This window comes from Helianthus annuus, chromosome 3 (assembly GCF_002127325.2).
Source record: "Helianthus annuus cultivar XRQ/B chromosome 3, HanXRQr2.0-SUNRISE, whole genome shotgun sequence".
NCBI lineage: Eukaryota > Viridiplantae > Streptophyta > Magnoliopsida > Asterales > Asteraceae > Helianthus > Helianthus annuus.
The window spans coordinates 40,332,079-40,476,257 of record NC_035435.2 but is presented as its reverse complement, the minus strand read 5'-3'; the positions used below and the strand labels follow the sequence as shown (position 1 = coordinate 40,476,257).

The 144,179-nt window shown below is 39.1% G+C and overlaps 3 protein-coding genes across 3 annotated transcripts; 2 read left to right on the top strand and 1 right to left on the bottom strand.

Moving 5' to 3' along the window:
• Window positions 1-26,113: 26,113 nt before the first annotated feature.
• On the top strand, window positions 26,114-30,968 carry LOC110929138 (probable 3-hydroxyisobutyryl-CoA hydrolase 3). The gene is made up of 13 exons (XM_022172259.2): window positions 26,114-26,337; window positions 26,534-26,614; window positions 26,696-26,764; window positions 27,111-27,174; window positions 28,344-28,423; window positions 28,970-29,138; window positions 29,232-29,317; window positions 29,414-29,544; window positions 29,986-30,046; window positions 30,144-30,242; window positions 30,323-30,424; window positions 30,526-30,567; window positions 30,706-30,968. Exons 1-13 carry the CDS (start codon window positions 26,302-26,304, stop codon window positions 30,841-30,843), a joined length of 1,158 nt encoding a protein of 385 aa, XP_022027951.1. The 5' UTR covers window positions 26,114-26,301; the 3' UTR covers window positions 30,844-30,968.
• A 9,545-nt stretch (window positions 30,969-40,513) lies between these two features.
• LOC118490394 lies at window positions 40,514-96,204 on the bottom strand. The gene is made up of 3 exons (XM_035988007.1): window positions 95,908-96,204; window positions 79,697-79,844; window positions 40,514-40,761 (listed from the first exon to the last, which is right to left on the bottom strand). The coding sequence occupies exons 1-3, from the start codon at window positions 96,202-96,204 to the stop codon at window positions 40,514-40,516; spliced, it is 693 nt and encodes a 230-aa protein (XP_035843900.1).
• A 21,818-nt stretch (window positions 96,205-118,022) lies between these two features.
• Window positions 118,023-133,612, top strand: LOC118490393. Its single transcript, XM_035988006.1, has 2 exons — window positions 118,023-119,145; window positions 133,605-133,612. The coding sequence occupies exons 1-2, from the start codon at window positions 118,023-118,025 to the stop codon at window positions 133,610-133,612; spliced, it is 1,131 nt and encodes a 376-aa protein (XP_035843899.1).
• The last annotated feature ends 10,567 nt before the right edge of the window (window positions 133,613-144,179 follow it).

Below are 144,179 nucleotides of genomic sequence, written 5' to 3'. Positions count from 1 at the left end.
TTAATGATATATCGTATTTTGGGCTTGGTTTTCATATACGGGGTGTAATTTGAGACATATCGGGATATTTTAATATATTTTAGGGTGTCAAGAATATTTTGGAGGGTTGTTAAAGATATTAACGTCACGTATAGATTATGGGCTTATGATTATAACATATGTCATATTCCTTGGAAGCCAATAAATCCACAAGTTGGGTAGAATAAATTTCATGTGCAATATAACTTTCGTAAAGAAATTGAAAGGTTTTATTAAACTTTCGTAAAGAAATTCAAAAGGTTTTTCTTAAACTACTATAAAGAAATTCGAAAGGATTTGATTAAAGTAATCTTCGTGAAGAAACTCGAAGGGGTTTTGGTTAAAAATTTTATAGGAAATCTAATAATAGATTTGCCTGTGGTTTTAAAAAGAAGTTTGAGAAGTAAACTTACCTATGTATTTTTAAAAGGAAATTTTGATTTAAATTTCTCTTTTTTAAACTCTATGAACATACCAATCAATATTTTGACACTTATTAGCATGTTTTCTAGGTACCTGATTGGCTTTGGTAAACAAGTATTTGGACATGTGTTGTGTTTTGAGACAAATGTATCTGGATCCTATGTTGAATCATAAACAAAACTTGTATGTTTTGTTTGTATTTTGGATGATTATGAATCATCAATAAATAAATTATGTCCAAATATGTAATAATAATAAATCATCATCATACTCAGTAAATCTCACAAATAGCAAAGCTAAGATAGGGTCTGAGGAGGGTAAGATGTAGACAGTCTTACCTCTACCCCGTAGGAATAGAGAGACTGCTTCCAGTGAGACCCCCGGCTCGACAATCATGCTTGTCTTTTGCTGCGATTTTTTAGGTGTGACAGAAGTTAGTATCAGAGCCAACGTTTATAGCAAACTAAAATTTTTCCTAAAAAATATATATTATAACCCAAATAGTTTTTGGAATAAACATTTTCAAAATTCACGAAGCCAAATTTTTTATAAAATAGATTTTATTTATATGGCTAGGAGAAATTGCTAGCATATGATTTGATTTGTTTATGTGTATACCCCATTGCTATTTGTTGGCAAAATTATACATGCTTTTATTAAACACACTTACTTATTACGAAAATATTTTTGTGTCACAGATGTCTAATTCACACATTATCATAGAGATTTACAGCACTGACAAAACACCTCGACCACCATTGTAGATCGTCGCACCACTACCGTAAAAAAAAAAAAATCACAAAAGCTCATTTTTACATACTATTTTTTCAGAGCTTTTGTATATAATCATATGCAAAAGCCGTTCTAATAAAAAGCAAAAAAATATAAAAAAATTTCAGAAATGAGTTGTTTCATTAGAACGGCTTTTACGTGTGCGTATATGCAAAGGCTCCAAAAAATTATGTTTACTTATTTTTACATATAAAACTAAGGTTTTTTACGTGTAAAATACATGATTTCCCGGTTTCATTATCTTGTGATTAAAAATAGTTTTCTTTACATAGTAATTTTAAACTATATAATCTTAAGTTTCAAATCTTAAAGTTATTAAGTTTTATTTTTTGGCCATCCATACCTTGGAACTAGCCAATAGAAAATTTCTACGAGCCAGCCGGTACAAAATGAATCATGGTCTTCTTGTTGAAATGTCCATGAAAAATTCCATATGATGAATCATGGATTGTCCCTAATATAATGATGGTAGCTTGTCAATTATGACTAAAGAAAATAAAAGAACAATATATATGACTAAAGAAAATAAGATAATTAATTTATAAAAATTTGTCAATACAGCTTTAATTGGGTGATAGAGATTCTTCCCTTTTTAGGAGAAAAAAATCGTTCAATTCTTGACCCAGTGTAAAATTAGAAATGTATTAGTGTAGTTTAGAAGTACATGTAGAATAACATATTTTATTCAAAAAAATTAACTTTTAAAATACTTATGACATAATGGTCCAGTGATATAATATTTGTACTCTATAAAAGTAACGTGTATTTAATTTCTTACAAATGCAAGGAAAAGCTTAGATGTTTTTGTCAAAAATGTCAAAAAAATAAAATTTGTAAATATTTGTCATACCATTTTTTTCGGATGCTTACGAGGTGTAATTAATATAGGATTTATTGGGGAGAAATAGCTTACCCATTTAAAATATAGAGTTAAATACCATTTTAGTTTCTGTGGTTTGGCCACTTTGACAATTTATTCCTAAGGTTGGAAATTTTGTCATTTTAGTCAAAATAGTTTCAAATGTGGCTATTTTAGCTTAATCATCTATTTTTTCTGTTAACGAGAAGGGAAATTCAGTCAGTTTATATGCCCGGATTGCCATTCTAGATAATAGAATGACATATAAAATATCCGAATTGTTCTTCTCGTTAACAGAAAAAATGGATAAAGTTAACCCAATGGACTAAAATGGTAACGTTTGTAACTATTTGGACAAAAATGACAATATTTCATTACTTTGAACTAAACTGACAAGCTGACCCAAAACACAGGGTCTAAAATGACATTTGACTCTAATATATATATATATATATATATATATATATATATATATATATATATATATATATATATATATGGCCAGAATCATTTCAAAACCATAAATATTTACAGCACTCGCAGAACTCCTAATAAACAATCTTTTTCTTTATATATTTTTAGGTTTAGGATAATTTTATCATTTATTATGTGCATTTTTACGATTACATACATGGTAAGAGTAATATTATTATTTTTTATATGTAATTTTATAATTACACATATGTAAACTTGTTTTTTTACATATATGTAATTAGTTATGACACATATATATAATTTTGGCAATTAAACATATGTAAACTACTTTTAACATGTATGTAATCAAAGAAATACATATAATAGATGATAAAAATATCCTAAATACAAAAACTTATATATAAAATGATTGTTTATTAGGTGTTCTGAAAGTTATGTAGTTATTTAGAGTTTTGAAATGAACTCGACCCTATATATATATATATATAGGGAGGGGCTCATGCGAGAACCACCCTTATTGTGAGAACCTTGAGAACCAATGTGAACACAACCTAAAATAGCTAAAAAAACCTAACCCCCACCCCCCAAAAACCTAAACCCCCCCACCCCCCCCCCCCAAAAAAAAAAAAAAAACCTAACCCCCCCCCCCCAAAAAAAAAAAAAAATAAAAACTAACCCCCCCCAAGCTAAATGCTAAAAAAAACCTAAAAAAACCTAACCCCACCCCCCCACCCCCCAAAAACCTAAACCCCCCCCCCCCCACCCCCCCACCCCAAGCTAAAATGCTAAAAACTAAACTCACAAAAAACCTAAAAAAATCTAAAAAAAATCAAAAAAATCTAAAAAATCTTTTTTGAATTTTTTAATATTTTTTATGTTAAAATCGCTACTTTTAGAAGCCAAAAAAAAAAGTTTTTTTTTTTTAAAAAAAAAAATTTTTTTTGGCTTCGAAAAGTAGCGTTTTTTTATAAAAAATATTAAAAAATTCAAAAAAAAATTTTTTGTGTGATTTTTAGCTATTTTTAGGCATTTTTGGTGTGTTCACATTGGTTCTCGCGGTTCTCACAATAAGAGGTGGTTCTCGCATGATCTTCTCCCTATATATATATATATATATATTCATAAATATAGGGTTAGGTTAACGTACAAATGCCCTTATCGTACATTACGTACGCTACAATCTCAGCCGTCCGATCATCTTACCGCATTGAATTCGCATGTTGTTTTTTTCTAACAATTTCGCATGTTGGTTTTTTAACATGCGAATTCATCTAAAATTATCACATGCGAAATTGTTATAAAAAAACAAATGCTATTTCATCAAAATTATCACATGCGAAATTGGTAAAAAAAACAACAGCATGCGAATTCATCAAAAATTATCACATGCGAAATTGTTATAAAAAAACAACATGCGATTTTAAAATACGGGAAGATGATCTCACGGCTGAGAATGAAGCGTATGTAGTATACGATAAGCAATATTATACAGTACTCTTTACCTATATATATATATATATATATATATATATATAGGATAAAGATCCGTTAGGAACCACCCTTTATTGCGAGAACCGCGAGAACCAATGTGAACACATGGCAAATTTGTAATTAAGTGACATCTAATAAAAAAACACGCACTCCTCTTATTTCATCCCCTGTTCACTATCGTCATTTACAATCTAGGGTTTCGCTGGCGATGTTTCTTAATCAGCGACGGAGATCTTCGGCGGTGACTAATCTCTCTAGATTCACGGCGGCGATAGGCGGCGATATACACATCTTACAGGGGATTCAATTGGGATACTGATTTCGGCGTTTGTATACTGATTTCGGCTACACATGGCTTCGTCTGACTCATCTCGTGTTGGAGTTGAACCTACGGCATCTGATGATCATCATACAACATCTTCTGCATACAATCCACATCCCGATTCTGGTTTTTTTTGGCCCATCTGATGTCAATTTCAGTCCTATTTCTGCCGTGGGTCCATCTGATGTTGATGTCAATACCTTACCTGCAGTTAATCCAAATGAAAGTTGCAATCCTGTGTTTACAACAGTTGCAAATCGACATACCTTTCATGGGTTTGAAATACAGACGTTTGATTCCATGTTTACACCAGGCAACGTAGGCTCTGAGACTGCTAATTTACCTGGTCAATCATTATCAGTTGACAACGCATCTACTGGTAACACCACATCTACTGGTACAACACCTACAAGCACAGAACATCAACACTTACAATTCATTCGGTTTGAAACTAAAGGTATTGTATATCCATTTTATGTAAATTGTGACTTGTTCAATGATATACCCTTTTGCATCATGTTCACAACTGTTTTATGTTGTAAATTACAATTACTCAAAATTATATGCACATGTGCATTGTATTAACTGCATGTTTACAATTGTTTTATGTTGTAAATTATGATTACTCAATGTTATATGCACATGTGCATTGTGTTAACTGCCTCATATTACAAATTATGCATCATATTTTCAAATTATGTTACATTGGAAACCGCGAGAACCAGTGTGAACACATGGCGTTTTTTTGTAATTAAAGTGAAATTCCATCTAACTGGGTTTATATCCTCGTCCTGTTCAAATCATTAGGGTTTACATCCTCATTTTGTTGAAATCGCTCACTGGTACTACCCCCCTGATAACCTCCGCCGCCGCCGACACATCGCCTCTGCCACCACTGCGACACCACCGCACCACCATCGTGACAACTCTTTCAACAACTCCTCCGGCGACAACCCATCTGGTGACATTCATACATCTGCTCATAAGTCACCACTGCGATAACTAATCCGGCTCGTCCTTATACGATTACTCCGTTGAATACATCATTTATCCGGTAATCAGAACAAGTTACATCCTTTTTTTGTCCGATTTTATTGTTTTTTGTCATCCCTATACAAATAAACATAATTTCAGTTGTAACCCCTTTGTAATACAGATGGCATCCTCTGATTCATCACATATATACCCTCCTCGTCAATCTGATAATGACATTAACAAAGTTAGGTCAACTTCAGCTTATAAAAGGACATATTTTTTGATATCCATACTATTGAATCTATGTCTACATCAGAAAATGTGTTGAAGCCGAACACTCAATTCCCGCTGAATACTCAATTTCCGATGACAATACTTGAACATCGACTGCTACATCACCCACAAATCTGGACCAATAACAATTGCAATTTATACCAACAATTACAATTTATACGATACGAGACTAAAGGTAGTATACAGAGATAGTTTTTACATGCTTGATAACTCTGTTTTCCTATATATTAGTGTTTATTTGTCATTGTTCATTGTCTCTTTTTCTAGTTTTTACATGCTTTACTACTCTATGTTACTATATCATTGTTTATTTTACATTTGCTTGGTTACTCTATGTTCTTGTATCATTGTTTATATAAATTGTTCATTTTTTTTGTTTATCTACTTGATCAATACAACGATCATGCACATGTGCATTATGTTGATAACACCCATACTCGTCACTGATCATGCACATGTGCAATATGTTGATAACACCCATACTCGTCATCCGTAAACTGTTAACCATCATTAACATGAACATGCACATGTGCCAACTGTTTTGGTCAAAAATCACACAAGGATAATGTAACCAAACTTTATGAAAACGGGGTATGATGCTTGGTTAATTATGAAAGTAAAGGATCACTTCTGTGATAAAGATGCAAAGACACAATGATTTATACGAGGAAAAAGCCCTTGATCAATGTATGATCTCCGGCATAAAAAACCTCGGGTGATGGCAACTACCGATCACCAACTTCCATATAACAAAAATATGATTACAACGTTGGATGATAATGAGCTGAGTACAAGGATCACTGAGTGTCTAAGTGTTTGAGAGTTGTGTCGTATGCCGTGTGTGTTCTTCCGAATGAGGAAGAGTGGTATTTATACATGTGTAGGTGACCTATTTTAGGTAGCTAAACTAATATTCAGCTCATTACCCCTTTAGAAATGAGATACAATCTAGCCTAAATAGCCGCCCATAAATCAAGCCTAGTTTCCATATCCTGTGCAACGTCTTTCTTCGATTAAGCTCTTGCCATATTTGTGAAGACGCGTCCCTGGATCATGATGTCTAGAGCATATCCTGCTAGATGTTCCTGCAAAACAATATTGTATTGAGCGGAAGTAGCCGTTAGTATGAGGATCACCATAATGTCCCATGATCCTGATCCTGAAGTTCTGCTGAGGATCACTGTCTGCCAAAGAAACAAGGATTACTGGTTAGGATCATGTGTAAGGATCACCTATAATAAAATCCAGCCCTAACAATTGCCCCCAAAATATAAGGAGTTAATTGTAAATAGACGAGTTATATTTTGTTTTGATCTTATCTCTAACGGGCGATTCCGAATAACTAGCCGTTACACATGGACTAGCCGTTGTGATAATTACGTCACAGATGTGACAATCCCTGCAAATCATCATTATAAATAGGAGATAGGGTTAGGATCATTCTGTATTTAAGTTCGAGGTATCTTCCCTTTATAATCACTACCGAAGATTTGATCAGGTATCCTCTTCTTCTCTCTTTCCCTTCTTCCTTCTCTTTGCTCTGTTTTTTGCTTCTACTCTGTTTCCGTCTTTTCATAAACATGTTGCTCCGGAATTCTCCACACAAGGATTCTAAGAAGGATAGTCCCTTAAAAAGCCAGGGGATTATCAAGGATTCTCCTGCGGAGAGGTGTTGTTTTACTGATGTTCACATAGACAGAATTCGTCATTGTTTTCCGGCAAATGCGGTTTTCAAGTCCTTCACACCTACCGCTCTGAGTGATTCTGTTTCGGATACCTGGGTGGCTTTTCCTGCTACTCCATTTGCTATAGGGTACTCGTATCCTTTTCCAGACTTTACCCAGTCTTTCTTTTCCTTAACCGGCATCTCTTACATCCAAGCTATGCCGATGATCTGGAGGGTTCTTTATACCTTCGAGAGGATCATCGAGCAGGAAGGGATTGATCTGGGGATGGCGGAGTTAGCTGAGTTTTACGATCTCACCACCTTCGGTTCTTACCGATATTTATTGAAACGGAAAGCTGGGGAGGATCACCCAATCTTCAAAGTTACTAAGAATGATACAAACTGGAAACGTCGGTTTTTCTTTGTTAAGAGGGATTCCATCCCGGATGGGAAGGATCTGCCCAAGGAATGGGCCACTCATGGTAGGGTAGAGGATCCTCGAAGGATCACTATCAGTCCTGTCTTATATGATGAGGATCACTGATGTCTTTTTTCCTTTGTCTTTTATGCAGCTATTTCCATTGCTCGTCTGAAATTAACCCCCGCTGCAAAAGAGAGAGTGTTAGCTTTTAAAAAGCTTGATCCTGAAGTTAGAAGCTTCCAAATCACTCTCCAAGATTCTCAAGAGATATCCTCTGCATCTGCCACAATGTCAAGTAAGTATCCTCATAGAAAGTAAGTTTTATGTAAAAGTATTTAATTTAACAAGGGAACTTATCTTGTTTTTGAATTGTGTAGGTGCTGGAAAATCTGCCAGGTCTGTTAAATCTGCTTCCAAATTTGGGATAAGTGATCTTGCCAATGTCACGTCTTCGAAGAAGAAGGCTTCTGCTGCCAGTCCTTCAGCATCAGCTCCTAAAGCGCCTATCCGAGGCAAAGGGAAGAAGAGGAAGACTTCAGATGATCTCCAGGGTTTTCCCCTCCTCCGTCAGCAATTCCTCGACTACGTGAATGAAGTAAGGATCACTGCCCCTGTTGGTTATCCGTCTCGCATATCCTGTTTGTGTATCCTGCCTTTCTTGAGGATCATCTGATCCTAAGCTTATCTTTTTTCTCCTGTTGCAGAAACTTGCCGAGATTGAGACCTATCTTGGCCATGTTGAGGACCAGGAGAGCCAAATTGCCGATCTCCAGCAAATGGGTGTGTTAAAGGATCTCAAGATAGGAGATCTTGAGAAGGAACTCCGGGTCATGAAGGCTGAGGCTGCTCAGAGGTTGATCGATATGGATAACGAGAAGCAGGAGATCACCCAAGATGCTAAGGTCTCCGCGGCAATTGCTATGTATAAGATACAACTTCAGATGGCCGAGGAGGCTCAGGATCCTACCTTTGACAAAAGCTCGTGGGATGTTGAAGGTTGGAAGGCAAGGCTGGCAGACCTGGAGGACGAGGATGAGGCTGAGGAGATCCCCATGCTGGAAGGTGGTGGTGCTGAGAAGGATCAAGGTGGAGATGCTGGTGGTGACGAAGCAGCGAAGGAGTAGGCTGCATGATTGGGCGATGATGGATATTGTTGACTAGGCCGGAGCCCAATTTTTTAGGTTTGGTAGTGGTTTTTTGTGGTCGTTGATGGTTTGAAACAATTATGGTCTGTAATCTCTGAACAATAGTTTCTTAGGGTTAAGGATCCTGGATCCTTTAAACAATAGGTAGGATTGCAAAAGGTGGAGGGATCCTCTGTTTGGGGGATGAAGCCTTTGTGATCCTGCCGCTTTAATTTTCCTGCACAATGCTAAGACCGCATAGACAATGGACACCCTTTGCCAACCCATGTGGACGGGCCACGTTTTGCTGGTAGAAATGTGGGTTGGCAATTTTGACAACTTTTTGAAAGGGTTAATGATCCTTTTGTTTAATAATATAACTTAACTTTTCTGGCTTATCTCGTGTTGTTATCCTTATCTTCTTGTTTCTTAGTTGTCTTTGTAATATATTTGCAAGAGTTGAAAATATATTTAATAAATTTAGGATATGATCCTAGATCAAATATCCTGATATTGAAAATATTCAAAGTATTTTAGTTCAAGGATCATAGGTTTGGTTGTCAAAGTATAAGGGTCGGTTAGGATAATGAATATAATCAAAATAGTCAAGGATCATACCTGAGGATCCAAGTCAGGATCCTAACCTTCAATCGAGACAATCGTGGATAAGACTTTGATGGATAATAAGGATTAAGGATCCTTATGTGTTTTACCTTTGACAAACCTGAAAAACGAAGCACAACTTGGGACTAAGCCAATGTAAGAAGTAAATGAGTAACTGGGGTCATGCCCAAAGGATAACTGAGAATGATCCCAGAGGATCACTGGGGACAAGCCCAAAGGATAACTGGGGACAAGCCCAAAGGATAACTGGGGACAAGCCCAAAGGATCGTATGTAAACTGGAGTATGGCCCTTTCTGGCGACTATCCAAACTTAGTGACATGAAAATGTCAAAACCTTAGCTAACGTGAAAACGTTAGAAACCTTAGGAACGGATGTATGGTACGTCTACCATTATACGTAGGATCCTAAATATAGCCAGTACGATGAGGTTGTCAGCCCCGAAAGTGGGTACTGGTCCCAAAGACGTGAACTATACCAGGATCATCGTGCGCTGCTGGCGGAAACTGGGGATAATCCCAAGGATAACTGGGGTTGGACCCAAGGATCTGTGGTGCTTTTGGAGATCTTTGACGATTTGCTGAAGATACCTGAACTATCATAACTCAAATGGTTTGTGAGTAGAGGATGAAGGATACATGATCCTTATCCTTAGGTAAAAAGTAAGAAAATGCAATAGTTTTAGGGTAAGCATATTACCAGAGTAAGGTTCACTGATATCTCCGGGATCCTTCAAGGATACTTCAATGTAAGGATCACATGCATGAAGGATCATGTTTACATGAAATATTTCTTTAAGTGAACAGCATTCCAGGCTCTTGGTAACAAGTTTCCTTCCATGGTTAGCAACCTGTATGCCCCCTTTCCTGCTTCAGCTTCAATCAAGTAGGGACCTTCCCATTTTGGTGCTAGCTTCCCGTCAGCAGGATTGATAGTATTTTGAAATGCTTTTCTCAACACCATATCTCCGACTTGGAACTTCCTTATCCTGACATTTTTGTTGTAGGTACCAGCCATTCTTTGTTGGTAGCTTGCCATCCTTATTCTAGCTAGATCCCTGATTTCCTCAATAGTATCCAAATCCTGAGCTAGGATTGCAGCATTTTCTTCAGGATCACGAGCAATTGTTCTAGCAGTTGGGATCACCATCTCTGTTGGGATCACTGCTTCTGCCCCAAATACTAAAGAGAAAGGTGTTTGACCAGTGGCATTCTTGGGAGTTGTCCTATCAGCCCATAGCACATAAGGTAACTCCTCTGCCCATTTTCCTTTCTTGGATCCTAGCTTCTTCTTCGGATTGTTGATGATGATCTTGTTGGATGATTCTGCTTGACCGTTGGCTTGTGGGTGAACTGGTGTTGATGTTATCATCTTGACTCCCCAACTGTCACAAAAGTTAGTGGTTCTGCTTCCAATGAATTGGGAGCCATTATCACATACAATTTCATAGGGAATGCCAAATCTAGTTATAATGTTTCTTTTAATGAAGGATATGACTTCCTTTTCTCTGACTTGAGCGAAGGCTTCAGCTTCTATCCACTTGGAAAAATAGTCAGTCATGGCAAGCATAAATACTTTTCCACCAGGTGCTTTAGGGAGTTTGCCAACTATATCCATTCCCCATCTCATGAATGGCCAAGAGGATGGTATGGGGTGTAGTAATTCAGCTGGTTGGTGAAGGATATTGCTATGTCTTTGGCAAGGATCACACCTCTTAGCATACTCTATAGCATCCCTTTTCATGGTTGGCCAGTAGTATCCTGTTCTAAGGATCCTTGAGAATAATGCCCTGCCCCCAGTGTGGTTTCCACAATCTCCTTCATGGAAATCTTTCAACACTTCCTCGATTTCAGGACCCTCGATACATCTCAAATATGGTCCTGCAAGAGATCGCTTATATAATACATTATTCAAAGTTGTAAATTGAGATACCTTAATCCTGAAAGCTCTAGGATTTTCTCCCGTCGGAATCTCCCCATGTTGCAAGTATCTCATGATTGGTGAGATCCATGATCCTGAATAAGATTGGGCTTCTTCACTAGGGATCATTGCAGTATCCTCTTCTATTTCCATGGCCACCTGATTTTCAATAGCAGGAGCCAGGATATGGATGATAGGGATACTTATGTCTTCTGGAATTTTTAAGGATGATCCTAGGTTGGCCAATGCATCAGCTTCCGTGTTATCCTCCCTTGGTACCTGTGTCAAGCTGAAAGAAACAAAAGAGAGTGCCAATTCTTTGACTATCTCTAAATATTTGGTTAGTTTTTCACCTTTAACAGCATAGGATCCGTTAAAGTGATTAGTGATCAATAATGAGTCTACATATACTTTAAGATACTTTACCCCCATATCCTTAGCAATTTGTAAGCCAGCAATTAAGGCTTCATATTCAGCCTCATTGTTAGTTGCTTGGAACTCACAGGCTATGGAGTGGGGTATTATGTCCCCCTGTGGCGATTTTAGTAGGATCCCTAGCCCTGTGCCTTTGATATTTGAGGATCCGTCAGTGTGTAGTATCCAAGGATCCTTGGTCTCATCCAGCTGCTGAACCTCCAATTCTGCTTCTTTTTGTAGATCACTACTGAAATCAGCCACAAAGTCAGCCAGTGCTTGAGATTTAATAGCTGTTCTTGGTTCGTATCTTATATCATGGGCACTAAGCTTTACTGCCCACTTAGCCATTCTCCCTGACATATCTGGTTTCCTGAGGACATTCTTAATTGGAAAATTAGTTCTAACAACAATAGTATGGGTTTCAAAATAATGTCTTAACTTAGTCGATGCCATGATTAATGCAAGGATAAGTTTTTCTAGGTGTGAGTACCTGGATTCGGCATCAAGTAGACTTTTACTTACATAGTAGATAGGATATTGTGTACCTTCGTGATCCTTAACAAGGACAGCACTTACAGCGGTTGAGGATACCGCCAGATATAAGGATAACACATCTCCTTTTTCCGGTTTTGCTAATGCTGGTGCTGAGGACATATACTCTTTTAGGGCTTGTAAAGCATTCTCATGCTTCTCAGTCCATTCGAACTTCTTATTCTTCCTTAGGATATCGTAAAATTCTCTGCATTTCTCTGAGGATTTCGATATGAACCTGTTCAAAGCTGCTATCCTGCCTGTCAGTCTTTGAACATCCTTAGCATTGGCAGGAGATTTGATATTTATTAATGCTTTGATTTGTTCCGGGCTTGCTTCAATGCCCCTCTGGGTTACCATGTATCCTAAGAACTTTCCTGCCTTAACACCAAAATGGCATTTTGAAGGATTAAGTTTCATGTTGTAACTATCAAGGATATCGAATGCTTCTTCCAAGTCCCTTAGGTGATCCTCAGCTTTCTTTGACTTGACCACCATATCATCTATGTACACCTCCATAGTTTTTCCAATTTGATCCTTGAACATCATATTTACCAGCCTGCTCGAAGTAGTCTCTCTACTTCTTCTTGGATAATGGCATTCCTTTCTGGTGCAAACTTCCTCCTTTTTTGATGGATTGGTTTGATAGACCTGTCAATGCCAAGTTTGTGAGTAATAATATCCTTAGATATACCTGTCATATCTTCATGTTTCCAAGCAAAGGTAGATTTTCTTCTTTTGAGGAAGGATATTAAGTCTTCTTTCATCTTGCCAAGGATCCCTAATCCGATATAGATTTTTGATTCAGGATCACTAGGATCCAAGAGGATTTCGTCCACATCTTGTTCTCTTGCCTCCAAGACATTCCTCGGAGGATACTGTAATTGCTATTGCTCCCTTGGCTTCGAGGTTGGCTTCATGGATGAGGTATAGCAATCCTTAGCCTCTTGCTGATCACTGTCGATCTTGATTATTCCCCATGGGCTAGGGAGCTTCACACATTGATGGTAGGTAGATGGAACTGCTTTCATGTCATGTATCCAAGGCCTGCCAAGGATAACGTTACAACAAGATAAACAGTCAATAACACAAAATTTTTGGTAATTATGTAATCCTTCCATGTAGATTGGGAGTTTGATGTCCCCCAGAGTTTTCTTCGTTTCCCCACTGAATCCTACAAGCACGGAGGATCTCGGTGTGATGTCTGATTCTGGGATTCCTATCTTCTTCAGGACATCAAGCTGGATGATGTTCACTGAGCTCCCTCCGTCAATAAGGATCCTGCGGACAAAATGGTTAGAGATAAAGAGAGTGATAACTAAACTATCATGGTGGGGATCCTGAATGTTGATGCGATCATCCTCATCAAAAGTTATCATCTTCCCTTCTGAGACACTTGAGGTTCTAATAGGCCTTTCTCCATTATCCATTTTTGATTCTTTTGCATGTCTTTTGGCCGCTGAAAAGGATGTACCACAAATATCTGATCCTCCGGATATAAAGTTAATCACTTGTGCGTTTGCCGGAGGTGCTGGAGCCTTTTCAGGGATCCTTTCAGGATCCTGGGTCCTTTGCTTTTTTCTCCCCAACAATTCTTTTAGATGCCCCTTGCTTAGCAGGTATCCAATTTCTTTTCTTAAGGCTATGCAATCTTCAGTTAGATGCCCGAAATCCTCATGGTATGCACACCATTTGGACTTATCTTTAGTCCCAGATGGTTTATCATTCTTCCTGGGCCATCTAGCTTTTTCACCTAGATTCTGCATTGCAAGGATTAGTTCATGATTATCAACGGAGAAACAATATTCTGAGATTGGAGGATAATCTTCATCATCCTCTTCCTGGTCAACAGCATGCACATTCTTGTTCTCATTCCTATGGTAGGATTTGAATTTGTTGCTCTTGAAGGAGGATCCTTGCTTCTCCGGTTTTGAGGATCCCACTTGTCTCTCCTGGATCCTCTTGTCATCCTCTAGCCGGATAAACCTGAGTGCTCGAGTTCTTACTTCATCTAAATTCCTGCATGGTGTCATAACAAGATCATCATAGAATAATGAATCCTTAAGCAGTCCCATTTTGAAGGCTTCAACAGCCGTAGCCATATCCAAGTTGGGAATGTCCAAGGATTCTTTACTAAATTTAGTTATATAATCCCTTAATGATTCATTATGATTTTGAGTTATCCTGTACAAATCACTAGTTAATTTTTCAAATTTTCTGCTACAAGAGAATTGGTTATTGAATAAATTAACTAAATTAGCAAATGAAGTAATAGAGTAGGGGGGAAGACTTAGCAGCCACTTAAGAGCTGATCCAGTTAGAGTGGATCCAAATCCTTTACATAGGCATGCTTCCTTCAACTTTTCTGGGATAGGATTGATTTCCATCCTTTCCCTGTATTGTGCTATATGCTCCTCTGGATCCGTTGTGCCATCATACAGCTTCATGGTAGGGATATGGAACCTTTTGGGTACCTCTGCATCACAAATTGGTGGTGCAAAACGGGATACCTTGTGGCTTCCATCCGCAATCTCTGGGATAGGCTTGACTACCCCCGGAACACTTGAGATCATGTCCTTTAGTTTCTGTAATTCCCTGGCCATAGCATGATTGGTACCTGTATCCTGCATGAATCCAAGGTTAGTAGTAGGATAATTATTTAAAGTGTTACCTCCCATTGGGTTCAAGTTAGGGAATCCATATTGCTGGGATTCTGGAACAACGGAGGGACCAGTGGAAGCAATGGTCTGCATTGGAATGAAGTCCCCTTGATGGACATCTAGACTTCCTGTTTGCAGACTTTTTAGGGATCCTGGCATTTGTAAGGATCCTGGTGTCTGGGATGATCCTGGAACAAAGGAGGATCCGTGAACCTGGGATGATCCTGGAACAAAGGAGGATCCTTGGCCCTGGGATGATCCTGGAACAAAGTAGGATCCTTGAAACTGCTGTGCCCCCGGATAGGCTCCCGGATTCATGAAGGATCCCATGTATTGAGGATAGGATCCTATTAGCTGAAAATGTGAATCTGATGTCTGAGTCATTGCTGCCGAGTTGAGACGTGATCCTCTTGACTCCCCTATGATTTGCACGTCGGGGATCCCTGATGGCTGGGAAGTGATTATTGGAGTATCGAAGCTTAAGGATTTGGGCATCAGTGGAGAATGATCCTCTGCCGCTTTCTTTTGTCTTTTGAGATCTCCAATTTCCCTGAGGATCCTTTCGTTAGTTTCATCTTGCCGCTGCATACGATCCTTCATCTGCAAAATTAAAGCAAATACATCACTAGTACTGGGAATAGAAGAATTCATAGCAGAAGAAGATAGAGGTTTAGAGAAAGTGGGTGTTGATCTCTTCTCAGTATTTTTCTGAGATCCTGCCGGTAGAGGAGGCAAGGTGATCTGTGATGAGGTGACTGCAGACATCGCCGTGGACGTGTTCTTCGATGATGAAGCCATGTAACTCTTTGAAATGATTTCGAACAAAAGAATTTCTTATGAATGAAGCACCAATTGCCCCACGGTGGGCGCCAAACTGTTTTGGTCAAAAATCACACAAGGATAATGTAACCAAACTTTATGAAAACGGGGTATGATGCTTGGTTAATTATGAAAGTAAAGGATCACTTCTGTGATAAAGATGCAAAGACACAATGATTTATACGAGGAAAAAGCCCTTGATCAATGTATGATCTCCGGCATAAAAAACCTCGGGTGATGGCAACTACCGATCACCAACTTCCATATAACAAAAATATGATTACAACGTTGGATGATAATGAGCTGAGTACAAGGATCACTGAGTGTCTAAGTGTTTGAGAGTTGTGTCGTATGCCGTGTGTGTTCTTCCGAATGAGGAAGAGTGGTATTTATACATGTGTAGGTGACCTATTTTAGGTAGCTAAACTAATATTCAGCTCATTACCCCTTTAGAAATGAGATACAATCTAGCCTAAATAGCCGCCCATAAATCAAGCCTAGTTTCCATATCCTGTGCAACGTCTTTCTTCGATTAAGCTCTTGCCATATTTGTGAAGACGCGTCCCTGGATCATGATGTCTAGAGCATATCCTGCTAGATGTTCCTGCAAAACAATATTGTATTGAGCGGAAGTAGCCGTTAGTATGAGGATCACCATAATGTCCCATGATCCTGATCCTGAAGTTCTGCTGAGGATCACTGTCTGCCAAAGAAACAAGGATCACTGGTTAGGATCATGTGTAAGGATCACCTATAATAAAATCCAGCCCTAACACCAACAATCCATAATCATCACAAATAAACTGTTAACCATCAGTACATAATTATGCACATGTGCATCACATTACCAACACCCCATACTCATCACCAAAAAGAATTGTTAAACATTTATACATCGTGCGTATACACACCACATACCATATTAATCACAATCATTTATGTTTTTCCTTTTTCTTTATACAGGAACAATTACGACTTCTACACCTAATGGCACACCATACTGGATACCCGATGTTGATGTTGAATACATCCCTATTATAAACAGTACGTTTAACAGTTGGGAGGACGTTGATTCCAATGATACTGATGAAGATGTTGATGATGATGCTAAAGACCCTGCATATAACATTCAACGATTATTGATTATCCTATATATAATGACAAATAGTTTCTAAGCATTATTCTTTTTGTTTACAATCATTCTGCACTGTCTGTATCCGTATTCATAGGTTATGATTGTGATCATGATACTTTGATATCAATTACTTATTATACATAAGCGTATGTAATTTCATTATTGACCACTTAACATATATTACCAACATGGTTACTGTTTTGAAAAATGCACATGTGCATACATGTTTACTGTTTCTCCCCACATGGTAATTGTTTCAAACAATGCACATGTGCATACATGTTTAATGTTTCACTACATATTGTTATTGTTTCGACCAATGCACATGTGCATACATGAATATCTTAACTACATGTAATTCGTTTTCCTTTACATATACATCATCATATGCAATGTGGTACCCCATACGTAATAGGGTACCACATACGTAATATGATATGCTATACCAAACTGTGCACATGTGCAATACCAACATTTTCTATACCAAACAACATAATACATAAAATATTAACAAACATACCAATATACCTGAATAATCAAATAGAGTTTTAACCCATCAACCACCATATAAGACATCACATACGTCAAAAACTTCTTATATCAACCGTTATCGTAAAAACTACCCACATAATACAATCAAAAGACATCAAGAAAACAAAAAAAAAAATTGTCTGTATAAATAGCATATCCACAAACTACCTACATAATTCGCATTAGTTCACAACCTCACACCTTCTGATCTTCTTTCCATTTCATAACTATCTTCCAACACTCCTCCTGTTTCAACGCCTCTTCGTCCATCATTTTCACTGGTATTTTTCATCCGTCAACCTATTAATCAAATACGTCTTTGTTGTCAATCCATGAGCAGTTTCGAATATTTTTTTCCTGCATACATTACATATATTACATCAATTATTTCATGTATGCACATGTGGAGTAAACATATTACATACAATATGTACAATGTTTATGTTTTAAGGTAATAATGCACGTGTGCATATGCCGTAATACATTCATATTAACTTAATCTGACAAAATATGCATATGTGCATAACTATGCACATGTGCATTAACATGACTGACCTTATCAACAGGTTTATTTCAATAACAAAACTTAACCCTTACCAATCAAATTTCGTAATACCACCAATCATATTTTACATTAATTAGTAACAAAACTAGTATGACAAACTATGAATACGTGCATAAGTTTTTTTTAAATGTAAATCTTATTCACTGAAGCTAACCTCCAAAACAGAGGCGCCCGAACCAACCACTACAGCAAAACGAAAAACAACAACTCAACACAAAAACCTAAAGACCGAAAACTAGCAGGTACCTTATATCGAAACTACACCATTTTCCCCAACTCACGGACCTATTTTTGGACCGATTCTTATACCATAAAAAACCGGCGGACTTGATATTACGGATAATCTCTCCGGATTTAACTTGATTCTCCGAGAACCTTTTATTGTTCCTAGCTAACCATATACACCAACTTGTCACGAACATAATTCCATGTAAATTTTCTTTCACTTCTCTATCCAGATTGCAAAACTCAGAGGCAATTACGATATATTTAGCCAAAAACAGAGTAAAAGGACTCACCTTGCACCACTGACTGATGTGATACCAGACAGTTGACGCTACCCTGCACGAACAAAGAAGGTGTTCAGCTGTTTCATCGCCATCTTCACACAGACAACATTTCACGTATCCGCCCCAACAGTTTCGATCCTTGAATCACCCACATCTAACATCCATAACATCATATTGCCTGTTCCTTTTCCAGTTGTTGAGCACACCCCAGCATTCCTATTGCTTCAACGCCTCTTCGTCTAACATATGCTTAACTCTATCATCTGTTAATCCATGTATTTTTTTGCCATAGATGATCTACAATGAGCATGTGTATCAACATTAATTTATGATCAACATATAAGATATGCACACGTGCATCATTATATACATGTGCATAAACATTAAATACCTTAAGAACCTATGTTGATAAATTATGCACATGTGCATATTAACATATTCTGACAATCTATGCACATGTGCATAACTATATATCACACAATTATACCTTACTAACATATTCCAAGATGAAATACATGTTAGCATAACTGTGCATAACCATATAGATCAAAGTCATATGCATCAACATTATCTACCTTGTTAGACTATTATTGCAAACTATGCACACGTGCATATTAACCTATTATAACAATTTATGCACATGTGCATAACTATATAGATCACAAATTTAGTTTATTATCCTGTTATGTGTAATCATATTCTGTCAAGATATGCACATGTGCATAACTATATATCACACAATTATACCTAATCGACATGTTCTGTGTAAGCCTGTTCGGTTAGAAAATATGCACATGTGCATATCTATATAGATCACAACATTACCTAATTATCTTGTTCTGTTTCTGTTAGAAAATATGCACATGTGTATATCTATATAGATCACAACATTACCTTATTATCCTGTTCCATGTAAGCATATCTTGTCAAAATATGCGCATGTGCATAACTATAGCTATGCACATGTGCATAACTATAGCTATGCACATGTGCATTGACATGACATAACTTATCAACAGTTATAGTTCAGTAAAAAAAAACCCTAACGCTTACCAAATCAAGTTGTGTGTTGCCCATCATATCTAGCATTATTCACATAACATTATTCATCAAGAAAAACTACATGAACAAACACATAACTACCCCAATACATATAGTTCTATCACAACATTCGCCCCTGTTCACTCAAACACATAACTACCCCAATATCTGAATCGATGATTAAGAGTTGTATTGTCACATACGACTACAAAACAAAGTGTATGAACTTATAAATTCACAGAACGGTGCAACAACGAATCGTGATTCCGTTAGACGCGATTCCATTAAACGACATATGTTCTTCAAATTATCCCTATCTGTACAACAAATCTTGATGATTATGGTCGTTTTGCCCTAATTTCGAATCGAAGAGGAATGTGCAATCGATGATTATGTTCTTTTTGCACTAATATCGAACATACGATGAATTTTGATGATGAACTGCTGGAGCGTCGAACTTGATTTTTTGTGAATCGCTGTGATGAATCGCAGATTGATGATGCTTGTGGGATTGTCGGACGTGATTTCTTGATAGATTGTGATTTAGTTTTTGTTTGAAGTCCAGTAGTACAGATGCAGGGAGAGGAGCGACTAATTTACAAGTTTTATGTATTTACAAAATTGCCCCCTGTTCACATTGGTTCTCGCGGTTCTCGCAATAAGGGTGGTTCTCGCATGAACCTTACCCTATATATATATATATATATATATATATATATATATATATAGAGTAAGGTTAACATACAAAAAGCCTTATCATACATCACGTAGGAGACAATGGTAACCGTTGGATCAGGGGTATAATCACGCATGGGACCACATGGGACCACATAATCACGCATGGGACCACATAATCACGCATGGGACTATAATCACGCACGTTCTATGATAATAACGCACGTTATATTTTTTGTCATGTATGTTAATGTAGGTTAAGCCCTGAAGTACATTATACTTTCTCTCTCTCTCTCTCTATATATATATATATATATATATATTTATGTGTGTGTGATGCTATCGAACACCCGAAATGATTTGTCACATGAGAGTTTGAAAAGTAGTAACTATAAAGATATATAATATTGAATGACATCCTTGACCAAGGCCTACTTGGCAAGAGCTGGTTGCGGTGTGATTAATTTTCGTATTCGCATCAAATGTAGCCGGTAAAAGGTTGGCTTTGACCAGGAGGAGTGGAGTTGCAATCCAAGTGAGGCTTGAAGTGTTGACCATTGACCGCGATACCAGCTGCGTCTGTTTGTTAACGATTTTCCAATCTTTTTTATTAGAGTTAACTATATAATGATAAGATTAGTATCAAATACAAAGGCTCCTTAAAATAAAAAGTGTATAAGGGCTTCTAAAAATAAACCTACTAAAAAAAACCCTAAACACCCACCATCACCCATTTTTTTTGAGGGCTGGGTGATGGGGCGGTGGGTGTTTAGGTTTTTGCGTGGTGGTGAGTGGGGGTGGGGTTTAGTTTTTTTTTTAGGTTTTTAGGGGGTGGGGGGGGGTTAGGTTTTTGGGTGGTGGTGGGGTGGGTGTTTAGGTTTTAGGTGGTGGTGGGGTTGGTATAGGTTTTAGGTTATTGAACGTTTGTCACTCTATAAAGTCTTCTTACAATTACGAGCCTTTTTAGAATAACTTAACCATATAGTGGTGTTACCAATCATGGGTGGTGGTCCATTATTAAAGGTAAAGCCTTTAAACATTTTGGGAGAGCAAAGTATTATGTTCAAGCTGCACATACAACCGGAATAAAAGAAGTTTGCCATTCAAATAAAACTATATAATGGTATTTCTAATAAAATGATTGAGAATTCTAGTCACGTAATGGATGAAGGGTGTAAATTTATTAAGAGTAAAATTAGAGCATTTGTAATCGAGTTTGTTATTTAAAAATATATGGTTAGTTCAAAATAACACTTTGAAAGTCTTTATTTATTTATTTATTTATTTATATATTTTTTTTTTTGCATTTTAGAGTTCTTTAATTGTTCTTTGATAACATATTGGGTTATAAAATTTTATGGGGTTGTAGAATAGAAATGGTATAATTCGTAATTAACTTCATATAACTGATGTGTTTTTATTATCATATGATAGTTTACAACAAGTTGAATTTTAATTTATCACAAAACCAGCTTATGTTAATTAATACCACTGAAATACCATAATAACTTGTGTATTACACGGGTTGAGTACTGAAAATTATGTAATACCCATATATATATATATATATATATATATATTAATATTATATAAGTAAAATTACTATTACATTACATATATCAATGTATATAAAATATTATTCATATTATTATTAATCTTTTAAATACAGCTCTTAATTACACTAAATGATAACAATTTTATTGGTAAGTCATAAATTAGATTTGTTCTTTTTAATAACTGCTATGCATATTTAATTAATAAGTGGTTATTATAAAATTATGATCTAAGTTAAAAACCTAAAATATTTTTATAATTAATGGTTTGTTTATGTCATAAATAGGTAAAAACAAAGTTATTAATAATATTCAAATATCATTACATTTATTTTTCTTATTTTATAAAACATTTTTTTATTTAGGATCATGGAGTGCTTTGGACGAGAACATATCGGTGAGGTGAAATATGATGGTGACACATGTACAACTTTGTATTCATTTATTAGACCACTAGATTAGAACCCCGTGTATTACATGGGTTGAATAAATTTAATTTTATATATTAAATAATAAAACAATATATCTCTAAATATCTCATTTATTACACGCATTTAGTAAATATAATTTTATATATTAATAAAAAATGTATCTTTAAGAGCTCTGTGTATTGTACAGGTTGATTAAATGTAATTTTATATATCTAATAATAAAAAAGTTATATATTTAAGAATTTTGTGTATTACACGAGCTGAATAAATATAAATTTGTATACTAAATTATACATAATTATAATTTTAAGGGGAATTGGCCTGTAGTAATCCCACCTAGACCTTATTGGATATTAATAATCCCACCTCAGAATATTTCCCCCACCAGTCCCACCTTTCACCTATTTTTCCTAGAATGATCCTCCGTTAAAAAAAACTTAACGGAGTTAAGCTTTTTTTCCAAATTACAAACAAATTTTTTAGGGCTTTTGATCAGAACGATGATACGAGTCTATTGCTGTAAAACTTACTTCGAAATGGTGCTTCAAGTGACTTGATTTTGGTTAATTAGAAATTTTAACACCCGAATTGAAGTGCCGTTTTCATCGTTTGGAGCACCGTTTCGAGGCAAGTTTTACATTAATGGACTCGTTTCGTCGTTCTAATCAAAAGCCCTAAAAATATGTTTGTAATTTGGAAAAAAGCTTAACTCCGTTAAGTTTTTTTAACGGGGGATCATTGTAGAAAAATAGGTGAAAGGTGGGATTAGTGGGGGGAATATTCTGAGGTGAGATTATTAATGGCCAATAAGGTCTATGTGAGATTATTACAGGCCAATATCCCTAATTTTAAAACCTCCTTGTATTGTACTGTTTGAATAAATATAATTCAATATACCAAATAATAAAAAAAAATTATAATTTGAAAACCTCCGTGTGTTACACAGGTTTAATAAATGTAATTTTGTATAGTAAATAATAAAAAAATATATATATCTTTAAAAAACTGGTGTATTAACACATGGGTTGAATAAGTCTAAGTTTATATATCAAATAATAAAAAAATTATATCTTTAAAATACTAAAGGATATACTCAATACGCGATGGATAGGATGATCGCGTAGATGATTCTTGAAAAGAAGATACGTCTTCAGGCAGTATTTGTCGATTGACACACGTTTTAATCTCGCTCTAAATATGATCCTTTGTTGATAAATACTTTTAGTAAAATAGAGTTAGGCCTCTGGCCTAATAAGTTACTTGGTTTTGCACATCGTCAGAATTACACTTTGGTGCATATACGGAATCCATGTGCATATATGGAACAAGTTTCGCTAAAATGGTGGAATTGGTGGACTATAATACGTTACACATTATTATCTATTATCTATATATTAAAAACTGAAATGAATGAATAGTAACACCTAAGGGATGAGTAAATAATATCGGGTATCGGTACTGGTATCAAATTTATCAAATCAGGTATACTTTTGGTACCGGTTTGGCATCGGTATTCACCGGTTTTTAGCCTCAAATACCAGTGTCGTACCTGTACCGACCGGTACCGAGCCGTACCGTATCAGGTATATTCGGACCGGTACCCACTTTTGGGGATTTCGGTAACGGTATTTTCGGTACCGGTTGGTACCGAGCTCATCAAATCATGTAGGAACGTAGCAATGCAAGTAATTGCACCGTTTAGATTACTTTTCATCCACAGAGTAAGTAAACTGTATTTCGTTTAAATGAGGTTTTATATACACAACAACTTATTTTGCTTTTTTTTTTTTTTTGTCTTTTTCTGTAATGAATTAATTGTAGCATGTAAAATTAACTTGGATATTTCGATTATTGACGAGCAAATCATATCAAATCCTGTAATCAAACCAGTATCATATCGGTACCAAATTTACTATACCAAATCATTTTCGGTACCAATTTGGTACCCACCTTTTGGCGTTTTCAGAATCTTTACTTTCGGTTCGACACCGGTCTAGCACCATACCTGTATTTATTAATTTTTACCTTCAAATACCATACCATATTGCACCGAGCATTTTCGGTGCCGGTACCTAATTTCGATAATTTTCCGGATCGGTACTTTCGGTGCCGTTACCGGTACTGAGCTCATCCATATTTTAAAGTGATAGCACCGTAATAATTGAACTGAAAACAACCGAATTTCCAACGTGTAGGACGTGTGGGTCCTATTATTATATATTAGGTTATTTAAAATCGTTTTTTTAGGACGGAGTGACTATCTTTACCACGTCATTTTTATTTATGTTTTGATATTCGGTATCTGCTTACCATTGCTGACACGCGTTTTGTAGTCATTGAGCCCCCGCCGCAATGGGCGGGCGAAAAATCAACTAGTTCGCATAATTCCCTATGTCATACGCCTTCAGTGTCATCTATGGTGGATATGGGAACCAATGATACACATCTACTCTCAATGTGAGGATCGGGAAACTAACAATGCATGCATAAGTTTCCATGTAATTAATGTAGTCTAAACAATAGTGTCAGCTAGGTAGTAGTTTGAAACTTCTCTATTGACCCAAATAAATTATGATTTTACTAGTTAATGATCTCTAGATTAAGTGGCGGAAGACTTGCATTTCTCTTGAGAGATGCAAGTTCAACTCCTTGGTATAGAGTGAGGCATTGGTGGGCAATGATAGGAGACCCAGGAAAACCTGGGTTCGATCCTTGAGCCAAATGGGTTTTACCGGTAATTTCACCGTCATGTCTATGGGCGGGTGGGTTACCGGGTTCTCCCCGGAATTGGTGGTGGACTTAGGTTATTCTCGGAGTACTCCGTTTGGTCCAGTAGGTGCCCCGAGAGTACTCGTAATTGATTCTGTTGGCCGGTCAAAAAAATTATGATTTTACTCCAGTTTAGATTTACGATTTTGCTGCCAGATTTACGATTTTGCCATATGTTTAAAATTATAGTTTGCCCATCATTGTAGATTTTGACAAATTACAATTTTACCCCCGGTCAAAATTACGATTTTCCCCCAGTTCAAAATATCAATCTTGTCATCGTTGTAGCTTTTGGTAAATTACGATTTTGCCCCCAGTCTAACTTACGATTTTCCCCATAGTTCAAAATTACAGTATTGCCATCGTTTTCAGTTTTTTTTGCAAGCCTATGGTAGTGTTTTGTTTTAACTGGTTGACTTAATGTAATTTTTATTCGCTAGCGCTTACTCATTGGTCATGACAAATTACAGTTTTGCCCCAGTTTAAAATTGTAGTTTTCTCATCCTTTTAATTTTTTCTAGCAAAACTATGATAGCGTTTCGTTTTAATTGGTAGAAATAATATTTGGCATTACACCCCGCAACGCGTGCGATGCATAAACTAGTTTTTATACATATGTAATATCTAGAAGTGTAATGTAGTTAAAAAAATTGTATTTGTTTGTAACTGTAACCTAATGTAACTTTTTTGTAATATAAAACAACTGAATATCAAAAACTTATACCTAGAAAAAACAGTTCTAAATCCAGTTAGAAACTTTTAGATGGAAATTCAAATCGTTAATGTTAGTCGCAAATAAGGATAATAAATCGTTTTGTGTTAGCACTTGACCGCTAAAAGCGAATCTTGATACGACTTTGATCATTCCACCCCCTTTCCTTAGAGCCGTCAGTTGCCCATAATTTTAAATATTATATTTATAACCTAGTTAAATAAATAAAATATTCACTAATAAACAAAAACCTTAAATTCCATACATAGACTAAATTTTATCAAAATATGCAATAAAATAAAATATTCACTAATAAACAAAAACCTTAAATTCCATACATAGACCAAATTTTATCAAAACATGCTAAGTCACTGATAATAGACCAAATTTTATTTTATTATATATTATAATTCAAAAAACGTGGAACACATAAAATAGAAAACATATTTGGCATCTTTTTTCAAAAAACAACCAAGACAACAATTTCAAGTCTGATATCCTCACTTCTTCCTATAAATGCATCCCTTCAATTCATTATAAACTCAAGCTCACTATCTTCATATAATCTTTTTAATTTTTAATCCTCTAAAATGGCTCTATCTGTGTCTAACAAAGAGGAAAGCATGGTAGGTTTCATATCTTTCTAACTTTCTACTTCTTTAGTTTGCAACATCTTGTTTACAAAAGTGTTAGATTGTTCATCGTGTTCTTCGTTATCTTGACTAGACGGGTTTGGGTTGAAGCTGAATTCGGGTCATTTTATTTTCGGTTTCAGAAGGTCAAGAAACCGATATCATCTAACGGCTGGTTTTTGTTTCTTAGGTAACAACCGAAGGAATATCTGGCGGGATGAAAGTGATATTAAACAGACCAAGAAAGCTTAATGCCTTAAATTACCAACTTGTATGGTTACTTTTCTTGTTTTCTTACTTGTCTTTTACGTATACAACTTTGATTTACCGATTATCGTTTTCGTTTTCGCAGATTGTTCAAATGTTAAGGATGCTTGAATCGCATGAGTACGATCCGACGATCAAATTTATCATATTGAAGGTACAACTACATCGTCTAAAATTATATCTAACTTTAAAATAACCAAATATTATTATTATATACAATTTGATGATTAACAAACAAATAGCACTTGATTGAATGATAATATTAATTTATGTTATCTTGTTCTTTTAACATGCGTCGCTTTTCGAAGAATGGATTTTTGTTTTATTATTTGGTTATTATTATATAATGTGGGTCAATTTAACTGAAATTATTTTGGCTGTTATTATATAGTGTTGGGTCAATTTAACTGAATCATGTATGTTCTTATGGCTATTATATTATTAAATTTACGATGTTTCATTTTTTAGTTTCAAGCTGACTAATATTTCATACATGACAGGGAAATGGAAAAGCATTTTGTGCAGGTGGGGATGTTACATCTGTAATGACGCTTACGAACGCAGGTATATTAGTTATCTTTGATATTTTGTGCATTTTATAGATAACTTCCATATTTCGATATCGTCAAACAAATCATCATATATTTAGTTTATTTTATAGTTTCTTTTTTCTTTTTTTCTAGAGCAATGAAACATATTCCCTCTCTGATTTTAAACCAATTAAAATTTACCTTATACCTATAATTTTTTTCCAACTTCATGTCAAATTTTGTGTAAGTTGGGCGATGCACATAAATGATAATAGTTTTAATGTTGCAAAAATTAAAAATATTAAAAATAAACTAGAAATTTAATAAAAAATTAATATTATACATTGCAAAGTTGAAACTATAAGCTAAGAAAATTTGACAAAAAAAAAATTGGTGTTAAATACGGATCTTTCAAAAAATCACGGCTCTTGTCTCGCTTAAAAAAAGTTCAGCTGTAAATAAGTCAGCTCGGCTTGGTTAGATTTGTAAACGAGCCGAGCCTAAGCTAAGCCTGGCTTGGCTTGTGAGCTCGTGAGCCGGACCGAATTATTTTATTTTATATATATAAATGTATTCAAATTAAAAATATATGGGAAGGGGTTAAGTCTTCAATTAAATTTAATTATTAAATAACATATAAAGATATCCAGAAACAATAATGCATATGATATTTTTATATTTCTTTTTATCTTTGAAATATTACAAAAATAAAAAAACAATACATTAAGTTATGTTATTTTTTATTATGTCTTTGTATTTTATGTTATCATTACTTGTAAAAAAATAAAAATTATAAAAATAGCAAAAGTAACAAGCCGGCTCGATTAGGCTCGAGCTAGCGCGAACACTTTACGAGCCAAACTCGAGCACGACTTTTCTGATTGATGAAAGATCCCAGCCGAGCTCGCTAATTTAAGTCCAAAACTGACTCGGCTCAGTCACAACCAACTTTACCACCAACTTTAAAATTAAAGTTCTTTCCTTATTAATGCCGACATCTCAGCTAACAGTTTTATTGTTTCTTGTCGTTAGGGTACATATGTAGGGCAGCCATAAAGTTGCTTTAAATTATATTAACTAACACGTATAGTAATATCTGAGATATATCGACGGACCCATGTAGTTTAGTTTTATAATTAGTGTATATTTATCGCGTTAGCACTAACATTTCTTTTGTCCATTTTTGCATTCGATATCATTAAGGAAATTGGAGCTTCGGTGCAAACTTTTTTCGGAAACAATACAGTCTAGACTACTTACTTGGAACCTATAAGAAACCACTCGTAAGTTGATCACACTTTTACCACATATTCCATACAAACTTGCAATAGGTTGGTGTTTGAGAGTGAACACTAGTGTATTTGTAAACTGAGTGAATAAATCCTGACGTTTGATTAAATCATCAAATTGTAAAATACACTAGTGTATTTTCATTATCAAATCCTTGTCATTGATTTACACTTGTGTATTGATAATCAAGGGATAGGATTAGTTCACTAGCGTTCACAATCAAGAGGGTTATTCATAATGAACCTAATAAGAGGATAAACTGAAAACCCACTTTATTTGAGAAAACCCATGAAACTCAATGAAAAAAAAAAAATCAAATGAAAAAATAGTGCAAGTAAGTTGCATGTTTTTTTTATCATTTTGAGAAAAAAAACATTAAAAAAACATCGAGTGGTTTTTTTTTAAATAAACAAAATTCCTATGTTTACATACGTAACAACATCTTTTACATAAACTTTTACTGTTACATATGTCAAATACTTGATAGTTATGTATGTGTATGTATAACCTCTGATCTATGATTTTCTGATAAACCATAGATCGCTATTATAAATGGAATAGTAATGGGAGGAGGAGCTGGATTATCAATGCATGCAGCATTTAGAATTGTGACAGAAAACACGATATTTGCAATGCCAGAAGCATCAATAGGATCTGTTCCAGATGTTGGTTCCTCTCATTTTTTGTCACGACTTCCAGGGTTTTTTGGTAATATAATTTTTCTTCCGAAAACATAAATCTATTGCTTGATATTCAAGTTTCTGTTTGTTCATTATTAATACTTTTTTCTTGAATTTGTAGGCGAATATGTGGCGCTCACCGGGGTAAGACTAAATGGAATTGAACTGGTTCAATGTGGTCTTGCGACCCACTTTGTACATTCGAAGGTAACTCGCCGTCGATATAAGTATTTGGAGAACACTAAAAAGTGGTCGTTTTGTCACACTATTAACTCGTCGTTTGATTTCTTTGAATAATTATAGGATCTAGCTTCACTGGAGAATGCACTTAGCATGATGGCTTCATCAGATGCAAAGAACACAACAAAAATCTCTGAAATTATTAATAATTATGCAAATGAGAGAGACATTAAAACAGAAAATGCAAATTCAAGGTAATTAATTTTTTGTCCTTCATACTTGAAAACTCCCCACCTTTTCTTCCAATTTTTAATGTACAAGTACTTTTAATATATTTTCTTCGTATGGAATAATAAAGTCACATTTTATTCATGAATACTAACTTTAAAATAAATTTGTACTAATCTCTTTATTGCAAATGAGAGAGACATTAAAACAGAAAATGCAAATTGAAAGTAATTAATTTTTTTGTCCTTCATACTTGAAAACTCCTTAACTCCCCACCTATTTTTTTCAATTTTTAATGTACAAGTCACACTTTTAATATATTTTATTCATATGGAAAAATAAAGTCACATTTTTTTCATGAATACTAACATTAAACATGAATACTAACTTTAAAATAAATTTGTACTAATCTCTTTATTGCATTAAAGATATATGTGTAACTGACCTATACCAATGTGTGATGCTAGGCTTGAAATAATCAACAAATGTTTCTCAAAGGAAACTGTAGAAGATATATTATTAGCATTGGTAAGTTCAGTAAATTGCTACATAATTATTTTACACTTCACAAAAAAAAAAACTTCTAAATACAAATTGACTATAATTTATATTTGCTTTCTTGTAGGAAACTTTCGCTGTTGACAGAAACGAAAAATGGATCTTTGATGCCATAAAATCGATCAAATCGGCTTCTCCTCTATGCATTAAACTTGCATTAAAACTGGTAAACCAGAATAAAGTTAATCCACATGAACTACAAACAAAATGAGTTGAATTTTGATTAAGTTATTCATGTTTCCCTAGATTCGAGAAGGACGATCACAGAAACTTGAACATTGCCTTGCTCGCGAACATCTTGTTGTTAGTCATCTTCTTCGAAGAACTGTTGATGCTGATTTTTACGAGGTTTGTTTATACTAGATACATTATTAAATGTTTGTTTTACTGTTTTTTCAAATAAATATTATTGTTGTTTAAAAGCAAAGTAATGAGAATTTCACTTGCAGGGTCCAAGAGCAATGCTAATTGACAAAGATAGGAAACCACGGGTAATTGATCACATCTTTTCTTATATAATGGTTAAAATGGATACAAAATATCTATATTAATAATGTAGTTATTTTGAAAGTTATTTGTTCTTAGTGTATTTAGTAACTGACATCATTGACCCTTTATGATTTTGACAGTGGTCACCTTCGAAACTAGAGCTAGTCGATGAGGAAATGGTGCGCAAATGTTTCTCCGCGATTGATGATGATGATTGGCAGCCATTAAGACTGTTTGAGAGACCAAACCCCAGCAACATTGCCGTGTCAAGGATGTAGTAACTTATATGTGACATTATTTCTTATGATCATCTTTATCAACATATATTGTTGAACATGTTTCATGGTTATATTGCTAATGTGGGTTTATTTATTCTTATTAATAAAACTAACGAGGTTCAATATCCTATGTGTTATAATATCTTTACAAGAAAAAGAAAATACATCTTGAATTACCTTAATGAAGGAAAATCCTGAAAAATGATAATGATGAATTCAAAATACTAAACTAGATTTTGATGTGACTCATTCTAATGTATCATAACTTCTTGCTATCGGGTTTTTTTTTTCATGCTCTGCTAGTTGTAACATTACTGAACACCCCAAAAAGATATTAAACATTTTAAAAAAGGGCGCCTTATTTCAAAATTTTGTTAGTTTGGTGGGCGAGCATATTACTGATGGTCACTCCCTCGGTAGTTCATTGTCTGTGTAGGCCCAGGCTTTCGTCGGTAATCAAGGTTTAATTTTAGATAAGATCTAATCTATTAAGCTCATCTCCAACCCTAGGTGAGCTCCCCTAGGGTTGGTGATCTCATCGTAAACTCACACATATATCTAAATACTACAATGTAAGCCCTATTCATAGTAAGAGATCATAATGTTCGCACCCCATGCGAACACAATTAGTCCATGCATGCACTTTCTATTTGATAATCACAAGTCACATTTTGAGCCTTACAAACCACCATTGACTAATGATATCAAGGAAGTTTCACCTTGTAACACATCTTTAGAAATCCACCAATAACCCGGACCCTTTCATTTCGGTTTTCCCCCTCAATTGTAGTCTCTCCTAATTAATTCGAGATTCCAACTAAATCCGCAACTTTCCCTCTACGTAAATTTTATGCATGATCTCTCTACTATATTTGGCATCTAATATAGGTTTAATCCTCCACTAATGAACCCCGTGTAGCCGACTTCATCACACACATGACAAAACTCTTGTTATTATGAATCAAATGTCTTCAAATATTTCTCCCCCTACTATGAAATACCCATCTCAGGTACTCTTAGCTATAATCACCCATCTCCGGTACTCGTAGCTTTTATGAAGCGGAAGAAATAGCAAATAGTTTGATTCGTCATGTGAATGAATCCTTCGAGAACTCGAAACTTTTTATGAAGTATCCATCTCACATATTCGTAGCCTAGATGAATATTCCAAAGGCCAAAATTCCTGAAACTCATGTTGTAAAAATAGAGTTTTAGACAAAATATCAAACCAAATGTACGTAGCTTTCTTTATTTCAAAATAACCAGTTCAATACTCCCCCTTTGCTTTGCATATATTTAACTTGAACGAGCCCATAAAAACTATTATCGGTCCATAAACACTCACCAGGACCATTTCCACAATATGCTTGTAGTCTTGCATTAGCCCACATTTAATTGACTTGGAAAGTCATGGCTAGTTCAAACAAAACTAGTAATGTGTATTCGGCCCATTTCTTAGATTTGTTAAATGGCAGCCCAACGAATTTCGAATAAACCCATGGCCCACTTGTGAACTTCATTTGATTTTATGACCTAGCTTTCAAAATTAATTTCTCTTATTTGACTTTCCTTTCAAGCAAACCATCACTTTTCATCGTAGACTCATCCTTAATTGCCATTCGTCTTCTTCCTCTAGCAAACTCAATCGGACCTAAAACATCTTTTGATCTCCATCGCAAATGGAAATCTCAGAATCCTTTAACGTCGACCACAAAAATTGTATCTCGTCACCAGCAAAATTAAACACTCCTCATCTAATTTAGACATCAAACTCAGATTGAAGTTCAAAGTGTACGCATCCATTTAGAAGTGTACCCACCAACATCCAAAAGTGAACGCATCAGAAGTAGTTGCTCTGCGCCACATATTCAAGTGCAAGCACGGAGGAAGTGCACGCACCGAACAATGGTAATTATGCAGGAAATTCAGACTTTGTTTCTTTCCCTACTCACTTTCACACACTACTATGTGAAAAGAAGAACAAATGCGAGGATGATGAACGAGAATCGAACTTGAATCTAATGAAGTTATGGAGAATAAAAACTCAAACCTTGATAATGAAGATTCTTGATTTGATTACATATAAATCAAGATTTGATGTTGCATTTGCCAGAAATTTGAATCTGATTTTAATTAGAAAGTGACAAAATATATAAAACATGTGTAATTTAGAACCTTTAACTCCGAATTTGCAAATTTCCACATCTGATAACTTTTGAATTTGCACATACTTTAAACAAACTCCTTTTGGCCTCAAAAATTAACATCTTGTTGCAGCAAAAACATCAAATTGATTGAAATTTCAAAAGCGAGTGAATCGATTGGTTATTATTTCAAACTGATTCAGTACCTCACTCTGATACCACTTATTAGTCCTCGAATCGTCACGAATTGGTCTTTGAATCAAACAAATATATGAGTACACATCTAACCTATTAATCTCATTTCCAACCCTAGGAGAGCTCCCCTAGGGTTGGTGATCTCACCATAAATGTCACACCCCAACCGATGGCGGAAATATCGGAGTGAGATGAACTAGATTGCTCAAAACATCATAACTTGTTATGAATGACAATGATTTAATGATTCAAAATTTCATTGATGAAAGTTGTACAATGTCTCAAAGTGGAATACAATAATTGGAAATACAACATAACAAGGAAATACGTAAATTTAAATAGTGTGTTTCAAAGTGCATCCTAATAGATTTCTTGAAACGTCTCATCATAAATTTCCTACAATATATATTAGAGTAACGGTCAATACATAAAGCATTGGTGAGCATACAAGATTGTCTACTAGCATACGTATAAAAATTTGAGTCAATCCAAACATGCCATAAAATGTACACTAAGGCATAAGATACATAAACTAGCATGCAACAAATAGATGTCAAACCAATTGCGTCCACGTTGCGTAATCTTGTCACCGAAGTTAACAAGACCTTTTGATTGAATAACTTATCATAGACCCTTCCTAAGGGCAGTGAGCTTCTCTTATAGCGCTATACATGTTAAGGATAACTCATGAAGTTAATGACAAATAATGTGCAAGAATGGCTTCTAGCATGTAAGTATCCTAAAGTATAACACATTAGCATGTATAAATGGATTGGTTGATTGAATCCTGTGATTGATGGTGTAAGTGTGAGTTTGATAATTTATATTGCACCCAAAGTGTATTAAAATAAAAAGGGGTCATGTATACTCACGTTTTGTGTAGAAGTTCCACGTAAGTGAGTTGATGTGTTTGAGAGTTTGAGAACACCGAGTTAGCCTTCAAGGATAAATAAGGCGTGTAAGTATGATGGATTGGATTAGGATTCGTATGCGGAATTGTATCTTAGTATGAAACTACATAAATGTTATCTTGTTAAAACACTCAAATTGGACACAATGTTTATGTGTTTTTCATAGGAACTATTTCGCCCATTGGAAGTCCAAGTATGAGAAATCATAATCCAAGATAATGTTTACCATAGGGCATAACATTAAATCATGAGTTTGGTTGGTGTTAAGATTCAGTTTATTGGATATATATTATAGTTGTATAGCTTGTATAATCGTCATAAGTATCATAAAGTACCATGTTATGGTCATGCAAGGAGGTAGGATGAATTTCCATCCATTTAACCTTATTATATGGATTCACCAAAGCACAAAATCATCAATTGAATTTATAATTTTGGTTGGTCATGAATATGAACAAAATAAAATCTCCTAATTCTCCAAAACAACCAAGTGAGTAAACTAGACGAGTGCATTTCAAACATTGATAATGTTTGAAGACTTGGTGTAGTTTGTTCACTTTGTCTACTTGAAAGTTATTTGGTGACTTAGGGAATGGACTAACCAGTTTACTAAGTAACAACTGAGCAGTGGAATCTAAGTTGGAGAACCAAGGTTTCCATTGTTCACACCTACCCAAAACACAAGTCTTTCAACATTGAAGGTTGAAGGCTTGGCTAGTTGCAACACTTTGTAGCTCACTTAGGACCTTTTAGGACAACAAGTATTTGAGGTTATGAACCTCTAATCTTCTGGAAATTTACCATAACATAAACCCCACAACATGATTTTAGTTGGGAACAAGGATGGTGCAAGATTTCCACAAGATGAACAAAGAACAAACAAGTTGTAAAAGTTTTATAAAAATAGAAAATATAATCTGACTTTGGACCTCAAGTTTGGTGATGTACCACCTTGTTACACCTTGGTGAACATTGGGTAACATCCTTAGAGGTTGTCCAAGGAGATTAAAGTAAGAAAACATGAAGAAAGATAGAAGAAATGTGTTCAAACTCACAGTTTTGAACACAAGTGCAATATGCCAAGAACTTGAATATTTTGAGCTAGATTGATGTTTTGGAAGTGTTTATAATGTTTGAAATGTGTTTAGGAGTGTATGGCGGCTCCTATTTATAATGGCATTGATTAGGGTTAGTCATAAATGGCTTAGGAGGTGATTGGGGTAGAAGAGGTAGAGAAATATGACCAACCCGCGAGCTGGGAAGAACCAGCTGCGGATTGTGCCTCCTCGCGCCACGTGAGAGTCAAAGACTCTCACATCGCGTGGCACGACAGGTTAGTGTAAGACCTTATTGTATTTATCAAACACACTTATAGGTTATTGGACTTTGTTTTCTAGTAGGCTTGGGTTAGGCCATGTGGGCCGATTTATATGTGGACCCTATGTAATGTTATGTTTAGTTCATTATTAGGGTTAAGCATTAGAGTTGTTGGTTGTATGCGCTTTGATTATTGAACGAATTGTACCAGACAAGCATTTAGCTTGTGTACAATCTGAATATACAACCTATTTTCTCTTGTTCTTGACACTTTCAATTGTTTTCTACACTCTTGAATGTTTTGTGATATCCTACGAAGATCTCTGGACTTACAATTGGTATGAGAGCTGAACACTCAAGCAAATCACAATCAATTCCTGGAATTATAATCAGTACACTCTATCATGCAAGGAGTTTCCCTACCACATATTTTCACGGCGCCTGTTCTAGGATTCTGAAACCTTGACTAGGACTTGGTTGAGAAGAGAACATAATAGATTATATGTAGAGATATATGGATATAATATACAGATCAAATGATTTTTTTTCAATTTGATATAGGTTTGGGGTTTCTTTTGGGCTCTAGAAGGCCTCTTTCTGGTGTATTTTGATCTACAGCACGACAACGTACAACTAGGTCAGCATGTATTCGGATGCAACAGAAGCTGACGTTGCCTAGCATCTCCAGGTCTTTGCTCACGCAAAACAGAGGAAATACACGAGTTTTTCAAAAAAGATTTCAGAACTAGACCAAACTTGTGTGTATCGGGACATCACACAAGCATTCAAATAGAAATGTACTAATTCTAAGTGACGTTCTTTACTAAGGTTATATTTTATCCTTAAGTTCTGCACAAGACCAGCCAAAATTTCCAGCCATCAGGACTAAGCCTGCCGACAGATCACCCTAGAGTCAGTTCATTTCAATATCGGTCTTACATGAGTCAGCCTTAATCCACATAGTGAAAATTCATTTAATTTCCTGCGTTATACCAAAGAGCTTAACAAAAACTGTTTTTATAATTTTCTGAATTTTTTAATGCTTGTGTATTTTTCTGATTTTTTTTATGTTTTTGTATTTTTCTGAATTTTTTTAATGTTTTTGTATTTTTTTTGAGAGACTACACCCCCCTAAATTTTTACTTAAAATTGAAAATAAAAGAAATAAAAGAAAAACAATTTTAATGAAAAAATTTATATACAATCGAAGAAAAATATTTTTGTAACCAAGTTCAGTCCTCGAATTGGATCATTTTGAGCAATTCTAAAAGTGCAATAAAACATGCTCGATCAACTGGTTTTGTGAACAGATCTGTGACATTGTCGTCAGTGTGAATCTGTTCCATTGAAATAACTCCCTGGTTGTACGAGTGACGAATAAAATGTATCTTTATGGCAATGTGCTTAGTTTTTGAAAAATACACAAGATTCTTCACTATTTGGATTGCAACATCATTGTCACAATAAATGGGAGTCTGAGAGAAATTCAAACCGTAATCCAATAGTTGGTGTTGGATCCATATCAGCTGTGAACAGCAAGCCGAAGCAGCTACATATTCATCCTCTGCAGTTAACAGCGACACAATCTGCTGCTTCTTACATTGCCAAGAAATGAGTCTATCACCCAGGTACTTGAATCTAGCTGATGTCGACTTCATATCCTTGTCCACACCTCCAAAATTACTGTCAGAAAACGCACACAAATCAAATGGAGAATCTGTACGATACCAAAGACCAAGTCTAGGTTTTCCTTTAAGATATCTAAAGATTCTCTTAATAGCATTAAATGAGAGAGTTTAGGAGTAGCCTGATAACGTGCACACTGACACACAACGAACATAATATCTGGTCTGTTTACGGTCAGATACATCAAAGACCCAATCATAGACCGGTACAATGATTCTTCAACAACCTCTCCTTCCAGATCTTCTGTGAGAACTAGTCTCTCAGCCATTGGGGTGTTTGCCGATTTGGCATCTTGAAGGTTGAATTTCGCAAGAATGCCATCCACATATTTTCCCTGATGAATCAGGATACCCTTTGAGTCTTGACAAACTTGCAATCCCAGAAAAAGGTTTATTTCTCCCAGAGCACTCATCTCAAACTACTTCTTCATAACATCTTCAAATTCTTTGCATAGTGCATCACTAGTGGACCCAAAAATAATGTCATCCACATAGATTTGCACTAAAATCTGGTCTTCTCCCACTTTTCGAATGAACAGGGTCTGATCAATGACTCCACGAGTGTATCCATTTGCGAGCAAGTGCTCGATCAAAGTCGCATACCATGCACGGGGTGCCTGATGCAACCCATACAGTGCCTTATCGAGCCTATACGCATGCCCTGGATAGCGTTGGTTGACAAAACCTGGCAGCTGATCAACATAAATCTCCTCTTTCACCTTTCCATAGAGAAACACCGTCTTAACATCCATCTAATAAACTGTGACCCTTTGAATGATGCATAGTCAAGGAAAATTCGAATGGCTTCTAATCTGGCCACCGGGGCATACACTTTGTCATAATCAATCCCCTCAATTTGTCTGAAACCTTGCACCACCAGTCTTGCTTTGTTTCTCACAATCACTCCACTATCATCTCTCTTGTTGCGGTAAACCCATCTTGTCCCGAGTAATTTCTTTCCTGGAAGCTACTTAACCAACCTCCAAACATGTCATTTCTCAAACTAGTTTAGCTCATCCTGCATGGCGTCTACCCAACGTGGTTCTCAAAGAGCCATAAGGGTAGTTTTTGGCTCTATTTGTGAAATGAAACACGAGTATAAGCATTTGTTTATATCTCCTGTCTGACTTCTGGTCAAGATCCCAGCCCGTGTAGGTCCAGTCATGTTCTCCACCGGGTGATTCCTTTAAATACTAGTAGGAACGGCAAATTCTGGAACTGTTCCTTTCGGTGACAGATTCGCCAAATTATCAGTTGTGGCTAATTCCTAGGGTTCAACCACAGATTCTTCCAAAGAATCTTCCACAACATAATTTTCAGGAATAGTATCATGTGAGAACAAGTCATCATGATTATTTAACGAGCCTTCATCATCAGATGAATTCGAAGCTTCCTCTTCTATGTTGTGAGAATCTATATGATCTGGAGTTTCTTGCATATCAGGCACAATTGCTGAAGGTAAGGTTGCAGCTATGGAGTGTTTATAGCCTCATCCCAGAAGAAAACAGGAAGCTTGGAGTCACACAACATAGTTCGAGCTATTTCAATAAGGGTTTTGTTCCTTCTTTCCGCAACCCCATTTTGCTATGGAATTCTTGCAACACTGTACTGCCTAGCAATCCCTTTTTAAGCACAGAAGAAATTTAACTCTGCATTCTTGAACTCAGTTCCAGTGTCACTTCGAATCCCCTTCACCTTCTTGTTGGTTTGATTTTCCATACAAATGATAAATCTTTTTACAAGCTCCGTAGTCTCACTTTTTTGGCTAAGAAGAAAACCCTTGTAAAACGTGAGAAATCATCGGTAATAACTAAACAGTAAGACTTTCCTGAGATGTTAAGCACGTTCATTGGACCAAAAAGATCCATGTGAAGAAGCTGCAGCATGTTATCAATTGAATTCACCAACTTAGGAAAATGGGGTTTTCAATGTTGTTTACCTTTTGCACACGAAACACATTTTTCAAAGGTTATGAAATCTTTAACAGGTAGATCCCTTACCAACCCCAATTTTGCAAGACAGTTCAACTTTTTTTACATTTGCATGTCCAAGATGACGATGCCACAACATGGCATTGTGTTCAAAGATTTTAGAGAATAAACAAGTAACGCTTTCAGATGGTGGTTTATTCATGTCAATTACATAAGTGTTCCCTTTTCGGTCAGATTTCATCAAAATCCAATCCTCAAGAATGACAATTCCTGGTTTTAAGATTAGACAACTCTTGTTGGTGAAGGGAGTTAAGTAGCACTGTCACCAAATTGAGAAACACTTAGTAGGTTATGCTTCAACTTAGGAACATAATTAACATTTTTGAACAGAGATCACCATTCCTTACAGTGTGTCTACTGGTTATCTGACCTTTCTCACCTCCCGCAAAAGAAACAAATCCTCTATTAAATTCTTCAAGGTCACTAAGCTGGGATAAGTCTACAGTCATATGTCTGGAACAACCACTATCAATATACCAAAGTCTAATGATAGTCCTCCATATCCATTCCTGCACATGTTGTGGGATCAACTAGTTTTAAGTACCCATGCCATAGTGGTGGTGCGTAAACCCTTCGCATTCACATATGTCACTTTCATCCAAACCATGTTATTGTCTGAGCAGGCAGTTTATTACTAGAACATGAGGATTTTGAAGGAGTAGATTGAACAACGCTTTTAGGTCTCCATATTTGCTTATTCTTTGTTAAACTTTTTGTACTTTACAAAATCTGTTTTGGAGATTTGAATTGATTATTCTTGTTTAAGAGTTTCTCCTTTCACCTTGGAATTCAAACTCTTCACAGGTTTAGGTTTTTCAACCTTCACATTTTTAGATTGTTTGTTATTCCCTTTTGGAGCCTTCTGATGCTCCCCTTCCTTGAGTTTTTCTGGACGATGCATACAATTTCTTGCTATGTGACCAACGATGCCGCATTTGTAGCATATTTGTCATTTCACATGTGGCTTCGCTAGAGATCTATCATCCTTTTTAGAACTTGAAGACTTGTGTGGACCCTGAGGCCTTGACGAACTGACTTACTTTGATCCTCACCCTGCTTATTGGTGTCATGTGTTTTCGAAATCTTGTTATCTGAATTAACATCACACACATTTTTCGACTTTTATTTAGGTGGAACATACTTTGCTTGTTTTACCAACGGATTTTTAGATGCATCAGATTTTTTTGGCAAAACAGTAGAATTTAAACAACCAGTAACAGAGTCAAGACCGCAAAAATTAAAATCTCGAAGCCTAAAAAGAATGAAATAAAGACAACCGAACCAGTATCTGCACCTATTTTTGTTAAATCAGAGAATGTCTCTAAGCAAACAGAGAAGTTGAGTTTTGAGAAAAATGCAGTTGTTGACAAACATTTTCAGGTTTTAAATCCTAATGAACAAAGAGTTTTTGGAAACCAACCGGAAAGTCAGTTTTCAAATGAATAATCACCAAATGAACCGACTGAGCCAGCTGCACCATCTAACTCCAAATGTGAGTCACCTAAAGCAACTGATTTTAAGAAATTGGGATCAGTTGAATCAAGTGAATCTAGTTGTGAGTACTCTGGAGCAGCTAAATTAACAACAAAGGATTTAGCAAAGCCATCACAAAGGGAATGCAACTCAAGTGGTTCAACTGAATCAAGGTGTGAAACATTGACTGAGCCCACAACATCTGAAATTGAACAACAAGGCCAGCTGAAAATGTAAAAGAATGTGTGGAAGCCTTGTCCAAGGCTGTTGGTACAAGTGTGGTGAGGCCAATCTCCTTATTTTTAGGGTACCAATGTCTTACTGATCTCCTTGGAATGTTGATAGCGGTTGTTCCAGAGATATAACAGGTAACATCTCACTGTTGCAAAAAGTTCTATTTCTTTATAGTTGATATGCTTCCTTTGGAGGAGATAAGGGAGGTAAGATAAAATCAGCGAAAAGGTACAATTTAAATTTTGTGTTCTAATATTGATATTGATTGGTCTTAAATCTGATGACGGGACGGTCAAGAAAAAAACAACAAAAATATTTTCATTTTCTTTCATTTTTCTTTTTGCACATACATTTTCTTTATAAGGTAAATTTACGCATAAGATTTATGCACAAATTTAGGGGGGTAGAGAGAGAGATATATGTATATATATTTTAAATTAGAGACAAAAAGATAAAGAGACAAAAAGAGTTTGTGCATATATGGGACATGAAATAAAAGTTTGTGTTAATGGGTTTGACTAACATGTGTAAGGTGCTATAGCTGAAAAGACTAGAATCTAATGTGATATGTCGATAGGCTTAACGCTCAAAAAGATAAAAGATACCAAGTGATATAAGTATAACAAACTATACACCATGTGGGTAACATACCATCTACATATGATTTTATGGTCATAAATCTTGCGTTGATAGATAGAAAACTTCTGAGGTTTTGGGTCTTTATGTTATTGTGTCTTTCGGGGATATCATGGCTGTCCTTCTGTTGCAACCAAATTATATGCAGACCTAGGCACAGTCAGGATATCTTAAAAGAGCCAAAGAGGCCAAAAACCTTAAAGGAAGATAAACTCAAACGAGGGAATTCCATGTGCTGTTAAAGCAAAATTCGTACCAAAAGGTATTTGCCTAACCCTCGTCGGACACAAACATTGGTCGCTCTGCTGTACGAAAGTACTGGCCTGTCACCAATGGTCTGACGTTGTAAAATGAAAGGATGAGCTCAGTATACTCCCCGCTATGATGAATTGTTGTGCTTACCTTGATCGCGGGGGTATGTCATGGTATGGGACACACGGGTATTATAGTATATCATTACCTTAAACATATCACGAAGTTAAAAATTGAATGTTGAGTGTTAGGTTTAAGAGGACAAACATATTGGCAATCGCATAGACCTGTCTGATTATGCATGTACTGAAAAATGTTCCTTGGTCTGCCTGAGAACGATTTTGATCCCATTACAATTGTAATTGTATATTAATTTCTTTGTTTATTTGCGTTTCTGTTTATGTTCTCATTTATTTAAAAGTTAGAAAATTCAAAAATCCAAAATAGAGTGTCTTTTTTCTTTTATTAAAAATTTAACCGTTCTTGAAGATTTGATTGATCATTAAAAAATTGAGAAAATTTGAATTGTGAAATCAGAGTACAAGTACTTGGATGTACTAAGTGTTCATGTGGTACTTCCCTCTGTTGCATAGAAATATTTTCTTATAAATTTTTGAGAATTTTGCAGAACATGATTTCACTCAAGAAACAGAGGTTGATGAAGAATGAGATGTTGTTAGCTGCTGACAAAGCATGAACCATCACAACAACAAGATGTACCTGAGTCAGGAGAACCAGATACGGATCATTGTCTAACAATGATAGTACCTTTGAAGAAGTACCTATGAACCTTCTTGAAAGAGAGATTGTAAAAGAAAAGAGTTGACGATAATTCTCCTCTCACATTCTTTTTAAGCAAGATGTTCAAGAATAAGCTGATAATGTTCAAGAAGAACAAAAGACCCAAGTTTGAGGATGAAGAGATGAAGTATCTTCCCACAAAGACAAGATAAAGACAACATAAACCTAGAGGGATATTGTAAGGCCTTAAAATTGAGTAGGTTTACGCTTGTCTTTATCAAACACACTTATAGGTTATTGGACTTAGTTTTCTAGTGGGCTTGGGTTAGGCCATGTGGGCCGATTTATATGTGAACCCTATATAATGTTAGGTTTAGTTCATTATTAAGGTTAAACATTAGAGTTGTTGGTTGTATACGCTTTGATTATTGAACGAATTATACCATACAAGCATTTAGTTTGTGTGCAATGTGAATATACAACCGGTTTTCTCTTGTTCTTAACACTTTCAATTGTTTTCTTCACTCATGAACGTGTTTGTGATATCCTACGAAGATCTTTGGACTTACAGTTAGTTTTCCAGAACCTTTTGTTTTGTTCCCTTTCAGCCCCTACACTTGGTTTTTGTGTTATTTTATGTCATAAACTCATGTTTTAACCCATTTTCATGTATTTAAAGTGTATTCAAGGATGGTATAGGTATGATGTCGTAAACTCATATTTTAACCAGTACCTTACCGATACCGAACCGTACTTGGAATATTCGGTAACGGTACTGGTTCCCATTTTAACCCTTTTTTTGGTACCGGTACCAATTTTCCCCGCATTTCAGTACCGGTTCGGTACCAAACGGGTACCGTGCTCATCCCTACTTTTCATCGCAGACACAACCTTAATTTCCATTCGTCTTCTTCCTCTAGCAAACTCAATCGGACCTACAACATCTTTTTATCTCCATCACAAATGGCAATCTTGGAATCCTTTAACGTCGACCACAAAAATTGTATCTCGTCACCAGCAAAATTAAACACTCCGCACCAGATTCAGACATCAAACTCATATTGAAGTTCAAAGTTATGCATCCATTCAGAATTGTACCCACCAACATCCAAAAGTGAACGTATCAGAAGTGGTTACTCTGAGGAAGTGAACGCATCGAGTGATGGTTATTATGCCAGAAATTCAGCCTTTGTTTCTCTCCTTACTCACTTTCACACACTGCTATGTGAAAAGAAGAACAAATGTGAGGATGATGAACGAAAATCGAACCTAAATCTAATGAAGATAATCATGAAGAATAAAAACTCAAACCTTGATAATGAAGATTCTTGATTTGATTACATTTAAAATCATGATTTGATGTTGCATTTGTTAGAAATTTGAATCTGATTTCAATTAGTAAGTGATAAAATATTATAAAACATGTGTAGTTTAGAACCTTTAACTCTGAATTTGCAAATTTCCACATCAATAATTTTTAAGTTTGCACATACTTTAATCAAACACCTTTTAGCCTCAAATTTAACATCTTGTTGCAGCGGAAACATCAAATTGATTCAAATTTCAAAAGGGAGTAAATCATTGGTGATTTTTCAAAACCGATTCAGTACCTCGCTCTGATACCACTTATTATTCCTCAAATCGTCATGAATCGCTCTTTGAATCAAACAAATATATGAGACGGGTGTGTCTTGTGAAATCGAGAACTCAAAAATGATAATACGTAGATGTATTGATACAATCATCAGAGATTACATAGCTAAGAATACACATATATTCTATTAAGCTTGTGTCCAATCCTAGGTGAGCTCCCTTAGGGTTGGTGATCTCACCATAAACTCCCGCACACATCTGTATATCACAAGGTAAGACCTATTTAAGTGCTCGATGACTAAATAAAACCCCATAAAGTGCTCTCATGACCATGCAACAACTTTAACTTTGATGTGTTCCCCCATGCAAACAATTTCTGTTTGACAGTCATGAGTCGCATTCTGAGCCTTACATTGTCTGAAATTACAACATTAATGCATTGTACTTCTACTATGTTAACAAACTATGGTTAACTAGCAATTTAGTTTATCTCTAAAAATGGGGTGTTGCTTTGTCGGTTCATAAACAAAGCACTACACGTTGGTCTTGGATCCTTGTTTTAGTATGTGATATGCCGGTTAATGCAAGGTAAGTCACCTTGGAAAATGAAGATGCATAAATCATGTGTTTTTTAAGTTCACCCCCCTATACAAAAACATAAAACCCTACATTAACAATGGTTTTTTAGTCGCGTTGTAGATTATTTATATAATTGCCCTGTCTAAAAGAGTTGTAGCCTATTATAGCTGTGTATTCTGACATTAATAAATGAACGTAGTTTATTGGTGATATTTAAAAATGTTTGGATCTATTGTGACTTTTTGTAAAGTATGTCATAACAATCGCTTGAAAAATCCGTCAAAATTTCACCAAGGTGCATCAGAAAGTGTTTTATAATCAAAATGACATGTTATGACATAATATAACCTTGTGGAACAAAACCAGCCAAATAATACATGGTGAGTGTCACACCCCCAAAATCCACACGCGGAGTACCACCGCATGGAGGCGTGACATGACCAGGATCAAGCCACCAATCATATTGAACATATAAGTAAATAGTAAGAGTTATTCATCAATACGAAAGGTGTTTTCAAAACCAAACATAATCAAGTGTAGCGGAAGCAATAATGTAAAACCCAGCGTAAGTATTAAGTTGAAATGTCATAAAAGTGTTTAACATAACATCCTCGATTCGTGCCCACAACGACCGCGCCTCCCGTGCAAGCTCCATGAGTACCTATGGTCCTGCAAGGCATGTAACAGAGAGTCAACAACTAGTTGAGCGAGTTCATAGTAAGTAGGTCCGTAATAGTAAGTTCGTTGCATCACCATGCATTATTAACTAAGTCAGTTGTATGTTCATTTAGTGGGGGCTTCCCATGTGTGCATGTACTAGACTAGAGGTAAACATAAGTGTTCTTCTTAACCCGAGAAAAGTAGTACGTACAAGGTTTACGTAGGTTTTACATAAGTGTCCTTCTCAATCCAAGGACAGTGGTACGCGGGGGTTTACATAGGTTTTACGTAAGTGCCTGTCACAACCCGAGGCAGTAGTGAGTATTAGTTTACGCAGGTTTTACGTAAGTGTCCTACGCAAACCTGAGGAGAGGGGTAAGTACATGTATACGTAGGTTTTACGTATGGGTCCTTCGCATCCGAGGACGATGGTAGATAGTCTAGTAACAGTGTAAGCACAAGTATTTGTTCAATCCCATTCCTTCAATCCCATTCCCTACCCACCGGGAATCCCATGCCTTGGTAAGAGTGTGAACTCACCTTGGTTTGCTCGGTAGATACACAGAAAGGTCAATCAAGCTATTTGGTGGTCAACCACTTCCTACCATGGTTACCATACAAGTTAGGTTCGTATTCAAGTAATGCACGTATGTTTTCTACACATATTCCATCTAGTTGCGTAAAAGTATTGATCATGGCATACACATATAATCATGGCAGTTCAACCATAGTACGAGTTCAATCAATATAGTCGTGTAAATAAACGAAGTCCAAGTATGCGGCCCAAATAGTTGGGCTTGTAATAGCGTGCAAGTCCAAAACAATGTGCATGTGTATATGGTCTCGAGTCGAGACTAGAAATCCCGAGTCGAGACTGTGCGGTCTCGAGTTGAACTCTTGGTGTTCTCGAGTCGTAACTTGAGGTCTCGAGTTATGCGTTTGTCACTCGAGAGTGGGTGTTCTCAAGTCGTGCCTCGAGTTGCAACAGTACTCGCATCCGAGGTCTCGAGCCTTGTCGGTGTGATGATGATGATGCGCGGTCTCGAGTCGAGACTAAGGGTTCTCGACTCGCAACCCGTGTCGAGATCAGGAATGTAACAAACTTCCTTATTTATAGCATCTTTAATTCCGTAACAATTGCTAACAAGTTTGGCAGTTTCACAACAGATTAAACAGCATTGAATTCGAAATTCATACACAATCATACTATCTTAATCATCACGAAATCAAGAACAATCATCAAGCACTGAATCGGATCATCTGATTAACTAATTCCAGAACTAACATGTAACCTAAATCATAGACCATCAACCATCATCATGAAATCCCTTCTAACAGTTTTGCTAACACGAAAACAGTTTCATCATATGCATACCGAAATCAACACATATGTTCCATTCATGATCACTAATTTATTACATAACTACTAGCATGAAACCCTAACTGATCATATAACAATACCACATCAGATGCATAACAACCATCAACAAAATAACACTAACCGTGATGTTCGAGAGGGTTGGATTGAACCGCAGGAGAAAGGCTTCGGGTGGGGCTGCCGTCCGGTTCCAAGGGAGAGAAAAGGAGAGAGCTTAGGGTTTGTGTGTGTTGGTGTTTTGTAAGTAATGAGAAACTACACCCCCTAAAGGTTCATGTATGCATATAAGAAATGGGCCGAACCCATTGATGGGATGCCCTTAGTCTCGAGTCGACCTAGTATAGTGATAGTGGGCCGGGTAGCATGTGAGAGAAAAGGATTAATGTGCGGCCCAATGGTTTGTGCGACCGGACAAGTGTTATGCAACCAAACTTATAACATTCACATATCATCACGTAGCACATAATGCATAATATTACATTACAATCAAACACGTCCACTATTCACGTATAGTTCAAACAAGTTATATCGAAACACACAAAGAGGGTTCTCACATACGAGTTGTCACATTATCCCCAAGTTGAAAGAAATTTCGTCCCGAAATTTGGTACGTACCCACTGAGGCAGCTAGTTAAGTTGCATTGTTTTCCTGGGGTGTCACATCCTCCCCACGTTGATCTGGAATTTCGTCCCGAAATTCCGTGGTAGCTTCAGCCTCAGTAGTGATTGTAATGTTTGCGAACAATTGGGGGTCTTCGTGTTCCCAGGTGAACTCTAGGCCACGACGGGAGTTCCAACGAACTCGAACAAGAGGTATTCTGGTGTGCTTGAGGACCTTAACATCCCGGTCCGTAATTTCAACTGGTTCCTCGATGAATCGCAACTGTTCGTCGATAGTGAGCTCCTTCAAAGGAACTATGAGGGTCTCATCTGACAGACACTTCTTCAGATTCGACACGTGGAAAACGTTGTGAACTGCACCGAGTTCGGCTGGTAGGTTTAGTTTGTAGGCCACTTTGCCTATTCTTTCTATGATTTCGAACGGTCCAACATACCGCGGATTGAGTTTGCCTCGTTTGCCAAAACGAACTACACCCTTCCAGGGTGAGATTTTGAGTAGCACTCGATCCCCAACCTGGAACTCGAGTGGTTTCCTGCGTTTATCAGCGTAACTTTTCTGACGGTCATGAGTCACCGCCATGCATTGCCGTATATGTGCAATCTGTTCAGTAGCATCAACTACCATTTCTGGACCTGTGATTTGACTATCCCCCACCTCTGCCCAACAGAGAGGTGACCGGCATTTACGTCCGTACAATGCCTCGAATGGAGCGGCTTGGATGCTGGTGTGGCAACTGTTATTATATGAAAACTCCACCAAAGGGAGATGTTTTTCCCAGCTGTTGCCGAAATCGATGACACACGCCCGAAGCATGTATTCTAGCGTCTGGATAGTGCGCTCAGACTGCCCATCCGTCTGAGGGTGGTAAGTTGTGCTCATGTCTAATCGAGAGCCAAAAGATTTGTGCATTGCTTGCCACGGTTCTGAAGTAAATCGTGCATCTCAATCAGAGATAATAGAGGTCGGCACTCCGTGCCTTGAGACAGCTTCCTTAAGATATACGTCTGCTAGAGTGGAGAACTTATCCGTTTCCTTAATAGCCAGGAAGTGAGCAGACTTTGTGAGTCGATCCACGATCACCCAAATGGTATCGTTCCCACGTTGAGATCTAGGTAGGCCAGTAACAAAGTCAGTGGAAATTTCCTCCCACTTCCATTGTGGTATCTTTGGTTGCTGAAGTAGGCCTGATGGTTTCTGGTATTCCGACTTGACTCTCGCACAAGTCAAGCACTTGCTAACGTAAGTCGCTATGTGAGCTTTCATGCTAGGCCACCAATACGTGGTTCTGAGATCGTGGTACATCTTATCTGAACCAGAATGTACTGAGTTGCGAGACTTATGTGCTTCGTCCATTACAAGCTCGCGTAAGTTGCCATATAGTGGGACCCAAATACGTCCCGTTACATAGTAGGCGCCGTCTTCCGTCTGTTCTAATCGTTGCCTTGAGCCACGTAAGGCTTCAGCCCTAACGTTTTCTGATTTCAATGCTTCTACCTGAGCATTTCGTATCTGAGCAGGAAGACTAGACTGGATAGTAAGTTGTAGTGCTCGTATGCGCCTAGGCGTAGTATCCTTTCGACTGAGAGCGTCAGCCACAACATTGGCTTTGCCCGGATGGTACTTGATGGCACATTCGTAATCATTAAGTAGCTCAACCCATCGACGTTGACGCATGTTCAATTCCTTCTGCTTGAAGATATGCTCGAGACTCCTGTGATCGGTGTAGATAGTGCACTTGGTACCGTACAGGTAGTGTCGCCATATCTTAAGTGCAAAAACAACAGCTCCCAGCTCTAAATCGTGCGTAGTATAGTTCCGTTCATGAACGTTAAGTTGACGTGACGCATAAGCAATGACCTTGTCGCGCTGCATTAACACACATCCAAGACCCTGAATGGATGCGTCGCAATAAACCACGAAATCGTTCGTGCCCTTTGGCAATGAAAGAATAGGTGCACTGCAGAGTCTATCCTTTAAGTGTTGAAAAGCTGTCTCCTGGGTATTTCCCCAACGATAGGTAACACCTTTCTGTGTCAGTAGTGTAAGCGGCTGTGCAATCTTTGAGAAGTCTTTGATGAACCTTCTGTAATAACCCGCCAAACCCAAGAATTGGCGTATTTCCGTTGGTGTACGCGGTGCAGGCCAGTTCCTGATCGAGTCTACCTTGGATGGATCAACATGAATCCCATCCTTGTTTACCACGTGGCCTAGAAAGTGGACTTCATGAAGCCAGAAGTCGCATTTTGAAAACTTGGCGTATAACTGTTCTGTTCGAAGGAGCTTCAAAATAAGTCGCAAATGCTGCTCGTGTTCCTCCTAACTCTTGGAGTAGATCAGGATGTCGTCGATGAAGACAATCACAAACTTGTCTAAATAAGGCTTGCACACTCTGTTCATAAGATCCATGAAGACTGCCGGTGCGTTCGTTAGCCCGAATGGCATGACAAGAAACTCGTAGTGGCCGTAGCGAGTTCTAAATGCTGTTTTGGAGACGTCCTCATCCCGGACTCTCAGCTGATGGTAGCCTGACCTCAGATCTATCATTGAGGAGTAGCTCGACCCTTGCAACTGGTCGAACAAATCATCAATATGTGGAAGAGGATAGCGGTTCTTCACTGTCACCTTGTTGAGTTCACGGTAGTCGATACACATCCTGAAGGTACCGTCCTTCTTTTTCACGAATAACACTGGAGCTCCCCAGGGCGAAGAGCTAGGATGAATAAAACCCTTATCCAAGAGTTCTTGTAGTTGTTTAGATAGTTCTTCCAACTCAGTTGGAGCTAAGAGATACGGTGCGCGAGCTATGGGTGCTGCTCCCGGAGCTAGCTCAATCTGGAATTAGACCTGGCGATGAGGCGGTAGCCCAGGTAAATCTTTAGGAAACACCTGAGGAAAATCGCGTACAGCTGGGATATCCTCCAATCTCTTCTCTTTCGTTGATGCGTCAGTAATAAGTGCCAAAATGGCAGTGTGCCCCTTTCGTAAACACTTCTGGGCCTTCAGGAAGGAGATGATGCCAACCACTGCACCACTCTTGTCGCCTTGAACTTCGAGAGGTTCTTTACCAGAACGGGGAATACAAACTATCTTCTCCTTGCATAAGATCTCTACTTGCTGTTGGGATAACCAATCCATACCAATGACGATGTCGAAACTACCCAAAGCTATGGGAATGAGATCGACAGAGAAAGTCTGACCAGCGAGGATAAGATTACAACCCTGAACTATGTGTGTGGCCTCTAGACTTTTACCGTTCGCTAACTCTACGACATGCTTAGTGTTCAAAAGTGTGGGTGTACGTTTGAGCATTTGACTAACTTTCAGAGACACATAACTGGTATCCGCACCCGAATCAAACAAAACAGTAACATAAAAGTCGTCGAGAAGAAACTTACCCATAACCACGTTGGGATCTTTCCTGGCATCACCCTGCCCTAGCACAAAAGCACGACCCCTAGCGCCGTTGTTCCCATCGTTGTTATTTCCCCCGTTGTTGTTCCCATTGCCTTGGTTATTGTTGTTGTTGTTGTTGTTGTTGTGGTTTCGGTTTAACTGGGGGCAGTGTCTCTTGAAGTGACCTTCAGCGCCACAATGAAAACATCCCTTGTTGCCCTGTTGCTGATTCTGCGGCGTTTGCTGCTGCTGTTGATTCTGAGTTACAGGCCGTGGGCTCCTACAATCCTTGGCCTCATGACCCATCTTGAGGCGCCTCTGAGAACAACCCTTGTTGCACTGTCCACTGTGGTGTTTGTTACAATTGTTGCACCTTGGGAGGTTTCCTCGATATCCACCCTGTCTTTGATTGCCCGAAAATTGCTGACCAGGGCTCTGATAGTTGTCAGTCTTTCGCTGCTGCACCTGAGACTGAACTGTGGCTGAACCCTTGCTTGAATCCCCATTCCATTTTCGCTTGTTGTCACTGGGAGTAGCAGGAGTAGCTGAAATGGTAGTGGTAGTAGTTGCACTGATACGTTTAGGTAGCCTGTTCTGTTCCACTGCCTGATCCATGAGGCGATGAGCAAGACGCTGAATATCCTGGATGTTATCAAGGTTAGCCGATGTCACATGGCTCTGAGTTTCAGGCGCTAGCCCCTTGAGATACAACTCAATGCGCTTGATTGGAGGGTCCACCATAGTTGGACACAAGATGGCCAGCTCGTTTGACCGTTTCGTATAAGCTTCAATTTCCGACCCTATCATTTTCAGATGAAAGAGCTCCACTTCCAACTTGTGGATGTCATCACGTGTGCAGTATTCTCGTTTGATGAGTTCCTTGAAATCATTCCAAGGGGTGGCGTTAGCAGCTGCCAGCCCTAAAATCTGAACTTGCGCATTCCACCAAGTCAGCGCAATGCCTTCTAGAGTACCAGTGGCGTACTTCACCCTGCGAGCCTCAGGGCATTCACACATCTCAAATACGGACTCGAGCTTTTCAAACCAATGGAGGAGTCCGACTGCTCCTTCAGTGCCACTGAACGTGCTAGGACGACAGTCCATGAAATTCTTGAAAGTGAAAACAGGTGGCTGAGCGTGTTGACCTATTGTGTATAAGAATAGGACAAGGTTAAACACAAGAGTTGGTTTAGGAGTGTAGGATCAAGAGATCCTAGTGTGAGTTACGACTGCAGGGTATACCTCCTGCTTGTGCGGCTGCAAGTGCCGCAACAACTTGTTCGTTAATGAGAGCCGTCAACTAGGCTTGAGTCATGTTAATACGTCCAGCCATGATCTTCATAGCAAAGGTAAACATAGGTGAGAGAGGTTCGCGAAAAGTGTGATGACAGAAGAGAGTAAGCACACAAGTGTTCTCAAGCAATAGTGGTTATGTGTATCTAAGCATACCATGAGCAAAGTTCTGTGTAATCTAGCAGGTAGGCAATAAAACATATACCATATTACCTAGAATGTTGAGTCTTGCACGTGGAGCGAGGCGTCGTTGTGGATCGTTGAGCACTGTACAGGTTATAGTCAGGTTTTTAAAAAAATCTTTTTCCTCTTATTAAAACCAAGTTCTCTATAACCAATGGCTCTGATACCAATCTGTCACACCCCCAAAATCCACACGCGGAGTACCACCGCAAGGAGGCGCGACATGACCAGGATCAAGCCACCAATCATATTGAACATATAAGTAAATAGTAAGAGTTATTCATCAATACGAAAGGTGTTTTCAAAACCAAACATAATCAAGTGTAGCGGAAGCAATAATGTAAAACCCAGCGTAAGTATTAAGTTGAAATGTCATAAAAGTGTTTAACATAACATCCTCGATTCGTGCCCACAACGACCGCGCCTCCCGTGCAAGCTCCATGAGTACCTATGGTCCTGCAAGGCATGTAACAGAGAGTCAACAACTAGTTGAGCGAGTTCATAGTAAGTAGGTCCGTAATAGTAAGTTTGTTGCATCACCATGCATTATTAACTAAGTCAGTTGTATGTTCATTTAGTGGGGGCTTCCCATGTGTGCATGTACTAGACTAGAGGTAACCATAAGTGTTCTTCTTAACCCGAGAACAGTAGTACGTACAAGGTTTACGTAGGTTTTACGTAAGTGTCCTTCTCAATCCGAGGATAGTGGTACGCGGGGGTTTACGTAGGTTTTACGTAAGTGCCTGTCACAACCCGAGGCAGTAGTGAGTATTAGTTTACGTAGGTTTTACGTAAGTGTCCTTCGCAACCTGAGGACAGGGGTAAGTACATGTATACGTAGGTTTTACGTATGGGTCCTTCGCATCCGAGGACGATGGTAGATAGTCTAGTAACAGTGTAGGTACAAGTATTTGTTCAATCCCATTCCTTCAATCCCATTCCCTACCCACCGGGAATCCCATGCCTTGGTAAGAGTGTGAACTCACCTTGGTTTGCTCGGTAGATACACAGAAAGGTCAATCAAGCTATTTGGTGGTCAACCACGTCCTACCATGGTTACCATACAAGTCAGGTTCGTATTCAAGTAATGCACGTATGTTTTCTACACATATTCCATCTAGTTGCATACAAGTATTGATCATGGCATACACGTATAATCATGGCAGTTCAACCACAGTACGAGTTCAATCAGTACAGTCGTGTAAATAAACGAAGTCCAAGTATGCGGCCCAAATAGTTGGGCTCGTAATAGCGTGCAAGTCCAAAACAGTGTGCATATGTATATGGTCTCGAGTCGAGACTAGAAATCCCGAGTCGAGACTGTGCGGTCTAGAGTTGAAGTCTTGGTGTTCTCGAGTCGTAACTAGAGGTCTCGAGTTATGCATTTGTCACTCGAGAGTGGGTGTTCTCGAGTCGTGCCTTGAGTTGCAACAATACTCGCATCCGAGGTCTCGAGCCTTGTCGGTGTCATGATGATGCGCGGTCTCGAGTCGAGACTAAGGGTTCTCGACTCGCAACCCGTGTCGAGATCAGGAATGTAACAAACTTCCTTATTTACAGCATCTTTAATTCCGTAACAATTGCTAACAAGTTTGGCAGTTTCACAACAGATTAAACAGCATTGAATTCGGAATTCAGACACAATCATACTATCTTAATCATCACGAAATCAAGAACAATCATCAAGCACTCAATCGGATCATCTGATTAACTAATTCCAGAACTAACATGTAACCCAAATCATAGACCATCAACCATCATCATGAAATCCCTTCTAACAGTTTTGCTAACACGAAAACAGTTTCATCATATGCATACCGAAATCAATACATATGTTCCATTCATGATCACAAATTTATTACATAACTACTAGCATGAAACCCTAACTGATCATATAACAATAGCACATCAGGCGCATCACAACCATCAACAAAATAACACTAACCGTGATGTTCGAGAGGGTTGGATTGAACCGCAGGAGAAAGGCTTCGGGTGGGGCTGCCGTCCGGTTCCAAGGGAGAAAAAAGGAGAGAGCTTAGGGTTTGTGTGTGTTGGTGTTTTGTAAGTAATGAGAAACTACACCTCCTAAAGGTTCATGTATCCATATAAGAAGTGGGCCGAACCCATTGATGGGCTGCCCTTAGTTTCGAGTTGACCCAGTATAGTGATAGTGGGCCGGGTAGCATGTGAGAGAAAAGGATTAATGTGCGGCCCAATGGTTTGTGCGACCGGACAAGTGTTGTGCAACCAAACTTATAACATTCACATATCATCACATAGCACATAATGCATAATATTACATTACAATCAAACACGTCCACTAGTCACGTATAGTTCAAACAAGTTATATAGAAACACACAAAGAGGGGTCTCACATACGAGTTGTCACTGTGAGGCTCGTTGGTGGCCAATTTGGAGTAAATTATCATCAAATCCCTTGGCAATTACCAGAGGAAATCCTAGGCCTCCGATAATTACTAACGGATTTCTAACAATTCATATAGTTACCAATGGATTTGCAAACGAATATTGACATGTGCAAACAATACTAAAAATGTTTATGAAATGTAAATGCTGAGCTAAGTTTTAGAAAGGTAAAATTCTAAACTACACACGTAAAGGCATGTGTATCTATCATTATGCAATATTATTATGACAAAATACATGACATCAATTTGTGGACATAGTGGCTCTTGATACTGAATCTTCTATTAATATTTAATAAATGTAAAAAAGAGATTATGTCAATATTTAATAAATGTAAAAGAGAGATTTTGATTAAGAACACAATAAATTGCAAGATAAAACAACAAAGAATTCAAACAACTTTGAAAAATCAGATTTGAGAAATAACCGTTTGAATTTTGAGTAATCTAAGATGCAATGACTAACTAGATTGAATTAATTATGGCAAATGGTTTTATCAAAGAACATTGTGTGAAGTACTAAAATAAATTAGATCTCGTTAGGGTTAATCCCATTTTTAATTAGAGAAACAATGTTATTGAAATACATTAATACCCTAATCTTATGAAGCAGGTTTAGGTTTAGTTATTAATTACTTATAGTTATGACGTATAATTTCTTTGTTGACCTGGATAGATATGTACCCTAAGGATTTACAACCTTTGATAGATTAACAACGAAAACCCTAACATGGTTATAGATCCTTTTATTCGAAGGTCCGTCCAAGGTAGATCACACGTTGTACCAATTATATTGCCAATTTGTCTATTACCGATTAAAATGTCAAGCCCTAGATTAATAATCGATATAACTTAGAAACGACACAAATTGAATCTTACATGCATAAATCCATCGAAAAAGACCAACAAGACCACACTTTATTAAGCTAAACAAAACCAACTCCTATAAATAAAACCAGATCTATAACCAATATCAAGCATATACATCATAAGATCAAGATAACAAACTTTATTAAACTAAACAAAACCAAGTCCCACTCTAAACAATGACATTACAATGGTGTCCATATTATTTAAAATGATTGGTTGCTTAAATTTATTATAATTGAGTGGTTAACATTACAACGATGTGTCTAAGTTGTCAACTGTAACACACAAACGAACTATAGAGTTATAAGGCTGATGTTATACTAGCAGGAGTGTCATCGAGGCGCTGAGGCTTGAGGTGGAGGGAAGGGGGATCGAGGGAACACCGTGTTGCCACCCGAGGTCCCGAGATTTCTGTGGTGTGTGTTGGCTCCATCCCTGCTCACCACAAATGCCTCTCTCTCTCTCTCTCTATGTAATTTAGAAAAATATATAGAAAAATGAGTGAGGGAAGAGGGGTAGGTATAACATAGAGTGGTGGAGTTCAGGGATGGGAAGATGGTGATGTTGCACTGAGTTAAAGTCGTAGATTAAGGATGGGTATAGCATAGCCTATCAATGTGTAAAAACCACAACTATAAACATGAACCTAAAAAAGGACTGTAATTTTCTAGACACATATACAATCACCATAAAATACATGTGTCATCGTCCTTGATCTAGCATCCACTTCGCACACATTTCCACTTTGTACCGAATCGGCCTGTAAAAAGTACACTTTTCTTAGATGGGTAGGAAGGTTTCCATATATAATAAGTGTTTGTCCGTATTAATTAAGGCGATGGGTACGTTCTTACCTCAATTTAATTATACACGTTAATTGCAAGTTAATTTTGGTTTATTTGGTACTAGGTAGAAGGGGTGGGGTTCCGCTACAAAGTCCATTTTTCCTACAAAGTGTACAAAGTGTTAAAACACCAAAATTTCAACCATAAAACACACTCAAAACCCACAAATAACATAGTGAAGATCACTAAAACACAATATCCAAACCCGAACATTCCTTAAAAACTTCAAACACACCATCGTACAACTATGAATATAAAACACAACATGATAATTAACATAAAACACACTAATGTTAGTCATTCAATAATCAAAGTCTTATCATTCAAAACACAATACAAAACCCACAAATATGATGTTTTACTAATCTCCACTATGTTATTTGTGGGTTTTGAGTGTGTTTTATGGTTGACATTATGGTGTTTTATAACTTTGTACACTTTGTAGGAAAATGGACTTTGTAGCCAACTCCCACCCAGGTAGAAGACCATATGTAATAGTGCCCCTTAATAGGTATTTTTGCTAACATCAGTATCATAACGCCCCATGTAGTGGTTAGGATTTTTTTAATGTCATTTCATTCATTACTTTCCATGTTTTTCCTTCTTATTGGGCATTATTTTAGAAATGTCTCTCACACTTCATGCCCCTATAATCATGGCCGGCCCTAAGGGTGGGCGGGGAGGCCACCGGCCAGGGCCCGATATTTTAAAGGGCACGTTATTTAAAAAAAATCCGATATGTATATGAAAAAAAATTAATAGGGTATACCCATACAAACACCAACATAGGCCCACTTACAAAACTATTTTTATGGTTTAGATTAGTTATTAGCCCATTGGCATTAGGTTTAGACCTTTAGTGAGCCCAATACCAATTTTGTTAAGGCTTAAGGGCACGTTTTTTCGAGGTTGAACAGGGTACACAAATTCACAAGGTCGGCCCTGCCTATAATACCTATAAAAGACGGTGTGAGGGTGTTATCAAACGATTTCCACCTAATATTTTTTAAGGGCTCCATTTTAATAATAATAATAGGTTAGACTAGGTGTTATGGTGGTGCGAGCCACCCACCCGCGAGTCACGTAGAAGAAGTTTGGTTGTGCAACACCATAACGACCGCCCGCGAGCTCGCGTTGTGATTGGACCAAGCGAGCCTACTCACGTGAAGAAATTTAACATTGGGTCTTGGGAGGGGGAAAAGTTAGCGTTGGTTTTTACTATTTAAAAAAATATTTTTACCTATAAATACCCTACTATTCTACCAAATTTTATACCATTCCATCTTTCTCTCAATCTATTACATCTTTTATAAATTTCTCATCCTTTTTTTAAAAACCCACTATGGATCCCAACAAAATTTTTAACGCAGATAGTTATCGGGTCTCACTCGATGACCCATACGAGTACGACGAGCAATTCGAACTCAACATGAGCCAAATGCCATCGCTCTCGCCAGAATATGTCCCGAATACACAAAATGAACCGGTTGAAGTCCAAGCCAAAAAGAGAGGACAAGGAAAACGGGAAGAGCGGGAGGATCCAAAAACGGATGCGACCTAGTGGAAGCAATGTGTAACACCCAGCAACTTCGAAGTCAAAGTACAAGTCAAAGTCAAAGTCAAAGGAATAAAAAAATTGCTAATTGCGATATGTCATTCCTTGCTTAACTACTGATTGTACACCTTGACTTGTAATTGAATTCTATTATTTGTTTACTTTAGTTGTATTATATGGAGTATCTACTAATGATCGAGGTTAACTGTCACACCCCCAAAATACCACATGCGAGAACACCGCAGGGTATGTGACGTACCAGGATCCAAGCCACCAATCACACTGAACCACGTATATTATTTAACTAAAACATTTCATTAATTGCCCAATACAAATCCAATTCATAGGTTTAAACCAAAAGAGATGTTCAGCGGAAGCATATAGTAAATTGTTAAACAACTGTTTCATGACAAGTATTCAAAGCCAATGTATCAAATGTATCCAAGAGCCTCGATCCATGACCACTCCAGCACTCCCAGATAGCAAGTCCATGTCCAGAAATCTAACGACCTGCAAGCATGCAGACAAGTGTGTCAGACGACGCTGGTGAGTTCAAAGTTTTGTTAACGCGCTAAGTTACCAGATGTGTGTTTACAATAGTTCAACGTTTAGTTTTGATGTTGTTATTACTCGATTACCGTATGTGGCGACTAGATGTGAATGCCCAACCCCAATGCCTCCATCTAGGCATTGGTCATGAGGTCAAGGTATCAAACAACCTTGAATAGATGTAAGGGGTCTTATATGTACACGATAAGAATGCCCAACCCCAATGCCTCTAACTAGGCATTGGTCATGAAGTCCAGGTAATTAGTTCACGCCCGTCCTTTCGGCCCGGTGTGAGGGTGCCAAACCTAATAGTGCTATCAACTAAATACCTCGTTGCTTCTTCAGCAACACGGTAGATGTATGGGGTCTTACATGATTTATACTGTGTTCAATAACCAACATCCCAAATAAACAGTTTACCCAGTATTCCCTTTAGAAACATTTACTAGATGTCCCAAACCATCGGGACGCATGCTTGGAAAAGTGCAGTGAACTCACCTTGGTTTGCTCGGTAGGATTAGTTACTTGTTCACACATAATCAGTCAATGCCTATGATGTTCATGTATACGGAAATCAGTTTACGTTCACGTTATTCACGTATGTTCACAGTGTGTAATCGTAGCAAGGATTATCGCACAACAGAAAGCAATCATTCATAACACACATATCAGATAAGTTCACTAGTCACATACATGTTTCATGATAGTGCTTACCAGTTAAGTGAGATATTCATCACAAGCAAGTCATGTTTCCATAATCATAATTAACATCGTTAACAAGCAGACAATAATCATTCAAAAACAATATTAACTTCACAACTAAATGCATAAGGAATATATAGTCCATGGCCAACAAGGATTAATGTGTATAGTAGATCTTTACATGCAACCTTGATATACTCTTCTGACAATCACAAGTATAATTTAACCGCTAAAGGTATATGATTGGGGCTGATCATTAAGTTGTCACCTGGAATTGTTACTGTTATCAAGTATTGAACCAAGCAACCACTTGATCATCTTTCACAAGGCATAATCTTTTAGCACATGGGCTGCTCCACTTAATAGGTATCTAATTGGACCAATTCAACCATTTAGATTATATCAAAACTATGGCCGACAACCTTTAAATGATTTTGTCAATATTGCTACTTATATGCATTCTATTGGACCAACTAAGATCAGTCAACTTTATAATTATCAATACTAATTAACATACACATCACCCCAAACCCAAACCCCCTAACGTGCAGCCCACATGATCCCAAGCCCAACCATAATACCCTTCGGCAAAAAGCCCTCCGACGAAACTCCCCAAAATTCGTCATGCCAGATGTTTCGTTGGGGACATCTTTGTCACTGCCTCCTCAGGCCGTTACCATTCAATTTATAATTAATATTATTGGTTTAACACTCTAATCATCTTCCAAATATTGTTCAATATGGCAGCCCAAAGAGCCCACAATAATAATATGGCCCCTAATTGTTTGTGTCTGTTGCTTTATTTTCGAAAACAATTATAACAATCCAATCCTCCCACTTTGATGTCTTCGAAAAACTCACACAAGAAATAATAATCCTCTATTTTTATTAATTGGCCACCAAAGAAAATCAATATATATCTTTCTTTGTCTTCTGTTGGTTGCGTCTAACAACAACAATAAATATTATCGGCCATGTGTATTAATAAAGAGGCTGTGTTTTTGAATCATTGTTTTTGCATGGGATTCTCGATCAAACAAAAGCAACAGTCATGGTGTCAGTAGCTTTTGTTTGAGGTCCAATGGAATTTGAGTTATATCAGAATTTGCATGTGATAAATGGGAAGTCTTGAACAAACTCAAATTGAAAGTCAAATTTTATTGTTGAAATTCACATCATCACAAATTAATACTATATTATCACATATTCACACCATCAAAATACTAACCACAGAAGTTTTCGGCACAAAATTTAAGGATATGATACTAACCTCAAGATGTAGCACAGAGGAGATTGTTTAGATCGATGCACAAGGAAGAAGCTTTGAGGAGGAGGGGTCGCCGTCCGACGTAAAGGGGACTAGGGTTTGGTTATCTTGTATTTGACACAATAGAAACCAATCACAGTCTTGCGTGTGAGTGCGTGTTTAAAACAAGTGGGGCAGACCACTTGGGTTCCGCTTCGGGCTTCGGGAATTTGGGCCGAGAACCATTGGGTAGCCGAGATAAAAATATTTGGCCCGCAAAGAAGTGCGCGACTAGGCTAGAGTGTGCAACCAATTTAGTACTACATAATTATAAGGCTATGATCATTCTATCAAAGAAATTGAAGACACTTAATTATGCTTAACGAGTCTAGCATGACACACACTCAATCATAACGTGTTGTGAAACGTACAAGGGTATAACATCAAAGTTAGAGGTTACGAGACTTGATGACACAACTAGAAAGCACGGGTTGTCACATTAATCGCATGTTTAATGCTAATCTATTTATCGTTAATCACACCGCTATCGCATCGCAACTCGAATTATGTGTTATGGATATTGTTTTACGTGTGTGTGCTATCTATGGGTTATTTGTGCATGTTTATATTATGTTTGTGGTGATTAATCGAAAATGCAATCGCAACTCTATCGCAATGCAATCTCATCGCAAACTCGAGATTTAAAGGTTACTTATGTGTTGTAAGTTAGTTAGGTTATTTGTAGCTATTGTTTAATACTATCGCATCGATACTCGCTCAAACACATCGTAACGCTCAATACGCAAAACGAAACGCTGAAACCTAACTCGCCGGACCACTTCGATCGGATGGCCATCCGATCGATGTGCCATCCAATCTGACACTTGTGCTCCTCTTTCCTCTTTTGGCAACCTATAAATACCCCTGTCACATCACCAACAGTGATGTGACAGCTCCCTCTTCTGACCAGCGTACTCAAGCCCTCTTTTCTCTCGATTTCTTGCGATTCTTATAAGTTTTCAACTCAAATGTTGTACATCTATCATCTACACACACTTCTTCATCATTTTCCCCTTTGAATATTCACTTTTAACCATGAAATCAGTGGATTTGAGGTGTTCTATGATAAGGTCATCATGGGGTTCTTATTAACTTCAAGGTTTTGGCTTCATTCCACCAAGAACCACTCAGATCTAAAGGATTTCAACATGTTTTAACACTATTTTCATCTAGATCTAAACATTTTCAAGGTTAAAAAGGATTGAAAGATGGTTTTGTAACTTTCTTTCAATTTTTTTACACTTAATGCACTCAAAACCGATAGAATCGGAGCTCGTTTAGGCCTTCCACTCTTCTCTAGTGATGTGTCAGTTTGAGATCTGATTCCTATCAACGAGACAACCGATTTAGGTTGAACATGAACAACCGTCATGAACAGTTAAGTGATCGGATTAGGGTGATTCCTGTTCGATCGGATGACTTGGGCCTGATGGAGTTCCCGTTGTTTAACACGTTGTCATACCCTCTCGAGCAAACCGCAAAACTTTCAAAACTTATGAAATTTCAAAACGATCAGATTGTTGGATGGATCGCCATCCGATCAGATTGCCATCCGATCGAACGACAATCCGATCGGATTGCACTTGGCCTTCAATGCTTAAACATTTTTACAAATTTCAAAGATCATCAGTTTCTAATGGATTGCCATCCGATCGGAAGACCATCCGTTCGAATGACCATCCTGCTGTGAACTTGTTCTCACTAAATGTCTTGCCGATCGGATCGCTATCCGATCGAACGACCGTTCGTTCGACGACCTGAAAGGTACAGATACTTATCTGATTTTAAAATGCTACAACGAAAACTTCAAAGCCATTATACACAAACACATCCATCCCAAACGAATGTCAATCCGACTGAATGGCCATCCGAACGAATGACCATCCGAACGGATTGACATCCGATCGAATGACCATCCGTTCGGATTGTCATCCGATCGGATGACCATTCGTCACTTGGTTCACTCCTTGCATCGTTTAACGCGCCATTCTTCGCTTATGCTATTGTTAACTGTTCAGGCTAATCTCTCAGCGCTCCCTTCAATCCAAGAGAGTGTTTATTTACTAAACACGATCTGTGAGTATACTTGATCCCTTTTTGCTTTACGCACTCTTGGGTGTTACATACGTTATTTATATCAAATCACATCGATCACACAACGCAAACACTTTATACGTTAACCGCTCTGCATGTTATACGTGTTATTCGATGAATGCTTGTATGTTATGTTTACACAATGATTGTTGCCTGATGCCTTAGCAACGATAGTACTATAGTTTGGACTCAGCACCTGTCATGGACAGGGGTTGTTAAGGTTATTTCTTTATGTGTCACGGTGGTGATATGTGTTGCGCATTCTACAACTCGTCGTCATGTCTGTACTTATTACATTGTCGATAACCTACTAGCTTCACTTTGCCACATGCTACATGCTGGTTATGCGTAAAACGATTTTGCGATCTACTATACTATTAAACTTGTATGCTTACCTTTACACTATGTGTATTGAGCTCTATTTTAACGTATGTGACAGGTGTTTAGGATGCTTTGCTTGTTACTTGCTGGAATCAAGCTAGGATGGATTCTAGAAACAAACCTAATAAAATCTGAGTTGTCGGAACATGTTATTTGTCTTTGAGATATTTAGTCTATAATAACTATTTACTTTGGTATGTTATGGTATGGGATATAATATTTAAATAACTGGGAATTTAGTTGTTATGGATTTCTCCTGGACAATCTGTTTCGCTCAGTGACGCGCCCCGATGATTCCGCCATCGGTTGGGGTGTGACAGATTGGTATCAAAGCCATAACTATAGGGAATTAGGCAAGACTCGACCTAGTCCGGGTCGATGTCTTAGAAACGACCTAGTCTATAGTCTAAGTACCAACAGACCGCCTTGTGCGAGCCCTGTAGGGGTTCCACGCAAGCATATTTCTGTTACTCGATCGACTCACAATCATGGTATACTATCACACTGCCTTTCCTAAGGTAGTCGCACCATACACTATTTCGAAAATGAACTGTCACACCCCAACCGCGTAAAACAACAAACCGCGACGGAAACATCGGGGAGTGGAGTGACAGAATTATTGTTTCAACAACCATGGTATAACAACCCTAACGTAAACCGACACCCTCGATTATTTTTCCGACACCCTAATATAACTTAAAATGTCCCAATATGTCTTATATTACATCCCGTATGTGAAAACCGAGCCCAAAATAGATCATAACATATAAAATAAATTAAAAACAAGTTTATTCAAGTTGAGGCGGGCCGCGTAGGACCTCACCTCCACCTTACGCGGGCGGTATCAAGGCTCATAGCTGAATTCAGTGAAACTTAAGTTCAGGCGGGCCGCGTAAGACCCTGTTTAAGTGTACGCGGGTCGCGAGAGACCTACTACGCGGCAGAACCAGGTGCTGACACGTGTCCCCTGTGTGTTGAACCTAGGTGGTGACCCGGACCAGCTACGGCCTAAACCCCCTACGACGCGGGCCGCGTAAGGCTTTGCCTTACCTTTACGCGGGCCGCGAGAAAGTCCAGTATCAACCCTATAAAGAGAACGCATCGGATTTCATTTTCGTTCGCTCACAATTCAATCTCAAATCACAATTTCTGTAGGAAAGTTATAATACTCGGGTATTATACCCCCCCCCCCCCCCGCATAAATAGCGAGGTTCTGCTACGATGTAAGTATTATAACCCCTGGAGACGTATTAGATACTCTGTTCGATTGATCTAGGGTTCCGTAACGGCTGTCGTGGTTCTGCCCGACGTAGTCGTTGGAATACTGTCTCGGGGAGGGTATTACCTAATGTTAAAATGGGTTATTATACTAACACACGTGCATTTGTGTAATTTATAGATTATTCCCAGGAAATCATTACTGAAAACCCTAAGACAACAATGTGAGCTGATCCACTTTTTGTAAACCTTTTTGTTTACTGTTTTTAACAAAACCTCACTTAATTAAATACATACAAAGCAGTTATTGAGTATTTGTAAAGAATACAATTATAGTGGGTATGTTGGGGTTTTGTATACAAAATTGGATACTGGCGTGGTAACACCCCATAAGTTGAGAATGACCGTACCACTAATGTTAATTGTGATGTCTTGGAAACAAATGTAATTGTGGATGCGCCATCAATACTATAAAATGATTGATATTTCAACTTGATTAAACTGGGATTCACTCACCAGTATTTCCCACTGACAAAATGTTTTTAAAACGCGTTTCAGGTAACAAAATATGAAAGCCAAATAGAAGCCAGCTGGACAACACTGAAGGCTTGGAAAAGTGGCAATAAAGTTACCTAAAAAGAAATAGATCTTTTTCTTAAATAAATAAGGGTGTATCCCTATGAAATTATATGTACTGAAAACTTGGGTTTTACCCATGTGTTTAATGTTATAAAATGTGGTGGTTTACTCTGATAACATATTTCCTAACTACGGTCTTGATGAAAATTTCCGCTGCCAAATTGAATAAATAACGTGATACCACCGAAACTGGCAAGCGGCCGCCCGTTTCCGGGGATTTGGGATCGGGAGCTGTGACAGAAGGTGGTATCAGAGCTATGCCACTGATTCAGCCACAGAAGTGTTCTGCTGGCATCAAAATTCAAACTGTTAGGAAATAAATTACGGAAATACGTGCATAATTGTATTTTCTTGTTATGTGTTATCTGACTATCTGTTAGTTTACAGTATGAGCGACCAAGGACCATCTGACGCGTATCGTCAATTGTCTGGTTCGCCTAGAAGCGAAGGCACCTCCTCTTCTCAGCTTACCCTCTCAGGGTACTCTGCTGATACGGAAGAAGGAATCTTTGTGTTTAAGGCTCAATCTGAAGAGCCATTTCCTCAGAAAAAGAGGGGATGGTTCAGTAGGGGAGCACACGAGCGTAGGAAACGTATGAAAAAGTTGCAGGAACAGCGAATGTTAGCCGCAGCTAAAAGAGAAACTAATGCCTATGCCCAGGATACGCTCAATAGGGGTATAGCTAATATCCATATTTTAGCAACCACTGCAGCTGACCCAAACCTGGAACAAATGCTAGCACCCCAACCACAACCACCGATTCCTGACCAACCCATGGAGCTAGAAAATCCTGAAAACCAAATAGAAATGCCTGATTACAACCCGGAGGAGATACCTAGGGTACCTGCACCAAATCCCTTAGACCCAAACAATTACGACCCCTGGTGGGACGATGTTAGGGACTATGTGCAACAAAACCCAATACAGGAAAATGTGCCAATGCCCAACCTAGGAGCCTACCCAGGGTTAGATCCTCAAGATCCCTATTACGTTAATGATGCATACATTAGGGAGATCTTAGAGAATCCCTACCCATACCAGGCCCCGTACCAGGAACCCGCACCTCAGATTCCAAACCCAGTCCTAGAACCTGCACCCCCAATGAGTGCAAAAAATGTACAAGAGCTTAGGACTTTCGGTGAGGAAATTTTAGAAAGCAGTGAGAGAATGAGACAGGTGGGAGAGCGTCTCGTATGGAAATACGACGAGCGCAATATGGATTTTTGGATGAATCCATATCCGTGAATGTGATGGCAGGAACGGTAGAAATAATAATAATAATAATAATAATAATATAATAATAATAATATATGTGTGTATGTGTTAGAAAAAAACACTACGGATGCATACTATTAGTATTGTAGCTTTACATTTCAGTCGGTATTGTAATTTTAAATTCAGTACTGGTGTGTAATGATGCATACTATATGAATAGAGTAAAAGTCGCAATGCTCGACGCTTTTAACCAAAAAGTGTGTGTCATGTGATTGGATATATTCAAATATTGATTGTGATATTAATATTTGGTAAATGTTTAAAATTCAGATGGACCACGAAGTGAATCAGGAAAACCAAAATGATAATATCCAGAATGACAACCACTCAAATAACAATAATCTGAATAATGAGAATCCGAACAACAATGGAAACCAAATGGATAATAGTGTCGTTCAACACATAGTGGCACAAGGAATTATAGACGCAACGCCATTTATTATTCAAACGGTTCAAGAAGCAAATAATAAAAGTAAGCATAGCAGTAAGCGACCAAGTGAACCAGAACACAGCGTGAACAATCGACCCGTAGTTCAAGCGCCCATTCCTAAAAGAAGAAGAACCATGCCATATGGTTGTTCTTACAAAGAATTTTGGTCCTGCAAACCAATAGAATTCTCGGGCAATGAAGGACCCATTGCAGCCCTACGCTGGATAGAGAAAACTGAGGCCGTTCTAAAGATAAGCAAATGTGCTGAAGAAGATAAGATAATGTTTGCTTCGAATCTGTTTAAAAATGCAGCCCTAGAATGGTGGAACACTATCCTCCAGTCAAGAGGAAGTGATAGAGTCTATAGCATGGAATGGGAGGAGTTTAAAAATATGGTAGAAAGGAAGTTCTGCCCTCCCAATGAAAAGGAACAGATAGCAAATAAGTTTTTGAATCTTAGAATGACCGGGGTAGACAGTAAGGGTTACACTACCACATTCTTTGAATATGCTAGAATAGTACCAACCCTTGCATCACCTGAACCGGTATTAATCTCCCGTTATATCTTGGGATTAATTGGAGAAATTAGACATGTAGTCAAGGCAGCTAGACCCCAAACCATAGAAGAAGCTGTAGAACTAGCCAATACCTTGACTGATGAATTAGTGCGAACTAGAGAAGAAGACCAGAGGAGAAACCTATCCCAAAGGCTTACTCAAGAATTCCGTTCTGGGAATTCCAACCGTAGGAATGTAGGTTCTACCTCTGCACCATACTACAGGATCTGCAAGAAGAAGCATTCTGGAAGATGCTCTACTTACTGTAATTTTTGCAAGGCCCCAGGACACAAGGAAGAGAATTGCAAGAAGAAATCCAGTAATGGAATGTGTTTCAATTGTGGAGAAAAAGGTCACATCAGGAGAAATTGTCCGAAATTGGCTCCAGCTGCAAACAACAAGAATCCTAAAAATGCTAGAGCATTCGTTCTAGCTGCAGATGAAGCCAGGATGATTCCGGACGTCATTGCTGGTACGTTTTTAATTAATGATATTTTTGCTAATGTATTATTTGACTCTGGTGCAAACCAAAGTTTTATTAATACTTCATTTTGCAAACTCCTAAATCAATCATTAACTAAACGACCACAAGAATGTCTAGTAGAAACCGCAAATGGAGAAACCGTTAGAATTTCTGAAATCTTGCAGGGAGCAAGAATAGAAATTTTTAATCAAAAATTTATTGCAAACCTGTACCCAATGAATCTGGTAGGATTTGATGTTGTGTTAGGAATGGATTGGTTAAGAGCCAATAAAGCCAGTATTTTATGTGATCAAAAGTCAATTCAAGTAAATTCACCAAAGGGTGACAAGATCACAATTAAAGGAGATAAATCATCTAGATCCACTAAATTCATCTCTGTGATGAAAACTGCAAGCTATATAAGAAAAGGATCTATAGTGTATTTGATTTCTATAATCACTAACACTAAAGGAAAAGAATTAAAAGACATTCCAGAAGTGTCCCAGTTTTCAGATGTCTTTCCAGAGGAATTACCAGGACTACCGCCAGACAGGGAAGTTGAATTCAGAATCCACCTGCTACCAGGGATAACACCAATTGCCAAAGCACCTTACCGTTTGGCACCCGCTGAAATGCAAGAACTAAAGAAACAATTAGACGAATTGTTGGAGAAAGGATTCATACAACCAAGCTCATCGCCATGCGGAGCGCCAATTTTATTTGTTAAAAAGAAGGACGGATCAATGCGTATGTGCATTGACTACCGTGAATTGAACAAAGTCACGATTAAGAATCAGTATCCATTACCGAGGTTCGATGATCCGTTTGATCAACTTCAAGGAGCTCGATTTTTCTCTAAAATTGATCTAAGATCAGGATATCATCAATTAAAGGTACAGGAAGAGGATATTCCTAAAACCGCATTGAGAACAAGGTATGGTCATTATGAATTTACTGTCATGCCATTTGGTTTAACCAATGCCCCAGCTGCATTTATGGACATGATGAACCGAATATGTAAGGCATATTTGGATAAATTCATAATTGTCTTCATAGATGATATTCTAATTTACTCTAAGAGTAAGGAAGAGCATGCAAAGCACTTGCACTTACTTTTAAGTTTACTAAGAAAGGAAAAGCTTTACGCTAAGTTTTCAAAGTGCGATTTTTTGCTAGAACAGGTACAATTTCTTGGACATTTAGTTAACCATGAAGGAATCATGTGGATCCGACAAAAATCGATGCAATTACCAAATGGAAAACCCCTGAATCACCGACCGAGGTTAGAAGTTTCTTAGGATTGGCCGGTTATTATAGAAGATTTATTCGAGATTTTTCTAGAATAGCCATTCCTTTAACTAAGTTAACCTGTAAATCTGTTAAGTTTGAATGGGGACCAAAACAAGAAGAAGCTTTTAGAATCCTTAAGCAAAGATTGACCCATGCACCCATACTATCGTTACCAGAAGGAACTGAAGATTTTGTAGTCTATTGTGATACTTCTAAGTTAGGTTATAGATGTGTCTTGATGCAATGACAAAATGTTATAGCTTACGCCCTAGACAGCTTAAGAATCATGAAGAGAATTATTCAACCCATGATTTAGAATTAGGAGCCATAATTTTTCCCTTAAGATTTGGAGACATTATCTTTATGGTATTAAGTTTACCATATTTACAGATCATAAGAGTTTAAGATATGTTTTCGGGCAAAAAGAGTTAAATATGAGACAAAGACGCTGGATGGAAATGCTTAGTGATTATGATTGTGATATCCAGGACCATGCAGGAAAAGCAAATGTAGTGGCAGATGCTTTAAGTCGAAAGTATCATGAAAAGCCAAAAAGGGTACGTTCTCTTAAATTAAATCTACAAGTAGATTTAAAAGATCAGATTAGAAAAGCACAAGAATCAGTAATCAAGGAAGATACTGAAAAATTAAAAGGAATGATTAAGGAATTAGAACAAGGAATAGATGGAATTTGGAGATTTCATCAAAAGAGAATGTGGGTACCCAAATTAGGAAATTTACGGCACCGTATATTAGATGAAGCTCATAAATCTAAATATACGATGCATCCAGGAAATGATAAAATGTACCAGGATTTAAGGAAAAATTTCTGGTGGATAGGAATGAAAAAGGATATAGCAGCTTATGTTTCTAAATGTCTAACTTGCTCACAAGTAAAAGCTGAACATCAGAAACCCTCAGGTATGTTACAGCAATTAGAAAGGCCAGTTTGGAAATGGGAATTAATAACAATGGATTTTGTTACCAAATTACCCAAAACAAGAAAAGGTAATAATACAATTTGGGTGATTGTAGATAGGCTAACCAAGTCAGCTCATTTCTTACCAATGAAGGAAACTTTTAGTATGGAACAATTAGCCAAGTTATATGTAAATGAAATTGTTTCATTACATGGAATACCTGTATCAATTGTTTCTGATAGGGATAGCCGTTTTACCTCTCATTTTTGGTCAAGTTTCCAAAAAGCAATGGGAACCAAGTTGAATCTAAGCACGGCTTATCATCCTCAAACGGACGAAGTGAAAGGACAATTCAGACAATGGAAGACATGCTTAGAGCGTGTGTAATTGATTTTGGAGGTAATTGGGACGATCACTTACCTTTAATAGAATTTTCTTATAATAACAGTTATCACACAAGTATCAATGCTGCACCATTCGAAGCACTTTATGGACGAAAGTGCAGAACCCCAGTCTGTTGGGCAGAAATTGGGGAAAGCAACTATCTAGACCTGAGATAGTACAAGAAACCACTAATAAGATTATTCAAGTCAAGGAACGACTGAATGCAGCACGTGATCGACAGAAGAGCTACGCTGATAACAGACGTAAGCCGCTAGAATTCCAAGTAGGTGACAAGGTATTATTAAAAGTCTCTCCCTGGAAAGGAGTGGTAAGATTCATCAAAAGAGGAAAGTTAGTCCCAGGTATATTGGACCTTTCGAGATTATTAGAAAAATAGGACCTGTAGCCTATCAGCTACAACTGCCAGAGGAAATGGCAGGAATACATGATGTATTTCATGTATCTAATCTCAAAAAGTGCTTAGTTGATGAATCACTCGTAGTGCCTCTTAAGGATATAGAGGTAAATGAACAACTCAAGTTTGTAGAGAGGCCTCTACAAATTGAAGATAGGAAAATCAAGAACCTCAAGCATAAGAGATTAGTTCTGGTCAAAGTGAAGTGGGACTCCAAAAGAGGACCTGAGTACACGTGGGAGCTTGAATCAGAAATGCAAAGGAAATATCCACACTTGTTCCAGTAGATCTCTAGGACGAGCTCTAAAACAAGGTGGGGAGGATATAAAAACCCTAACGTAAACTGACACCCTCGATTATTTTTCCGACACCCTAATATAACTTAAAATGTCCCAATATGTCTTATATTACATCCCGTATGTGAAAACCGAGCCCAAAATAGATCATAACATATAAAATAAATTAAAAACAAGTTTATTCAAGTTGAGGCGGGCTGCGTAGGACCTCACCTCCACCTTACGCGGGCGGTATCAAGGCTCATAGCTGAATTCAACGAAACTTAAGTTCAGGCGGGCCGCGTAAGACCCTGTTTAAGTGTACGCGAGCCGCAAGAGACCTACAACGCGGAAGAACCTGGTGCTGACACGTGTCCCCTGCGTGTTGAACCTAGGTGGTGACCCGGACCAGCTACGGCCTAAACCCCCTACGACGCGGGCCGCGTAAGGCTTTGCCTAACCTTTACGCGGGCCGCGAGAAAGTACAGTATCAGCCCTATAAATAGAACGCATCGGATTTCATTTTCGTTCGCTCACAATTCAATCTCATATCACAATTTCTGTAGGAAAGTTATAATACTCGGGTATTATACCCCCCCCCCCCTAAATAGCGAGGTTCTGCTACGATGTAAGTATTATAACCCCTGGAGATGTATTAGATACTCTGTCGGATTGATCTAGGGTTCCGTAACGGCTGTCGTGGTTCTGCCCGACGTAGTCGTTGGAATACTGTCTCGGGGAGGGTATTACCTAATGTTAAAATGGGTTATTATACTAACACACGTGCATTTGTGTAATTTATAGATTATTCCCAGAAAATCATTACTGAAAACCCTAAGACAGCAATGTGAGTTGATCCACTTTTTGTAAACCTTTTTGTTTACTGTTTTTAACAAAACCTCACTTAATTAAATACATACAAAGCAGTTATTGAGTATTTGTGAAGAATACAATTATAGTGGGTATGTGGGGGTTTTGTATACAAAATTGGTTACTAGCGTGGTAACATCCCATAAGTTAAGTATGACCGTACCACTGATGTTAATTGTGATGTCTTGGAAACAAATGTAATTGCGGATGCGCCCTCAATACTGTAAAATGATTGATATTTCAACTTGATTAAACTGGGATTCACTCATCAGTATTTCCCACTGACAAAATGTTTTTAAAACGCGTTTCAGGTAACAAAATGTGAAAGCCAAATAGAAGCCAGCTGGACAGCACTGAAGGCTTGGAAAAGTGGCAATAAAGTTACCTAAAAAGAAATAGATGTTTTTCTTAAATAAAATAGGGTGTATGCCTATGAAATTATGTGTACTGAAAACTTGGGTTTTACCCATGTGTTTAATGTTATAAAATGTGGTGGTTTACTCTGATAACATATTTCCTTAACTACGGTCCTGATGAAAATTTCGCTGCCAAATTGAATAAATAACGTGATACCACCGAAACTGGCTCGCGGCCGCCCGTTCCTGGGGATTTGGGATCGGGAGCTGTGACACATGGTAATTAAAGTTTTGTATTATTAAGATTAAATTTACACTGTCTTGGAGTTCAAACTAAACATAACATAAATAACTGTCTTTTAAGTCACTAAGGCCCAAGTCCGCCTAAGTGAAGCACAAACATCATCATGCATTAGCACCTGAAACACATGCGAAAATAGGTACGTCAGCATAAAAATGCCTGTGAGATACATATGTTTTGTTTATGCAGGATTCATGACTTGTAGTTAAAATAAGTGTTGAACGAAAAGGTAGTCATGAACCTTGTAAAGTGTTTTCTTTTATAAAATCATATGAAAATCAATGTGAAAATCAAATTATAATAAAAGGACAATGCATGGTTAAATGAATAACCAAGTAAAAGCGAATTTGTATAAAATGTGTAATTTGTAAAACAATGTCGTGTTCTTGTAAAAATGTTTCATGTCCTTGTCAAAGTGGTTTAGATAACGCAACAATGTATAATACAATAAAAGCACTTATATATAGGAAATACCAGCGGCGTATCCACCATGCTTTTATCATATAACACATAGCCCCGTTACATAAGTCACTTATCAATAATCAACCAAAATGTCTTGTTTAAAACCAATGTCCAAATGTTTATGTGTAAACCATGTTCAATGTCATGTGTAAAATGTATCGTGTATAACCAAATGTAATGCATAGCAAGTAGAAAGTATCTACTCAAACTATATGATAATGTCAATGTGGAAACAATGTCATGTATGGTGAATAACTAGTAATTACTCAACCCCATAGGAAAAAAATGTACAAAAAAAAGTTTTTGAATAAACCTAAGTTTAATCAAATGTTATGTTTTGCAGAAAACAATGCTTTACGATTACAAACATTTATACAGTAATGTTAATCGCATACATTCAAGCCTTGCGACTGTGGCGACAAACCCTTAAACAAATTAAAGGTTTATCTAAACTATGTATATCGGATTCTGTCATTTCCATCTTCCAAACAAACCTAGGAAGTCGGAAACAGGAGTTGTCAAGTCCTATGGTACCATTACATACTACCGAGCGGCGTGATCAATGTTAATAAATGTATTATTGTCCCGATTAAACATACCAAATGTCATAACCCATGTAGCATGTGAAAACCATGTACTAGGTATGCTAAGTAAACATACATAGTAGAAATGTCATGTAAAAAAATGTGTCCATATGCTAAGTAAACATATGCAACAAATGTCTAAGAAATTAATGTGCTAGCATGCTTAACATAAATAGCAAAACATAGTTGAAATCATGTACTATATGTGTACTAGGTGAAACTAGCATGTCTATGTCATAAAAGCATGAAAACACGAAAGTAACAATGTATGCACATGTGTATCACCCCAAAGTATTTGAAAGCGGTAAAAGATGGGAACTATGTACTCACTTGGGATTGCTTATTAGTCTTGAGAATAAGACCAATTTAAGCTCCAAGGATCACGGAATCAACAAGGCACCTAATATAGGTAACTATGTTATTAATCGGATCCTAAATCGGGAGATAGGATAGAATGATGTTCTATAAATCAAATGAGTATTTGAACTCATATGGTATGATTTAATAGAGCTAACATTCTGATTTGAAAGTCCACCTAAGTGCTTTTGACCCGTTTCGACTCATTATGGTAGTATAAGCTACTATAATGCGTCGTTTGCGTAAAACTATGGGTGGATGGTTAACTATGTGCTATGTCAAGTCTTACATGCCCAATTATCCCTAAACATGTTACTAAAGTCAAAAACATGTTCACATATGCAAAATACGGATTTATGCTTCAAAAGGGCGTTTTGGTCATTTCCTATAGGCATACAAGCTACTTAACAAATAACTAATCAATCCTATGTGATCATAAGGTATAACCTCATAGGTTATTCCCTATGCAACTATGATCACTAAACATGCTTGGTCGGATCCTAATGATCGACCAAACGGGTCGGGTTCGAAAGTCTATGCGGTTGTTTAGACCGCTTAACTTACGACCCTAAACAAGCACTAAACTAGTAGTGACGAGTTAAACATGTCAAAACATGTTTAACTAACTTAGAAAACCGATTTGGATCGACCAAACGGGTTGGGTTCGAAAGTCTAAGCGGTTGTTTAGACCGCTTAACTTACGACCCTAAACAAGCACTAAACTAGTAGTGACGAGTTAAACATGTCAAAACATGCTTAACTAACTTAGAAAACCGATTTGGTATCAAAACAAAGTATTTTGATACCTAAAAGTAGTTCCGTTGCAAAATGTGTGCTAAAACACATTTTGACTGAAACCTTGACTCGTCACTACACCTAGTTAACGTGGTAATCAGTAGGTATAACCGCTAAGGATTATAACCATCATGATTACAATCACGTTGCAAAGTTCAAACAAACTTTGTGTTGACCATTGACTGGTCAAAGCTGAAAGTCAAACACTGTTTGACTTTCACGCTAGAAAAGCGATAAAAGAACGAAAGAAGCTTACAAAGGGTCTAAGCTAGGGAGAACTTGATCTTAAAATTCTCAGGTATGAAGTTATAAACCTCAACTTAGAGAAAATCAGATCAAGGGTGAGTGAAATAGATTGAGAGCTTGGCTATTTATAGTTTTGGAGGATGAACAAGATCATTACATGTGTATTATGTATTGCCCAAGAAATAATCTTGTCCACACAAGTGTTTGGTGCAGGTTTAATGCCTTGGAGAAGTGTTAACTTGGTGATTAAGGTCCCAAAACAATCAAACAAAAACCAAGGATTTAAGCTGAACTGCAAAAACAACTTTCTGCCCAGATCTGATGGTGGGGTGCCGCGACCATAAAGCCATAAGGTCGTCATGCGACGCCAGGGCATGGCTGGAAGTTTCAAAGTTTGGCAGAAACGGTCCCTGCACGTGTTTAAAGTTGTTTTCGACGCTTTTAACCTCCGTTAAGCCATTTTGAAGGCTCTATAAGTCGTTAAAGTGTAGGGGACCAAAAATATGCTCGGAAATATCACGGATGTCGGTTCGTTTGGTCGTTTGGTCGTATGGTCACGTTGTTCGGTTATTTACGATGAAACTCGAACGGACGCGAAAACGAACCAATCTAAGCGAAGAATGGTATTTTTGCATGCCGATCCCTAAAATAAAAATATTTTAGTGTCTACAAAAATTTTGGATGTCCAGATGTGGTCAGAACGTAAGATATGCGCGTAAATGCAAACTTACGCCGTTTTTGACACTTTTAGTCCCTGTAAGATCAAATAAGCATATTTTCGCACACCGAACCTATCAAAGCTTATTTCTAAGCTATGTTTAGGTTATATATGGTATGTTTAGCTTATGATCATGTTCTGGACTGTACGTTGCCTTACGAAACGGCAGACTTTTGCAAGTTGACGCAAATAGTCCCTGTGAGCGAATAAACTTGTTTTTGCCCTACCAAACCCTTTAAAACTTATTTCTAAGTTATGTAAAGGTTATTTAAGGTATGTTATGCTTATGGTGCTGTTCCAGAGTGTTTGTCGTGTTAAACTGATCACGTTTACGCATCACTTTGCGTATAACATTCAAGAAAGCGATATAGAGTTTAAAATCAATCAAAAATCAAAACGTGCATAATATCAAACATAAATAACAAACATTGGGATCAAAAAACAATGTTTTATTGATATTGAATTGTTCAGAGTTTATACAATGATTACACAAGCACAGATGTCACAGTCTCCCCTACTTTAGGAAATTTCGTCCCGAAATTTATTTAGAGGAAACTTGTGAGAATAGATGCGGATATTTCGCTTTCATCTGATCTTCACGTTCCCAAGTAAACTCTGGGCCACGTTTAGATTCCCAGCGAAATTTGACAATAGGTATGCGTTGTGTTTGAGCTCTTTGACTTCACAGTCCAAGATTTCCGCTGGTTTCTCAACAAAGTGCATCGTGTTATCGCGAATTTCATCAAGTGGTATGTGGAGGTTCTCATCAGCTAAACACTTTTTGAGATTGGACACATGGAAAGTTGGATGAACATTTCCAAGTTTAGGAGGTAGCTCTAGTCTGTAGGCCACTTTTCCGATTCTTTCAACGATCTTGAATGGTCCAACATAGCGTGGTGCAAGTTTTCCTTTCTTTCCAAATCTAATCACACCTTTCCAAGGGGATACCTTGAATAGGACATGATCACCGACTTGAAATTCTAAGGGCTTGCGTCTTCGATCCGCATAACTCTTTTGACGGCTTCTAGCTGTCTGTAGGTTATCACGAATCTTCTTGACCTTATCTGTAGTCTCTAGAATGAGTTCAGGTCCAGTAAGCTGAGCTTCACCTATCTCATTCCAGCAGACCGGTGAACGACATTTTCGACCATATAAAGCTTCGAAAGGAGCCATGCTAATGCTAGAGTGATAACTATTGTTGTACGAGAATTCGATCAACGGTAGATGCGAATCCCAACTACCACCAAAATCAATCACACATGCTCTAAGCATATCCTCCAGTGTATGGATTGTTCTCTCAGATTGACCATCCTTTTGAGGATGATATGCTGTGCTCAAATTAAGTTGGGTTCCCATGGCAGATTGCATGGTTCTCCAAAAGTGAGACGAGAATCGAGCATCTCTGTTAGGTATAATGTTCAAAGGAACACCATGTCGGGATACAATCTCATCCACATAAATTTTAGCAAGCTTGTCAGCAGATAGATCCTCACGGATCAGCAAGAAATGTGCTGATTTAGTAAGACGATCAACAACTACCCAAATGGCGTCATGACCTCTTTTAGTACGTGGCAGCTTGGTAATGAGATCCATAGCAATGTTTTCCCATTTCCAAACCGGTATCTCTGGTTGCTCCAATAATCCAGAGGGATGTTGATGTTCTGCCTTAACCTTGAGACAAATTAGGCATTTGGAAACATATAAGGCAATGTCTTTCTTCATACCCGACCACCAATACTGGGTTCGAAGATCCTTATACAATTTGTCTGCACCAGGATGAATAGAATAACGAGACTTATGAGCTTCATCCATAAGCAAGGTGCGAAGATTGTTATACTTGGGACCCACAAACGGCCCATGAAATAGAATATTCCAAAGTCTTTCAGTTCAAGCTCGGGCTTAATGTGACATGGTAATTCTTTACCCATCAAGCCTTGTGTAACACAAGTATGCTGAGCCTGAGAAATGCGGGTTTGAATGTCAGATTGAACTTGAACGCAGTGAAGCTTGACACGTTTCTTACGGCTCAATGCGCCAGCCACGACATTCGCCTTACCAGGATGGTAGCGAATTTCGCAATCGTAGTCGTTTAGAAGTTCAACCCAACGTCGTTGCCTCATGTTGAGTTCTTTCTGATTGAAGATGTGCTGGAGACTCTTGTGGTCAGTAAACACTACACACTTTGTACCGTACAGGTAGTGTCTCCAGATTTTGAGAGTAAAAACTACTACACCTAACTCAAGATCATGAGTCGTGTAGTTTTTCTCGTGTATCTTCAGTTGTCTTGATGCATAAGCTATGACTTTGTTTCTTTGCATAAGAACGCAGCCAAGGCCTAAATTGGATGCATCACAGTACACGACAAAGTCATCATTGCCCTTAGGTAAAGTTAAGATAGGTGCATCACAGAGTTTCTGTTTCAAGGTCTGAAAAACTTCTTCTTGTTTGGATCCCCACTCAAAAGGTTTATTCTTCTGAGTTAAATCAGTGAGAGGAACTGCAATCTTGGAGAAGTTTTCAATGAAACGGCGGTAATAACCCGCTAGATCAAGAAATGAACAAGCCTCGGTGGAGTAGTAGGTGTATCCCAATCCTTAATCGCACTGATTTTGGCGGGATCTACATGAATACCTTGTTCGTTGACGATGTGACCCAAAAATTGAACTTCCTTAAGCCAGAATTCGCACTTGGAGAACTTGGCGAAAAGCTGTTCTTTCTTTAGGAGCTCCACTGTAAGACGAAGATGTTGCTCATGATCAGCTCGTGTCTTAGAATAGATCAGAATATCATCAATGAATACAATGATGAACTTGTCCAAATAAGGCTTACAAACCCTATTCATCAAGTCCATGAAAACAGCAGGAGCATTTGTTAAACCGAAAGGCATAGCAGTAAACTCATAATGACCATATCTTGTGCGAAAAGCTGTCTTGGGAATATCTTCTTCAATCACTCGAAGTTGATGATACCCAGAACGTAGATCAATCATTGAAAAGCAAGTAACACCCTATAGCTGATCAAAGAGATCATCAATGCGAGGTAGGGGATATCGATTCTTGATGGTAAGCTTGTTAAGCTCACGGTAATCGATACACATCCTCAAAGATCCATCTTTCGTTTTCACAAATAGGACAGGAGCACCCCAGGGCGAAAAGCTCGGACGGATGAATCCTTTATCAAAAAGTTCCTGAAGCTGCTTAGACAACTCTTGCATTTCAGACGGTGCAAGACGATAAGGTGATTTAGAAATAGGATTTGCACCAGGTACAAGATCGATACGGAACTCAACTTGGCGTACAGGGGGTAAACCAGGTAATTCTTCAGGAAATACCTCAGGATAATCCCGAACAACAGGGATATCTTGGATAGTCTTACCCTTGCCTTTCTCCTCTACGACATGTGCCAAGAAAGTGACATATTTCTTTCGTAGGTATTTTTGGGCTTGGGTACAAGACATGAGTTTAACGGGTTTCTCCCCACGAACTTCTAAAATCTCACCAGTCGTAAGTGGTATACGGACAATCTTCTCAAAACAAACCACCTCAGCATGGTATTTGGCTAACTAATCCATTCCTACTATAACATCGAAGCTCCCGAGTTGCATCGGTGTGAGGTCAATAGGGAAAAGATGGTTGTTAAGGTTCAACTGGCAATTTCGAAGAACGGAATCGAGTACAACAGGTTCCCCACTAGCTACTTCTACTGTCAAGGGATTTCCTAGTTTTGTTCTAGTCATCGAAAGCATAGCTCAAAAGCTAAGGACATAAATCTCTTATCGACACCCGAATCAAATAGAACAAAAGCAGGATGGTTGTTAACAAGGAACATACCATTCAGCACTTCGTTATCCGCACGCGCTTCATTTGCATTCAAGTTAAAAGCTCTACCACGAGCCTGTGCTTGATTTGCATTTGCTAACCTCGGGCAGTTGTTCCTGTAGTGGGTTAGATCCCCACAGTTGAGACATGAACCAGGCAGATAGTGAGGTCGTGCAGGATTCTGGGCAGGGTTTTGTGCTGCTTGGTTTTGAGCTGCCTGATTTTGGTTAGGAGAAAAGCGGCAGGTATTCGCAAGATCAGATTTCCCAAAGTTTGTGCAGATGCGACATTGCACTTATGGTTGGTGATGGCTGTTACATTTGTTGCACAGTGGTGCATTCCCAGCATACTGCCTCTTGGCAGCAGGTTGTGAAGGCTGATTAGGAGCAGCCTGATTCACCTGAGCAGTAACAGCGTAGTTCTAGGAAGCTTTGCGCTTCCTAGACCGTTTTGAGGACTTAGATTTCTTACCCTTTTTCTCTTTGGTATCCTCAGACTGTTTCTGCTTCTTGTCACCTTTTCTGTGGAGTTTACCCTTTTTGACTTGCGATTCAGTAAGGGTTGCAGCGAGCTCAATGGCCTGTTGGACGGTGGTAGGATTGCTGCCAATGACAATATCCTGAACAGTATCTGGCAAACCGTCTATGTACTTGTCAATAGCCTTATCCAAAGGTGTGACCATTGTCGGACAAAGCAAGCTTAACTCTTCGTATCTGTCAGTGTACGCACGGTGTTCACCACTATCTTGTTTCAGTTCATGCAACTCATTTTCAAATGCCCTCTGCTCGTGACGAGGGCAGAACTCTCTCATCATAAAAGTTCTAAGTTCCTCCCATGTCTGGCCCAAAGCAACATCAGCACCTTGATCTCTCATTAACCCATTCCACCAGGTGAGAGCCCTCTTTTGGAACTCGAAGCAAACTCGACCTTATGGTTGTTAGGACACTGAACATGGCAAAAGGTGCTCTCAAGACTCTCAAACCACTGTAGGAGCCCAGTTGCTCCCTCAGAACCACTAAACTTGAGTGGTTTAGCCGAGTTAAAACATTTGAAGTTGCACGGAGCAGGTGCATTAACATTGTTATTGTTGGCTTGGTTTATTTAACTGATGAGATTAGGTAGCATAGCAACCATCTGCTGTGCTACAATAGCTACCAGTTCGGCATTGGGTTCTTGAACGTTACGTCGAGGAGGCATTCTAAAAGTGGAAACATGAGAGAAAACGAGTGAGATGATGTGATGAAAAAAATGAGATATCATAAATATCAACAAAATGAAAGGATGGTGGTCATTTGTTTGTTACCTTGTAGCAAACAGTCGACACACAGTGACAAATCAAAGTAAATGAGTCATAATAATGTATCACCGAAGACATGCTCGTCTATAAGTGAACACTCACCCCAAGAGTTCCCAGGTAAGAGTGACTGGTCCGATACTACGGATTTATACGAACACTCTAGCCTTAGACAGAAAACTCAGGGTACAGGCATTCACCCTTTCAGTTTGCACGTGTTCACATTATTTAGACCCAAACTTTGATGAGATTTTGAAAATTTGGAAAGCATTAAGCCAAAAGAAATCATCTAAGGATAGATGATTGATTTCAAAATCATTTTGGAAAATTATGTTCAAGTTTTGGTAATCACCTAAGGATAGGTGACGTGTATTGTTTTAAGATCTAAACACAAGAAAACTTGTGTTAGGGTCCTAGAAAGTTATAGTCTAGGTCAAAGCATTACTAATAACCTAATTCCCTATAACCATTGGCTCTGATACCAACTTGTGACATCTGTGCTCCACGACCATCGAACAAATACCAAATCAATGAAATGTTGTGTTTTGATGCGCGGAAGTGTTATATATATTAGGTGTATATTTTAAGCCCTTTTACACTTTTTAGCCAAGTTTTAAATCTATAAAACACGATATTTGCTAACACTAAACACACATATGGGCAAATGCACCCATCGTGGACGTAGTATAGTGTTGGTAAGATACCGAGGTCGTCCAAGGACACAAGAGCTTTTAGTACCGGTTTATCCTCAACATCTAATCAAATCAAAAAGTTAGAAAAAGGGTTTTAAACTAGAGAAATAAAAAAAACTAAAATGCTGAAAAGTAAAATAAAAGTAAAAACAGATAGACAAGATGAATCACTTGGATCCGACTCGTGTGTAGTGTAACCTTTAATTATTTTCGCACTTTTGCACTTGTTTAAGAGATTATCTTAGTTAATATAGTAGGCCCCTCTTTTGAAGGCGACGTTACCCTCAACCCAGTAGTTCGAGTCAGCAAGGATACAATCCTAAAGGGTCGGATTATTGAAAGATAATTAATTAAGTTATTAGTGCATAATGTGGTAGGCCCCTCTTTTGAAGGCGACGTTACCCTCGGCTAAGTAGTCTGAGTCAGCAGGGATACAATCTTAAGTAGCCGGGTTAAAGTTTTAATAGTAGTTTAACTTATGAGGGGGTCAAAGAGTTTGGATCCCCGCCATCCAATACCGTTGGGTATTGAAGGAGGTCCTACTAAATTTGACCCAGGTCCTTTGCAGGATCTATACACTGAACAATGGCAAGACTCTTACCATACCGTTCCCTTAACCCCCGACCAAGTAGCCAACATACCTCCATATAGACCGTGGAGATATGAATGGTAAAAATCTTTTATTTTATATAGACAGTAAAATAATGCCAAGACACCACGAACAAACGATAAGGAAGAATCAACTTCAACATAAGAAACTAGTTATCAAAGTCATTAATACATAACCAAATAAAAAGTGCAAAAGTTTAAAAATAAAAGTATTACACTAAACACTTGTCTTCACCAAGTGATGTAAGAGACTTAGGCAAACATGGCCTTTGATTGTCAAGAACTCTTACGATCAATCTTGGATCCCGAGACGACTCACACACTCTATGATGGACAATGGATGATGGTGGTGGATGATGGTGTTGTGATGGTGGTGGGTGGTGGGTGAAGTGTGAGAGAGGTGGTGTGCCAAGGGATGAGTTGCAAGAGCTCCAAGCACTCCTATTTATAGGCTGAACAGAAGCTCGGGCACGACCCCGTGTCCATTGGACACGTTCCCGTGTCCATCATCCTCTCTTTCTTCATTAAATGCAGTTTGTCTGCATTAGTTGACCACGCCCCCATGTCCGCTGAGCACGACCCCGTGTGTAGAAGCATATCTGTACCATCAAGATTTGCCTAGATTTTGCGAATCTTATAGTTGACCACGGCCCCGTGTCCGCTGAGCACGACCCCATGGTGGGCGATGGAAGATGTTACCACTTTGTCTTTTCTGCTGACACTTGGGCACACCCCCTTGCTCATTGAGCACGGGGCATGTTCAACCCTCTGTTTCCTTGTTTTGCTTGGAAAGATGCTGTCGGGGGGTCGGGCATGCCACGTTTGTTCCTTTTCTTGTATTTGTGTTAGATTTAGTTACCTTTTTGCTTCTTTTGTTCATTTGAGCTCATTTAATCCTGAAAATACAAAAGAAAGACAAAAGAACACTTTTTCCAACATTAGTACTAAAAAGGGTTAGTTTTATGCCACAATTGATGTAATTTATATGTTGCATTTTGTGCACATCAAATACCCCCACACTTGAATCTTTGCTTGTCCTCAAGCAAAACTCTTTATAATGTGGCTTTTTCACTCCCAAATGGAATGGGTAGAAGAGAAGGTTTTTGGGCTTGTCATAGAGTGTCGGGATTTCCAAGATTCTTTTGTCACACCCCCAAAATCCACCATGCGGAGTATCACCGCTTGGATGCGTGACATGACCAGGATCGAGCCACCAATCATATTGAACAACGTAATAAGTAAATAAAATCAACCACAATACAATTGGTGACCAAAGCTAGTTAACTAAGTTCGAATTAAACAGCGGAAGCATTAAAAGTAAAACACAAAATATAAGTCCATAGTTCATAAGTTTAAAGTCTAAAGCGTAAGTTTAAGAAGTTCATAAGGATTTAAATATTAAACACGGAACATAACAGTCCATATCCCACAACGACTCCTTCCTCTTGCAAGCTCCAAGCATTCAACGACCTGTAAGGCATGTAACAACGAGTCAACAACAAAGTTGAGTGAGTTCACGGTTGGTTGATTAGTTTTAAGTTGTTTCTGAAAACGTGGTTTGTCTTTCGTTGGCGTAATCACCGTGGGGGTTACCCCGTAGTTGAAAGCATGATTAAACAGTTCATTCTTTATTACCCAAACCATATCCATGATCAGTGGGGGCTTCCCCATGTGAACCACTAGACTGTACCATATCGACTACTAACGCAAATAAGTTGTGCCCTACGTCAGTGTCTATCATCACTGACGGTTTGCCATAGTCCATTTGTACACGCCTGTCCGACTGGCACGGTGTGAGGTTTGTTAAACCTAATAGCGCTACTAACTAATGACCCGCTCGCCATTGGCCTCGGCGATTAAGTCGATATAAATTGAGGGACTTCATGATAGAGTTTTGTCTAGTAAGTTTTAAGGTTGTTGTCCTACCCAAGGAGGACGAACGTACGTAGTTCTACCCAAGGAGAATACGCAGGAATAATATTGGTATCCTACCCAAGGAGGATGGCCGTACATATCCTACCCAAGGAGGATATGTAGATCCCGTTTTAAATTCTTTAACCCATTCCCAACCACCGGGAATCCCATGCCTTAGAAAGTGTGTGAACTCACCTTGGTTTGCTCGGTTAGATTAATTACTCAAGTAAATCAGGAAATCAAGCACGTCCTAATGAGGTACACACAACAATCAGTTTCTCATGCATAACACGTATCCTACGTACTGTTTATTTACTCATTACTTTCTACCACAAACCACATTATTTAAATGTCAAGACATATTATCAAGTTATATTATTTTATCCTAATATAATATAACTATCTCACAAATAAACAAGCATCCACACAAGTGTTCTAGTATAAGATATATATATATATATATATATATATATATATATATATATATATATATATATATATATATTCTAAATATATATTTATCCAATTTTATTTACGAAAATCAACTTCCGGCACCTGGTATTTTGTAGTAAAAATCATGGCAAAGTTTATTTAGAAAAATAATGTTTAAAAAATATATTTGTAAACATTTGTTAGAAAAAAATTTCTAAGTGTCGTATTTCTAGAAAAATTTCGCCAGAGTTTTCTTTGTAAATGGAGGTGTCCATGCTTTTAGCATATCATTTTCTTTTGTAAAAATCATTCAAACAATTTTATCAACCAACAATATATCATCATTATTCACTAATCTTGACAAAAGTGAGCCTAAACCACAAACTCATGAACTTGAAAGTTTTGTAAAAATATGTAGTAAATTACCAATATGTTTAGTAGGTCTTGTTATCTTTAAAAATAAGTTTAGTTTCTTGAAAACTTTATTTTTATAGAACTTGGAGTTCCACAACTTCTTGTCAAGATTCACAAAAATATTTCTTTATGAAATTTCCTTGTTACACAAGTGTTTACACACTTGTTTTGTTACTATAAATATGCTTCTTTCATACAAGATCCGGGTTATGACAAAACTAGTATTTTTCACTTGGTTCTTCCGAAAAACCACTGGTAGATCTTTAGATCCACAAGTTTACAACTTCATTTTACAAGAAAAACTATGTTTATTCAAGTTGAAGACCTATGAATGGATGAACACATCATCTTTTAACTTTCTAAATTTTACATCCTACTAGTTTATGCTCTTAAACATGAACTAGTATGTATAGATGATGATCCATCTTGTTTCTATTACATACAACATCAAACAATCACAACTACGCAAGATCTACAAGATTTACACACATAACTTCTCTTTATCCATCTTTTATTCCATATGTTCAAGACTTTAGTTTATGTTCATGGGTGTTCTTTAACATGTCAACACTTAATCATCTATTAACCACCAAAAACAAGAACAAGATGATGATTTAGAACACTTACTACTAGCACAAGGCTAGGGAAGGAGCAAGGCGTAAAAGTGGTGGATAAAAGAAAACTGGAGTGGTCTTGAACTTCCAAGAGCACCGGGCTTGTTTGTGGGACTCCTTGCACCTTTGTGTGTATGAGAAATGGTTGAACAAGACTTGATGGTGGTGGTAGTATGGTGGTATGGTGGCGGCCGTGAGGTGGTGTAGAGGGAAGGAGAGAGTTGTTGGTGGTGAGTGTTTGGTGAAATGAAATGTCTAACTTGTGTGTTTATTTATAATCCAAGTATACTCTTTATCCAACATACATCATGTCCCTTTATCCAACATCAATACTAATAAAATAATCAAAGAAAGACAAGGGGTGGGTCACCCCTTGTAACCGTCAACATGGGGGGGTATGGGTTGGGTGGTGATGATACTAGTTACCATTTACTTGGATTCTAAAGGTGTTTAGTTGGGTTATTAGTGTGTTAACTAATATAACGGGTGTTAGGGTGTTCGGGGACCCTAACTGGCTCAGAAAAACAAAAACTATGTATTCGGCAATATTTTTATGTTCCGGGCAAACTCCAGTTGTTCGGTTGACATTGTTTCGTTAAAGTGCTTAATTAATCCATAAAGTGTCTTATATATATCTTTTTGTAACACTTTTAATTTTTAACACTAAGGAAAACACACAGGACTATTTAATGACTTTTCTGTACACTACTAGTGTGTTAACAAGCACATGTAAGTATAACACAGATATCAGAAAGCAGTTAAATGATTCAGCACAGTCATCAAGCACTTTAATTTTCATAAATAAGTTGTACGGAATACATGGAATTTTGAGGGTTGTCACATTCTCCCTCTGTTAAGAAAATTTCGTCCCGAAATTTAGCACGTGGTTACTGAGGAAGCTAGTTGAGTTGCGTTGGTTTCTTGGTTTTCCTGGGGTGTCACATCATCCCCCCGTTGATTTGGAATTTCGTCCCGAAATTCTGCAGTAGCTTCAGTCTCAGTAGTGGTTGCATTTTTCTTAAACAGTTGGGGGTACTTGAGTTTCATTTGGTCTTCTCGTTCCCAGGTATACTCTGGGCCACAACGGGAATCCCAACGAACTCGGACAAGAGGTATCCTGGTGCGCTTGAGAATTTTACCATCTCGATCCGTAATCTCTACTGGTTCTTCGACGAATCGCAGCTGGTCGTCGATAGTGAGCTCCTTGAGAGGAACTATGAGGGTCTCGTCTGACAGACACTTCTTCAGATTTGACACGTGGAATACGTTGTGAACTCTGTTGAGTTCTTCAGGTAGATTCAACCTGTAGGCCACTTTGCCGATTTTCTCAATGATTTCAAATGGTCTGACATAACGCGGGTTGAGCTTGCCTCATTTGCCAAAATGGACTACACCTTTCCAAGGTGAGACTTTGAGTAGCACTCGATCCCCAACCTGGAACTCGAGTGGCTTTCTTCGCTTATCAGCATAGCTTTTCTGACGGTCACGAGCTGCCGCCATTCATTGTCGTATCTGAGCAATCTTCTCGGTTGTATCCACTACAAGTTTTGGGCCAGTGATTAGGCTGTCACCAACTTCTGCCCAACAAAGAGGTGACCGGCACTTCCGTCCATACAATGCCTCGAATGGAGCGGCCTGGATGCTGGTGTGGTAACTGTTGTTATATGAAAACTCCACTAACGGGAGATGCTTTTCCCAGCCGTTACCAAAATCGATTACACATGCCCTAAGCATGTCTTCAAGGATCTGGATGGTGCGTTCAGATTGCCCATCTGTCTGTGGATGATAAGCGGTGCTCATATCTAAACGTGAGCCAAAAGGCTTGTGCATAGCTTGCCACAGTTCAGAGGTAAAACGCGCGTCACGATCAGAAATGATGGAGGTTGGCACTCCATGCCTTGATACTACTTCCTTTATGTAAATGTCTGCTAGTGTAGAAAACTTATATGTTTCCTTGATAGGCAGAAAATGTGCAGACTTGGTCAGTCGATCCACGATCACCCAAATGGTATCATTTCCGCGTTGAGATCTGGGTAGGCCAGTAACGAAATCCATGGAAATTTGCTCCCATTTCCATTTCGGAATCTCTGGTTGTTGGAGTGGGCCTGATGGTTTCTGGTATTCGACCTTGACCCTAGCACAAGTCAAACATTTGCTGACGTAGGTTGCTATGCTGGCTTTCATACCAGGCCACCAGTATGTAGTCTTTAGATTGTGGTACATCTTATCCGAACCAGGATGTACTGAATAACGAGACTTATGTGCTTCATCCATCACAAGCTCGCGTAAGTCTCCATACAGCAGAACCCAGATGCGTCCGTTAACATAGTAGGCGCCGTTTTCCCTTTGTTCTAGCCGTTGCCTCGATCCTCGTAGGGACTCAGCCCTGATGTTCACTGCCTTCAATGCTTCAACCTGAGCATCGCATATCTGAGTGGGAAGGTTAGATTGGATGGTAAGTTGTAACGCACGTACACGCTTAGGTATAGTATCCTTTCGACTGAGGGCGTCGGCCATAACATTGGCCTTGCCCGGATGGTACTTGATAGCGCATTCATAATCATTCAAGAGCTCTACCCATCGGCGTTGTCGCATATTCAATTCCTTTTTCTTGAAGATATGCTCGAGACTCCTGTGATCGGTGTAAATGGTGCACTTGGTACCGTACAGGTAAAGTCTCCATATCTTAAGCGCGAAAATAACTGCTCCCAATTCCAAGTCGTGCGTAGTGTAGTTCCTTTCGTGAACTTTAAGTTGGCGAGATGCGTAGGCAATGACCTTGTCACATTGCATCAACACGCAACCAAGTCCTTGGATGGAAGCGTCGCAATAAACCCCAAAATCATCTGTGCCTTCAGGCAATGAGAGGATAGGCACGCTACAAAGTCTATCTTTCAAGTGCTGAAATGCGGACTCCTGTGCATCACCCCAACGATAGGTAACACCTTTCTGAGTCAGTAAAGTGAGAGGTTGCGCAATCTTGGAGAAATCTTTGATAAACCTTCTGTAGTATCCTGCCAAACCCAAGAATTGGCGGATTTCTATGGGTGTGCGGGGTGCAGGCCAGTTCTTGATCGAGTCAACCTTAGATGGATCAACATGAATCCCATCCTTGTTTACTACGTGGCCTAGAAAGTGGACTTCGTGAAGCCAGAAGTCACATTTCGAAAACTTGGCATACAACTACTCTTTTCGGAGAAGTTCCAGAATAAGTCTCAGGTGTTGCTCGTGTTGCTCGTGTTCCTCCTGACTCTTAGAATAGATCAGGATGTCGTCGACGAACACTATGACAAATTTATCCAGGTAGGGTTTGCACACTCGGTTCATGAGATCCATGAAGACCGCAGGTGCATTCGTTAATCCAAAAGGCATAACCAGAAACTCATAATGGTCGTAACGAGTTCTGAATGCTGTTTTGGAGACGTCTTCCTCTCGAACTCTCAACTGATGGTAGCCCAATCTCAAATCAATCTTAAAGTAATAACTCGACCCTTGCAACTGGTCAAACAAATGATCAATGCGCGAAAGAGGATAACGATTCTTCACGGTCACCTTGTTGAGTTCGCGGTAGTCAATACACATTCTGAAGGTACCGTCTTTCTTCTTCACAAATAATACTGGAGCTCCCCAAGGCGAAGAGCTAGGGCGTATGAAACCCTTTTCCAGGAGTTCTTGTAGTTGCGTCGACAGTTCTTCGAGTTTTGATGGAGCTAGACGCTATGGTGCTCGAGCTATGGGCGCTGCTCCAGGAGCTAGCTCAATTTGAAACTCGACTTGACGATGAGGCGGAAGACCAGGTAATTCCTCAGGAAATACCTCAGGAAAGTCGCGTACAATAGGTATGTCTTCTATCTTCTTTTCTTCCGCGGATGAATCAGAAACGAGGGCTAGAATAGTTGTGTGGCCCTTTCGCAAACACTTCTGGGCCATAAGGAATGAGATGATGCCTACAACAGCACCACTCTTGTCGCCACGAATCACGAGGGGTTCTTTATCAGGACGAGGGATACGGACGATTTTCTCCTTACAAATAATCTCCGCTTGGTGTTGAGATAACCAATCCATCCCAATGACAACGTCAAAACTACCCAGAACGATAGGAATGAGGTCGATAGAAAAGGTCTGATCGGCAAGGACAAGCTTGCAACCCGTAACTACATGTGTAGCCTCTAAACTTTTACCATTTGCTAACTCTACGATGTGCTTGGTGTTCAAAAGTGTTGGAGTACGCTTAAGCATCTGACTAACTTTTAAGGACACGTAGCTAGTATCGGCACCCGAATCAAATAAAATAGTAACAAAGAATTCATCCAGAAGAAACTTACCCATCACAACGTTGGGATCGTTCCTTGCTTCACCTTGACCAATCACGAACACTCGACCTTGGGCGCCATTGCCATTATTGTTACCTCCGTTGTTGCCTCCGTTGTTGTTTCCATTGTGGTTCCCGTTTCTTTGGTTGTTGTTTTGATTCTGGTTCAACTGGGGGCAGTTCCTCTTAAAGTGGCCTTCGGCGCCACACTGAAAGCATCCTTTATTGCCATGCTGTTGCTGCTGCTGCTGGTTCTGTGGAGCTTGTTGTTGTTGTTGGCGATTCTGATTCGCAGGACATGGGCTCCTGCAATCTTTGGCTTCATGACCCAGCTTGTGACACCTCTGACAACGACCTTTGTTGCACTGCCCGCTATGGTGCAAATTACATCGATTGCACTTAGGGTGATTTCCCTTGTACCCACCTTGACCTTGATTCCCAGAAGACTGCTGACTGGGGCTCCTGTACTCGTCTGTCTTTCGCTACTGGGATTGAGCTGAAGCAGAACCCTTGCCCAAATTTCCATCTTATTTTCATTGGGAAATCAGAAGTAGTAGCGCTAATACGCTTGGGCAGCCTATTTTGCTCAACTGCCTGATCAGTGAGACGATGAGCCAACTTGACGATTTGTTGTATGGTACCAAGATTAGCTGAGGTTACATGGCTTTGAATCTCTGGTATAAGACCCTTGAGGTACAGCTCAATGCGCTTGATGGGAGGGTCCACCATAGTAAGGCACAAGATGGCTAGCTCATTTGACCTCTTCGTGTATGCCTCGATCTCAGACCCCGTCATCTTCAAATTGAAAAATTCCACCTCCAGCTTGTGGATGTCATCACGACTGCAGTACTCTTCTTTGATCAGTTCTTTGAAACCGTTCCATGGGGTGACATTAGCAACCGCCAACCCAAGCAGTTGAACCTGTGCTTTTCACCAGGTTAACGCAGCACCTTCCAGCGTTCCCGTAGCATATTTCACCCTACGATCTTCAGGGAATTCACACATCTCAAAAACAGACTCAAGCTTCTCGAACCAGTGAAGAAGACCTACAGCTCCTTCTGTGCCGCTGAAAGTACTAGGTCGGCAATCCATGAAGGTTTTGAACGTGCACACAGGAGGCTGAGCATGTTGACCTATGGTGCGAGAATAAAAGACAAGGTTAAGCACGAGGGTTGGTTTGCGAAGGTAAGATCTAAACGTCCTAGGATGGGTTGATACGGCAGGTTATACCTCCTGCAGGAACAGCTGCGAGTGCCTCAGCAACTCGTTCGTTGATCAAGGCCGTCAGCTGGGCTTGAGTTAGGTTGATATGTCCTCCGCGTCCGTTCATGATCTTCACAACGAAGCAATGTAGAAGAGAAAAGTGTCGCGAAAGTGTGTAAGTGTGGGACGACAGGAGAGAGTAAGCACACAAGGTTTAATTAGCAATTATCACGTTAACTAATGCACAGTGTAAACTATCTAACCGACAATATAACATAGATCATACCACCTATTGTGTCGAGTCTTGAACGTGGAGTGAAGCGTCGTTGTGGATCGTTGAGCACTGTACAGGTTATAGTCTGGTTTTACCAAAAAGCTTTTCCCCTTTTAAAACCAAGTTCACTATAACCATTTGGCTCTGATACCAATCTGTCACACCCCCAAAATCCACCATGCGGAGTATCACCGCTTGGAGGTGTGACATGACCAGGATCGAGCCACCAATCATATTGAACAATGTAATAAGTAAATAAAATCAACCACAATACAATTGGTGACCAAAGCTAGTTAACTAAGTTCGAATTAAACAGCAGAAGGATTAAAAGTAAAACCCAAAATATAAGTCCATAGTTCATAAGTTTAAAGTATAAAGCGTAAGTTTAATAAGTTCATAAGGATTTAAATATTAAACACGGAACATAACAGTCCGTATCCCACAACGACTCCTTCCTCGTGCAAGCTCCAAGCATTCAACGACCTGTAAGGCATGTAACAACGAGTCAACAACAAAGTTGAGTGAGTTCACGGTTGGTTGTTTAGTTTTAGTTGTTTCTGAAAACGTGGTTTGTCTTTCGTTGGCGTAATCGCCGTGGGGGTTACCCCGTAGTTGAAAGCATGATTAACCAGTTCATTCTTTATTACCCAAACCATATCCATGATCAGTGGGGGCTTCCCCATGTGAACCACTAGACTGTACCATATCGACTACTAACGCAAATAAGTTGTGCCCTACGCCAGTGTCTATCATCACTGACGGTTTGCCATAGTCCATTAGTACACGCCCGTCCGACTAGCACGGTGTGAGGTTTGTTAAACCTAATAGCGCTATTAACTAATGACCCGCTCGCCATTGGCCTCGGCGATTAAGTCGATATAAATTGAGGGACTTCATGATAGAGTTTTGTCTAGTAAGTTTTAAAGTTGTTGTCCTACCCAAGGAGGACGAACATACGTAGTTCTACCCAAGGAGAATACGCATGAATAATATTGGCATCCTACCCAAGGAGGATGGTCGTACATATCCTACCCAAGGAGGATATGTAGATCCCGTTTTAAATTCTTTAACCCATTCCCAACCTCCGGGAATCCCATGCCTTAGAAAGTGTGTGAACTCACCTTGGTTTGCTCGGTTAGATTAATTACTCAAGTAAATCAGGAAATCAAGCACGTCCTAATGAGGCACACACAACAATCAGTTTCTCATGCATAACACGTATCCTACGTACTGTTTATTTACTCATTACTTTTTACCACAAACCACATTATTTAAATGTCAAGACATAGTATCAAGTTATATTATTTTATCCTAATATAAAATAACTATCTCACAAATAAACAAGTATCCACACAAGTGTTCTAGTATAAGATATATATATATATATATATTCTAAATGTATATTTATCCAATTTTATTTACGAAAATCAACCTCCGGCACCTGGTATTTTGTAGTAAAAATCATGGCGAAGTTTATTTAGAAAAATAATGTTTAAAAAATATATTTGTAAACATTTGTTAGAAAAATATTTTCTAAGTATTGTATTTCTAGAAAAATTTCGCCAGAGTTTCCTCTGTAAATGGAGGTGTCCATGCTTTTAGCATATCATTTTCTTTTGTAAAAATCATTCAAACAATTTTATCAACCAACAATATATCATCATTATTCACTAATCTTGACAAAAGTGAGCCTAAACCACAAACTCGTGAACTTGAAAATTTTGTAAAAATATGTAGTAAATTACCAATATATTTAGTAGGTCTTGTTATCTTTAAAAATAAGTTTAGTTTCATGAAAACTTTATTTTTAAAGAACTTGGTGTTCCACAACTTCTTGTCAAGATTCACAAAAATATTTCTTTATGAAATTTCCTTATTACACAAGTGTTTACACACTTGTTTAGTTACTATAAATGTGCTTCTTTCATACAAGATCCGGGTTATGACTAAACTAGTATTTTTCACTTGGTTCTTCCGAAAAACCACTTGTAGATCTTTAGATCCACAAGTTTACAACTTCATTTTACAAGAAAAATTATGTTAATTCAAGTTCAAGACCTATGAATGGATGAACACATCATCTTTTAACTTTCTAACTTTTACATCCTACTAGTTCATGCTCTTAAACATGAACTAGTATGTCTAGATGATGATCCATCTTGTTTCTATTACATACAACATCAAACAATCACAACTACGCAAGATCTACAAGATTTACACACATAACTTCTCTTTATCCATCTTTTATTCCATATGTTCAAGACTTTAGTTTATGTTCATGGGTGTTCTTTAACATGTCAACACTTAATCATCTATTAACCACCAAAAACAAGAACAAGATGATGATTTAGAACACTTACTACTAGCACAAGGCTAGGGAAGGAACAAGGCGTAAAAGTGGTGGGTAAAAGAAAACTGGAGTGGTTCTTGAACTTCTGAGAGCACCGGGCTTGTTTATGGGACTCCTTGCACCTTTGTGTGTATGAGAAATGGTTGAACAAGGCTTGATGGTGGTGGTAGTATGGTGGTATGGTGGCGGCCGTGAGGTGGTGTAGAGGGAAGGAGAGAGTTGTTGGTGGTGAGTGTTTGGTGAAATGAAATGTCTAACTTGTGTGTTTATTTATAATCCAAGTATACTCTTTGTCCAACATACATCATGTCCCTTTATCCAACATCAATACTAATAAAATAATCAAAGAAAGACAAGGGGTGGGTCACCCCATCTAACCGTCAACATGGGGGGGTATGGGTTGGGTGGTGATGATACTAGTTACCATTTAGTTGGATTCTAAAGGTGTTTAGTTGGGTTATTAGTGTGTTAACTAATATAAAGGGTGTTAAGGTGTTTGGGGACCCGAACAGGCTCAGAAAAACAAAAACTATGTATTCGGCAATATTTTTATGTTCCGGGTAAAGTCCGGTTGTTCGCTTGACATTGTTTCGTTAAAGTGCTTAATTAATCCGTAAAGTGTCTTATATATATCTTTTTGTAACACTTTTAATTTCTAACACTTAGGAAAACACACAGGACTATTTAATGACTTTTCTGTATACTACTAGTGTGTTAACACGCACATGTAAGTATAACACAGATATTAGAAAGCAGTTAAATGATTCAGCACAGTCATCAATCACTTTAATTTTCATTAATAAGTTGTACGGAATACATGGAATTTTGAGGGTTGTCACATCTTTATTAAGTTTTATTTTTATTTATTTACAATCCTATTCGTCATGATTTATTAAAAACATTTCATAAGATAAATTACTTATTAGGGCATAACATGCCTCTTTTAAAATTCCATTTATATACAAGTTCACATACCTCACGGGGGATCACTCAACACTCGGCCGAAGGTGTATTTTTAGTGCATCACTCAAGAGCAGCATGGAACTTACTCCTACCATAAGCTTTCCAAGCAATCAATCCTCATCCTTTTTAACTATATACCTTTGTAAATTTCAAGAGGACTTTTTGGGTGAAGGGTTAGGCTTGGGCTAAAGGTGGGTGGTTGGGTTAGTGGTTAGTAAGAGGGCGAAAAGCGTAAAAAGTGTCGGTTTTTGAAAGACTTTTTATTTTTGACAATTTATTTTATTTTGATGAACCATTTCTTTCAAACAAAGTTATTTTTTTTTTTGATAAACTTGTTTGTTTATTTGGTTTCATCATCATCATCATTTTTTTTAAATCATAAGAATAACCGAGCTTTGTTACCAAAAGAAAGGGTAAAAATAAAAAAGGTTTAGGTGGGTAAAAAGGGTGATTGTTTTGGGTTAAGAAATGAAAAGGTTTAGGCTCAAAGGGGTTAACTAGGGGGATTTTGGGTAGGTGGTAAAAAAAAGAAAATAATGGTGTTGAAATAAAAAGGGTTAGTCCTAATGCCTCCATCATTCACTTACTCGGGTTTAATTTGGTAAGGACCGGGAATGCATTGTCGTGGCAAGTTCTAGAGTCGTAAGAACCAAGCGGCTATTCACACAAGAAACGAAAAATGAGCATTTAGTGTAAAGATATGTATTTGTATGCTCAATAAAGGCTCAAAACTCACTTTTGTGGGAATGGGTTTTTATGTGATCAAGTATATATAATCAAATTTTAACTACGCTTGTCATGCCGTTTCATAATTTTCTTATGTTGGTTCTTTTTATCACAACGCTATCGGTTGTAAATTTGTAAAAATAAGACCTTTTTAGAATTTAGAAATTCCCAACTTAAACTTAGACAAGTAAAAAAATGAAAATTTTTGAAAAAATTTGGGGTGATTAGCAGTTCCAATAGAGTTTTGTGTAAGGCTTGTTAATTAGGACTTGCAAGATTCAAAGTTTTAGCATCCCCCCCCACACTTGAATTACACATTGTCCTCAATGTGTCCCAAAAATAAGTTTTTAGGTTGATTGAATGTGTAAAAGGGTGTTAAAAGCAAAATTTTATGTTACTGGTACTCTGGACACGGCCACGTGGTGTCCGGGCACGACCCTGTGTTCAAGTGCCAGTAAGAGAAGTTTGTAAAAGGAAACAGAAACCTGGACACGGGGGCGTGTTCAGTGAACACGGCCCGTGTCCAGTTACCTGAACTGGGCGTTTTCTGCAGATCGTGCAGCACGGGGCCGTGTCGGGTGGACACGCGCCGTGCTGAACTTGCTGTAATGAAGAAATTTTTGTCGGATGGCCCTGTTTTCGTGCATGGGGTGTTGGTGCAAGTTTCCCTTGTTATCCTTCACCATCCCGAGTGTGTTTTATCCTGAAAATTAAAACTAAAAATTATTCTAAGCTAAACTAAGGATAGTTCCGCGGAATGCCTCCGTGGTGCGCCACGTTTATAAGGGTCCTTGGCTAGACCCAAAGCCTGGTCATATGTTACTCAAGCGGGATGCTTTGTATCCCATACCGTCGGAGAGCATCATCCAAGCTTGAGTCGATGACCTTCATGTAGTTGACCGGATCTTTGTCTTCCACTCTTTTTCCAACCCCAAACTTTGCTTCCTCTTCCCCAAAGTTCAATGTTAGTGTTCCGTCATTCATGTCTACTACTGCTTGTGCCGTGGCTAGAAATGGCCTCCCTAGGATGAGCGGGACTTCAGTGTCTTCTTCCATGTCTAGTATGACAAAGTTGGCCGGGAATACGAAATTCCCGACTTTGACCAATAGATTTTCAGCGACACCTTGGGGATATTTGACGGATCGATCGGCAAGTTGTATGCTTATCTTTGTAGGGCTCATTTTTCCTAGGCCGAGTCGTTTAAACATTGAAGCGGGCATGAGGTTTATGCTAGCCCCAAGATCGGCTAGTGCATTGCGAATGGGGGATTCCCCGATTGAGCAAGGAATTGTGAAGCTTCCAGGATCAATCTTCTTTTGCGGGAGTTTGTTGAGTAGTAAGGCGGAGCATTCTTTGCCTAAGTTAACTAATTGCAATGATTCAATTTTCCTTTTACGAGTGAGGAAGTCCCTCATAAATTTTGAATATTTAGGCATTTGGGTTAGGACTTCGATAAATTGAACATTAACATGCAATTGTTTTAATAATTCTTTGAACTTTGCGAATTGCTCATCGGTCTTTTGACGAATTAACCGACCGGGGTATGGAACCGGAAGAGCCTTGGTAGGCTCTTGAATTGGAGGAGAAGCCTTCTCTTGTTGGGGTGGTGTTGTGCTTCCCTCAGTTGGCGGTGGTGGAGCCTCTTCGGAACCCACAGTACGATTTCTCAATGTTATGAGATGGACTTGTGCTTTCGGGTTTGTTTCGGTAATACTTGGTAACGCGCCTTGTGGTCTCTCGGAGAAATTTTGAGCTAATTGATTTATTTGTTTTTCAATGTTTTGTATACTAGCTTGTTGATTTCTAAAATTCGATTCCAATTGTTGAAATCGATCCGAGTTTTTCTTTTCAGTATCGGAGATGAGGCGAGATACAGTATCTTCAAGCCTTTCTCGTCCACCTTGTTGTTGAGAGAAATTTTGTGACTCGTTTCTTGGTTGTTGAAAGTTTGTTCGTTGGTTTAGGTTTTGTTGGTTACTACTATCGCCGGGTTCTCTCCAACCAAGGTTTGGGTGGTTACGCCATCCTTGGTTGTAGGTACCCGTTGGAGGACCTGACGGCCTAGGTCTGTTATCAATGCAGTTTACCGACTCTGGTTGATCATCTGTTTCTTTCATACAACTCCAACTTTCATGTGGCTCACCACACCCTTCACAAGCCATAACCGAGATCGTTTTTGTCCTTTCTAACTTTTTGATTTTTGAAGAAAGGGCCTCGATTTGGGCTTGTAAAGAAGTGCTTTCATCAACCTTATGGGCGCCCGAGGCAATAGATTTATTGCCTCGGGGAGTGTGCCACTGAAAATTGGTTTGAGCAATTTCCTCAATTTGATTGTATATTTCATGTGGGCGGCGATTACCTAAAAGTCCCCGGAGCTAGATTCAAGTGTTTGTCTTGTGTGTGGCAACAACCCATTGTAGAAAGTGGATACTTGTTGCCATACCGCAAGACCGTGATGAGGACACTTTCGCAATAGCTCCTTGAACCTTTCCCAAGTTTCATATTGTAACACCCCCAAAATACCACCTGCGGAAACCCCCGCGAGGCGTGTTACACATCAGAGTCTGAGCCACCAATCACATTGAAACAATAGAAAATACTTAATAAAACATGTTATCAAACCAATAATGTCGAGTAGCGGAAGCATATAATAAATTGTTTTGTAATCGTTTCATAATAATTCAAAACCAAAGTGTCAACACTAGCAATCTCATAACTTCGATCCATGACAACTCCAGCACTCCCAGATAGCAAGTCCACGCTCCACAGTTAACGACCTACAAGCATGCAACAAGTGTGTCAGACTACGCTGGTGAGTTCAAGGTATTGCGTACGTGTGAAGTTACCGGGTATTAGTTAAGTCAACTCGTTGTATGTTTCTGATATCGTTGTTAATTCGTTTGTTGTACCGTATGCAGCGTCAATGATGGGAATGCCTAACTCCAATGCCCCACAGGCATTGGTAAAGTCAAGGTATCAAACAACCTTGACCAACTGTAGGAGGTCTTATATCCGCGTTACAAGTTGTCCCAGTAATTAGTTCACGCCCGTCCTTACGGCCCGGTGTGAGGGTGCCAAACCTAATAGCGCTATCAACTAATTACCCCATTGCCTTACAGGCAATCCGGTAAATGATTGTTTCTATGTTTCAGTTGTTTACCCCAAGTTTTCCTTCCGAATGTTTATCAGATGTCCCAAACCACCGGGACGCATGCTTGAGAAAATGCAATGAACTCACCTGGGGTTGCTCGGTATGATTCACACAGTTCAATTAAGTTAATAAGCAATCAACCACGTCCTACCAAAGTTATCATACCAATCAGATTCGCATTCAAGTATTGCACGTAAGTTTCACACGTATAATAACAGGCTGTGCAAGTACTCAACATGGTATTCCACGTAACCAATCACGTAAACAAGCATCACGTAAACAGACAGTGTCCAAGTGTTCAGCCCAATCTGTTGGGCTCGTATTTGTGCAGGCCCAACAACAGCATGTACGATTACATGGTCTCGAGTCGCAACAAGGAAAGGTCCCGAGTCGCAACCAGCGATCTCGAGTCGCAACCAAAGGCGGTTACGAGTCGCAATGGGACTCGCAACTGGGGTCTCGGCTTGTCATGGTCCGGTTACGAGTCGCAACAGGACTCGCAACCGTGGTTTCGGTTCATGCTGTTCGTGTCGGTGTGTGTGTTGGTTTCGACTCGCAACCGTGTGTGGTTTCGAGTCGCAATGGGAGATCCCGACTCGCAACCTCCTGTCGTAACCGGATGTGTAACTGATTTCCTGATTTACAGCTCATAATTTCCGTAACTGATTATGCACAAATTTGGAAATTCAATCATGATCAATTAACAGTTTTGTTTATCATCAAAACGGATCAAACAGCAGTTTCTAAACAGAATCATGTATGTTCATATTATCATCATCAAGAACAGTGGATCGGATCATGTGACAATCGATTTCATAAACTATCAAGCAACCTAAATCATGTTCCCAAATCATAACATCACAACCGGTTAACAAACATCATATCCGATTAGATACAAACATGGCCGATTCATGAACATTAACAGTTAACATCATAATCAAACATATTATCATGCAACAATACTCACAAGAACTTTCATATAACAACCAATTCCTCAACAATATTCAAACCATCAATAAACATAACAATCACTAACCGAATTAAAGAAGAGACAAGAATGATCCTCGGTTGTAGGGTGTGGGTGTGTCGCCGGGTTCCAAGTAGCCGAGAGGGAGAGAGAGTTCTTTAGGGTTTGTGTGTGTTTGTGAGATAATTGTAACAAATGAGAGAACTTCCTCCACTAGTGAGTGTTTACACGGTTTAAGAGAGTGGGCCGTCCCCTCATCGGGCCGCCCTAACGGTCTCGAGTCCATCAATCATGGACCGAATGAGTTGTGTAGGCAAATGGGTCGTGTATTCGGGTTATGTAACATATAACATATATCACGATTTCACATAAAACACATATATCATGTTATTCACTAATGTTCACACAATCACGTAATGTTACACAAAACAGGTTCGAAATACGAGTTGTCACAGTATCCCCAACTAAAAGGAAATTTCGTCCCGAAATTTGGTACGCACTCACTAACGTAAGCTATACAGGTTAAAGCTAGGTAGGTTACATCGTTTGCTGGTTTTCCTGGGGTGTCACATCCTCCCCAACTTGAATGGGAATTTCGTCCCGAAATTCGCTAGTTGCCTCAACTCTAGGTTCACTAGGTTCTGCCTGATCTGTGGGAAACAAATGTGGATACTTAAGTTTCATCTGGTCCTCGCGTTCCCACGTGAACTCTGGACCCCGTCTCGAGTTCCAACGAACTCTGACAATCGGTATGCGGCTGTGCTTACGAACTTTGACTTCCCGATCCATGATTTCAATTGGTTCTTCGACAAACTGCAATTTGTCGTCTATCTTTAGTTCTTGGAATGGTACTACTAGTGTTTCGTCAACCAAACACTTCTTTAGCTGTGATACATGAAATACATCATGGACATTACCCAACTCAGCAGGTAATTCCAACCTGTAGGCCACCTTTCCAATCCGTTCTAAAATTTTGAAGGGTCCTACATAACGAGGGTTTAGTTTGCCGCGTTTCCCAAAACGCACCACACCCTTCCAGGGTGAAACCTTTAACATAACGCGGTCATTAACTTCGAATTCCAACGGCTTACTACGCTTGTCAGCGTAGCTTTTCTGACGATCGCGAGCTGCGGCCATACGATTTCTGATCTGCACAATGCTTTCTGATGCTTCAAGGACAAACTCAGGTCCTGTGATCTGACTATCTCCCACCTCATGCCAACAGAGAGGTGAACGGCATTTCCGTCCGTACAGTGCTTCGAACGGAGCTGCCTTAATACTTGAATGGTAGCTGTTGTTGTAGGAGAATTCTATCAACGGTAGGTGTTTCTCCCATCCTTTTCCAAAGTCGAGTACGCATGCTCGAAGCATATCTTCAAGTGTTTGGATGGTGCGCTCGCTTTGACCATCCGTCTGCGGGTGATAAGCGGTACTCATGTCAAGTTGGGAACCAAACGATTTATGCATAGACTGCCATAACTCTGAAGTGAAACGCGGATCACGGTCTGAAATGATAGAAGTTGGCACTCCATGCCTAGCAACCACTTCCTTGAGATACACTGCTGCCAGCTGAGAAAACTTGTCCGTTTCCTTGATTGCTAGGAAGTGTGCTGATTTCGTGAGGCGATCAACAATCACCCAAATAGTGTCATTCCCAGCCTGAGTTCTTGGTAGTCCTGTCACGAAATCCATAGCGATCTGTTCCCACTTCCATGTGGGTATCTCTGGTTGCTGCAGTAGACCTGAGGGCTTTTGATGTTCTGCTTTGACTTTAGCACAAGTCAAACATTTGCTGACGTAGGTTGCTATATGAGCCTTCATGCTGGGCCACCAGTAAGTAGTTTTCAGGTCGTGGTACATCTTATCTGATCCAGGATGTACGGAGTAACGTGACTTATGTGCCTCTTCCATTACAAGTTCCCGTAAGTTGCCAAAGAGCGGGACCCAAATGCGTCCAGTTACGTAGTAAGCGCCGTCTCCCTTTTGTTCTAGTCGTTGTCTCGAGCCACGTAAAGCTTCAGCTCGAACATTCTCTGGTTTCAACGCTTCTAACTGAGCGTCTCGTATCTGGGAAGGGAGATTGGACTGAATCGTGAGTTGCAATGCTCGCACACGCCTAGGTGCGTTATCCTTCCTGCTGAGGGCGTCGGCTACAACGTTCGCCTTGCCCGGGTGATACTTGATGGCACATTCATAATCGTTCAATAACTCCACCCATCGTCGTTGTCGCATATTCAACTCTTTCTGGTCGAAGATGTGCTGGAGACTCCTATGGTCGGTGTAGATGGTGCATTTGGTACCGTACAGATAGTGTCTCCAAATCTTCAACGCAAACACCACCGCTCCTAGCTCCAAGTCGTGTGTCGTGTAGTTCTTCTCGTGCACCTTCAGTTGTCGAGAAGCATAAGCGATCACCTTCTCGCGTTGCATCAACACGCAACCGAGACCCTGAATTGACGCGTCACAATAAACCACAAAATCTTCGGTGCCCTCTGGCAAAGACAAGATCGGTGCACTGCAAAGTTTCTGTTTTAACATCTGAAAGGCCTCTTCCTGCTTCGTTCCCCACGAGTACGCCGTGTGCTTCTGTGTCAGTGAGGTGAGAGGTTGCATGATTTTCGAGAAGTCTTTAATAAACCTTCGATAGTATCCGGCGAGACCAAGAAATTGACGTACCTCAGACGGAGTCTTTGGTGCCGCCCAATTCTTAACTGCATCCACCTTCGCAGGGTCCACATGTATCCCTTTCTCGTTAACAACGTGCCCAAGGAAATGCACTTCCCGAATCCAAAAGTCGCACTTAGAAAACTTTGCATACAGTTGTTCCCTCCTCAAGAGTTCCAAGATGAGACGTAGGTGACGCTCGTGATCTTCCTTGTTCTTGGAGTAGACCAAGATGTCGTCGATAAACACTATAACAAACTCGTCGAGATATGGCTTGCACACGCGGTTCATAAGATCCATGAAAACTGCTGGTGCATTGGTCAATCCAAACGGCATGACCAAAAACTCATAGTGCCCGTAGCGCGTTCGAAAGGCTGTCTTGGGAACATCCTCTTCCCTAACCCTTACCTGGTGATAACCCGACCTTAAGTCGATCTTTGAGTAGAAGCTCGACCCTTGCAACTGGTCGAACAAGTCGTCGATACGTGGTAACGGATAGCGGTTCTTAGTGGTCACCTTGTTGAGCTCTCGGTAGTCGATACACATACGGAATGACCCGTCTTTCTTCTTTACGAACAAAACTGGGGCTCCCCAAGGCGAAGAACTGGGTCGAATAAAGCCCCTGTCCAACAACTCCTGCAGTTGATTAGACAGTTCCTGTAACTCTCCTGGTGCTAACCGGTAAGGAGCTCGAGCAATTGGAGCTGCTCCCGGTGCAAGATCAATCTGAAATTCTACCTGACGGTGAGGAGGTAACCCTGGTAGCTCCTCTGGGAATACATCAGCGAACTCTCGCACCACTGGTAGATCCTCAATCTTACTCTCTTCAGACTGAGCGTTGGTAACTAACGCTAACAGTGCAGGATACCCCTTTTGTAGATACTGTTGTGCACGCATGGCCGTGATAATCCCAACCATCGTCCCACTACGATGTCCTTGAACTAACAGTGACTCTCCATCAGGGAGAGGAATACGCAAAATCTTCTCCTTACATAGAATTTCTGCCTGGTGCTTAGACAACCAATCCATGCCTACCACTATGTCAAAACTACCGAGCGTAACGGGAAGGAGGTCAATATCAAACACCTGACCCACGAGATCTAGTTTGCACCCAAAAAGGACGTTCGAGGCTTCTATCGTCTTACCATCTGCTAGTTCTACTACTTGTTTAACCTCTAAGGGTGTTGGGGTTATCCCTAATCGTTGACTAAACTCTAGGGACACGTAACTCCAATCGGCACCCGAATCAAATAATACAGAAGCAATACGATCGTTAACAGGAAACGTACCAGTTACAACGTTGCCGTCATTCCTGGCATCCCCTGCTCCAAGCTGAAACACTCTGCCCCGAGCACCATTACCCCCGTTGTTGCCGTTATTGTTGTTGTTTCCAACATTGTTGTTATTCGGGCGGTTGTTGTTGTCGTTGGCGTTCTGGTTTAACTGAGGGCAATCCCGTTTAAAGTGGCCCTCATCCCCACATTGAAAGCACCCCTTCCTGAAACCCTGGTTCTGCTGGGGTGGTTGTCCCTGTTGTCTTTGATTCTGCTGGTTCTGTTGCTGCTGGTGCCTGGGCTGTGAAGCCCTGCAATCCTTGGCCTCATGGCCCACTTTACCGCACCTGCGACACGTGCGACTACATGGCCCGAAATGATGGTAGCCACACTTATTACACTGTGGTTTCTTTCCTGCATACGAGCCCTGACTTTGACCACTTCCCTGGCCTTGATTGACAGACGACGACTGGCTGATGTTGCGGTTGCTGTTGTCTGGCCTTTTCTGATTTTGGCCAGCACTGGATGCCTTGTCATAATCACTCCACTTCCGCTTGTTATCATTAGCAGACGCAGTGGCAGTGGGTGTAGCAGCAGCAGTGGCTGAAATGCGCGGAGGTAACGATCCGCTCTCCACCTCTTGATCCACAATCTTGTGAGTCAGACGAACGATCTGTGTCAAATCATTGAGATGGGCTGCAGTGACCAAGCTCTTCACACGCGGAGGTAACCCTCTGATGAATAACTCAATTCTCCTAGGCATAGGCCGGGACAAGTTTGGGCACATGTCGGCCAGTTCGTATTGTCGCTTCACATACGCTTCAACTTCCGACCCAACCATCTTCAGGTTGTAGTACTCGTTTTCCAGTTTCTCGATTTCATCCCGAGGACAGTACTCCTCCCTGATCAGTTCTTTAAAATCTTCCCAAGTTGTGGCATTTGCTGCCTCAATGCCCAACAACTGCACTTGGGCGTTCCACCATGTTAGGGCACCATCAGCCAAGGTACCCGCAGCATATTTCACCCTGTCCCCGGCGGGACAGTTACAGATAGCAAACACGGATTCTGCTTTTTCGAACCATCTTAGGAGTCCCACAGCCCCTTCAGTCCCGGTGAAGGTCTGTGGCTTGCAGTCCATAAACATTTTGAAGGTACACACAGGCTGGTTAGGTTGGGGTTGCGCTTGTTGACCTAAATAACGGGAGGAAACACATTATAGGAATGAAAAGACGTGTATGTGGTATAAGAATAAGGAGTACTTGGTACATTCCGTACCAGCTTGATAGGCTGCTAGAGCCTCAGCCACGCGGGTATTGATTAGGTCAGTCAACTCAGCCTGAGTCATGTTGATGTTGCCACGTCCGTGTCCTCGTCCACTCATGTTTCTATAGTTGGGAATAAACCGGTTTAGAAATCGAAACGAGATGGAAGTCAGGTGTCATACAGATATCTATATACTACCAAGTTTGCACATAGTAAGGCAGAACCCTTCTCACGCTCGATAAGCCTCACTGGGACTTGCATGCACCTCGCGTTATTATTAAGTGTGCACCCATAATAATAAGGCAATTTGCATGTTCATCTCAGAGCCTCTTAGCTTGCGCTCGAAGTTTCCCCCGTTCAAATAACACAACAGCTGATATCATAGTTCTATGGTTCACATGAGTCGAAGAGTAGTGTCACACTATCAAGTCACTATGGTGTTTAATGTTTCAGTTCATATACGTTGTGGGTGTGTGACTGCTAAGCAAGTAATGTATAAAGTGAGAGAGAAGCGAACCTTGCAATCTGGTGCTGAGTGTCATGATCGATTGTCGAAGTTGTTCGGTTATAGTCTGGTTTTACAAAACGTTTTAAAACCTAGTTCACTATAACCAGTGGCTCTGATACCAAACTGTAACACCCCCAAAATACCACCTGCGGAAACCCCCGCGAGGCGTGTTACACATCAGAGTCTGAGCCACCAATCACATTGAAACAATAGAAAATACTTAATAAAACATGTTATCAAACCAATAATGTCGAGTAGCGGAAGCATATAATAAATTGTTTTGTAATCGTTTCATAATAATTCAAAACCAAAGTGTCAATACTAGCAATCTCATAACTTCGATCCATGACAACTCCAGCACTCCCAGATAGCAAGTCCACGCTCCACAGTTAACGACCTACAAGCATGCAACAAGTGTGTCAGACTACGCTGGTGAGTTCAAGGTATTGCGTACGTGTGAAGTTACCGGGTATTAGTTAAGTCAACTCGTTGTATGTTTCTGATATCGTTGTTAATTCGTTTGTTGTACCGTATGCAGCGTCAATGATGGGAATGCCTAACTCCAATGCCCCACAGGCATTGGTAAAGTCAAGGTATCAAACAACCTTGACCAACTGTAGGAGGTCTTATATCCGCGTTACAAGTTGTCCCAGTAATTAGTTCACGCCCGTCCTTACGGCCCGGTGTGAGGGTGCCAAACCTAATAGCGCTATCAACTAATTACCCCATTGCCTTACAGGCAATCCGGTAAATGATTGTTTCTATGTTTCAGTTGTTTACCCCAAGTTTTCCTTCCGAATGTTTATCAGATGTCCCAAACCACCGGGACGCATGCTTGAGAAAATGCAATGAACTCACCTGGGGTTGCTCGGTATGATTCACACAGTTCAATTAAGTTAATAAGCAATCAACCACGTCCTACCAAAGTTATCATACCAATCAGATTCGCATTCAAGTATTGCACGTAAGTTTCACACGTATAATAACAGGCTGTGCAAGTACTCAACATGGTATTCCACGTAACCAATCACGTAAACAAGCATCACGTAAACAGACAGTGTCCAAGTGTTCAGCCCAATCTGTTGGGCTCGTATTTGTGCAGGCCCAACAACAGCATGTACGATTACATGGTCTCGAGTCGCAACAAGGAAAGGTCCCGAGTCGCAACCAGCGATCTCGAGTCGCAACCAAAGGCGGTTACGAGTCGCAATGGGACTCGCAACTGGGGTCTCGGCTTGTCATGGTCCGGTTACGAGTCGCAACAGGACTCGCAACCGTGGTTTCGGTTCATGCTGTTCGTGTCGGTGTGTGTGTTGGTTTCGACTCGCAACCGTGTGTGGTTTCGAGTCGCAATGGGAGATCCCGACTCGCAACCTCCTGTCGTAACCGGATGTGTAACTGATTTCCTGATTTACAGCTCATAATTTCCGTAACTGATTATGCACAAATTTGGAAATTCAATCATGATCAATTAACAGTTTTGTTTATCATCAAAACGGATCAAACAGCAGTTTCTAAACAGAATCATGTATGTTCATATTATCATCATCAAGAACAGTGGATCGGATCATGTGACAATCGATTTCATAAACTATCAAGCAACCTAAATCATGTTCCCAAATCATAACATCACAACCGGTTAACAAACATCATATCCGATTAGATACAAACATGGCCGATTCATGAACATTAACAGTTAACATCATAATCAAACATATTATCATGCAACAATACTCACAAGAACTTTCATATAACAACCAATTCCTCAACAATATTCAAACCATCAATAAACATAACAATCACTAACCGAATTAAAGAAGAGACAAGAATGATCCTCGGTTGTAGGGTGTGGGTGTGTCGCCGGGTTCCAAGTAGCCGAGAGGGAGAGAGAGTTCTTTAGGGTTTGTGTGTGTTTGTGAGATAATTGTAACAAATGAGAGAACTTCCTCCACTAGTGAGTGTTTACACGGTTTAAGAGAGTGGGCCGTCCCCTCATCGGGCCGCCCTAACGGTCTCGAGTCCATCAATCATGGACCGAATGAGTTGTGTAGGCAAATGGGTCGTGTATTCGGGTTATGTAACATATAACATATATCACGATTTCACATAAAACACATATATCATGTTATTCACTAATGTTCACACAATCACGTAATGTTACACAAAACAGGTTCGAAATACGAGTTGTCACACATATAAGGCTTCCCCATCCTCTTATGAATATGTATTAATTTCAATCATTAATTTAGCCGTTTTAGCGGGAGGGAAATACTTATATAGAAACTTTTGGGCTAGTTCATCCCAGGTGTTTACCGAGCCAACTGGGAGGGCATTGAGCCAAGCCTTTGCTCGGTCCTTTAGTGAAAATGGAAACATCCGAAGGCGGATGGCGTCATTTGATGCTCCATTGATCCGGAAGGTATCCCATATTTCTAAGAAATTAGTAATATGTAGATGGGGATCCTCGTCCGCAAGCCCATGGAAGGTTGCGGAGTTTTGAAGCATTTGTATCAAATGTGGCCGAAGTTCAAAGTTGTTAGCATCGACATTCGGTGCATTGATAGTGGCGTCGAGATTACCCACGGTGGGTCGTAGGTAATCCATGAGGGTACGTTGGTCCGCCATTGGAAGTGGGTCCCCTGAAACTTTCTCTTGGTTTTTAGCTTTAAGTCTTTTCTGAGAAAGCGTTCGGGTTCTTCTAGAGGTTCTTTTATGTCTCTACTAGAACTGGAGCTCATACACTACGTAGAAAGTTCAGATGTGGTGCCTGGGTTCCAAGTCCTGCAATAAAAACAGAAAAGAATGTTGGTCAGAAAGTCCACCACGGCCCCGTACTCAGGGAGCACGGCCCGTGGTCGGAGATACAGTGATTGTTTTCCGGATCCCTGTTACTGGGGAGTTGGACACGGCCCCGTGTTGCACCGACACGGCCCCGTGCTCAGCTCTCTGTAACTCGGAAAATAAAAACTGCCAGTGACAATGCTGGGCACGGCCCGTGTCCGACCAGGCACGGCCCGTGCTGAGCTCTGCAGAAGCTGAAAAACTTAAGAAAATTCTAAAAAATAAAAATAAAATAAAAAAATTGATTAGGCCGCTGATTCCTAACTTTCTTAAAATCCTTGTGTCCCCGGCAACGGCGCCAAAAACTTGATGTGTGTGAAGTGTTATATATATTAGGTGTATCTTTTAAGCTCTTTTACACTTTTTAGCTAAGTTTTAAATTTATAAAACATGATATTTACTAACACTAAACACACATATGGGCAAGTGCACCCATCGTGGACGTAGTATAGTGTTGGTAAGATACCGAGGTCGTCCAAGGACACAAGAGCTTTTAGTACCGGTTTATCCTCAACGTCTAATCAAATCAAAAAGTTAGAAAAAGGTTTTTAAACTAGAAAAATAAAACTAACTAAAATGCTGAAAAGTAAAATAAAAGTAAAAATAGATAGACAAGATGAATCACTTGGATCCGACTCGTGTGTAGTGTAACCTTTTATTATTTTCGCACTTTTGCACTTGTTTAAGAGATTATCTTAGTTATTTTAGTAGGCCCCTCTTTTGAAGGTGACGTTACCCTCAACCCAGTAGTTTGAGTCATCAAGGATACTGTTGGGATTGAACCCTATCACAGGAACAGATAATATAAAGCCAAAACCTGATCACAAAAATGGATTCACAATAAGCAGAAGTTTACTCTAAACTCTCCCCTTGACAGTGGTTATCTAACAGCTGATGGATCTTAAGTGCTGCTCAACTACAACAACTGATAAACCAAACTCTGATGATTATCCAACGACTGCTGAAGACAAACACTGATGCTCTATCTACTGCTGTTTCCTAAGTACTGCTGAAGACTCAAGCACTGCTCTCTCAAAGACTGATCACCTTTGAAGAATGCACTGAAGATTCAACATCTGTGCTCAGGCTACAACAGTGGAACGTGAAGCAGTAGTTGTCCTAAGTTTTGTTTTTTTTTTTTTACTAATTATCAGATATTACATGTTAGTAGTTTGTATAGAACAGTGTTTATAGTTTGTTAGATCGTTAGATGTCACTATCATGGTGACGTCAGCTGAAGCTCATCAGTAGTTTGGTTTGCCTATAAATATGACAGTATTCTTTACTGTTATACTTGATCGTTTTGAGTGAGTTCTTCTCCTCAATTCAATCCTTTCATCTTGTGCAACCAGCTCTGGTGTATCAGGCTGAGGGGGAGTTTAGATTGTAAGCTGCATTGTAATCTTTTGCTTTTATGTAAATCTTTTGACTCAATGAAAAGCAATTTTTTATCAATCTATACTTTCCTTTGATTGTGTTTACAAAGTTTGCTACTCATTTCTGCTGCACTTATATCATTTCATATGTTCTGATTAATCGTTTTGTGCAAACAAACACAATCATGACGGCCCCAGATCCTAACAATTGGTATCAGAGCTTGGACAGTCAAATTCGATCTAACAATCAATTTGACATAACAGTTCAGCTCAAAAGTTATTGATACTGAAGGATTGGTTGTATTCAGTTGAAAAACAGAGTAACGAATGAATCATGGTCAAAATGGTTATTCAAAAACTCTGTAAATCAACCAAGATGTCATATGACACACAAATCTCACACAACAAGTGTTTTCATGCATATGTCACTCATAGTTTTCAGATCTGCAAAATATCTGATAGAATTTTGGGTTTGTTTGATGTTTTCAAAATTGATTTCAATTGTTGTTTCGATATTTGTGATGTTTTCAATAAACACTAAAGTATGTACCTCAGTTCAGCAGAACTTGTGTTCATTTAAAACACTAGTATACTGCAGACATAGAAAATAGGGAAATAAAACTTTAGTCAAAATCTCTCATGTGCTCAAAGGCAGGTTGAGTACCTTCAAAAGGACCAAATCAACTTTGTCCAAAACACATTGAGAAAATAAGGTGTCAAAACAGTCCTAATCATAAGTGATGTGAGATCTGTAATAAAATATGGTCAAAAATGTTCAGATCTCTCAAAACATTGCTTCAAAATGATTATGGACATAGTATGTTCAAAATATAATCTCCTAGTGAGTATTTCTGAACATATGAATAAAAAGGGTAAAAAGGGAAAAGAAAAATGAACAAATCTCAAAGTGTGGCTATCTCAAAACTTTTGAAATCAAAAGAAAAGAGTATAATCATAAAACACTCTTGAGGTTAAAGTTAGGTCATCAGTGGTCATTATGCAACTATGTGCATTCATCAATACAGAAATTGTTCTGGTAACAATGGCATCTCCAGTGATTGTGCTTAAAAGGAATTTATAATCAATTGACAAGAAAATGACCAAAACAATGGTCAAAATAACTTGAGAATAATATGATCATGGATTTTCTAGAAAATTGTCGGATCCTTTTGATTATTTTCAAAACTTCCTTTGATTTTTGTTAAGGTGTTTTCCTCTAAAATAAAAACCAGATATATTTTATTTTTTTAAAATATATTATGATCTTTTACTCATTTTTATAGTAAAAGTTCATCTCTGGTCTGGATGTAATTACCTTATTTTTGTGTGTAATTACTATCCCTAAAACTGGTCAAAAGGAAATGACACACATATCAAGGTCATGTTAAGCTCAGGTTTGGTAGTAATATATTAAAATTGATTGAAAATTAATTCTAAACTACAGAGACACTCATGTTCTAGTTCAAGTAATTAGAAGCAAAATGAGTTGTTTAGTAGTAAAAAGGACTCATCATCTGGGATGCTAAACCACTGTCTGAAATAATAGAGAGATGGCGAAACCTTGAACAAAATTTCTGAAGATAACTGCTGACAATTTAATCTTGATATTATACATCTAAAATGTGTATTGTTAAGAATAGCATTTCTGGTACTAAACAGATGATAGACAAGAGATTGTGCTTTTACAAGAACAAATCATTTTCTACATCTGAACAAACAGGTGCTAAAAGTATTTGTCAAAAGTCAAAACACTGCTGCACAAACACTGCTGTTGTGCCTTAGCATCTGCTCTCTAAAGTCTGTCCACTGCTAAAGTGTCAACCTCTGTTCTTCAAAAACACTGATGTTTAAAATCATTGTTTTATCCACTGTTTCATTTTTTTACCGTTGTAACTACTGATGCGTGATCCATCAGTAGTTGTTAAAACAACTGTCTTCCATCATTTTCCATTCCATCAGATGTTTGACACGTGGTCAGTTTTTAGCCTTCAGATCAAAATAACCGCTGCCACATCAGCAATCACTTTTTCCCTAAATAAAACCCTGATTAAATCCAAACAGAGGATTACACTGTCGAATTGAATTCCAAACATTCTCTTCACAAAGCAGTTTCCCTCTCATAACTCCAAAAATCTTCTTCGATCTTCTTCATCTAAAATGACGGAACCAAAATCGAAGCCATCTGCAAAACCAAAATCAAAACCATCATCTTCTTCCACAACAGCAGAGGCCACTCAAATGGCTGCTGTAACCACGGAGATTCGTTACAAAGCTCCACACAACTATGTAGGTATTCTCACAAAACCTACTGATAACCACACTTTCGACTCCATCCTTGACATCCTTTCTGCATCAAAGTACAAAACTTTGATAACAGCAGACGCTCCTATTCACCTTGATACCCAGAGAGAGTTCTGGAAAAATGCCACCCTTGAAAAACAAGGAGATATCATCGCCGCCATCAACTCCTCGATACAGGGTAAGAAGGTACAAATCTCACCAAAATCCATCTCTGAAACCTTTAAACTCGATGATTTGAAAGGAAAAACCTCATTTACTAAAGACGAGTTGGTAAAGGATTTCATGAACAGGGGCTATGCAGAACAACCAAATAGGGATACCCTACAAAAGGGTTACTTCCCTTCTGCACCCAGATTTTTATTCCATACACTGCTCATGTGTGTTTCTAATAAAACAACGTCTTTTAATGAGATGCCAACAAAAATCCAATGCCTGGGGTATGCGATTTTAAACGATAAAAACTATAACTACTCCCAGGAAATATTTGATGATTTGGTAAGGAACGTTGATAATAAAGCATTTCTGCTCTTTCCAAGATTTCTAAGCTACTTTTTTGAACAAAAATTTGTTGAGAAAGATGCAGAATTGCCCAAACAAGGTGTCTCATTCAAAATAAACTGTTTAACAATTGAAACATTTTCAAGGATGATGGCACCAATAAAATTAAAAACAAAGGAGGCTGAGCAGGTTTTAGAAACTGCTACTGATCCTCAAGCAACTACTGCTGAGCCCACTGCTCCAGGTGATCAAAGTAGCACACCCACTGCTTTGAAACCAACACCTGCCACCAAAAAGACCAAAAGAAAAACATCTAGAAAACCCACCAAACCCACACCAAAGGAAACTCTGGAAGATGAGATCCCAGAGTCAATGCCAGTGACAACACAAAAGTCACAAGAAACCACTGCTGCTACTTCCTCACAGCAGTTGGAAGAAAGATCTCAACCCCAACCTAAAACTCCTCCTGCATCCTCACAAAAGGATCAGGTTGTAAGCACAGGGACACCAAATTATGAAGCTCTGTATCCACTCGGATCCATCTTCCACAGTCCTGATCCCAAGGACATGTCTCTTTCAACACCCATACCCTCACCAATCATATTGCCACAATCAATAATACCCCTGTTGCATGCAGTTGATATGGAATAGACACAAACCAGTTCTTCTCTATCACCCATTACTGAGAGTATACCTCCACAAGTGACTGGGTCTGATGCTCATGCCTCTGCTAACCCAGCAACAGCTGAGGAGGTTACACCCCCTGAGTTACAAGTAACTCTCGGTGGTAGTTCAAGTGGAGCAGCAACTACAACTGATGGATCAACAGATCTTCAGTTCGACAGTTGTTACATTACTAAGACTCCCTTGAAGGCAATTTCTTCCATGGCAACATCGGTAACCACCAGTGAGTTATCTTTAACTGCTGGTAACATCAAAGGAATATCGAGTGCTGAAGAAAGAAGTCCCTAGTACCAAGAAAAAGGGGCATCAATGGATGACTTTTGGGCCACAGTTCCTAAGTCACACATTGATACAACCACTGCTGGTGGGGATTCAGATGATCCTGTTAATTCAGGTGATGATTCAAAATACAATGAATTGACGGCCAGAGTTGAAAATCTGGAATCTTCAGTTGTAGAGATAAAAGATATGGTGCAGCAGCTGTTACAAGCTCAAAAAGCCCAATCATCTGCTCCTCCTGCTCAAGCACCTGCTCCACAAGCATTTGCTGCAAATGAGCTTTGGAATATTTTCCAACCAATGCTTGAACAACAGCAACAAATGGCTGATAAAAAGCATGCTCTTCAAGTACAAATGTTGACCAACATGGTGGAATCAAGGTTCAAAGACACTCAAGCAGACATCAAGGCTATAAAATCTAGCATACAAAAGACTACTCAGAGTGAGAAAGGTCCATCTACCATTTTCTTCATGGATACACCCCTGGCAGATAATGCCAAAAAGGGGGAGAAAATCAAGCTGAAAAAGAAAGGTATAGAAGATGGGTTGTACATTGAACCAGAGAAACCCAAAACCACAAAAACTTCAACTCAAACAGCTGATACAACAGCAGTTACAAAAACTGCTGTCAGTAGCCAAACAGCTGCCATCTCATCAACACACACACCACCAACACACACCACCACAACTACTGTTCCACCACCACCACCTGTGTCCACAACACAAAAACCTTCATCAAAGCCAAAAACCACCAAACCATCATCATCTAAAATCATACCACCACTGCCTCCTGCCATAAAGCAGAAGACAGCAGATGTTACAACATCTGCTGTAATGACAACAGTGATTGAAACACCAGTTGTTTCAACCACTGTTAGTCAATCACAATCACAAACCACTGCCATCAAATCTCAAACCACTGATCCACCCAAAACATCATCAGCCTCTCCTACATTAAAAAGGAGAAGGGTTCTCATTCCTGATGATGATTCACCACCACCATCACCATCATCCCGTGCTCAAAAGCAGAAGACATCTGCTGATATATCAGCAGTTGTAATGACAACAGTGGATGAAACACCAGTTGTTTCAACCACTGTTGGTCAAAAATCCACCACTGATCTCATCACTCCAACACCACAACCTACAAAGCTTCTCAAAAGAAAAAGAGAAACAGCACAGGCTGCTGATGAAAAGTATGATCCTGTTGCAGCTAAGTATCCATTGGAATTAGAAGCTGTGAAAAATGAGATGAAGCAGTTTTACACCATAGATGATCTTACAAAAAGGAAATTTCCTTCTCTCATAGGTTTCATAATTCCAGAAAACATGAATGAATATCTTGAAACAAAAGCAAGACAAGCAAGGATAAGATCCAAAGTTGAATGCAAGGATCAAGGCGATGAAGCCATTCTGAAAAGAAGGGAATTCCTGCTCAACAAGGTCAAACAAATAGCAGAATATGCAAGTGAATTGAACAAAGAGGTGTCAAGTTTATTTCCTGAAGCAGAACAACGAAATGAATTAAGAAAGAATATCTTGCATACATAATGAAAGAAAAGTTCTATTCTGCTGAAGAAACAAAGTTCAAAGACTGGCCAATCATTGCATTGAAGCTTGAAGCTGACAGAATTGAAAAGATTAAACTTGATCCATGGAAGAAAAAGACAGCTCCAAATTGGAATAAATACAACAAATTCATAGCTGATCTTATTTCCGAGCATAAAAGAAAGAAGCAGGAGTTGGTGGATGGAAAGGTGGATACTACGGAGGCCATAGCAAAATGGTCAAAGCAGCAAATTGATGAAGCTTATGAAAGGCTTGAGAAGCAGAGGTTGAAAGCCTCTAACCCTCCCAAAAAGTCTGACTACAAAAATCTGCAGGAGCAAGTCAAAATTTTTGAAACACAGATCAGCACAGCAGAAGATTTTGTCACAAAATTGAGAAAAGAAAAGAAAGAAATGCTATCTGCTGGAGTAGAAAAGAACAAAGAAGCGAAACAGATAGAAGAAGCTATGAAGAAAATAGCTTCAGATAAAGAAAGATTGGCAAAACTACAAGCCCTTGCCAAAAAGGTCAAAGTAGTAAGCCAAAAGTCATCAGCAGGTATCACAAACAGTGAGCTGATTGAAAAAGAAGTTGAAGCAGACATGGCTGCAGCCAATAAGATTATTGAACAAGCATTCATACGAGTGTCTGAAGCTCATGATACTGCTCTGCACTTCTTTTCCAGGCCAATCATTTCAAGTTCATCAGTAAATAAACCTCTCCCAAGAAACCCATTTGGTTTTAAAATACTAAAGTGGCTCTCTGATCAAAAGACCCATGTATTGACTCTGATCAGAACCAATGGAGAAGTGAGACATATATCAAGGAATCAAGCACTAGGCCTAAGTGTTGAAGATATACAAGATCTCCTTGAGCTCTCACTGTACAGGGATGAGGATGATACAAGTTCCAAAGAATTTGAAGAAGAATTTAAAAGAAAAGCAAAGGAACTTCTGATGAAGAATAAAGATCCTGAATAAAGACAGGTTTTGGCATTATCTGTTCCAGGGGGAGATTGTTGGGATTGAACCCTATCAGAGGAACAGATAATGTAAAGCCAAAACCTGATCACAAAAATGGATTCACAATAAGCAGAAGTTTACTCTAAACTCTCCCCTTGACAGTGGTTATCTAACAGCTGATGGATCTTAAGTGCTGCTCAACTACAACAACTGATAAACCAAACTCTGATGATTATCCAACGACTGCTGAAGACAAACATTGATGCTCTATCTACTGCTGTTTCCTAAGTACTGCTGAAGACTCAAGCACTGCTCTCTCAAAGACTGATCACCTTTGAAGAATGCACTGAAGATTCAACATCTGTGCTCAGGCTACAACAGTGGAACGTGAAGCAGTAGTTGTCCTGAGTTTTGTTTTTTTTTTTACTAATTATCAGATGTTACATGTCAGTAGTTTGTATAGAACAGTGTTTATAGTTAGTTAGATCGTTGGATGTCACTATCATGGTGACGTCAGGTGAAGCTCATCAGTAGTTTGGTTTGCCTATAAATATGACAGTATTCTTGTAACACCCCGAAAATATAAAACTTTATATTAGAATTATATAAAGTATAAATAAATGAGAATTTACCAACTATAAATTTTAACCTAGTTGGTTAATAGTTTAGAAATAACCTATAGTAGGGTTAAAAGCCACTAAATTAAATGTTGATCAAAATGGAGGGACCTAGGTTGTCAAAATTTGAAACTTGTATCACTAAGTTAGTAAAACAAAACCAAACACCCCATTTTGAGGTGTTGGTCGATCAGGAGCAAGAAAAGGGGGCGATCCCCACTCTCAAACCCTAACTTCACCAAATTGATCAATTGAAGGTTAATCCTTGCCCCAAATCGAAATCTGAATAGAGATTCGTGATCCTCATCACAAGGGGATTACAAGGTATGTGGAATTTCATGAAATCTCTCAACTTGAAATTCTCATATAATTGGGATAATCTGAAATTAGGGTTGCATGCATATGTTATGATGAATTAGGAACAACTATAGTGTCTAGGAACAAATCCTAGACAAACACAAGCTGAAATTATGTAGAATTTTGATGGAAACTATGCTCACCATTGTAGGTGATTAGTAGGTTATGTGTATTTGGAATGAACACTAGGAAATAGATTGTTAATCTAGTGTAATTCGGCAATTTTGAAATGATTCCAGAAATTAGAAGCTTACAATCATGTAAAATGGTGGATTTATGTGAAATTATGGCTAAATGATAAACTAAAGATGTGATGTATACTCATGTAAAAATCTGCTCATGATGTGTTTGTTGAAATGCCTCTATGAAGGCTTAAAACTGAAATTTCAAGTTTAAACGCATAATCACGATGTTTGGTGTAATATGCGAATTATAATTTCAAAAGAGAGTTCTAAACATATGATAAATGAACTCTATAGGAATGGGCGCAGGAGCGTCAAGCGGACAAGCGGGCGGTGAACCACGTTTAAAAGGCCTACTTTGAAGGTATGTAACTTGTCCCGTTACAATTAAGTATGTGTTGATGTTTATAATATGTGTAGTGAATTTTAGAATAAAGGTTGTTTTGAATTAAAGCGGCGATGTCGCTATATTGAATAGTTGGTCTAAAATTTGGTTGGGACTCGTTGGTAGTCGTCATATGGGAGGATTCCTTAGACGAGCCAAACGGGTCGAATAATCAAATAAAGCATGGATTTTGCTTTGTAATACGATTGATTTGTTTATTGTTATTGATTAAACATTGAGTTATTAAAACACGATAAGTCACTATGTTGGTTTGTTAGAATAAGAATTCGAGAAAAGTGTGTAGGCAAAACAAACAAAAAGCCAAAGCTCATATGTGCAGGATCTACCGTAAGTTACGGTGTCACCGTAACTTACGGTAGAGATCAGAAGGCTACGGTGGGATTCCCCTGGTTTACGGTGAATCAAAAATTTCCAGAACCTACCGTAACTTACGGTGACACCGTAAGTTACGGTGGAACTTAGAAAGTTGTAAAATTTCTTTTATATCATACTTCGATGTCAGATCTTGCATCTATATATTATATGAAAAGGTTATAACTAACATTTTAGTGGTTTTGACCATAGGTAACAAGATGGATCTTGCGGATGGCGATCAAGCACATGATGAAGAACCGAACACTACATTTCGAAGCTTCCGCAATGTTTTAAATTTTTAGTAGTCTTATGTATGGGTTGTAAACACTTGTTAAACTACTTTTGAAATGTTTTAACTTAGTCATTAGTTGACTAAGGTTGACGTACTTATGAACTCCGTTAACGAATGTTATGTTACTTAACCAATATTTTGATAAAAATGGTGTATTTTATTATTAAAATCAAGTGAAAAATTTGAGGGTGTTACAAGTTGGTAATCAGAGCTTAAGGTTGTCAACAAATGTTCGGTTCAAGCTTGATCGATCATCCGGTAAGAATTAACTTATTATATTAACAAATTATGTTTTATGTAATGAATGATAAACGAGTTGATATGCATGGGAAGAGCGTGTTAACACACTCAAACCCGGAAAGTGCATTAAATGTAAACGGTTAAAGCAAGTTAGGAACTTGGCTAAACCGAAACAAACGAAGCAATGCTATAAATGAAATGTTTAACGTTTAGATGTAAACATTTCAGTTTCAAGATGTCTGATGGGAATGATGATAATCCGGTGCAAACAAGCACTGAACAAATGAAAGAAATAATTGCCGAAGAAGTAGGAAAGGCAATTGAAGGCAGTCTATCCGGGTTTATAGACAAAATTCAAGGCACGGTGTTGTCGCTTGTGGAAGAGCGAGTTAAAAGGTTGGAGGATATTGTCAACCTTATGAAAGACAAAACGGGAGATCGTAAAGGGTGCTCATATAAGGAATTCATGGCGTGTAAACCGCCAATCTATAACGGGGAAGTCGACCCGATAATTTGTCAAAGATGGTTGAGTGACGTCGAAGGAGTGTTTGAACGAACCCACTGTGACGTAGGTGATTATGTTGCTTACGGAACCGGCCAATTGAGAAATCAAGCCAAGGATTGGTGGGACAATAAGAAGAAGGAGATCGGAGCCAAAGCGGCAAGGGTTATGACTTGGGATGAGTTTAGGGTGCCGTTCCTTAAACACCATAGCCCCAAAGCGGTTATCAACAGAATCAAAGAAGAATTCATCCAGCTGAGACAAAAGGGTGAAACAATCGATAAGATCACGGGCATCTTTATGGATAAGCTCAGATTTTATGACGAGTTAGTCACCACTGAAGAACAAAAGATATATTACTATTACAACATGCTGAGTGCTGAGTACCGGGAATTTATGACTCCGTCAAAATACGAAACCCTCATGGAGATTATCAACACCGCCCGGGAACGTGAAATCGAGTTAAAGAAACAAGTGGAAAGAGGTGAGCGAAGGGCACATGATGTGAATCCAAGCCCTACAAAGAAGGCCCGAACGGGAGAATCGGGAAAGAAGATGGATATTAAAGGTGGGTCGCCAAGTTGTAAAGTCTGCGGGAAGGGACACAAGGGGGAATGTCGATTCAAAGACAAGCCATGCCCCATATGTAATAAGACGGGGCACACGGCCTCGCTATGTCCGGGAAAGGTATCGGTTTGCTACAATTGTTATCAACCCGGCCACAAAAAGTCCGAATGCCCGGACTTAGTTGGAAAGAGAGATGCTAAGGAGTCTCCGGCAGAAGCCCCCAAGGCGAAGGCTAGGTCCTTCCAACTTACCGCAGCTGAAGCGAAAACAGAACCCGATGTTGTTTCAGGTATATTCACAATTAACTCAATTCTAGCACGTGTATTGTTTGATACGGGTGCAAATAAATCCTTCATTTCGCATGGATTTATTCGACATCCTTCATTTGTATTGACGAAATTACCTGTGCCCTTAGAAGTTGAAATAGGGGATAACAAAAGTTTTATAGCTTGTGATGTTTGTCGAGGCTGCAAATTAAGCATCGACGATGAGGAATACTTGATAGATCTAATTCTGATGTCAATGGGAGAATTTCAAGTAGTCGTTGGGATGGATTGGCTAGCCCAACACCATGCAAAAGTTGTGTGTTTTCGTAAAGAGATAAAACTAATATCTCCGAGCGGGAAACACGTCACCATTTATGGTGAAAAAGGAGGTAACCCCATAGTGTGCTCAATGTTGAAAGCTCACAAGCTTATGAAGCGAGGATGCAAGGCGTTCATGATATACGCAAATGAGCCCGAGAAAGAATCACGGAAGATTGAAGATGTACCGGTAGTGCGAGATTTTCGAGATGTATTTCCGGAGGATTTACCGGGAATACCGCCTGAACGGGAACTAGAGTTCGGAATCGAATTGATTCCGGGCGCAAAACCCGTAGCTAAAGCACCATACCGACTCGCGCCGTCGGAATTACAAGAGTTGATGTCCCAAATCCAAGATCTGCTTGATAAGGGATTCATTAGGCCGAGTGTGTCTCCTTGGGGCGCACCGGTGTTGTTCGTAAGAAAGAAAGACGGAAGCATGCGTATGTGTATCGATTACCGGGAGTTAAACAAACTCACGATAAAGAACCGATACCCGCTTCCGAGGATAGATGATTTGTTCGACCAATTACAAGGTGCGAACTGGTTTTCAAAAATTGACCTTAGGTCTGGGTATCACCAACTAAGGGTCAAAGAAGAAGATGTGCCGAAGACGGCTTTCCGCACAAGATACGGACATTACGAATTCCTCGTAATGTCATTTGGGCTAACAAATGCACCCGCGGCTTTCATGGACCTCATGAACCGGGTTTGCAAGCCAATGTTGGACAAGTCGGTCATCGTGTTTATCGATGATATCTTGGTGTATTCCAAAAGTGAAGCTGAACACGCACACCACTTACGAGAAGTGTTAGAGACACTTAGGCGGGAAAGGCTGTATGCGAAATTCTCTAAGTGTGCCTTTTGGTTACGAGAGGTACAATTTCTTGGCCACCTTATAAGTGCTGACGGAGTATTGGTGGATCCGTCCAAGATTGAGGCTGTGTCGAAATGGAATCCCCCAAAGAACCCTTCGGAAATTAGAAGCTTTTTGGGGCTTGCGGGATACTATAGGAGATTCATTCAAGATTTCTCCAAGATTGCATTACCGCTAACAAAGCTAACCCAAAAGAAAGAGAAGTTCATTTGGGGTGTCGATCAAGAAAGAGTGTTTCAGACGCTAAAAGAGAAGTTAACACAAGCTCCGGTACTGACATTGCCGGACGGTGTCGAAGATATGGTAGTTTATTCGGATGCTTCACTGTCGGGGCTCGGATGCGTTTTGATGCAACGGGGCAAAGTTATAGCTTATGCCTCGAGACAATTGAAAATACATGAGAAGAAATATCCTACACACGACCTTGAATTGGCTGCGGTGGTATTTGCCTTAAAAATATGGAGGCACTACCTATACGGGGTAAAGTGCACCATATACACCGATCACAAGAGTTTAAAATACTTTTTCGATCAGAAAGAGTTAAATATGCGACAAAGGTAATGGCTGGAAACGGTGAAAGACTACGATTGTGAAATACATTATCACCCCAGAAAGGCTAATGTGGTGGCGGATGCTCTGAGCAGAAAAGCGGACTATGTCCCAATACGAGTAAGGTCGATGCAACTCGTGGTGACCTCGGGTATACTTGAACGTATTCGAGAGGCGCAATTAGAAGCAATGAAAGAAGAGAATTGGAAGAAAGAAAGAATAATAGGTCAGTTGAAAGATTTGTCAGATGGGAATAACGGGTTGAAGACTCGATCCGGAAGGATATGGGTCCCACATACTTGTGGAGTGAAAGCGCTTCTACTTAATGAAGCTCATAAATCCCGTTATTCAATTCATCCGGGTGCGACCAAGATGTACAATGATTTGAAACAAAATTATTGGTGGCCCGGAATGAAGAGGGATGTGGCGAAGCATGTGGAAAAATGTTTGACATGTTTACAAGTTAAGGCGGAGCACCAGAAACCATACGGCAAACTCCAACCGTTAGAAATTCCGGTTTGGAAATGGGAACATATTACAATGGACCTATTAACCAAGTTTGCTAAAACGAACCGTAGTTTCGATGCCATATGGGTAGTGGTAGATAGATTGACGAAGAGTGCTCACTTCATTCCGATCCGTGAGACTTATACGTCAGAAAAGATGTCAGAGGTTTACACGAATGAAATAATAGCATGTCATGGGGTGCCGGTATCCATTGTGTCTGATAGGGATACCCGGTTTACTTCGAAATTTTGGCGGGAATTCCAAGAACAAATGGGGACTAAATTGTTCATTAGCACTGCTTATCATCCACAAACGGATGGGCAGAGTGAAAGAACAATACAAACGTTGGGAGATATGCTGCGGGCATGCATTATTGACTTCGGAGGTAGTTGGGATGTCCATCTACCCTTGGTCGAATTTGCATATAACAATAGCTATCACACGAGCATTAAAATGGCCCCGTATGAACTGTTATATGGCCGAAAATGTCGAACCCCGGTATGTTGGGGAGAAGTGGGTCCACGAGGGATAGCACCTACTGATATAATCCGAACTACAAATAAGAAAATCGACATAGTTCGGGCACACTTGAAAGCGGCTCAAGACAGGCAAAAGGCGTATGCGGATAAAAGGAATAGGCCAATTGAATTTCAGGTTGGAGACATGGTTATGCTGAAAGTTTCCCCATGGAAAGGCATTATTAGATTCCGAAAAAGGGGGAAACTAAGCCCGAGATTTATTGGGCCATTCAGGATCACTGAACGGGTCGGTAAAGTAGCTTATCGTCTCGAATTACCCGAGGAGTTTAGTGGGATTCATAGCACGTTCCACGTGTCGCACCTCCGAAAATGTTTGGCCGACGAAACTACTCATATCCACTATGATGATATCGAGGTGGATAACAGCCTCAACTATGTAGTAAAACCAATTGCGATTTTAGATCGTAAAGAGAAAAGTTTGAGGAACAAGGTGATTAACCAAGTCAGGGTCAAATGGGAGCACAAGAAAGGTTCGGACACCACGTGGGAGCCCGAAGAGGAGATGCGACGTCTCCACCCAACATTATTTGGTACGTACTTCGGTTTCGGGGACGAAACCCTTTTAAGGGGGGTGGACTTGTAACACCCCGAAAATATAAAACTTTATATTAGAATTATATAAAGTATAAATAAATGAGAATTTACCAACTAGAAATTTTAACCTAGTTGGTTAATAGTTTAGAAATAACCTATAGTAGGGTTAAAAGCCACTAAATTAAATGTTGATCAAAATGGAGGGACCTAGGTTGTCAAAATTTGAAACTTGTATCACTAAGTTAGTAAAACAAAACCAAACACCCCATTTTGAGGTGTTGGTCGATCAGGAGCAAGAAAAGGGGGCGATCCCCACTCTCAAACCCTAACTTCACCAAATTGATCAATTGAAGGTTAATCCTTGCCCCAAATCGAAATCTGAATAGAGATTCGTGATCCTCATCACAAGGGGATTACAAGGTATGTGGAATTTCATGAAATCTCTCAACTTGAAATTCTCATATAATTGGGATAATCTGAAATTAGGGTTGCATGCATATGTTATGATGAATTATGAACAACTATAGTGTCTAGGAACAAATCCTAGACAAACACAAGCTGAAATTATGTAGAATTTTGATGGAAACTATGATCACCATTGTAGGTGATTAGTGGGTTATGTGTATTTGGAATGAACACTAGGAAATAGATTGTTAATCTAGTGTAATTCGGCAATTTTGAAATGATTCCAGAAATTAGAAGCTTACAATCATGTAAAATGGTGGATTTATGTGAAATTATGGCTAAATGATAAACTAAAGATGTGATGTATACTCATGTAAAAATCTGCTCATGATGTGTTTGTTGAAATGCCTCTATGAAGGCTTAAAACTGAAATTTCAAGTTTAAATGCATAATCACGATGTTTGGTGTAATATGCGAATTATAATTTCAAAAGAGAGTTCTAAACATATGATAAATGAACTCTATAGGAACGGGCGCAGGAGCGTCAAGCGGACAAGCGGGCGGTGAACCACGTTTAAAAGGCCTACTTTGAAGGTATGTAACTTGTCCCGTTACAATTAAGTATGTGTTGATGTTTATAATATGTGTAGTGAATTTTAGAATAAAGGTTGTTTTGAATTAAAGCGGCGATGTCGCTATATTGAATAGTTGGTCTAAAATTTGGTTGGGACTCGTTGGTAGTCGTCATATGGGAGGATTCCTTAGACGAGCCAAACGGGTCGAATAATCAAATAAAGCATGGATTTTGCTTTGTAATACGATTGATTTGTTTATTGTTATTGATTAAACATTGAGTTATTAAAACACGATAAGTCACTATGTTGGTTTGTTAAAATAAGAATTCGAGAAAAGTGTGTAGGCAAAACAAACAAAAAGCCAAAGCTCATATGTGTAGGATCTACCGTAAGTTACGGTGTCACCGTAACTTACGGTAGAGATCAAAAGACTACGGTGGGATTCCCCTGGTTTACGGTCAATCAAAAATTTCCAGAACCTACCGTAACTTACAGTGACACCGTAAGTTACGGTGGAACTTAGAAAGTTGTAAAATTTCTTTTATATCATACTTCGATGTCAGATCTTGCATCTATATATTATATGAAAAGGTTATAACTAACATTTTAGTGGTTTTGACCATAGGTAACAAGATGGATCTTGCGGATGGCGATCAAGCACATGATGAAGAACCGAACACTACATTTCGAAGCTTCCGCAATGTTTTAAATTTTTAGTAGTCTTATGTATGGGTTGTAAACACTTGTTAAACTACTTTTGAAATGTTTTAACTTAGTCATTAGTTGACTAAGGTTGACGTACTTATGAACTCCGTTAACGAATGTTATGTTACTTAACCAATATTTTGATAAAAATGGTGTATTTTATTATTAAAATCAAGTGAAAATTTTGAGGGTGTTACAATTCTGTACTGTTATACTTGATCGTTTTGAGTGAGTTCTTCTCCTCAATTCAATCCTTTCATCTTGTGCAACCAGCTCAAGTGTATCAGGCTGAGGGGGAGTTTAGATTGTAAGCTGCGTTGTAATCTTTTGCTTTTATGTAAATCTTTTGACTCAATGAAAAGCAATTGTTTATCAATCTATACTTTCCTTTGATTGTGTTTACAAAGTTTGCTACTCATTTCCGCTGCACTTATATCATTTCATATGTTCTGATTTATCGTTTTGTGCAAACAAACACAATCATGACGGCCCCAGATCCTAACAGATACAATCCTAAAGGGTCGGATTATTGAAAGATAATTAATTAAGTTATTAATGCATAATGTGGTAGGCCCCTCTTTTGAAGGCGACGTTACCCTCGGCTAAGTAGTCTGAGTCAGCAGGGATACAGTCCTAAGTAGCCGGGTTAAAGTTTTAATAGAAGTTTAACTTATGAGGGGGTCAAAGAGTTTGGACCCCCGCCATCCAATACCGTTGGGTATTGAAGGAGGTCCTACTAAATTTGACCCAGGTCCTTTGCAGGATCTATACACTGAACAATGGCAAGACTCTTACCAAATCGTTCCCTTAACCCCCGACCAGGTAGCCAACATACCTCCATATAGACCGTGGAGATATGAATGGTGAAAATCTTTTATTTTATATAGACAGTAAAATAATGCCAAGACACCACGGACAAATGATAAGGAAGAATCACCTTCAACATAAGAAACTAGTTATCAAAGTCATTAATACATAACCAAATAAAAAGTGCAAAAGATTAAAAATAAAAAGTATTACACTAAACACTTGTCTTCACCAAGTGATGTAAGAGACTGAGGCAAACATGGCCTTTGATTGTCAAAAACTCTTACGATCAATCTTGGATCCCGAGACGACTCACACACTCTATGATGGACAATGGATTATGGTGGTGGATGATGGTGTTGTGATGGTGGTGGGTGGTGGGTGAAGTGTGAGAGAGGTGGTGTGCCAAGGGATGAGTTGCAAGAGCTCCAAGCACTCCTATTTATAGGCTGCACAGAAGCTCGAACACGGCCACGTGTCCATTGGGCACGACCCCGTGTCCATCCTCCTCTCTTTCTTCATTAAATGCAGTTTGTCTGCATTAGTTGACCACGCCCCTGTGTCCGCTGAGCACGACCCCGTGTGCAGAAGCATATCTGTACCATCAAGATTTGCCTGGATTTCGCGAATCTTATAGTTGACCACGGCCCCGTGTCCACTGAGCACGGCCCAGTGGTGGGCGATGGAAGCTTCTACCACTTTGTCTTTTCTGCTGACACTTGGGCACGCCCTCGTGCTCATTGAGCACGGGGCGTGTTCAGCCCTCTGTTTCCTTGTTTTGCTTGGGAAGATGCTGTCGGGGGGTCGGTCATGCCACGTTTGTTTCTTTTCTTGTATTTGTGTTAGATTTAGTTGCCTTTTTGCTTCTTTTGTTCATTTGAGCTCATTTAATCCTAAAAATACAAAAGGAAGACAAAAGCACACTTTTTCCAACATTAGTACTAAAAAAGGGTTAGTTTTATGCCACAATTGACGTAATTTATATGTTGCATTTTGTGCACATCATGTTTCATACTTGGGATTTGTATAAATATGTGTATCGTTTGTACATATCAATTCTTGTTCGATTTCAAGCTTTAAATCGCTTTCTGGAAGGTTATACGCAAACTGATGCGTAAACGCAGTCAGTATAATGCGACAAACACTCTGGAATAGTGACATAGGCTTAACATACCTTAAATAACCTTTACCTAACTTAGAAATTAGTTTTGGAGGGTTTGGTGTGTCGAAATCAAGTTTATTCGCTTACAGGGACTAAATACGACAAACTGCGAAAGTCTGCTGATTCGTACTGTAACGAACCTTCCGGAACATGATCAAAAGTTAAACATTCCCTAAATATCCCTTACATAGCTTAGAAATAGGCTTTGAGGTTTTTGATGCGCAAAAATAAACTTATTGATCAATAGGGACTAAAAGCGTCAAAAAGTGCATAAGTTTGCATTTTCACGCATATCTTACGTTCTGAATATATCCGGACATCCAAAAAATTATGTAATCTTTAAAATATTTTATTTTAGTGATTGGCATTATAAAATTCCATTCGTCGCGTAAATTGGATCGTTTTTGCGTTCGTTACGATTTCCGTCGTAATTAACCGAACAACGCAACCGTATGACCAAACGAACCGACATCCGAGATATTTTTTGAGCACATTTCAAGTTTCCTATACTTTAACTTCATTTTAGAGCCTTGAAATGGGGTTAACGGGGCTTAAAAGTGCCAAAAAATCAAGTTTTACAAGTGCAGGGACCATTTTTGAAATTTCTAGCAGATACATTGAACTTGGTCCATTTTTGAGGTTTTGATGGTTTTAACCCAAGGTTTTGCACTCTATGGGCTGGAATTTGAGGGTTTTAAGTATTCCCATGGTTTTGAAAACCATGTGCCCAAGTGGAGGGCCAAGATCAAGGCACGAAATGCGAGAAACGATCCTAACGGTTCTCCAAAATCTATAAATACCCAAGCTCCCATTCCATTTTCCTCACACCTTGATCTAATTTTATGCTCTAAGTTGAAGCTTTATGCTTCATACCTGAGTATTTAGATCAAGTTCTTCCTAGCTTGGACCCGTTGTAAGTTTCTTTCGTGCTTTTATGCGTTTTTAAGCGTAAAAGTCAAATAATGTTTGACTTTCTGCTTTGACCAGCCTTTGGTCAACACGAAGTTCTTTTGAACTTTCCAACGTGAGCGTAATCACGATGGTTATAGTCCCTAGTGACTATACCTACTGATTACCACGTTGATTAGGTGTAGTGACGAGTCATAGTTTCGGCCAAAATACGTGCCTATGCGTATTTTGTAACCAAACTATTCTTGGTATCAAAACCGTTTGTTTTGATATCAAACTTGTTTTCTAACTTCGTTAAACATGTCTTAACATGTTTAACTCGTCACTTTAGGTTTAGTGCTTAAATAGGGTCGTAGGATAAGCGGTCTAAAAAACTGCTTAGACTTTTGAACCCGACCCGTTTGGCCGATCATTAGGATCCGACCAAACATATTTTGTGACCATAGTTGTATAGGGAATAACCTTCCGAGGTTATACCTTATGGTCACTTAGTTTAGTTAATTGTATGATAGGTAGTTTATATGCCTTAGGAAAATGACCAAAATGCCCTTTTTACGCATAAATTCATTTTAAGCATATGTAACCTAAATTTTTATATCTAAACTGATTAGGTAACACTATTAGACATGTTAAGGCATATAATACTTATCATAGGACTAGTTAGGTGGTCCAAACGCGTTTCACGCGAACAACGCGTTAAAGTAGCGTAAGCTACCTAAACAAGTCGTAATGGGTCGTAAGCACTTAGGTTAGGTTTCGATTTAGTATGTAGGATTTGTTAAGCCATGTTATATGAGTTCCAATACTCATTTGGTTTACGAAACCTCATCCTATCCGATCTTCCGATTTAGGTCCGGTTTATTTACATAGTTACTTATATTAGGTGTCGATTGATTTCCGTGATCCCTCTAGCTTTGCTTGGTTGTTGTTCAAGACTTCTAAGCATTCTTATGTGAGTACATAGTTCCCCTATTTTACTGTTTTCAATTGTTTTGGGGTGATTCATATGTGTCAAATGATTTCGATGTTTTAACGATGGTTTCGAAAATGATTAAAATGGTTTATATTAAATTAATAACGATTTCGATAATGTGGATAAACTTGTTGGTTGTAATTACATAACGAATAACATTCAATAATTTTGGCCGAACCGACCAGTGTTAGGTTATGGTACCATAGGATCTGACAAATCCCGTTATCAGACTACACCCATGGTTATGTGTGGGTTAGGTGGGTAACGACTGAATCTGTGATTGTTAATTTACCCTTTGGTGGTTTATTAATGCGAATTTCGAGATAGTCGAGTCACGAAGGTTTGGATGTTATTAGCGAGACGACCAAAAGTAGTTTTCACAATTTAAAACGAGAATGATTTAGACGACTGAAGCGATTTTTAACGAGTTAAACGATTTCGGTAAACGATTGGTTTTTGGTTAGTGTTTAGATAGCGGGACGGGTGTAATGTGATGAAAACATGGTAGATGCGCCGCTGGTACTTCTTATATTTAAGTGTTTTCATCATATTACATACCGTGGCGTTATTTAGTTCACTTGGGTAAACGATTCTAAAACGATGTCACACAATGTTTTTTTCTGAATAATATAAACCATACGAGTTTTATACGAGTTTTATATACGAGTTTTATATGAGTTTTATATACGAGTTTTATTAACGAGTTTTTACGAGATGTTTTACAATTTGATTTAATAAAATAAATGTTTTGGGTTAAGAATCATGGCTACGAGATTTTATAAATTATAACCAACTTGATTTGAGTTGGTTAATTATGTTGCAATACTATACTTTTCAAAACAAGGTTTTTAATTAAGTATTGCAACATGTAAACTAGCCATGAATCCGACACTCTTATAAAACCTATGTGCTCGCCAGCATTTCTTTGTTGACTTTGTTTTTACATATGTTTCAGGTGTTGATTGAATGATGTTGATTGCTAGGATGCATGCTCACATAGGACTGGACGAGGCGTTAGTGACTTAATAACAATGATAGACTATGTTTAACTTGTTTGTATATATTTCAAGATGATGTAAATGTTTAATGTATAATAAAACGAAACTTCAAATTTCCATGTGTTTTGAAACAATGATTCTGTTACAACACTCCCATATGATTCCGTCGTGATTTGTTGTTTTACGCGGTCAGGGTGTGACACAACTCTTCTGTCACACCACGACCGCGTAAAACAACAAACCGCGGCGGAAACGTCAGGGAGTGGAGCGACAGAATTATTGTTTCAACAACCATGGTAATTAAAGTTTTGTATTATTAAGATTAAAGTTTACATTGTCTTGGAGTTCAAACTAAACATAACATAAATAACTGTCTTTTAAGTCACTAAGGCCCAAGTCCGCCTAAGTGAAGCACAAACATCATCATGCATTAGCACCTGAAACACATGCGAAAATAGGTACGTCAGCATAAAAATGCATGTGAGATACATAGGTTTTGTTTATGCAGGATTCATGACTTGTAGTTAAAAGAAGTGTTTAACAAAAAGGAAGTCATGAACCTTGTAAAGTGTTTTCTTTTATAAAATCATATGAAAATCAATGTGAAAATCAAATGATAATAAAAGAACAATGCATGGTTAAATGAATAACCAAGTAAAAGCGAATTTGTATAAAATGTGTAATTTGTAAAACAATGTCGCGTTCTTGTAAAAATGTTTCATGTCCTTGTCAAAGTGGTTTAGATAACGCAACAATGTATAATACAATAAACGCACTTATATATAGGAAGTACCAGCGGCGTATCCACCATGCTTTTATCATCTAACACATAGCCCCATTACATAAGTCAATTATCAATAATCAACTAAAATGTCTTGTTTAAAACCAATGTCCAAATGTTTATGTGTAAACCATGTTCAATGTCATGTGTAAAATATATCATGTATAACCAAATGTAATGCATAGCAAGTAGAAAGTATCTACTCAAACTATATGATAATGTCAATGTGGAAACAATGTCATGTATGGTGAATAACTAGTAATTACTCAACCCCATAGGAAAAAAATGTACAAAACAAAGTTTTTGAATATACCTAAGTTTAAATCAAATGTTATGTTTTACAGAAAACAATGCTTTATGATTACAAACATTTATACAGTAATGTTAATCGCATACATTCAAGCCTTGCAACTGTGGCGACAAACCCTTAAACAAATAAAAGGTTTATCTAAATTATGTATATCGGATTCTGTCATTTCCAACTTCCAAACAAACCTAGGAAGTTGGAAACAGGATTTGCCAAATCCTATGGTACCATTACATACTACCGAGCGGCGTGCCCAAATGTTAATGAATGTATTATTGTCCCGATTAAATATACCAAATGCCATAACCCATGTAGCATGTGAAAACCATGTACTAGGTATGCTAAGTAAACATACATAGTAGAAATGTTATGTAAAACAATGTGTCCATATGCTAAGTAAACATATGCAACAAATGTCGAAGAAACCAATGTGCTAGCATGCTTAACATACATAGCAAAACATAGTTGAAATCATGTACTATATGTGTACTAGGTGAAACTAGCATGTCTATGTCATAAAAGCATGAAAACACGAAAGTAACAATGTATGCACATGTGTATCACCCCAACGTATTTGAAAGCGGTAAAAGAGGGGAACTATGTACTCACTTGGGATTGCTTAATAGTCTTAAGAATAAGACCAATTTAAGCTCCAAGGATCACAGAATCAACAAGGCACCTAATACAGGTAACTATGTTATTAATCGGATCCTAAATCGGGAGATAGGATAGAATGATGTTCTATAAATCAAATGAGTATTTGAACTCATATGGTATGATTTAATAGAGCTAACATTCTGATTTGAAAGTCTACCTAAGTGCTTTTGACCCGTTTCGACTCATTATGGTAGTATAAGCTACTATAATGCGTCGTTTGCGTAAAACTATGGTTGGATGGTTAACTATGTGCTTTGTCAAGTCTTACATGCCCAATTATCTCTAAACATGTCACTAAATCAGATTATATGTCAAAAATATGTTCACGTATGCAAAATATGGATTTATGCTTCAAAAGGACGTTTTGGTCATTTCCTATGGGCATACAAGCTACTTAACAAATAACTAACCAATCCTATCTGATCATAAGGTATAACCTCAGAGGTTATTCCCTATGCAACTATGATCACTAAACATGCTTGGTCGGATCCTAATGATCGACCAAACGGGTTGGGTTCGAAAGTCTAAGCGGTTGTTTAGACCGCTTAACTTACGACCCTAAACAAGCACTAAACTAGTAGTGACGAGTTAAACATGTCAAAACATGTTTAACTAACTTAGAAAACTGATTTGGTATCAAAACAAAGTGTTTTGATACCTAAAAGTAGTTCCGTTGCAAAATGCATGCTAAAACGCATTTTGAGCGAAACTTTGACTCGTCACTGCACCTAGTTAATGTGGTAATCAGTAGGTATAATCGCTAAGGATTATAACCATCGTGATTACAATAACGTTGCAAAGTTCAAACGAACTTTGTGTTGACCATTGACTGGTCAAAGCTGAAAGTCAAACACTGTTTGACTTTCACGCTAGAAAAGCGATAAAAGAACGAAAGAAGCTTACAAAGGGTCCAAGCTAGGGAGAACTTGATCTTAAAATTCTCAGGTATGAAGTTATAAACCTCAACTTAGAGAAAATCAGAACAAGGGTGAGTGAAATGGATTGAGAGCTTGGCTATTTATAGTTTTGGAGGATGAACAAGATCATTACATGTGTATTATGTATTGCCCAAGCAATAATCTTGTCCACACAAGTGTTTGGTGCAGGTTTAATGCCTTGGAGAAGTGTTAACTTGGTGATTAAGGTCACAAAACAATCAAACAAAGACCAAGGATTTAAGCTAAATTGCAAAAACAACTTTCTGTCCAGATCTGATGGTGGCATGCCGTGACCATAAGGCCATAAGGCCGTTGCGCGACGCCAGGGCATGGCTGGAAGTTTCAAAGTTTGGCAGAAATGGTCCTTGCACGTGTTTAAACTTGTTTTCGATGTTTTTAACCTCCGTTAAGCCATTTTCAAGGCTCTACAAGGTTGTTAAAGTGTAGGGGACCTGAAATATGCTCGGAAATATCACGGATGTTGGTTCGTTTGGTCGTACGGTCATGTTGTTCGGTTATTTACGACGAAACTCGAACGGACGCGAAAACGAACCAAATTAAGCGACGAATGGTATTTTTGCATGCCGATCCCAAAAATAAAAATATTTTAGTGTCTATTAAAATTTTGGATGTCCAGATGTGGTCAGAACGTAAGATATGCGCGTAAATGTAAACTTACACCGTTTTTGACACTTTTAGTCCCTGTAAGATCAAATAAGCATATTTTCACACACTGAACCTATCAAAGCTTATTTCTAAGCTATGTTTAGGTTATATATGGTATGTTTATCTTATGATCAAGTTCTGGACTGTACGTTGCCTTACGAAATGGCAGACTTTTGCAAGTTAACGCCAATAGTCCCTGTGAGCGAATAAACTTGTTTTTGCCATACAAAACCCTTTAAAACTTATTTCTAAGTTATGTAAAGGTTATTTAAGGTATGTTAAGCATATGTTGCTATTCCGGAGTGTTTTTCACGTTAAACTGATCACGTTTACGCATCAGTTTGCGTATAACATTCCAGAAAGCGATATAGAGTTTAAAATCGATCAAAAATCAAAACGTGCATAATATCAAACATAAATAACAAACATTGGGATCAAAATACATTTTTTTATTGATATTGAATTGTTCAGATTTTATACAACGATTACACAAGCACAGATGTCACATGAACGAGTGATTAGATCAACATTAGGTGTGAAAACCGCAAACTCTCGATCGGATCGCTTGTTCGACGCGTATTTTTACTATAAACATGGGAATTTGCGTTGAATAAGGAGTGAAATCCATACTTCGACGCAGTTTTCCCCCTCAATCTCATGATTTTATCACATAAATAGGAATCTAGTCGTTAAGTCAGGGATGAAACCCGAATCTTGATGGCTTATTCCGCTCTATTATTGGTTTTACAAAACTCTCACCAAAGTCTCGACGGACTCCAATGACTTGAGTCACGCTGTAACTGGAAGGATGTGTGTCGTTCGCCCAAAATCGAGGTGAAAGCACTGTCCAGAAGGCCAAAGTGTGCACTTAGAGTCCTTGTGAATAGTCGAATCACTTTGGGTCGTCGACGTCTACCACCCAAGACAATCTATTCTCGATTTTATGTGTTTCAATTCTGGATTTCGCCACCGCTAACTCTGAAATTTGTCGCTTTTATGTGGAATTTTATATGTTTTAAGTGGTTTTATATGTTATTTGGTAGCGTGTTGAGATACTGACGGTTTTCGATCTATACGCTTTCTCTCTCGCTCTGATCACACACATAACACACCACACAATGCTAACAAATCGCTCGCCATGCTACTCGCTGTGTACTCGCTACTCGCAATCGCTACTCTCGAATGCGCGAACCTAAATCAATAGGTGAATACGTGCAATATAGGAAGGTGAATACATGCAAAATATAATGTGTATTCATGGTTGCTGTGTTCTAGGTGCCTAATGTGCTTTGTGCTCTACGTGCTTAGGTGTTTCTGTGCTTATGTGATTCTGTGGACTATGTGCATACGTGACTATGTGTTTATAGACGAGTTACTGAGCTTTAGTAGTGTTAAGTATGTTGTGAGGTGAGATTCGACATATAGTGTCTGAATCCTGTGGCGATGTCTATTGCAGACAATGTCGTCATTTGGATCGCACACTGCTCGCTCCGCACGTCGAAATCATGAGGACAAACGCATCGTTGCTCTCGTCTCTAAACAGATGGCGAAAGTTATCCCACAAATCATCAATGAGTTGAATGAAAACACTAGCAAGTCTTCTGACGAGTCCAGGACTGATTCTCCTCGTGGTACTTTTAGCTTCAAGCAGTTTAAAGCCTGCAGCCCCAAAGAATTCAACAGAGAAGATGGACCTACTGCCATGTTTCAATGGTTCGATTCTATCGAAGACACCCTGCGCCAAAGCAACTGTCCTGATAATCTCCGCACTGTTAACGCCACTTGCGTTTTCCAGTCCAGGGCTCTGGACTGGTGGACTGCCGAAAGAAACAAGCGTGGAAATGAAGCAGCCTTTGGGCTTACGTGGGATGAGTTGAAGGACATCATGATGAAAGAGTTCTGCCCTCCCCATGAGCTTCAGAAGCTGGAGGACAAGTTCTGGCACATCAAGCAAGAAGGTGGCGACAACGCTGGTTTAACTGCCCGCTTCAAGAAGCTGAGTATAATCTGTCCAGGCCAAGTTACTACCCCCGAAATCACCATCAAGAAATACATCCGTGCTCTACCGGATTGTATGGCTAATTTCGTGCAAGCCGCGAAGACGACAACTATTGAAGAGACCTTCCTACTCGCTGCCGAGATTAATCATAAGCGAGTTCGAGCTGGTTACTTTGATAAGGCTTCCAAGAATCTTCGCAAAGTTACCGCTGCTTCCACCACTGAAACCGCCACCGCATCGCAAGCCTCCAAGTCCTCCCACCACAAGAGAAAGAACAACAACAACAACAACAACAGTAGCAAGAATTGCGCTGTCATAGCCACCGCTCCCCTCCAGACTATCACTGCTCAACCACAACCCAGAACCTCCAAGTAGCGGCCCTAGTGACCACCGCACCGCCGGCCAAGAGGGCATATACTGGTCCTCACCCGCTCTGCCCTACTTGCACCTATCATCATCCCGTGGGGATTACTTGCAGATTCTGTGTTCTGTGCAACCTGTACGGCCACTTTACTGCTAACTGCCGTACTGGTCCACGTCAAGCTATAGCTCTAGCTCAAGGTCAAACTCCTGCACCACAAGCTCTCATTCCTGCTCCTCAGGGCCAACAAGCAGCTCCTGCACCCGCTCTACACACGCTAGAGCTTGCTTTGCATGTGGTGATTCCAACCACTTTGCAAACATGTGCCCCAACAGAGTGGTGAAGCAAGAGCCACGGCAGCGGCCGCAACAACATCAACAGCAACAGCCTCAGCAGCAGCAGCAACCAGTAGCCCGCGGATGTGCTTTCAACATCAATGCCCGCCAGGCTCAAGTAGACAACAACGTGGTTAATGGTATGTTTCTCGTCAATGGTATATATGCTTCGTGTTTGTTTGATACTGGAGCGGATAACTGTTTTGTATCGTTTGAATTCGAAAAGCTCCTTAATCGTAAGCGCGCCCATCTCCCCTCGACGTTCGATGTTGAAGTTGCCACTGGAAGAACCGTCGCTGTTAATTCTGTCCTACGTGATTGTACTCTCGAACTCAACAATCACGTCTTCCCTATCGACCTTATTCCGATGCAGCTCGGTAGTTTTGACATCATAGTAGGCATGGATTTTCTTCGTGAAAATTGTGCTGAAGTCGTTTGATTTTATAAAATGATTCGTTTCTCGCTCGCTAATGGTGATCAATTGTGTGTTTACGGCGAAGTCGCATCGAAGAAACTCCAACTCATGTCATGCATCCAGGCTAGCAAGTATCTCCGCAAGGAATACCACGCTTTCTTGGCGCACATTGTAGTAGCGGAGAAAAAGGAAGTTAAGGCAATTGATATGGTGCCTGTGGTTCGTGATTTTCCTCTTGTGTTTCCTAATGATCTACCTAGTTTACCTCCGAGTCGTGATATCGACTTTCGCATTGATCTCATTCTTGTAGCAAATCCTGTTGCTAGAGCTCCTTATCGACTCGCCCCGACTGAAATGCGCGAACTCTCGAGTCAACTCCAGGAATTACTTGACAAAAGCTTCATTCGCCCTAGCACCTCTCCTTGGGGCGCGCCAGTCCTTTCGTCAAAAAGAAGGATGGGTCGTTCTGGATGTGCATCGATTATAGGGAATTGAATAAGCTGACTATCAAGAATCGTTATCCCCTGCCTTGAATCGATGATTTGTTTGACCAACTGCAAGGTGATACATGTTTCTCGAAGATTGATTTACGCTCAGGCTATCACTAGTTACGAATCCAGGAAGAAGATATACCGAAAACCGCTTTCCGCACCCGATACGGCCATTATGAATTCGTCGTAATGCCCTTTGGTTTAACCAATGCGCCCGCGGTTTTCATGGATTTGATGAACCGTGTGTGAAAACCATTTCTTAACCGTTTCATCATCGTATTCATCGACAACATCCTTATCTATTCGAAGTCGAAAACCGAACATGCGCAGCATCTACATTTGGTTCTCAAACTACTCCAGGGGAATCGACTCTATGCCAAGTTCTCCAAGTGTGAATTCTGGCTAGAGGAGGTTCAATTCCTCGGTCACATCGTCAATAGTCAAGGTATTCACGTAGATCCCACGAAGATCGAAGCTGTTAAGAGCTGAGTTACTCCAAAATCACCATCCGATGTTCGTTTGTTCCTCGGATTGGCGGACTATTACCGTCGATTCATCGCTGACTTTTCAAAAATCGTTGTTCTGCTTACTTCCTCGACGCATAAAGACAAGCCTTTTGTTTGGGGAACTGAACAAGAGACTGCCTTTCAAACTCTGAAGCATATGCTCTGCAATGCTCCTGTGCTCGCTTTACCCGACAGAAACGATGACTTCGTTGTCTATTGTGATGCCTCGAACCTTGGTCTCAGTTATGTTCTCATGCAACGGGACAAGGTTATCGCTTACGCATCTCGTCAGCTCAAAATCCACAAGAAGAACTATACAACCCATGACCTCGAGCTTGGTGCAGTTGTATACGGATCGAATGAATAAAAACATATTCATTTTCTTAAATTTTTCTTGTTATGCTTAAGTTCATACTAGAATACATACTACTTGTTAACTCGGCTTAAACAATTATAGCGCTATAGGAGTAGCACACCACCCGACGGGGTTTTGTTGAGTCTTTATTCTATAAGGGTCTCGATTACTTCGGTATAGAGGGATGCTATTTATTAAACATAAACGGTCTCGTCACTTTTGTGGTGAAGGATGCTAAATACTAAATACTAGTGGACACTAGAGTTGACATATTGTATTGCATGATAGTTTGACTTTGTATACCAAATGCTATGTTGGATTGAAAATACTTTTTATACACATGACACGAGTCTAAAACTTGTGTACTCGCCAATACCTTTGTATTGAACTATGCTTTTAAAACATGTTGCAGGTTTAGCGATGAGGTTGATGATGCATGGAATCTAGTAGGATGCTTAGATACACACTTTAAATTTTGTATTTTATTTGTATTGTATTCCATTATTCATGTTGTATTTGTTTCAAACTCTTGTAATTGATTATTTAGAAATGAAATGAAATTTACTATTTAAATACTTGTCACGATTATTAGTGTTATGATGTCTCGAGTAATCTATTTCGTCTCACTCCGATGTTTCCGCCATCGGTTGGGGTGTGACATCACCGACCATAAGAGCCTACAACACATCCTCATCCAAAAGGAACTGAATATGCGCCAACGCCGATGGGTTGAACTTATTAATGATTACGACTGTGAGATTCGTTATCATCCTGGCAAAGCAAATGTCGTTGCCGACGCTCTCAGCCGACGAAGCTATTTGTATAGCGTTCATAATATCCAAGCCCAGCATAATCTCGAAGCTCTTATCCGCGATGCCCAACATGCTTGTTTTACCGAACGTACCTTGAAGAAGGAAAGGATTCTCAATGATGGCGCCCAATTGGAGAATAAATTGTGACACCCCAGGAAAACCAGTAAACGATACAACTTACCTAGCTTCCTCAGTAATCGCATGCTAAATTTCGGGACGAAATTTCTTTCAAGTTGGGGATAATGTGACAACTCGAGTTTCCAAGATTCTATTTTCGCATTTATTGCACGTTTATTGATTGTTTAATTGTTTGCTTGCATAATTAGTTTGTTGTGAAACTGTAACGTTTTTGATTCAGTTAAGTATATGTGTTGATTATGAAAGATTTGTCAAATGTATGAATTTGGTGGTGAAACTGTGAACTATTTTGAGATGGTGTACTATTGTAAATTATGATACTTAGGGATGCATAGAGTAATTAGTGAAACTTAAACTATTCTTAACCCTAATCCCTTTTCACTAATCATTACACAAAACAAAGCACGTACTTTCACTTTCTTTGGTTCTCTCTGGCAATCATCACCATCATCATTGGCACAAGATATTCATCACCCTTGATTCCACATTTTCTCTAGAATCAGTGCAAGGTAATTGTTTATTGATTGCTTGATTATTATCAATTCTTGATTCTTGTGATTCTTGGTAAAACCCTAGTTCTTCATATGATACTCTCTGTGATTATTGATTGGATTCTGATTATGATGATAATGATATTGAATAATTGTTTAATCGATTGCCTGGTGATTAAGAATACATGATTGATTTGATAATTGGATTGATGCTAGACAGATACAATGTAATTAGGGTTTCTTCGTCATGATAGTGTGAAAACGTAACTGTTACAATGCAATGAAATGTGACTAGTTGTTTGTCTGAGTTTTGTGAATGATTGTAATTGTCTGAGTTTGTGGTTATGACACTCAGTCCGAACTTTTTGTATAAACAATGATGTCCGACTTTTTGTGAAGCTTTGAATCCGAGCTTTGCACATTGTACACATGTCCGACCTTTGTTACACATGGATATAGGTCCGAACTCTTAAACATATGAATGTTGTCTGAGTTTTGATAAGGACTCAAGTCCGACTTTTATATGACATTTATGTGAGGTCCGAGTTTCATTAGTGGGTGCCATGTCCGACCTTTAAACCCTTGAAAGGGTGGTCCGACTTTGTTTAAGAGAATGGGGGGGTCCGAGTTTTGCATGTAGGGGAGGGGTTGTCCGAGCTTTAACCCCCACCCCCATGGTCCGAATTTTTGGTGCTTGCCATATCCTGTCCGAGTTTTAACAAGGGGAAGTCCCCTTGTTCTTGTCTGAGCTTTATGGCCCCCAAACCCCCACCCCTAGTCCGAGTTTTGTAGTATGGGATGCCCTTGTCCGATTTTTCCTTTGATGTGCCTTGTCCGACCTTTACAACAACCCTTGGTCCGAGTTTCATATGTTAGTAATTGTCGTATTGTTTTTAGAATGATGATTTGATTGTTCTGACGATCGAATAATGAATGATATATATATATATATATGGTTCCATTATAAGCATGCAGAAAATGATTATATTAAACTGCTAATATTGAATAACGAATTTGATGATGATGAGCACATGATTTGAATGATGTTGTCTGAGCATTATAAGTGATGTGTAGCCTAAGTTTAGGACAAGCACCAGTGTTAAAGCTTACTACGTGTTCTGTATATGACGGTGTGCTACCGAATGTTACTGTATGATACTTCATGTGTGTGCAATCTATGTCACGTAAATCTGTAAAGATATATCACACGGAATCATTGTTGTTTGGCCTTTTAAGCAATTATATACCCTACTCGAATATAACACTTACATCGAATCATGTGCAATGTATCCTAGGTCGTGTGTAACGGACTTAGACAGTTAATTAACCCTAGAAGCAATAACATACTGAGCAAACCAAGGTGAGTTCACACAGCCAAGGCATGGGATTCCCGGGTTGGGAATTGGGTTGGAAAGATTTGAATTGGATAATTACTCGTACTTACACTATTGCTAGACTATATACCATCGTCCTCAGGTTAGTCAGGACACTTACGTAAAACCTACGTAAACTAGTATCTACCACTGTCTCCCGGGTCGGGAGGACACTTACGTAAAACCTACGTAAACTCATGCCTACTACTGTCTTCTGGGTCGGAAGGACACTTACGTAAAACCTACGTAAACCCCACGCGTACCACTGTCCTCGGGGAAGGGCACTCACGTAAAACCTACGTGACCTTGTACGTATTCCTGTTCTCGGATTAAGATGAACACATGGTTACAAAAGTCTAGTAAGGATAAACATGGGAAGCCCCCATTAGTAATAAATATAATCATGGGAAACCCCCACTATTAGTACATACATACGTGGGAAGCCCCCACCAAATGAACATACGTATTACTGCTACGAACTTACTTTCTGTGAACTCGCTCAACTAGTTGTTGACTCTCTGCTGCATGCCTTGCAGGACCTTAGGTACATATGGAGCTTGCACAGGGAGGAGCAAGTCGTTGTGGACAAGGATCGTGAATGCTATGATTGAACGATATGACATTACATACTTATTTATGATTGGGCTTTTACTTATTTGCTTCCGCTAAACGTTGAACTATTACTTATGTTTTAAACACCTTTCATATGGATGGGTTTGGTTTAATGACATTTACTTTTGCTATATACATTGTTCTATATGATTGGTGGCTTGATCCTGGTCAGTCACGCTCCCAAGCGGTAGTACTCCGCGTGTGGATTTTGGGGGTGTGACAGATTGGTATCAGAGCCATTAGTTATAGAGAACTTGGTTTTAATATGGGAAAATCGTTTTTATTAAAACCAGACTATAACCAGAATAGTGCTCTCAACGATCCACAACGACGCTTCGCTCCACGTGCAAGACTCAACCTCCTATGTAATAAGGTTTATGTTTATTGCCTACATGCTAGAATTGCATAGAACTTTGCTCGTAGTATGCTTAAATTACATTGCTCACTATTTGTTATTGCTTGAGAACACCTATGTGCTTACACTCTTCTGTCATCGCACTACTCGCGAACCATTCTCACTTACACTACTTTTACTATGAAGATCATGTCTGGACGTGTGAACATGACTCAAGCCCAGTTGACGGCACTTATCAATGAACGAGTAGCTGCGGCACTTGCAGCTGCACAAGCAGGTAGTATACCCTGCGGATGGGATACACACTAGGATCTTTGAATCCTACATTCCTAAGCCAACCTTTGTATTTAATATTGTCCTATTTTATGCACAATAGGTCAAAACGCTCCACAACCTGTCTGCACATTCAAGAACTTCATGGACTGTCGTCCAAGCACATTTAGTGGCACGGAAGGAGCAGTGGGACTACTCCATTGGTTTGAGAAGCTCGAGTAGGTGTTCGAGATGTGTGAATGCCCTGAGGCTCGCAGGGTCAAGTACGCCACTGGTACTTTGGAAGGAATCGCGTTAACTTGGTGGAACGCGCAAGTACAGATCCTAGGGTTGGCAGCTGCTAACGCCACCCCTTGGAATGATTTCAAGGAACTGATTAAACGTGAATACTGCACACGGGAAGATGTTCACAAGTTGGAAGATGAGTTCTACCATCTGAAAATGACTGGGTCAGAAATCGAAGCTTATACTAAACGGTCGAATGAGCTAGCCATCTTGTGTCCAACTATGGTGGATCCTCCAATCAAGCGCATTGAGTTGTATCTCAAAGGGTTAGCGCCAGAAATTCAGAGCCATGTGACATCGGCTAATCTTGATAACATTCAGGCTATTCAGCGCCTTGCTCATCGTATTACGGATCAGGCAGTGGAACAGAACAAGCTGCCTAAACGCATCAGTGCTACCAGTACTGTTGTTACTACTTCTGCTACTCCCAGTGACAACAAAAGAAAATGGGATGGGGATTCCAGTAAAGGTTCAGCAACAGTTCAGTCTCAGGCTCAACAGCAGAAGACTGATCACTACCAGAGTCCTAGTCAGCAATCTTCTGGTGGTCACAGGCAGAAAAGGTATCAAGGATCTCACCCCAAGTGTCACAACTGTAACAGGCATCACAGCGGCCAGTGCAACAAGGGTCGTTGCCAAAGGTGTCTCAAGATGGGTCACGAGGCCAAAGACTGTAGGAGTCCACGGCCTGCGAATCAGAACCAGCAACTGCAATTACCAGCTCCACAAAACCCGCAGTAGCAGCAACAACGGGGCAACAGGGGATGTTTTCAGTGTGGGGCCGAAGGTCATTTCAAGCGTGATTGCCCACAGTTAAACCAGAATTAGAATCGCAACAACAACAACAACCAAGGCAATGGTAACAACAATGGTGGGAACAACAATGGCAACGAAGCAAGGGGTCGTGCATTTGTGTTGGGGCAGGGTGATGCCAGAAATGATCCCAACGTAGTTATGGGTAAGTTTCTTCTTGACGACTTTTATGTTACTGTATTGTTTGATTCGGGTGCGGATACAAGTTACGTGTCTTTGAAAGTTAGCCAAATGTTAAAACGTACACCAACTCCCCTAAACACCAAACATGTCGTAGAGCTAGCTAATGGTAAAAGTCTAGAGGCCACACACATAGTTCAGGGTTGTAATCTTATCCTCGCTGGTCAGACTTTCTCCATCGACCTCATTCCTATAGTTCTGGGTAGTTTTGATATCGTCATTGGCATGGATTGGTTATCCAAGCAGCAAGCAGAGATCCTATGTAAGGAAAAGATCATTCGTATTCCTCGTTCTGGTAAAGAACCTCTCGAAGTTCAGGGCGACAAGAGTGGTGCTGTGGTTGGCATCATCTCTTTCTTGAAGGCTCAGAAATGTTTACGAAAGGGTCATACGGCTATCTTGGCACTAGTTACTGATGCATCGACGAAGGAGAAAAGAATAGAGGATATTCCAGTTGTACGCGAATTTCCTCAAGTGTTTCCTGAAGATTTACCTGGTCTACCGCCTCATCGTCAGGTTGAGTTTCAAGTCGAGCTAGCTCCAGGAGCAGCACCTATAGCTCGCGCACCGTATCGTTTGGCTCCAACGGAACTGGAAGAACTGTCTAAGCAACTACAAGAGCTCTTGGATAAGGGCTTCATTCGCCCAAGCTCTTCGCCTTGGGGAGCTCCAGTACTATTCGTGAAAAAGAAGGATGGCACTTTCAGGATGTGCATTGACTACCGCGAACTGAACAAGGTCACAGTGAAGAACCGCTATCCTCTTCCTCGTATGACGACTTATTCGACCAGTTGCAAGGGTCGAGCTACTACTCCAAGATTGATCTAAGGTCTGGTTATCATCAGCTGAGAGTCCGGGATGAGGACGTCTCCAAGACAGCATTCAGAACTCGCTACGGTCACTACGAGTTTCTAGTCATGCCATTTGGGCTTACGAACGCGCCTGCAGTTTTCATGGATCTTATGAACAGGGTGTGCAAACCTTATCTAGACAAATTCGTCATCGTTTTCATCGACGACATTCTGATCTACTCCAAGAGTCAGGAGGAACACGAGCAGCACTTACGACTTATCTTGGAACTTCTTCGAAAAGAACAACTGTACGCCAAATTTTCAAAATGTGACTTCTGGCTTCGTGAAGTCCATTTCTTAGGCCACGTGGTGAACAGGGATGGGATTCATGTCGATCCATCCAAGGTAGATTCGATCAGGAACTGGCCTCCACCGCGTACACCAACGGAAATACGCCAATTCTTGGGTTGGCAGGGTATTACAGACGATTCATTAAGGACTTTTCAAAGATCGCACAGCCGCTTACGATGCTGACACAGAAAGGTGTTACCTACCGTTGGGGTAATACGCAAGAAACGGCTTTTCAGTATCTGAAGGATAGACTATGCAGCGCACCTATTCTCTCATTGCCAGAGGGCACGGACGATTTTGTAGTATATTGTGACGCATCGATACAGGGGCTTGGTTGTGTATTGATGCAGCGTGATAAAGTTATTGCCTACGCTTCGCGACAACTTAAAGTACATGAACGGAACTATACGACGCACGATTTAGAGCTGGGAGCTGTTGTTTTCACGCTCAAGATATGGCGACACTACCTGTACGGTACCAAGTGCACTATCTACACCGATCATAGGAGTCTCGAGCATATCTTCAAGCAGAAAGAATTGAACATGCGTCAACGACGATGGGTCGAGTTACTTAATGATTACGAATGCGCCATTAAGTACCATCCAGGCAAAGCCAATGTTGTGGCTGACGCACTCAGTCGAAAAGACACTCTACCTAGGCGTGTACGAGCTTTGCAGCTCACTATTCAGTCTGATCTTCCTGCACAGATACGAGATGCTCAGGTGGAAGCATTGAAACCAGAAAACGTCAGGGCTGAAGCCTTACGCGGCTCAAGGCAACGATTAGAACAAAGGGAAGACGGCGCCTACTATGTAACAGGACGCATTTGGGTTCCACTATATGGCGGTTTACGGGAACTTGTGATGGATGAAGCTCATAAGTCTCGCTATTCGGTACATCCAGGTTCGGATAAA

What these genes read in the sequence shown, in the direction of transcription:
- LOC110929138 (XM_022172259.2), top strand. Translation starts at nt 26,302, where the DNA reads ATGGCTCTATCTGTGTCTAACAAAGAGGAAAGCATG. An exon ending in GAACCTATAAGAAACCACTC is followed by an intron (nt 28,424 to 28,969) that starts GTAAGTTGATCA and finishes GATAAACCATAG; the next exon opens with ATCGCTATTATAAATGGAAT. An exon ending in CCCACTTTGTACATTCGAAG is followed by an intron (nt 29,318 to 29,413) that starts GTAACTCGCCGT and finishes GAATAATTATAG; the next exon opens with GATCTAGCTTCACTGGAGAA.
- LOC118490394 (XM_035988007.1), bottom strand. Translation starts at nt 96,204, where the DNA reads ATGAGCCCTACAAAGATAAGCATACAACTTGCCGATCGATCCGTCAAA. An exon ending in ATCCGGTCAACTACATGAAG is followed by an intron (nt 79,845 to 95,907) that starts GTCATCGACTCA and finishes GATACTGTTCAG; the next exon opens with GATATTGTCATTGGCAGCAA. An exon ending in GGATACCAAAGAGAAAAAGG is followed by an intron (nt 40,762 to 79,696) that starts GTAAGAAATCTA and finishes GTTCAATTTCAG; the next exon opens with ATGTTGTGGGCTCAGTCAAT.
- LOC118490393 (XM_035988006.1), top strand. Translation starts at nt 118,023, where the DNA reads ATGTCTGATGGGAATGATGATAATCCGGTGCAAACAAGCACTGAACAA.